General features: G+C 35.5%; 14 protein-coding genes, 3 non-coding genes and 2 pseudogenes across 30 annotated transcripts in view; 8 read left to right on the top strand and 11 right to left on the bottom strand.

Annotated features, from left to right (window-relative positions):
* Positions 1 to 1,337, bottom strand: part of LOC122723532 (E3 ubiquitin-protein ligase RZFP34) — a 3,431-nt gene extending 2,094 nt beyond the window's left edge. The window contains exons 1-3 of the mRNA XM_043955974.1: positions 951 to 1,337; positions 737 to 824; positions 570 to 629 (exon numbers count right to left, since the gene is read on the bottom strand). Coding sequence (XP_043811909.1) covers positions 570 to 629; positions 737 to 824; positions 951 to 1,003 — 201 coding nt within the window. The 5' untranslated portion in view covers positions 1,004 to 1,337. The remainder of the gene's footprint in view (positions 1 to 569; positions 630 to 736; positions 825 to 950) is intronic.
* A 1,172-nt stretch (positions 1,338 to 2,509) lies between these two features.
* On the bottom strand, positions 2,510 to 7,633 carry LOC110613556. Of its 2 annotated transcripts, XM_021754751.2 has the most exons (15): positions 7,368 to 7,633; positions 7,016 to 7,245; positions 6,570 to 6,660; positions 6,243 to 6,499; positions 5,924 to 6,011; positions 5,301 to 5,770; positions 4,696 to 5,093; positions 4,367 to 4,555; positions 4,125 to 4,212; positions 3,929 to 3,988; positions 3,792 to 3,824; positions 3,229 to 3,306; positions 3,108 to 3,151; positions 2,909 to 2,949; positions 2,510 to 2,804 (listed from the first exon to the last, which is right to left on the bottom strand). In XM_021754751.2, exons 1-15 carry the CDS (start codon positions 7,468 to 7,470, stop codon positions 2,761 to 2,763), a joined length of 2,214 nt encoding a protein of 737 aa, XP_021610443.1. In that variant the 5' UTR covers positions 7,471 to 7,633; the 3' UTR covers positions 2,510 to 2,760. The 2 variants fall into 2 exon arrangements, 1 of the variants encoding a protein (XP_021610443.1); XR_006350462.1 differs by lacking the exon at positions 2,510 to 2,804 and having other exon boundaries at positions 3,229 to 3,324; positions 3,640 to 3,824.
* Positions 7,634 to 20,601: 12,968 nt separating this feature from the next.
* Positions 20,602 to 22,309, top strand: LOC110612787 (cation/H(+) antiporter 11-like). The gene is given in 2 exon segments (XM_021753588.1): positions 20,602 to 21,197; positions 21,199 to 22,309. Coding segments are annotated over 2 exon segments (1,707 nt in total).
* Positions 22,310 to 22,536: 227 nt separating this feature from the next.
* On the bottom strand, positions 22,537 to 22,754 carry LOC122723604. The gene has a single exon (XR_006350590.1). It is a non-coding gene; the product is annotated as a small nucleolar RNA U3 (small nucleolar RNA).
* Positions 22,755 to 22,785: 31 nt separating this feature from the next.
* Positions 22,786 to 39,403, top strand: LOC110613629 (annotated as a pseudogene).
* A 435-nt stretch (positions 39,404 to 39,838) lies between these two features.
* On the bottom strand, positions 39,839 to 40,056 carry LOC122723605. The gene has a single exon (XR_006350591.1). It is a non-coding gene; the product is annotated as a small nucleolar RNA U3 (small nucleolar RNA).
* A 2,923-nt stretch (positions 40,057 to 42,979) lies between these two features.
* LOC110612858 (heavy metal-associated isoprenylated plant protein 7) lies at positions 42,980 to 52,569 on the bottom strand. Of its 3 annotated transcripts, XM_043956164.1 has the most exons (9): positions 52,296 to 52,568; positions 51,943 to 52,172; positions 46,823 to 46,913; positions 46,492 to 46,748; positions 46,175 to 46,262; positions 45,651 to 46,021; positions 45,269 to 45,443; positions 43,381 to 43,434; positions 42,980 to 43,119 (listed from the first exon to the last, which is right to left on the bottom strand). In XM_043956164.1, exons 1-8 carry the CDS (start codon positions 52,396 to 52,398, stop codon positions 43,382 to 43,384), a joined length of 1,368 nt encoding a protein of 455 aa, XP_043812099.1. In that variant the 5' UTR covers positions 52,399 to 52,568; the 3' UTR covers positions 42,980 to 43,119; position 43,381. The 3 variants fall into 3 exon arrangements, 2 of the variants coding, with proteins under 2 accessions (XP_043812099.1, XP_043812098.1); XM_043956163.1 differs by lacking the exons at positions 42,980 to 43,119; positions 43,381 to 43,434 and having other exon boundaries at positions 44,385 to 45,443; positions 52,296 to 52,569; XR_002487524.2 differs by lacking the exons at positions 42,980 to 43,119; positions 43,381 to 43,434 and having other exon boundaries at positions 45,302 to 45,443; positions 45,523 to 46,021; positions 52,296 to 52,567.
* A 9,118-nt stretch (positions 52,570 to 61,687) lies between these two features.
* Positions 61,688 to 62,954, top strand: LOC122723544 (annotated as a pseudogene).
* A 227-nt stretch (positions 62,955 to 63,181) lies between these two features.
* LOC122723603 lies at positions 63,182 to 63,399 on the bottom strand. The gene has a single exon (XR_006350589.1). It is a non-coding gene; the product is annotated as a small nucleolar RNA U3 (small nucleolar RNA).
* Positions 63,400 to 65,203: 1,804 nt separating this feature from the next.
* Positions 65,204 to 72,440, bottom strand: LOC110612856. Of its 7 annotated transcripts, none has more exons than XM_043956161.1 (8): positions 71,808 to 72,438; positions 68,447 to 71,335; positions 66,710 to 66,763; positions 66,096 to 66,452; positions 65,794 to 65,848; positions 65,602 to 65,703; positions 65,447 to 65,512; positions 65,204 to 65,359 (listed from the first exon to the last, which is right to left on the bottom strand). In XM_043956161.1, exons 1-4 carry the CDS (start codon positions 72,249 to 72,251, stop codon positions 66,195 to 66,197), a joined length of 3,645 nt encoding a protein of 1,214 aa, XP_043812096.1. In that variant the 5' UTR covers positions 72,252 to 72,438; the 3' UTR covers positions 65,204 to 65,359; positions 65,447 to 65,512; positions 65,602 to 65,703; positions 65,794 to 65,848; positions 66,096 to 66,194. The 7 variants fall into 7 exon arrangements, with proteins under 7 accessions (XP_043812096.1, XP_021609377.1, XP_021609379.1 ...); XM_021753685.2 differs by having other exon boundaries at positions 65,447 to 65,484; XM_021753687.2 differs by having other exon boundaries at positions 65,204 to 65,484; positions 65,794 to 65,944; positions 71,808 to 72,439.
* A 6,341-nt stretch (positions 72,441 to 78,781) lies between these two features.
* Positions 78,782 to 82,720, top strand: LOC110612716 (superoxide dismutase [Cu-Zn], chloroplastic). The gene is made up of 8 exons (XM_021753485.2): positions 78,782 to 79,159; positions 79,716 to 79,777; positions 79,878 to 79,917; positions 80,013 to 80,108; positions 80,192 to 80,223; positions 80,413 to 80,488; positions 80,848 to 80,901; positions 82,533 to 82,720. The coding sequence occupies exons 1-8, from the start codon at positions 78,865 to 78,867 to the stop codon at positions 82,556 to 82,558; spliced, it is 681 nt and encodes a 226-aa protein (XP_021609177.1). The 5' UTR covers positions 78,782 to 78,864; the 3' UTR covers positions 82,559 to 82,720.
* A 4,451-nt stretch (positions 82,721 to 87,171) lies between these two features.
* On the top strand, positions 87,172 to 88,309 carry LOC110613222 (zinc finger protein ZAT5). Its single transcript, XM_021754246.2, has one exon. It carries the CDS (start codon positions 87,337 to 87,339, stop codon positions 88,204 to 88,206), a length of 870 nt encoding a protein of 289 aa, XP_021609938.1. The 5' UTR covers positions 87,172 to 87,336; the 3' UTR covers positions 88,207 to 88,309.
* A 13,734-nt stretch (positions 88,310 to 102,043) lies between these two features.
* LOC110614010 (protein SENSITIVE TO PROTON RHIZOTOXICITY 2) lies at positions 102,044 to 104,008 on the top strand. Its single transcript, XM_021755454.2, has 2 exons — positions 102,044 to 103,275; positions 103,722 to 104,008. The coding sequence occupies exon 1, from the start codon at positions 102,075 to 102,077 to the stop codon at positions 103,266 to 103,268; it is 1,194 nt and encodes a 397-aa protein (XP_021611146.1). The 5' UTR covers positions 102,044 to 102,074; the 3' UTR covers positions 103,269 to 103,275; positions 103,722 to 104,008.
* A 609-nt stretch (positions 104,009 to 104,617) lies between these two features.
* LOC110613442 (histone H2B) lies at positions 104,618 to 105,286 on the top strand. Its single transcript, XM_021754570.2, has one exon. It carries the CDS (start codon positions 104,703 to 104,705, stop codon positions 105,132 to 105,134), a length of 432 nt encoding a protein of 143 aa, XP_021610262.1. The 5' UTR covers positions 104,618 to 104,702; the 3' UTR covers positions 105,135 to 105,286.
* A 32-nt stretch (positions 105,287 to 105,318) lies between these two features.
* Positions 105,319 to 109,349, bottom strand: LOC110613441 (pheophorbide a oxygenase, chloroplastic). Its single transcript, XM_021754569.2, has 7 exons — positions 108,697 to 109,349; positions 107,918 to 108,153; positions 107,687 to 107,813; positions 106,837 to 106,973; positions 106,092 to 106,251; positions 105,687 to 105,965; positions 105,319 to 105,596 (listed from the first exon to the last, which is right to left on the bottom strand). Exons 1-7 carry the CDS (start codon positions 109,114 to 109,116, stop codon positions 105,342 to 105,344), a joined length of 1,614 nt encoding a protein of 537 aa, XP_021610261.1. The 5' UTR covers positions 109,117 to 109,349; the 3' UTR covers positions 105,319 to 105,341.
* A 1,091-nt stretch (positions 109,350 to 110,440) lies between these two features.
* On the bottom strand, positions 110,441 to 112,403 carry LOC110613086. Of its 2 annotated transcripts, XM_021754024.2 has the most exons (4): positions 112,158 to 112,403; positions 111,527 to 111,641; positions 111,277 to 111,436; positions 110,441 to 110,847 (listed from the first exon to the last, which is right to left on the bottom strand). In XM_021754024.2, exons 2-3 carry the CDS (start codon positions 111,607 to 111,609, stop codon positions 111,307 to 111,309), a joined length of 213 nt encoding a protein of 70 aa, XP_021609716.1. In that variant the 5' UTR covers positions 111,610 to 111,641; positions 112,158 to 112,403; the 3' UTR covers positions 110,441 to 110,847; positions 111,277 to 111,306. The 2 variants fall into 2 exon arrangements, with proteins under 2 accessions (XP_021609716.1, XP_021609715.1); XM_021754023.2 differs by lacking the exon at positions 110,441 to 110,847 and having other exon boundaries at positions 110,905 to 111,436.
* A 2,342-nt stretch (positions 112,404 to 114,745) lies between these two features.
* On the bottom strand, positions 114,746 to 116,314 carry LOC110613210 (cyclin-dependent kinases regulatory subunit 1). 4 transcript variants are annotated; one of them, XM_021754234.2, is made up of 4 exons: positions 116,192 to 116,314; positions 115,943 to 116,080; positions 115,803 to 115,863; positions 114,746 to 115,187 (listed from the first exon to the last, which is right to left on the bottom strand). In XM_021754234.2, the coding sequence occupies exons 2-4, from the start codon at positions 115,993 to 115,995 to the stop codon at positions 115,011 to 115,013; spliced, it is 291 nt and encodes a 96-aa protein (XP_021609926.1). In that variant the 5' UTR covers positions 115,996 to 116,080; positions 116,192 to 116,314; the 3' UTR covers positions 114,746 to 115,010. The 4 variants fall into 4 exon arrangements, with proteins under 4 accessions (XP_021609926.1, XP_021609929.1, XP_021609925.1 ...); XM_021754237.2 differs by having other exon boundaries at positions 114,746 to 115,163; positions 116,192 to 116,307; XM_021754233.2 differs by lacking the exon at positions 116,192 to 116,314 and having other exon boundaries at positions 115,943 to 116,185.
* A 4,533-nt stretch (positions 116,315 to 120,847) lies between these two features.
* On the top strand, positions 120,848 to 121,662 carry LOC110614031 (uncharacterized protein At1g08160). The gene has a single exon (XM_021755480.2). The coding sequence runs from the start codon at positions 120,915 to 120,917 to the stop codon at positions 121,497 to 121,499; it is 585 nt and encodes a 194-aa protein (XP_021611172.1). The 5' UTR covers positions 120,848 to 120,914; the 3' UTR covers positions 121,500 to 121,662.
* Positions 121,663 to 136,169: 14,507 nt separating this feature from the next.
* On the bottom strand, positions 136,170 to 137,124 carry LOC110613207 (RING-H2 finger protein ATL57; the record flags this gene model as incomplete). Its single annotated transcript, XM_021754230.2, has 1 exon — positions 136,170 to 137,124. A coding segment is annotated over one exon (726 nt), but the record flags the coding sequence as incomplete, so codon positions are not given.
* Between the last annotated feature and the right edge of the window lie 5,809 nt (positions 137,125 to 142,933).

Here is a 142,933-nt window from a genome sequence, read left to right as displayed (position 1 = left end):
GATGCCTTTTGTCTCAAAACATTGCACTTCATTCAAGGATAAAATATATCTCAAGAGGCCTAACAGGACATTTTCTGAGTGATTCCAAATTCGATCCGAATGTTATCCTGCTCGCTTTCTCCATAGAATTGTCTACTTAACTAAAGAAATAAACTAGATTCTTGAGACCACAACCAGTTGCAAAAGCTCACCTACTTTTTTGAGATAAAATGGATATCCAAAGAGAAAATATCTCAAAAAGTGGAAGATTCAATTCAACAAAGCAAAAGCCCACATATAGTTTTTTTTTTTTCTTTTGGTCATATCTGGAATTTAGAAATGCCTAAAAACATGGGTACTATGCTAAGCAATGCTCCCTTTTTTATGACAAACCAAGTTCTTAGAACCTTCTGTTCAAAATTTTCAATCATCAAGACCATTGGCTACAGTTTCATCCATCTCTTGCACATAAAAATTTTTTTAAAGAATCCTAAAATTTTCTACATTACAGTAGACTTGAGAGTCAGACCCTCATCAAATTTAAAATTCAGAAAATTCATTGAAGTAGAAATGAATAAGAAAAAGCAAACCTTAGTAACATCATGACGTGGAATATCATGTCGATCCAGAGGATTAGTTTCCAAGGAGTTCTATTAAATACAAAATATTAAATAAATAAATTAGTAAATATATCAGATTAGAAAAATCTTCCAGAGAATAATCTTGAAAAAGGGAAAGGTCAAATAATTCATTGTACCTTAGCTTCATTATGACAATGTCTGCAATCAAATACCTCATTGCAACAAGGTGCTCTGATCTTGCATTTTCTCCTGTAATGGGAACACCTAAATCCACCACCAACAAAAAAAAAAACCCAAAACCCAAAAATTTTTCAACCCCAGATTGAAAAATCTATCAAAAATCAATAAAAACAGATGAAATTTAAGAAATCTAAACAAAATAAAACATACCCATAATTCCCAGATTCAGTAAAGTTGGATTGTGCCTCAAACTCAGTACTCATTTTCAAATTCCGACAATTTCTACTTCAGACAAAACCCAATCAATAGAAATCCCAGAATGAAGCACAAACCCAGGAATTAATGAGCCAAAAGATGGTGATACAGGGATGGAGGAGACACAGAAATGGAAAATATATACATGAGAAAGAAGGGAGAGTCAGCAACACGGAGGAGAAGGTTGTCTTATCCGAGAATTAATGAGGAACGTGGGTTTTAATGGATATAGAGAATTGAAAGCTTTATTCTAGTGATAAAAAAGGTTATATATCTTTTTAGAATCTGTGAGCCAAGAGTGAGTTGTAAGAATCTCAAATCTTCTTCCCATAATTTTATATAAAATTTCTTTTTTTTTAGTGTTAATTCACTAATTCTACCGTAAGTGAGATGCTGCTGCTAGAATTTCGCCAAACCGCTGGCGACCATAGGTTTGTCCGTCATTTTAGAAGATCTTTTTTTCTAAATTTTGTTATTATTAATATATTGGATTAGGATCTGAGTAGTTGCTGAGTAGGCTTGGGGTCCACTACTTTCACCAGTAGCAAGCGTTTTTTCTTGCTTGTCCGAGTGTGGCCCAACAGTAGTGGTGGGTCTCTCTATAGCCCAGTGAACACATGGCAGTTGTTTAGTGGTTAGAATTGAAATGAGAGTATATTAATGAGTATCTTTGTCTTTTTTTTTGTTTATCCACAGTTTAGTGTTGGTCTAAGAATTAATTTGAAAGAGATGTAATGCTTATCAATTGCACAGCAAAATATCTGAGAATGCTGTCATTTTCTGATAGAGATAAAGCACAAAAAGAAACCCCACTTGCTTCCATTGCTTCTCTTCACCAACACATTTGCTCTCTTGCAAAATCACCTTATAGCCCATTTGCTCTCTTCAGTAATTTCTCCTCTCAAACAGACATTACGATAATATTATATAGACAATTTTGTTTGAAATAATAAATTAATGAAAATTGAATACAGGTACTGTCATTTACTACTATTACTAAAATAATTTTGATCGATTTCAATATTTAATAAATTTTTTATTTTTTACATATTATTTTTAGTATTTTAAAATTTAATTAAAATATTTTAATATGATCTAAATAACCAAAAATTTTAAAATTAAAAATTAAACCGAAGCGAAATGAATAAAAAACTTAATCGAATTTTTAAATTAGTTTGATTCAATCGGTTTTTTCGATTTGAACCAAATACTGCCCACCTCTATCACCATCGTTGAAATGAGTGGTTCGACACGCTTGTAAAATTTTATGGTAAGAATAAACTAGTAAAATTTTCAAATATTATAACTCAGCAAGTAAAATTTGATTTTTTTTTTTATCTTATTTATCCCTTTAATTCAAACCCTAAAATAACTTAATTCTTATATTTTATCTGATGCCTCATGCTCACACTGCTATATTACAGGGATTGAGTTATTCCATGTAATGATATACACTCGCCTTTGTATTACTGGGACTAAATTATTCAGAATTTGACAATTGAGAGGGAGTAAAATGACTTTTTGTAAAAAGATTTGGGGCAAATTGTAAATTTGCTATTTAAATAGTTTTGAGTGCTTGGTTTTACAACCCAACCATGTAGACAAATTGTAATTAACAGTAATTTTTTTGCAGAAAGGAAACCAAATATTCCTTCATTTGCTCCTATTATTGACACCTCTGGCTATGGATCAATCCATAGCCAATTGCAGCAAGCAATCTCTTTGCTAATAACAGTCACCACAAACCTTGAACAGATAGTAAAGCTCAATCTTGGTGGACATCTTCCATTAATTTTGGATAGCAAGATCCTGCAGGAGAAACATGATTTACATTTTTCATAAGAAAGAAAATTTTTGGGTTTTTTTTTTCACTTTTCAATTAGGCTGTGAATGCAATTTTTTTCCCCACTCACCACATTTCTTACAATGGGAGTAATTTTCCCTTCCTCTGTCTCTGTAAAAACAATCATGAAACAAATGAATGAGTTCTGGGTAATTCCGACAGCAAAAAGATTCTGAAGAAGCCATCAGACATCACAACTTACCAACAATATTTTATGGAACTACACTGGAAATGAACTGAGAAAAAGAGAAATGTTTTTAGCATCTTACCTGCAAATTCTGCATTCGTTACAATGGTATGGATTCTTTGAAACCTGAAAGCAGCATTCTCTGTTAAACTAAACAGACAAGTCAGGAAGATAATCACCGAGAAGCAAAGAACAAACATTACATTATCGTCGAAGAATATGCACTTGGCACAGAAGTACTTCCCCATGCAAACTCCACAACTCACACAATTCTGCTGAACCTGATTGAATACATCACAACAATTTTAACTAATTTTTCAAACGAACTTTCTGAGGTTATTAGCAACATGGAAGTGATCATAAAATAAAACCATGGAGCTAATCAGTCCATGGTAACCTCTTCGGTTTCTGTAACAAAACAGAAGTTGATATTTCCATGGCAACAAAGAGGGATTTTGTTGTAACATAATAAAGATGAATGAGCTGGAAGTAGGAAAGAAAAAACTGCAGTAACTAAAAACAAAAGATGGAAAAACTCTCATCATTTATTATGAAAAAACATTGGGGATGGTGTTCCTGATGATAGAGCTGGGAATAAAAACTTATTGTTTCCATATAAAGAGCAATGCAGCACAGAAAAGAAATCAACTTGCACTTAGCAATATTTTGTTAACCTATTTTAAACCCGGCTTTATAATACTTAGATATTGATTTGTCAAATATCTTTGACTTGCATCCTATTGTAGTTTAGGTTGAATATACTTACATCTTGTTCTGTGTGACAACGGGTACAAATGACCTGAAAGACACATAAACTCATCATAATTGCTCCATTATATATCTCCCTTTCAAATTTAGATTTTAAAAATGGTTAGCCGATACAGAAAATGCACACAGTCGAACCTTTATCACTTCATGGCTTGGAATGTTGTGTTGATCATGAGAACTGGTTTCCACCGAGTTCTGTCAATAGAATTATCAGCTTAAAAATATTAGTAACATTATACCAAGAATATAGAGAACTATTTACAAGAGAAAACAAACTCCCAAGAAGGAGAAAGGAAGGGGAAGGAGGAGAAAAGAATTTTAATTGTTGTACCTTAGCTTCATTATGGCAATGCACACAGTCAAAGATCTCATTACAACAAGGTGCTCTAATTTTGCATCTCCTTCTATAATGCGAGCAACTAAATCCAACAAGAAAAATTCATAACAGAAACACCAGAAATCCATCAGTAAACAAATAAAAGCCAAATAACTAGCTTGTATGATATCAGGAGATATCAACAAAATAAATCAATTTGAGTAAACTCCAAGCTCCCAAAATAAAATGATGCGTACCCAATATGGCCAGATCCCAATTCCCTGGCATCCGCAAATGCATCTTCACTAGCATGTGTTGGGGCCTCACTTGTAGTCTCCATTGTCTTGGAAGTTTGATCATCCTTCTCCATCTTCCTGCTTGACCCGCTACGTTGGGGCTCAAGTTTACCCATTTCTAAATCTTGACAATTTAGCTCCTCCATTTTCCTTCATATTCAGAACACATGAACATGAATCAAATAATGATAATCACGATTCACCAAATATTTCCAACTGTGAGATTAAAAGCAACTAATTTTAAACTGAAAAAAACTGCTATTTCATTTAATTGGCTCATTGAAATGTACCTGATTAACTTTGAAATGAGCACACACAATAGGAAGATGCAGGGTAGAAGGGTCATTTTGATGGGATTATCTGAATGTCGAAGAGCACATATATACTGCACTGTTGAGAAAATGCACTGCCAGACTGCACTTGTAAATCCAAAACATTGAACAACCATGAAAAGTTCACTAGTTGGGGAACCATTTGTTGAGTGACTACAAAAGCATGGGGAACAACCCCTCCTTTCCATTTTGATAAGTCCTTCTCTTCGAGCTGAGTCGAACAGATCAAACATACAAAGAAGTAAAGCTACAAACGATAGTACCATGCTTGCCTTAAGATGACCCATTTGGTCTAGAACAGCCGAGACACCCTCTAGAAATAAGCTAGCGAGTATAAAAAGCCACCCTGCTTTTTCCTGTACAAAGGATGTTACAACAAAGATATTTTAAACAATTATGACAAGGAATTTCATAATTGATAAAGAACAACTGTACATTTTACTAGGCTTTGTCCTGTCCTCTTGCAGTATTGTTCATTTTAGGCCATTGGGTGGAGCCATGTCATTTGATCTTTGGAATTGTGAATGGTATCCTTTTATTTTGTTTATTGATCAAGTTCTTACAGTTGTGGGTGTGCTCTTTCCAATTTCCGAATCAAGTTTGGTGTGAGCATCTGGTGAGCTAACCAAACTTTGGTTCTGGTCCCTGCCATCATTGGAGTCCTGAACACAAATTGTTTGGATAATTTCTTGTTGCTGCTCAGCAAGTTGAAGAGGTGTAGAGCTAACCAAACTTTGGTTCTGGTCCCTGCCATCATTGGAGTCCTGAACACAAATTATTTGGATAATTTCTTGTTGCTGCTCAGCAAGTTGAAGAGCTGTAGATGGCACAATTTCTTGCTTGTGATCTTGCTTTCGAAATGAATATTGGCTTGTACTTTTCACCACTTCTGCCTCCTTTTGTATCACTATTTTCCTCTCCTCTACAAGTTTCTTCAATCTCTTTTTCATGGTTTCAGTTAAGGTATTCACATCAATGGTTGCTTTGACAGTTACAGTTTCCTTCTCCTTGTTAATTCTCACCTCCTGTACCCCTGTAATGGTCAATGACATTTTGCCCATTACGAATTTTGGTTATCCTTAAGCACTCATTCAAAGGCTAATTTAACGAGTAAACAAATTTGAAACTCTGACCAACAAGTAGAATGCATGACTAGAGTAAACGTGTAGAAAGATGATTTTGTTACCTCTAATTTTACGGATAATTTTCCGAATTCTCCCTATGCATCCATCACAGTGGAGTGGCACCTTGAAAACTGCCATTATTGCTGGAGCCTAAAGGTATAGAATTTATAGACGAACACGCATGTATCAGAACACAACACAGATGCTTTGATGGTATTATCATTTGGAAGCTTACTAAAGATAGAAAGTAAATGACAAGCAAAACACATTCAGTTAAGGAAAACTGTAAGAAATATCACTAGTAGAAAAAAGAACAAAGAAACTCATATTAACTATGCAAAATTCAGAATTCTCGAGGGAGAAAGGTTACTGTAAGAGTACTTCTATTGGTTTCAACTCCAATAAGCTCCCTTTCATTTCAGTATCACGATTCCCATTCTCTTGTGCACTTCCTTTCTTCTTCTTTCTGTCATCATTGCCAGTCCCGCTATCTTTATCGCCGCCATTGCTGTATTTCTCTTTCTTAGGCGACAAGATCTGAACAGGTCTATTCAGTTTCTCCAACAACACCTTCACATCCATGGTCCCTTTGACCGTTATCGTTTCATTCTCTTCATCTAGTGCCATCTCTTGCACACCTGCAATGAATGCTGTTAAGGACCAAACTTCCATAGATAAAATGAAAGTGGTGAGTTATGAGAACATTACCCTTTGTCTCCTGGACTATCTTGCGAATCTTTGGGCGACATCCCTGACAGTAATGTCCTAACTTGAGAACTACTACTGTTGTCTCCAAAGCCTGCCCCAGTAACAATTATAAATAAATCATTAACTATCTATAATTAACAAATAAACAACTTGAGCTCTGAAAACACCCAAATAGAATCTATATGAATCAATCCTAGCAATCATGTATTTGCAAACAAGAGAATTGGCTAATGGAACTCAATTGATTTCAATTCTTGCATTTTTAGAGTTTCCAAACAACCTGAAAGAGTTAATGTTTATCTCCAAGCCATTGAACGTAATTAAAAATTTAAAACCACACCATACAAATTGGGCAGATGCAGATTTTGGTACCCATGTCTTCAGAGCAATGCTCCATGTTTGACACTATCACCACACATGAAATTAAGCTATTAAAAAATGGGTACCTGTTTCGGTTGTTTCTTATCAACGTCTGAGTTTTCCTCACGAATAGTTTTCTTGTCTTCCTTGTTCTTGTCAGCAATGGCGCCATTATCATCTATCTTGTGATGAGAAGAGACAACATCGACCTTCTTATTGGTCTTGCGGCTTAGCTCTTCTTGAATCTGCGAAGGATCCACCTCACCTTCCACTGTCAACTTGTTCGAATCTATGTCTACCGTCACATTTTCTACACCTGATACATGTAATTAAAACCCAAAAAACAAAACATATAATTTAGTTCAATTTGCAAAGTTACTGATCTAGCTCTGCCCATCTACGTACATATAATTATGTGCATGAAAATAACTAAATTACCTTTGAGGCGTCGAGCACATTCCACAACTTTAGAAGCGCAGCTCTCGCAATGCATCCCGACTTCCAAAACGACAACGGAAGAGGGATTGTTGGCCACCTCCATTAGTATTCAACAACGGTGAGAAAAAGGGTATGTCTGAATTTCACGAGAGAAAGGAAAGAAGAAATTGATGAGTTGGGTTTTGATCAGTGTAAGATTTTAAATAGTAAATTGATTCCTCCATTAAAGCAAGTAGAAGAAGACCAGAACACTCACAAGTCAACAAAAAGTAAAATCTTAGACAAAAATATATATATATTATCTTTCTTACGAGTGGCTTCGTGTATGGTTCGAGGCCACGAGTCCAAATATGAAGACACCGTGTTGGCAAAAAGCAGAAATTCAATGGATGGTTTTTACTTTTCTACTTCATTTCCGTCGGCTTCATGCAATCATTTCACAGTGGAAAAGGATCTAGTGCAGTCACGCTCAGATATGTACACAAATTTGCACCATTAGAATTCAAGGGATTGTTCATTTGGCTGTTGAAATGTATATGTGCAGGTGAAATATGCATATGGAAGCACTGCCTTGTGGATGTCTACTGGCTATGGCCGACTCTGTCCAAAGCCAATTAAGACACGGTAGCCAAGTACAAAAGACCACTTTACTGGGAGATGGTAGTGCTGCTTTATGATTGGCTCTCTAAAGGAAAAGTAACATTGTTATAATATTCCATTCAAAAAGCACACTTATTTCATCCTCTAATTATAATAAAAGTTTTTTACTATTTATTAAAGCTATATTAAACTTATTAAACTTAATTAGTTTGCTTAGCCTATTTAATTCAATAATTAAAGCTATATTATTATCGTTGTTAAAGTCAAATATAATGGCTAATAAATAAATATAATTCCTTCATTTGGAATAAAATTTATTTTAATAATTTAATTCAATTAATTTTTTATAATAATAAATAATTTTTATTTAAAAAATTGAAATTGTATGATTTTTATAAAATTTTATTTGTATTTTTTTTATAAAATAAATTATTTCAAATTAAGAGATATATTAATTTTTTGGTTAATATATTAATCAAATGATGGTGCACTATGTTGGGAATACAATAATAAATATTTGATGGGATTTTAATGTTTGTAAAGTATTATCCTGATTTTAATAAGTCCAAATTAACTACAAGTAGAAAAATATAATTTAATTTCCCTTCACTTGTATATATTTTAAATGTTAAAATAATTTGTATATAAATCCTGACTCCATTTTCATGGACCACACAATTCAGCGTGCATAAACTCAAAAAATTCGGTTACTCTTATAGACTTCTCATAGGAAATAATGTTTTATACTGTTTTCGATAAATACATTCTTCAAATAAATTTACGAACTCTATTTTAAGTAATCTAAAAAATTTATTTATTTTTTACTCAACATCGAAAAATACTTTATATACAGATACTCGTACTGTAAATGACATGGATTCACTACTCTCTTTGACAACAAAATAATTATCAACATTAGAGATTTCAAGAGGAAACAATTTATTTTTAGACATGAAAACAATGAATATAATATTATATGAGTTTTTATCTCTAATTTTACATAATTTATCATCAAATAAAATATAATATCCACAATCCATGAGTTATCCAATACTCAACAAATCTTGTATTAAACTTGTAACGAAATAGATATTGTGCATAAGCTTTACATTACCGTTGTTATTTTTAATTGCTACGGTGCATTTGCCTTCAACTTGCATTTATTTATCATCATCAAACATTACTGTCAACTTGTATGACTCATCAAACTCTTTGAACAATGACTATATACCGGTTATATAATTAGAGTATCCACTATCTAAAAACTAAATATTACCTAATGTTATTCTGCTGTCTTCATAAGCCATGAAGAGTTTGGTCTCCTCTTCCTCTTTTGCATAATTAGCTTATTAATTTTATTTCTAACAATTTGCTTTTATATGCCCATATTTTTTGCAGTAATAGTATTGAATAATGCTTTTTCTAGTTCCCTAATTCTCTATTCTTTGGTTATACTGCTCATTTCTTTGCCCATCGCCTCTACCACGATCGTTTTTGTCATGACTTCCTCTATCTCTATATCCTCCTTTTCCACATCTTTTGCTAGCTGCTTTACCTTTTACATAAAAGACTTTCTCTTCATTCTTTTCATCTGATTTGCATAATCTTGCTTCGTAAGATTGCAAGGATCCCATCAATTCATCAAATGAGTATGTGGCCAAATCTTTAGACTCTTCAATGGCTGCCACAACATGATCAAACTTTAGGGTTAAACTCCTTAACACCTTTGCAATAATAGTTTGATTCGAGATTTCTTCTCTATAAGACCTCATTTGATTAACAATTGCAGCTACTTTTGAGAGAAAATCTTACACTGTCTCTCTACTCTTCATTTGTAATGTTTTAAAATCATGACGAGAGGATTGAAGTTTAATCGTGATTAACTTAGAAGCGCCTTGGTACGCCATCTGCAAGATCGTCCAAACATTTTTAGTAGTAGTTGTTGTTGCAATTTTTGAAAAAACTGACTCGTGCATAGCTTACTGAATAAAGAATAATGCTTTAGAATCTTTCTTTTTATTTTCCTTCAATCTGGTCTCTTCATCTGGGTTAGGATACCCTTTCTCAACCAAATCCCACAAATCTTTAGACTTAAACAGAGTTTTAAGTCTTGATACTCCAAAATTCAAAGTTTTCACCTTTGAAAATAGGAATTATCGGTTGAGAAATATCCACAACATTGCCTTTTAATGCCATGAGTTAACGTCCAATGTTCTGAACAAATCTGGCTCTAATACCACTTTTATTGGGGAAAGGAGATTGACAATCGCAGAAAACAGAGGATAAATGTAACGACCCGAAAATCGGACCGCTACCGGCGCTAGGATCCAGATCGGCTTAAGGCCGCCGGGACCCGTAACAAGCCTGACATATAACCTGTTAAATCCCATACATGATCATACATACTCATAAACCTGTAAACTTTTCCTTTCCATAAACCAAGCTCAACCTGTGCATACTCATAACATAACATAAACCACACACTGGAGCCCTCATCAAATGCTCCAATGGGGTATCATAACATACATGAATTAAGCTTGGTTGAACATAAACATCATAAAATATTCTATAGATCATGTATCAAAAGGGATTACTATACAAACTCGGTCAAGCACAATTTCTAAACCTCAATACATCATCATTACATATCATAACTGTATAAGACATTACATCACAATTTAATCATGTCCACTGCTAGCTATTACATAACCAAAACTTTACTCTATCCGACTTTCTGCTCTATCCTGTACCTGCAAGCCTGGGGGTAAAAGGGAGAGGAGTGAGCTAAAAGCCCAGTGAGCTAAAAGCCCAGTGAGTAGAACCATAAAAACATAATAACAAACATGCTCCAATGAAATGCATCATAATACAGACAATTCACATACGGGTTGGGTGAACTTGTCTCCAAATAGTCCCAGCATCATTTGTGCCAGGCCGTAGCATGGGGTCCTGGTCTTCCTGTCATATCATACATTACTTACCATTGCCCCAGGGCCTCCTCTGGGCTCCTGGTCTTCGAGTCCCATATCCGTGCCAGGCCGTAGAATGGGGTCCTGGTCTTTCATTTCCGTGCCAGGCCGTAGAATGGGGTCTTGGTATTCCCTCAGGGACTAATTGGGTCATCCAACATTCACCCACATCAACAATAAAGAATGCAATGCAACATGTTCGTGAAATCTAATGCAATCATCCTATTGCATACTCATGATGCATGAAACATGATAAACATTTAATTTCTCAATTTAAAAGATTTAGTTTAGTTCCACTCACCTCTGGCTGACTCTGACAACACCGAAGTAGCTGAACTCACTGCTGGGGTCATCGGTTCCTCGGGTCCGAACCTACACAGGTGGACTCAAATGAGGGACCAAACATACTAGAACATGACTCTAAAATATTCCCCAAAAACCCCCTTAAAACACCTCAAAACATCATGGAAAAACATGCAAAGGAGGGCTGCACAGGGCACTTTCGGCGGCACCTTCGGCGGCCGAAAGTCCCTCCAGAGCCGAAAGTCAGGCAGGTTCGGCGGCACCTTCGGCGTCCGAAAGTGCCCTCCAGAGACGAAAGTCTCTTTTCGGGGGCAGGCTTCGGCAGCCGAAAGGCTTGCCTCCCAGCCATGTTCGGCGGCCGAAAGTCCTTCGACTGCCGAACCTGGTTTCTGCCAAAGGGCAGAAACTTAAGCTCCTCATGCACCAATGCCTCCCATACCTTCCAAACATGCATTTTTCCTATTCTACAACATGCATACTCAAGCATACAAGTTCCTAAGGGCTTCAACTAACTTAAACCCCATCTACAACACATCAAACATCCACATTGCTCAAAAACATAACATAAACCCATAAACCTAACCATAAGCTAAACATGCATTCTACCCCATAGATCTACTTAAAACTTACTTAAAACATGCCATAAGCTCAAGATCGGCCCTTACCTCTTGAAGATCGAGAGGTGAACGACCCTAGCTCGGAAAATGGGAGAGAGAGAGTTCCTTGAACCTCCAAGCTCCAAAACTTGCTCAAATGCTCAAAACAAGGGTAAAACTAATGAAAATCGAGAAAGATTTGAAGGAAGGAACTCAAAACGGGCGAGGGATGGCGGAGAGCTCACCTTGGCCGAAAATGGGGAGAAAAGCTCGTCCATTTCGGCTAAGGGACCCCTTTATAGGTGGCTGGCCAGGCCACGTTCGAGAGCCGAAAGTGCCTTCGCATGCATGCCATGTTCGGTGGCCAAACCTGGTTTCCCTCACTTATGCTTTCGGGGGCCTAAGGCACACCCAAAACGCATGCATGTTCGGCGGCCGAACTTGAGGTTCAGCGGCCGAACCTGAGTTTTCCTCCAAGGTTGTTTTCATGCAAAAACTCATTTCCTTTTTACTTAAAACCATGAAATACATTAAAACATTTTATGAAAACATGTTCCTACCCTACTAGAGGCTTCCGACATTCGAGATTCCACCGGACGGTAGGAGTTCCGATACCGGAGTCTAGCCGGGTATTACATTCTCCCCCCCTTAAGAACATTCGTCCCCGAATGTTCCTTAACTAACACATGCAAGGCATACAACATAACATACACATAAAACACATAAGAGACTAACCTTAGAAAAGATAAGGGTATTGCTGAAGCATGGACTCCCGTGTCTCCCAGGTGCATTCTTCCATATTGTGGTGGTTCTAAAGGACTTTCACCATCGGAATTTCCTTGTTCCTTAGCTTTCTGATCTGGGTGTCCAAGATCCGTACCGGCTGCTCAACATAGGTGAGATCCTCTTGGATCTCCACATCAGGCTCACTAAAAACCTTGCCCGGATCTGACACAAACTTCCTCAACATTGAAACATGGAAAACCGGATGGATTCTTTCCATTGAAGCAGGTAAATCCAGCTTGTATGACACATTCCCAATCTTTTGCAAGATTTCAAAGGGTCCGATGTACCGTGGAGCCAGCTTACCTTTCTTCCCGAAGCGAACCACTCCTTTCATAGGAGACACCTTGAGCAATACCAGATCCCCCTCCTGAAACTCTACTTGTCTTCTGCGGATATCTGCATAACTCTTATGTCTGCTTGCAGCAGTCTTGATTCTTTCTCTGATTATGGGTACCACCCTGCTGGTGATTTCTACTAGTTCAGGCCCTGCCAAGGCCTTTTCTCCAACTTCTTCCCAGCAAACAAGTGATCTGCACTTCCTCCAATACAAAGCTTCATATGGAGCCATCCCGATGCTAGCATGATGGCTATTATTGTAGGCAAACTCCACCAAAGGTAGATGTTGCCTCCAAGAACCGCCAAAGTCCAGCACACACATTCTGAGCATATCCTCTATTGTCTGGATGGTCCTTTCTGATTGTCCGTCCGTCTGTGGATGGAAAGCAGTGCTAAAATCCAACCTGGTACCCATAGCGTTCTGCAGACTCCGCCAAAATCTGGAGGTGAACTGGGGTCCTCTATCGGACACTATTGAAACAGGAACCCCATGCAGCCTGACGATCTCATCAACATACACCTGCGCCAACTTTTCCATAGAATAGCCACTCCTGACAGGGATGAAGTGAGCAGATTTTGTGAGTCTGTCCACAATCACCCATATGGAGTCCAATCTGTTGGACGTCACCGGTAACCCCACTACGAAGTCCATAGCTATATTCTCCCATTTCCACTCTGGAATAGGTAGCGGGTTAAACATTCCAGCCGGCTTCTGATGTTCTAGCTTCACCCTCTGATACACTTCGCAGGCTGACACAAACTGTGCCACTTCTCTCTTCATAGCTGGCCACCAATAAACCTTCTTCAGATCTTGATACATCTTGGTGGCTCCGGGGTGAATGTTGTATCTTGCATTATGAGCCTCTCTCATAATGTCTCCTTTTAGCCCTACGTCATCTGGTACACACAATCGACTCCCATAGCGGAGGATCCCCTTGTTGTCGAATCTGAACTCACTGTCTTTGCCTGACTGAACAGTCCTGGCAATCTTCACTAACTCTGGGTCCTCATGCTGTTTCTAAGCCACCTGCTCCAGAAACACGGGTGCCACTCTCATCTGAGCAACTAAAGCACATGTACCAGACAACTCCAACTGTAGACCTTCATCAATAAGCTTGTAAAACTCCTTCACCACTGGTCTCCTCTCCGCCGTGATGTGGGATAAACTGCCTAGTGACTTCCGGCTTAGGGCGTCTGCCACAACATTCGCCTTACCCGGATGGTATTGAATCTTGCAATCATAATCACTCAGCAGTTCTACCCACCTTCTCTGTCTCAAGTTCAAATCTCTTTGACTCAGGATGTACTGTAGGCTTTTATGATCTGTGAAGATCTCACATCTAACACCGTAAAGGTAATGCCTCCACATCTTGAGTGCAAAGATAACGGCTGCCATTTCTAGGTCATGTGTGGGGTAATTCAACTCATGCTTCTTTAGCTGCCTAGAAGCATAAGCAATCACCCTTTCATTCTGCATTAGCACACAACCCAGACCCACTCGGGATGCATCACAGAACACTGTGAAGTCCTCATTGCTAGCTGGCAGAGCTAACACTGGTGCTGACGTTAACCTCTTCTTAAGCTCTTCAAAACTCTCTTCGCACTGGTTGGTCCACACAAACTTCTGATTCTTCCTGGTTAACCTGGTCAGAGGAGCTGCAATTTTTGAGAAGTCCTGAACGAACCTCCTGTAGTAACCTGCCAAACCCAAGAAACTTCTGATCTCTGACACTGAAGTGGGTCTAGGCCAGTTAGCCACAGCTTCTACCTTCTTGGGGTCTACTTCTATTCCATTTTCTAACACCACATGCCCCAAGAATGAAATGCTCCTCAGCCAGAACTCACACTTGGAGAACTTGGCATACAAGCTATGCTCCCTCAAGGTCTGTAGAACCAACCTCAGATGATGGGCATGCTCCTCTGCATTCCTGGAATACACCAAGATATCATCTATGAAGACAATAACGAAGTGATCCAGGTACTGGCTAAACACTCTGTTCATGAGATCCATGAATGTTGCAGGGGCGTTGGTTAACCTGAACGGCATCACAAGGAACTCAAAATGCCCATATCTGGTCCTGAAAGCTGTCTTTGGCACATCTTCCTCTCTGATCCTCAGCTGATGATACCCGGACCTCAGATCTATTTTAGAGAAACAACCTGCTCCTGCTAGCTGGTGGAATAGATCATCGATCCTTGGCAAAGGGTATCTGTTCTTGGTAGTGACTTTGTTCAACTGCCTGTAGTCGATACAAAGTCTGAGGGATCCATCCTTCTTTCTCACAAACAAAACTGGAGCACCCCAGGGTGAGGTACTCGGTCGGATGAAGCCCCTGTCTACCAGCTCATGTAACTGCTCCTTCAACTCTTTCAATTCTGCTGGCGCCATCCTATAAGGAGGGATAGAGATCGATCGGGTTCCAGGCATCAGTTCTATCTCGAACTCTATCTCCCTAGCAGGTGGTAAACCTGGCAGCTCATCTGGAAACACATCCAAAAACTCTCTGACCACAGGCACCGAGGCGGGCTCTCTAACCTGACTGCTAAGCTCTCTCACATGAGCCAAATACCCCTGACATCCCCTCCTAAGCAACCTACGAGCCTGAAGAGTTGATATCAGACCTCTAGGTGTACCCCTCCTATCTCCCCTGAAGACGACCTCTGACCCATCATGACTTCTGAACCTGACTACCTTGTCCCTGCAGTCCAAGGTAGCACCATGGGTAGATAACCAGTCCATCCCTAGAATGACGTCAAAATCTGTCAAATCTAGAACCACAAGGTCGGCGGACAAGCATCTTCCTTCAACAAACACAGGACTACACTGGCAGACTGACTCTGCCACTGATGGATCACACTTGGGTCCATTGACCCAGAGAGGACACTCTAACCCAGAGATCATTAGACCCAACCTCTCCACGGCTCTCGGAGCAATAAAAGAATGAGATGCACCAGGGTCCATCAAGGCATACACATCTGAACAACCAATGACTAAGTTACCTGCCACCACGGTGTTAGATGCATCTGCCTCCTGCTGTGTCATTGTGAAGATCCGTGCTGGAGCTGATGGACCTTCACCTCTGAAACCCGCTGAAGAAGAGGCTGCCCCTCTCCCTCTGCCTCTGCCACTGGCCTGAGTCGTGGCTGGAGCTGCTGGCTGCGCTACGCTACCTAAAGCTGTCTGCTGGGACTGTGCCATCGGGACTGCTCTTGGACATTCTCGAGCCATATGCCCCTCCTGACCACATCTAAAACAGGCTGTCGTCCCAAACCGACATACTCCCTTGTGTGGCTTACCACACCTTGCACAAACTGCATTATCCGCACCAGAGCTTGAGCCACTCCCAAATCCCAGACTGGACTTGACTTTGCTCCAGAACTTGTTCTTCTTAGTCTTGGCTTTGCCCCATCTCTTGCTGTCTGAAGCTGCTGCACTCAGGGTAGAGGGATCTAACCTTCCCCTACCCAGGATTTTAGGACCAAAAGACTGTGCCACCGACTGCTTAACTGTCCCCTGAATGATGGCACTGGCCTCTATTTTCCTGGCCATATCTACTATGGCATAGAAGCTCTCCCTGTCCACTGACTGAATCAAGGAGGAATACCTGGAATGAAGTTTCATGACATACCTCCTTGACTTCTTCGAATCTGTATCCAGACTCTGCCCAGCAAAAGGCAACAGCTCCAAGAATCTGTCGGTGTACTCCTCTACACTCATTTCATCTGTCTGCCTCAACTGCTCAAACTCTATCATCTTCAATTCTCTTGAACTGTCAGGGAAAGCCCATCCTGCAAACTCGTTTGCAAACTCCTCCCATGATAAGCTTTCCACCCTCGGGCTCACATAATTCTTAAACCACTCTCGGGCTTTTTTTGCATTTTAATGTGAACCCAGCCATCTGGATGGCTCTACTGTCATCCGCCCCTAACTCCTCTGTAATCACCTTGACCCTTTCAAGATACACAAACGGGTCATCCCCTTTTTCATACTGAGGAGCACCCAACTTCATGTAGTCGGTCATCTTGACCTTGCTCCCTCCAGATGAGCTAGGCTTAGGTACTGGGTTTTCTGGAACTGTGGGTTCTGTTGGTGGAGGAGGAGGTGCGGCATCCCCTGGGGTAGGGTTTGCTGGATTTGGATAGTAGGGTGGAGGCGGGTACATCGGGTACTGTGAGTATGGTGGGTAGTGAGGTGGGTAGGACATGTGTGTGGGATAAGGGGTAAAGCTAGGGTAATCCGACGTACCTCCCATCGAATACCCGGGATGTTGTGAGAAGTGTGGGTAGTGGGGTGGCTGAACAAATCCCGAGGCCTGAGTGCCTCCTTGGGACTCTCCCATACCTTCTTCTGACATGCTAACTCCCAGATTGCCATCCCTCCTCTGCTCTACATCCATATCATCCCCCATGTCCTCTGACATTCCTCCCTGAACTGTTCCCCTCACTGATCTGCTTCTACCCAGATCCAGAGACCTTCTAGGGTCTCTTACTGCTCTTTCTCTGTTAGACCTACTAGACATTGCCCTAGGCAATGCAGGAGGACGGGCGCTCATGCCCTCATCCTCAAGTGGCACTCCAGTCAATCGTGCAGATCGACGAGTTCCTCTCATCCTGTTTTCTGAAAAACAGCACATAACAAACAAACATTAACACCATATGGTTCATGTGGAAACACATGAACCCGCATCACATACATCACATATCATAGCATATTATTAATGCACATGCATATTATCATGGCATTTCACATCATCATACAAGACAGGACTCCACATCCTATCCTAGTGGACATGATCTTTCCTATTGTGCTTGACCTTTTATAACATCTATGAGCCCGACACTCTAGGTCCGACCATATGAACCTAGGGCTCTGATACCACTCTGTAACGACCCGAAAATCGAACCGCTACCTGCGCTAGGATCCAGATCGGCTTAAGGCCGTCGGGACCCGTAGCAAGCCTGACATATAACCTGTGAACCTGTTAAATCTCATACATGATCATACATACTCATAAACCTGTAAACTTTTCCTTTCCATAAACCAAGCTCAACCTGTGCATACTCATAATAGAACATAAAGCACACACTGGAGCCCTCATCAAATGCTCCAATGGGGTATCATAACATACATGAATTAAGCTTGGTTGAACATAAACATCATAAAACATTCTATAGATCATGTATCAAAAGGGATTACTATACAAACTCGGTCAAGCACAATTTCTAAACCTCAATACATTATCATTACATATCATAACTGTATAAGACATTACATCACAATTTAATCATGTCCACTGCTAGCTATTACATAACCAAAACTTTACTCTATCCGACTTCCTGCTCTATCCTGTACCTGCAAGCCTGGGGGTAAAAGAGAGAGGGGTAAGCTAAAAGCCCAGTGAGTAGAACCATAAAAACATAATAACAAACATGCTCCAATGAAATGCATCATAACACAGACAATTCACATACGGGTTGGGTGAACTTGTCTCCAAATAGTCCCAGCATCATTTGTGCCAGGCCGTAGCATGGGGTCCTGGTCTTCCTGTCATATCATACATTACTTACCATTGCCCCAGGGCCTCCTCTGGGCTCCTAGTCTTCGAGTCCCATATCCGTGCCAGGCCATAGAATGGGGTCCTGGTCTTTCATTTCCGAGCCAGGCCGTAGAATGGAGTCATGGTCTTCCCTCAGGGACTAATTGGGTCATCCAACATTCACCCACATCAACAATAAAGAATGCAATGCAACATATTCGTGAAATCTAATGCAATCATCCTATTGCATACTCATGATGCATGAAACATGATAAACATTTAATTTCTCAATTTAAAAGATTTAGTTTAGTTCCACTCACCTCTGGCTGACTCTAACAACACCGAAGCAGCTGAACTCACTGCTGGGGTCCTCGGTTCCTCAGGTTCGAACCTACACAGGTGGACTCAAATGAGGGACCAAACATACTAGAACATGACTCTAAAATATTCTCCAAAAACCCCCTTAAAACACCTCAAAACATCATGAAAAAACATGCAAAGGAGGGCTGCACAGGGCACTTTCAGCGGCACCTTCGACGGCCGAAAGTCCCTCCAGAGCCGAAAGTCAGGCAGGTTCGGCGGCACCTTCGGCGGCCGAAAGTGCCCTCCAGAGACGAAAGTCTCTTTTCGGGGGCAGGCTTCGGCAGCCGAAAGGCTTGCCTCCCAGCCATGTTCGGCGGCCGAAAGTCCTTCGGCTGCCGAACCTGGTTTCTGCCAAAGGGTAGAAACTTCAGCTCCTCATGCACCAATGCCTCCCATACCTTCCAAACATGCATTTTTCCTATTCTACAACATGCATACTCAAGCATACAAGTTCCTAAGGGCTTCAACTAACTTAAACCCCATCTACAACACATCAAACATCCACATTGCTAAAAAACATAACATAAACCCATAAACCTAACCATAAGCTAAACATGCATTCTACCCCATAGATCTACTTAAAACTTACTTAAAACATGCCATAAGCTCAAGATCGGCCCTTACCTCTTGAAGATCGAGAGGTGAACGACCCTAGCTCGGAAAATGGGAGAGAGAGAGTTCCTTGAACCTCCAAGCTCCAAAACTTGCTCAAATGCTCAAAACAAGGGTAAAACTAATGAAAATCGAGAAAGATTTGAAGGAAGGAACTCAAAACCGGCGAGGGATGGCGGAGAGCTCACCTTGGCCGAAAATGGGGAGAAAAGCTCGTCCATTTCGGCTAAGGGACCCCTTTATAGGTGGCTGGCCAGGCCACGTTCGGGAGCCGAAAGTGCCTCCGCATGCATGCCATGTTCGGCGGCCGAACCTGGTTTCCCTCACTTATGCTTTCGGGGGCCTAAGGCACACCCGAAACGCATGCATGTTCGGCGGCCGAACTTGAGGTTCGACGGCCGAACCTGAGTTTTCCTCCAAGGTTGTTTTCATGCAAAATCTCATTTCCTTTTTACTTAAAACCATGAAATACATTAAAACATTTTATGAAAACATGTTCCTACTCTACTAGAGGCTTCCGACATCCGAGATTCCACCGGACGATGGGAATTCCGATACCGGAGTCTAGCCGGGTATTACAATAAAATTAGTTATATAAATTTGGACGATACTGAAATTAGATAACATACCAGATAGATAAAAAAATATAATTAACTGAAACTAATAAACTATATTTGAAAACTGACAACTTTATTAAGAGATTGCAATATAACTAACAGTGTAATTTGTTCTGTATTATGATTACACTGTCATACTAATTTAATGACTCAATACCTTTTAAATAAATATTACAAATAAACTAATAAAATATCAATAACAAAAATGAGAAGATAATGTCACTATAGTAAATGTGATTTGACTCAATATGATTTGACTCAATATCAAACAAAGAAATGAAATATAAAAATTCTAAATAGAAAACAACTAATGACTTCAAAAGAAAAAATAGAAAACAACTAATAAATACTATATTAGACTAACAGTTAACCGTGTGCTAATTTTAAATCAATCTTCAAACGGATGGTAAATCAATCTTCAAACAGATGGTAATTTGGTATTCATTATGCTTTACTAAAGCTTATATAGATATGATTTTCAAGAAGAAAGTGAACATATTTCAAATGTACGTGCTATGGTAATACAATCCTTCACCAGCTTCCCAGTTATTGCTTACCTCGTTGATAATCAGCTCAAGATCACAAACTCAGAACTTGGTCGACTAGGGCTTTCTTCAGCATTAGTTGCTGACGTTTTGGGAAATTTTTGCACGATATTGGTATCCTTGGTTAAGAGCTCTAACTTGTATTCCTCCATTGAAAATACAGTGCCATTGCTTGTCTATCTTTTAGTTCTAGTGTTTATTCTCCGGCCTGCAATGTTCTGGGTAATCAGAAGGACTCCTGAGAGGAAACCCATCAATACTTCGTTCATTAACACCATTGCTGCACTAGCTTTTGCTTCTGAAGTTTATTTCTATTTTGTGGATCAGATCCAATTCTTGGGTCCTTTTATATTTGGTTTAGCTGTACCTGCTGGAGCTCCTCTAGGATCTGCATTGGTGGAAAAGTTCACACCTTTTTGTATAGATGTGCTTTTGAATCTTCAGGTTACTACATCCATGATGAGAGCAGATCTATGGCTTATAATCTCTCAAATCACCAAGTTAAAAAGATTCGTTGCTGCCATTTTAATGATTAATGCAGTCAAATTGCTTACATGCTTGACACCTTTTTGCCCTTACAGCTTTCTCCATTTTATGCAATGCAACGATTGTGCCAATTCTTGTGAAATGGCTCTATGATCCTTCAAGGAAATACGCAGGCTATCAATCCAGGAACATAATGAGTTGAAAGCCAAACTCTGAGCTACGAGTTCTCTCTTGCATTCATAGACCTGACAATGTAGATTCTGTCGTAAAACTAATTGATGTCTGCAATCCGACAAAGGAGAGCCCCATCAGTGTTTCTGTTCTTCATCTCATCAAGTTAGTTGGAAGATCAACCCCAGTTCTAATCTCTCACCCAAAACAGAAGCCAATTTTTATCTCATCATCTCAACAAGTCATATATATATATGCTTTTAATCTCTATGAACAGACAAAATGGAACACTGCCTCAGTGCAGACATTTAAAGCAATATCTTCATCCAAGTTAATGCATGAAGACATATGCACTCTTGCTCTTGATAGACTCACTCCTCTTATACTAGTCCCTCTCCATCGAACATGGTCTATTCATGGAACCATTGAATCTGAAGATCAATCCTTAAGGGCTCTAAACTGTAAGGTTCCTGCAAAAGTTCCTTGCTCTGTCGGAATCTTTTTCGACCGTGGCAGGTACGGGCGGAGAAGCATCACAACATCAATTGTATCAGTTGTTTCTGTGTGTATGATCTTCTCTGGAGGCAGCGATGATCGTGAAGCATTGAGTTTAGCTAAACGCATGGCGAAAAGCTCAAACACAGGCCTCACTGTGATCCATTTCGTTGCTAAAAACAACAAAAATGAAACATCATCGTCAGAGGATAAATTTATGGACAATGGCATGTTGGAGAGCTTGAAAGAAATGGATGAATCAATAGTTTACAAGAAGTACGAGGTTCATGTTGGACCTGAAACTGTGTTCATCTTTCATTCGTTTGCAAATCTTTATGATCTTTTCGTGTTAGGAAGAAGATTTGGGATTGAATCCACTCACAGAATTGGTTTATCTGAATGGATTGAACCTTCCAGCCTTCCAGAGCGGGGTGTCTTTGGAGACCTTTTTGCTTCAAAAGATCTCAAGATTAGAGATTCTGTTTTAGTGGTTCAACAACAAAAACAAATTAAAAGGCTTCAATAAATTATTATTACCATTAGTTGATAAATAAATTTTTAATTTCTATAACAAAAAAATTAATTTATATATTAATCTTATTAATATATAATTATTTAATTCATTAATATTTAAATCAAAATTAATAAATATATAATATTTATGAAATATTATATATATGCACACTTTATAACATTTAATGAGTATATATTAAATAAACTTCATTAATCTTATGAAAAAAAAAAAGTAATTGAAGTCTGTCAGACAACCGTGGGACCGCCCCAGCTAGGGAATCCCCAACCGAGAACGATCCTCTACAGCCGTAAACAATTCTGAAGAACTGATCCAGCCATTAATTACGCTCTGATCCCACGGTCATTGTTCATCCACCAGACGTGAGTTCCTGTCTCCTTCGTGCTAAAGGACACAGAGGTACGATCCTATAGAACAGATCCTGTTCAAGTAAGGTCGTGATCAAGCGGAGTGCTTATTGTCTTGATAAAATGTGTAACTATCTTGTTATATTTCGATGTGGGATTCAGTTTCTTCCCAAGCACAGCCGCGTCCGCTTGTCTAGCCTTCTAATATGTTCAATTAGAAAAGAAAGGCCCACTAAGATGTAAGAATATTTAGGATATTGTAAATTACTATTTTAATTATTTCATAAAGCTTTGTATATATATAGCAATTTTCTTAAATTAAAAAATATATATATTCTGCAATAAGCATGAATATTTAAAATTTGAGAAATTCTACAATAGTTTTATTATAATTATATATAAATTCCATATAATTAATAATTAATATCTTATGTTGTATATAAAATGATTATATAAAAAGAATTAGATTCCTTTTTAATAAATAAAAAAATAAATTAAGTTTTTCTAAACTTTTTTATTATAAATAATATATTAAAATATATCAATTTTAGTTTTACTTCAAACACATAAATCTTCACAATAAAAAAAAGAATATTAAGAAGAACTCAAAAAATCTGAAAATATAATTTTAAATCAATATTATATTTATTTCAAAGATAAAATTCTTTATCATAGAAAATTAAGAATACTTTATGGAGCTCACAGGCTAAGCCATGTGATGTGTACGACGAGTTCCGTCTGTATAATAGAGCTACCCAGTTTCGTCAGAATTAAACTTTCCGTATCTTGACTTTACTATATTTAAATTTTAATTTTTTAATTTTAACTCAATTATTGTGATTGTACATAAAATTAAAATATTTTTATATTTATTTTAAAATAATAAATAATTAATATCAAAATAATAATATTAATATTAATATATATTAGTAAAAATATCATATTATTTTATATATAGCTATTAATTATATAATTTTAATTAAAAGATATATGTAATTATATATGATTAGATTTTATATTAGTAATATAATATATTTTTATATATCAATTAAACAGTGTAATTAATATATAAAAATATATTTTATGATATTAGATTGGTTAGCATTTTAAATCAAATAAGTAATGAGTTGCAAATTTAATTAATTGATTGATTTTTTTATTACTACATTTGATTTTTTACTATTTATTAAACTTAATTAGTTTGCTTAGCCTATTTAATTCAATAATTAAAGCTATATTATTGTCGTTGTTAAAGTCAAATATAATGGCTAATAAATAAAATTAATAGTTAAAATATTAATTTTAACCATATAATTATTTTAAGAAATTAGTTATGTGGTAGATTTTTTTTGGATAATCTATTTTCTCGAACACGGTTAAAACATTAAATATTATTTTAAATATTATTATTATTATGGAATTTTCCTTTTAAGTTGTTTCGATTATCGAATTTAATCTAAATATATAATTCCTCTATTTGGAATAAAATTTGTTTCAATAATTTAATTTAATTAATTTTTTAATTATTTTTTTATAATAATAAATAATTTTTTATTTAAAAAATATTTACTTTAAAAAATTAAAATTATGTATGATTTTATAAAGTTTTATTTGTATTTTTTTCTTATAAAATAAATTATATCATATTAAGATATATATTAATTTTTTAGTTAATATATTAATCAAATGATGGTGCACTATGTTGAGAATACAATAATAAATAATTGATATAAGTCCAAATTAACCACAAGTAGAAAAATATAATTTAATTTCCCTTCACTTGTATATATTTTAAATGTTAAAATAATTTGTATATAGATCCTGACTCCATTTTCATGGACCACACAATTCAGCATTCATAAACTCAAAAGATTCGGTTGCTCTTATCGACTTCTAATAGAAAATAATGTTTTATACCGTTTTCGATAAATATATTCTTCAAATAAATTTAGTAACTCTATTTTAAGTAATTTAAAAATTAATTATTTTTTAGTTAACGACCAGAGACCTTTTACATATATATATTCGTATAATTCTCAACACTAAAGATTTCAAGAAAAAATAACTTATTTTTACATATGAAAATAATAACTATAATTTTATCTGATTTTTTTTATTTTTAATTTCATATAATTCAACATCAAATAAAATAGAATATCCACGATCCATGAATTACCCAATACTCAACAAATTTTATATTAAACTTGAAATAAAATAGACATTATACATGAACTTTACATTATCGTTGCTATTTTTAATTATTACGGTGCCTTTGCCTTCAACTTGCATTTGTTTATCATTATTAAACTTTATTGTCAACTTGTATGACTCATCAAACTCTTTAAACAATGACTGTATATCGGTTATATAATTAGAGTATCCACTATCTAAGAATTAAATATCACCTGAAGTTATTCTATTGTTTTCATAAGCCATGAACAGCTTGGTCTCCTCTTACTCTTCTGCATAATTAGCTTGTTGATTTTATTTCTAGCAATCTGCTTTTACATGCCCATATTTTTTTTTGCAGTAATAGCATAGAATACTGCTTCTCCTAGTTCCTTGATCATCTATTCTTTGTTCATGCTGCTTATTTCTTTGCCCATCGTCTCTACCACGATCGTTTCTGCCACGACTTTCTCTGCCTCTGTATCCTCATTTTTCACGTCTTCTACCAGCTGCTTCACCTTTTACATGAAAGACTTTCTCTTCGTTCTTTTCATCTGACTGCATAATCTCGCTTCATAAGATTGCAAGTCTAACGATCCAGAAACCAGACCGCTACCGGCGCTAGGATCCAGATCGACTTAAGGTCGCCGGGACCCGTAGCAAGCCTAACATATCTCATGGCATTCATGATGCATGAATCATGCTAAAACTTCCATTAATTTAAAAAAACATAGTACAGTTCTACTCACCTCAGGCTGACTCTGAAAAGACTCTGAAGCAACTATCTCACTGCTGAGGTCCTCGGTTCCTCAGGTCCGAACCTACACAGGTGGACTCAAATGAGGGACCAAACATAGACTAACATGACTGTAACGACTCGAAAATCGGACCGCTACCGGCGCTAGGATCCAGGTCGACTTAAGGTCGCCGGGACCCGTAGCAAGCCTGCTATACTCTCTGTGTACCTGTAAAATCTCATACATGATCATACATTTTCTGTAAAAACATAAAACTGATTCTCTGAACCAAGGCTCAACCTGTGCATGCACTATCTCTGTACTATAAAACCCCTTACTAGAGCTTGCTCTAGATGGGTTCAACTCATACTCTGTTAAGCCTGGTTTTTCACATACTGATAAAAACATTCACAGCACATAAATAGACCATGTATACAAAAAGGATTTTACAACATGGGTCAAGCACAATACTCTACACTATACAATACAAAACCATTTCTTTACAATATTACATGTCCACACTATGCTATTACAAAATTCTTTACTCGTCCTGTACCCTGCTGACTTCCCTCTGACTCTGATCCTGCAAGACTGGGGTTAAAGGAGAAGGATGATGTAATACCCGGCTAGTTCAGGCATCGGAATTCCTACCGTCCGGTGGATTCTTGATGTCGGAGTTGTCTAGAAGGGTAAGAGTGCAGGTTTTCTAAAATGGTTTTAAGTGTTTTATGGTTTTGAAAGGAAAGGGAATGTGTTTTTAAGTGAACAGACCAAGGGATCCTAATGCAGGTTCGGCCCCCGAAGCTAATGTTCGGCCGCCGAAAGTGCTTGAAGTTCGGCTTCCGAAGTTCATGTTCGGCCCCCGAACGTTGCATGGTTTCGCATGCAGTTTCGGCTGCCGAAGCTGAGGCGGTCAGTCGCCTATATCTGCACCCCCAGTCGGTGAAAGGGATAAGTTTGACTTCCTTTTCACGACCAGAGGTGAGTTTTGGTCCCCTTGGATGATCTTCATGGTTTTCTTCAAAATCCTTTAAAGTTAAACAAGTTTTAAGTGAGTTTATGTTGGTTTGAAGAGTTTTGGAGATTGGAGTCTTTTGGAGCTTGAATCTCCATATCTTTGAGTTTGGATCTCACCAGCCTTTGTTCTTCAAGAGGTAAGTGTTGATCCTTGGCTTTTATCATGTTTTCTGAAGGTTTTATGGTGGTTTATGGGTAGAGTTTGCATGATTAGGGTTAAGCATGTTTTTGAGGGTTTTTGCATGGAAGCTTGCATATGTGTTATGTGTGTTGTTTTGTTGGGGTGATAGGTAGTTTTGGACCCCTTTGTGCATATCTTTGAGTATATGCTTGTTATGTGTGTTGGGATGCATGGTGAGTGAGGTTTGGGGGAAGTTGTGCATGAGGTGAGCTAGGTTCTGCCTAACTGGAGAACCCAGTTTCGGCCGCCGAAGAAGGGTTCGGCCGCCGAAGGTGTTGAGGAAGTGGTTTCGGCTGCCTCAACCTGCCCCCGAAGGATTGGACTTTCGTCTCTGGAGGGGAGGTTCGGCCGCCGAAGGTGCTGCCGAAGGTTAGAGACTTTCGTCTCTGGAGTATGGTTTGGCCCCCGAACCTTGCCTCCGAAGGCTTCGGCCGCCGAAAGAGGAGATTCGGCCGCCGAAAGTAGGCGAGTTTCGTCTCTGGCGAGGACATTCGGCCGCCGAACCTGCCGCCGAAAGTGTCCTGTCCAGCCTTCTTTTGCATAAGTTAGGTGATTCGTTTCAGAGGTTTAGAGGGGTTTTGGGGAGTTGTTTTTCAGTTGTATAGAGTATGTTTGGTGCCTCATTTGCGTCCTCCATTGTAGGATTGGACCCGAGGAACCGAGGTGTTTAGCAGTCGTCGTAGCTGTTTCAGAGGTAGAGGTAGCTCAGAGTTAGCCAAGCAGTGGCTACAGGTGAGTGGAACTAAACTAACTATTTTATTGTGAGAAATGACACGATTCTAGCATGCTCCATGCATCATACATTGCCATGTTATATCTTAGGTTGTGTTGCATTAGAATTCACGAATATGATGCATTGCATATGTTGTTGTTCCTGTGGATGAATGTTGGATGATCCTTAGCCCTTGACAGAGAGCAGATACAGAGTTATGGCATGAGATAGCCATACCAGGTCGCCCCTGGATAGTCCAGGTCGCTCCTGGTACTATGAGTGAGACAGCTGGGCTGTCAAATCAGAGATAAGAGTAGACCAGGTGATGACATCGTCTCCCTGGCACAGTTGGTCACGTTATGATATCAGAGCAGAGATAAGAGTAGACCAGGTGATGACATCGTCTCCCTGGCACAGTTGGTCAGATTATCACATGTAGTTGAGGGCTATTGGTGACAAGTTCATCCTTGAGATGATATGTTTGTGATATGATGCATTTCATGAAAGCATGTAATGAATGAACTGTTTTTATTGTTCCTCCTCACTGGGCTCTAGAGCTCATCCCACTCCCTTAACCCCAGTTTTGCAGGTCCTGAGATAGCTATGGGAAATCAAAGTCAGCAAGAGTACAGAGGAAGTTGTGCGTGAATGTATGCTGTAATAGTGTAGTGGACATGATGTAATTTGTAATTAAAAGATTACTGGTCATGTAATGTATAGATCTGTCATATACGGTTAGACTTGTGCTTTCCCTAGTGTTTTTACTGTTGCGTGATGTATGCTTAATCCCCTGTACATGAATCCTGTTTTACGTTTCTTGATGAGAAATGTGTGAGTTAGGCTTAATGTATGGCTTCGATGAGATACCAGTGGAATGTGTTACAGATTAAAAGGGTTTCATTTCCATGACCCACAACAGATAGTAGTCCCTGGTATAGGCCCTGAGGGCCATTTCAGATTAACATATCTGAGTAGCAGCAGTTAAGCCTACAGAGTTTTACAGGATTGTTGAGTCTATTTGTATCATGTCTGGGATTTATCAGGTACACAGAGAGTATAGTCGGCTTACTACGGGTCCCGGCGGCCTTAAGCCGATCTGGATCCTAGTGCCAGTGATGGTTCGGACCGTTACTGAGGGGTTCCGGTTTCCGGGTCGTTACAGATTGGTATCAGAGCATAGGGCCTCTAGAGTACGATGTGCTGAGTCAGTACTCAGGGATCAGAGATATCTCACATCGGAAAGAGGTTAAGATGTCAGAGTTTTAGATCGTTCGAGTACGGTGTGTTGAGCGAAGATGCTCAAGGATTAGATTCCCACATCGGAAAGAGGTGTAGTCTTGTATAGGAGGGAAAGCACAATAAGTTAAAATCATGTCCACTAGGATAGGATGTGGAGTCCTGTCTTGCATGCTGATGTGAAATGCCATGATGAGTTGCATGTTTAATGATATGTTTTATATGTGTTGCGGATTCATGTGTTTTCACATGGATCATTTGATGATATTGTGTGTGATGTTGTGCTTTTCAGAGGCAGGATGAGAGGAACTCGTCGATCTGTTAGATTGACAGGAGCTCCGCCGGAGGATGAGGACATGGATGCTCATCTCCCCGTTCTGCAAAGGGCAACATCAGATAGTATAAGCAGAGAAGGTACATCAAGGGACCCTAGCAGGTCTGTTGATGAGAGTAGAAGGGGAGTTGTTCAGAGTAGTATGTCAGGGTATCGGAGAGAAGGAGAGGAGGATGAGCAGAGTAGAGATGATAGCGGTAGTAGAAGTAGGTTGGGAGGAGATATGGGTGAGTCCCAAAGAGGCACTCAGGCCTCGAGGTTTGTTTCACCTCAGTATCCACCCTACCAGTGGGGGGCAGAGTACCCGATGAGAGGTACATCAGAGTTTCCTCACCTTTATGCCCTATCCTTCCTTTTACCCGCCATAGCCACTGTTATATCCACAGTATACCATGTTTCCCCCCGTCTTTGGTTACCCAGGGTCAGTAAACCCTAACCTAGAGCATGTTGCACCTCCTCCAACGTCAGTAGCCCCAGTTATCCAAACACCCAAGCCTAGTTCACCTGGGGAAAGTATGGTGCAGATGACAGACTATGTGAGGTTGGAATGGTCCAGTATCATTGTGAGAACCGAAAGATGAACCTTGAGATTTTGTCACAACTGTGAACAGGTGCACAAGGTCACTACCAAGGATAGGTGTTCCCACGCAGATTGGTGGAGACCGCTAGTTGGAATTGATTAGCCTCCACGATAGATCTAAGAGGTGGGTGGGAACTAGATGTTGCGAATAAGAGAGAAAGGTCAGTGTACTCGATGAGTAAACCAGAGGTAAGGGGTAACACTGCTCAACGATTTACTGGGACAGGCAGATGAGATGTTAGCTGCCCTCAGGGAAAAGTCGCGTAGCAGTTTATCCTAGAGAGACGAGCTAAAGAGCTAAAGCGCTAGTCCAGTGTCAATCAAAGGATTAAAAGAGAACAGGTCAGGATAGAAAAGAAGAAGAAAGGCGGGCAAGGATCAGAGTGCGCAGCAAAAGCGTAGAAAAGTTCAGAAACATAGAGAAGCATGCCCAGTATCTACGAAGTATTGTAGATAAGAGAACACGGCATAGAGGCCACGTTCTGTAATCTGAGTTCGGTTTTGGGGCATGTCTGTGTGACTCGTGATGTGTCACCATAGAGAAAGCTATAATCACGTCATCTAGCCTTTCTTGAGAGCTGTTGCTCCTCTGATCGGGTAAATACAGAGAAGCAAAGGTAAGTGTAACCAGAGTAGTGTGCATAGAACTGAGACAAGGTAAAGAGAAAGGGAAGTCAGTAGGTAGCAAAGAGAGTCAAGTGGACTATGTACAGACAGGAGTGATCAGTAATCCAGGTAGAGTGTGGACACAGATTAAGCAGTTAAGGGTCGGCAAAGTCAGACAGTATAGCCAACCCGGGAGTTTTACTCCAGGGGTATCTGTGTCTTTTCGTAGAGAACGATGTTAGGCTTTCTTCTTGTTTCCCTGTATGTTTCGTGTTGTTGGTTTAACATTCGAGGACGAATGTTTTTAAGGAGGGAAGAATGTAATACCCGGCTAGTTCAGGCATCGGAATTCCTACCGTCCGGTGGATTCTTGATGTCGGAGTTGTCTAGAAGGGTAAGAGTGCAGGTTTTCTAAAATGGTTTTAAGTGTTTTATGGTTTTGAAAGGAAAGGGAATGTGTTTTTAAGTGAACAGACCAAGGGATCCTAATGCAGGTTCGGCCCCCGAAGCTAATGTTCGGCCGCCGAAAGTGCTTGAAGTTCGGCTTCCGAAGTTCATGTTCGGCCCCCGAACGTTGCATGGTTTCGCATGCAGTTTCGGCTGCCGAAGCTGAGGCGGTCAGTCGCCTATATCTGCACCCCCAGTCGGTGAAAGGGATAAGTTTGACTTCCTTTTCACGACCAGAGGTGAGTTTTGGTCCCCTTGGATGATCTTCATGGTTTTCTTCAAAATCCTTTAAAGTTAAACAAGTTTTAAGTGAGTTTATGTTGGTTTGAAGAGTTTTGGAGATTGGAGTCTTTTGGAGCTTGAATCTCCATATCTTTGAGTTTGGATCTCACCAGCCTTTGTTCTTCAAGAGGTAAGTGTTGATCCTTGGCTTTTATCATGTTTTCTGAAGGTTTTATGGTGGTTTATGGGTAGAGTTTGCATGATTAGGGTTAAGCATGTTTTTGAGGGTTTTTGCATGGAAGCTTGCATATGTGTTATGTGTGTTGTTTTGTTGGGGTGATAGGTAGTTTTGGACCCCTTTGTGCATATCTTTGAGTATATGCTTGTTATGTGTGTTGGGATGCATGGTGAGTGAGGTTTGGGGGAAGTTGTGCATGAGGTGAGCTAGGTTCTGCCTAACTGGAGAACCCAGTTTCGGCCGCCGAAGAAGGGTTCGGCCGCCGAAGGTGTTGAGGAAGTGGTTTCGGCTGCCTCAACCTGCCCCCGAAGGATTGGACTTTCGTCTCTGGAGGGGAGGTTCGGCCGCCGAAGGTGCTGCCGAAGGTTAGAGACTTTCGTCTCTGGAGTATGGTTTGGCCCCCGAACCTTGCCTCCGAAGGCTTCGGCCGCCGAAAGAGGAGATTCGGCCGCCGAAAGTAGGCGAGTTTCGTCTCTGGCGAGGACATTCGGCCGCCGAACCTGCCGCCGAAAGTGTCCTGTCCAGCCTTCTTTTGCATAAGTTAGGTGATTCGTTTCAGAGGTTTAGAGGGGTTTTGGGGAGTTGTTTTTCAGTTGTATAGAGTATGTTTGGTGCCTCATTTGCGTCCTCCATTGTAGGATTGGACCCGAGGAACCGAGGTGTTTAGCAGTCGTCGTAGCTGTTTCAGAGGTAGAGGTAGCTCAGAGTTAGCCAAGCAGTGGCTACAGGTGAGTGGAACTAAACTAACTATTTTATTGTGAGAAATGACACGATTCTAGCATGCTCCATGCATCATACATTGCCATGTTATATCTTAGGTTGTGTTGCATTAGAATTCACGAATATGATGCATTGCATATGTTGTTGTTCCTGTGGATGAATGTTGGATGATCCTTAGCCCTTGACAGAGAGCAGATACAGAGTTATGGCATGAGATAGCCATACCAGGTCGCCCCTGGATAGTCCAGGTCGCTCCTGGTACTATGAGTGAGACAGCTGGGCTGTCAAATCAGAGATAAGAGTAGACCAGGTGATGACATCGTCTCCCTGGCACAGTTGGTCACGTTATGATATCAGAGCAGAGATAAGAGTAGACCAGGTGATGACATCGTCTCCCTGGCACAGTTGGTCAGATTATCACATGTAGTTGAGGGCTATTGGTGACAAGTTCATCCTTGAGATGATATGTTTGTGATATGATGCATTTCATGAAAGCATGTAATGAATGAACTGTTTTTATTGTTCCTCCTCACTGGGCTCTAGAGCTCATCCCACTCCCTTAACCCCAGTTTTGCAGGTCCTGAGATAGCTATGGGAAATCAAAGTCAGCAAGAGTACAGAGGAAGTTGTGCGTGAATGTATGCTGTAATAGTGTAGTGGACATGATGTAATTTGTAATTAAAAGATTACTGGTCATGTAATGTATAGATCTGTCATATACGGTTAGACTTGTGCTTTCCCTAGTGTTTTTACTGTTGCGTGATGTATGCTTAATCCCCTGTACATGAATCCTGTTTTACGTTTCTTGATGAGAAATGTGTGAGTTAGGCTTAATGTATGGCTTCGATGAGATACCAGTGGAATGTGTTACAGATTAAAAGGGTTTCATTTCCATGACCCACAACAGATAGTAGTCCCTGGTATAGGCCCTGAGGGCCATTTCAGATTAACATATCTGAGTAGCAGCAGTTAAGCCTACAGAGTTTTACAGGATTGTTGAGTCTATTTGTATCATGTCTGGGATTTATCAGGTACACAGAGAGTATAGTCGGCTTACTACGGGTCCCGGCGGCCTTAAGCCGATCTGGATCCTAGTGCCAGTGATGGTTCGGACCGTTACTGAGGGGTTCCGGTTTCCGGGTCGTTACAGATGAGCTATACTAGCCCAGTGAGTAGAACAATAAAAACATGTTAATAAAACATGCTCACATGGAATGCATCACATCACAAGTAAATCACCCATCTCAGATGGACAGATTCAAAATTCCCTCTATTCTATGCCCGACCTGCGAAGGAGCTACTCAGGACTTCTCTACGCACCCTATGGTGCTCTGTGCCCGGCTCTCTCAGGGCTCCTCAGGACTTTACTCGGAGGGCTAGTGAATCCACAATTATGTCTGATCCGTACAAGCATAGAATAATGCAATGCGTCACATTAGTGTATTCTAGTGCACTCAACCTATTACATATCATGATGCATGGAACATGCTCAAAGCATTTAATTTCTCAATTTAAAACCTTAAGTTTAGTTCCACTCACCTCTGGCTAACTCTGAGCTGACTCTGAAGCAGTGCTCACTGCTGACCTCTTTGGTTCCTCTGGTCTGTTCCTACACAGATGGACTCAAATGAGGGCCCAAACTAACTCAAGAACAACTCTAGAAAACTCCCCAAAACCCCCCTAAAAATCCTCAAAGAATCAAGAAAAACATGCAAAAGAAGGCTGGACAGGGCACTTTCGGCGGTAGGTTCGGCGGTCGAAAGTCCCTTCCAGAGCCGAACCTCAAGCACTTTCGGCGGCACTTCGGCTGCCGAAAGTCCTCTCCAGAGACGAAAGTTCCTAACCTTCGGCGGCACCTTCGGCGGTCGAAACCCTCCTCCAGAGCCGAAAGTCCAAACTTTCGGGGGCAAGCTTGGGCAAACTTAGGCAGCCGAAACCACCTCCTTAGCATGTTCGGCGGCCAAACCTTCTTTCGGCGGCTGAAACTGGATTCTCCAGTAAGGCAGAAACTTGTTCTGCTTCATGCAAACGTACCCAATCACTTACCGTTTACAAACAAGAAGAGAAACGATCCCAACGTGGAGATATGGAGAAACTCTCCCTCAAAGTCTCCAACTTCAAAACTTTTGGTTGATTTGCTCAAAAGCTTCAAAACAACCTAAAACCCATCAAAACTTTGCAAGATTTGAAGAAAACATGAAAATCACCCAAGAAAGATCATGGTCTCACCTCTGTCTGTGAATGGAAAGAAAATCTTATCCATTCACCGACCTAGGGCCTTCTATAGGTGGCTGGCCAGACCACCTTCGGCGGCCTAACGTGAAACCAAAACTCATGCATGTTTGGCAGCCGAAACTCCCCTTCGGTGGCCGAACCTTGAATTTCTTCCTTGGCTCTTTTCTTTCACAAACTCATTTCCTTTTATACTTAAAACATTAAAACATACTAAAATCCTTTACAAAACCATAAATTTTACCCTTCTAGCGGATTCTGACATCCTGGGTTCCACCGGAAAGTAGAATTTCGATGCCGGACTCTAGCCGGGTATTACAATGACTCTAAACATCCCCCCAAAAACCCCCTAAAACACCTTAAAATAATCATAGAAAACATGCAAGGGAAGGCTGAACAGGGCACTTTCGGCGGCCGAAAGTCCCATCCAGAGCCGAAAGTCCAACTTTCAGGGGCAGGGTTCGGCAGCCAAAACATGCCACCACAGGCAGGTTCGGTGGCCGAAAGTCCTTCGGCTGTCGAACCTGAGTTCTTCCAGAAGTGGCAGAACTCAGCCCTTATGCACATTTTGCCTCCCAAACCTTTCAAACATGCATTTAGCTATTCCACAACATGCATATACAAGCAAACAAGCATATAGGGGTCTCAAACTATCCTAAACCCCAACAACAACACAAAGCATATACACATACAACATACATTACCCATAAACTCAACATTAACCCTAACAACAATCAACTAACCTAAACATGCATTTCTACCCCATAGCCCCTCATAAAACTTGTTTAAAACATGGAATAAGCTAAAGATCTACTCTTACCTCTTGAAGATCGAGAGAGGAGGCGACCTAAACTTGGAGAAATGGAGGAAGAGAGCTTCAAGGTCTCCAAGCTTCAAATCTTGATCTTAGCTCCAAAAACTTTAAAAACCAAGTTAAAACTCGTTAAAACTTGAAAGATTTGAGGAAAATCATCAAAACCAACCATGAGAGGGCATGGACTCACCGTTGACCGAAAATAGGGGAGAAAACTCGCCCATTTTCGGCCATGGGGCCTTTTATAGGTGGCTGGCCAGGCCACCTTCGGAAGCCAAAGGTGACTCCAAAACTCCACCATGTTCGGCGGCTGAACATGAGGTTCGGCGGTCGAACCTGGATTTCCCTCTATGGTCTTTTTCATTCAAAACTCAATTTCTTTCTTACTTAAAATCATAAAATACATAAAAACATTTTATAAAAACATGATTATACCCTTCTTGAGGTTTCCGATATCCGAGATTCCACCGGACGATAGGAATTCTGATACCGGAATCTAGCCGGGTATTACAGCAAGAATCCCATCAATTCATCAAATGAATATGTGGCTAAGTCTTTAGACTCTTCAATGGCTGCCACAACATAATCAAACTTTAGAGTTAAACTCCTTAACACCTTTGCAATAACAGTTTAATATGAGATTTCTTCTCTATAGGACCTCATTTGATTAACAATTGCAGCTACTCTTGAGAGAAAATCTTGCACTGTCTCTCTACTATTCATTTGCAAGATTTTAAAATCACGATAAGGGGATTGAAGTTTAATTGTGATTACCTTAGAAGTGCCTTGGTACGCCATCTGTAAGGTTGTCCAAGCATTTTTAGCAGTAATTGTTGTTGTAATTTTTGAAAAAACTGATTCGTGCATAGCTTGTTGAATAAAGAAAAATGCTTTAGAATCCTTCTTTTTATTTTCCTTTAACCTGATCTCTTCATCTAGGTTAGGATATCATTTCTCAACTAAGTCCCACAAATCTTGAGACTTAAACAGAGTTCTCATCTTGATACTCCAGAATTTAAAGTTTTCACCTTTGAAAATAGGAATTGCCGATTGAGAAATACTCATAACATTGCCGTTTGATGTCATGAGTTAATGCCCAATGTTCTGAACGAATTTGGCTCTGATACCACTTTTGTTGGGGAAAGAGGATTGACAATCGAAGAAAACAGAGGATAAAATTAGTTATCTAAATTTAGACACATTGAAATTAGATAATATACTAGATAGTTAAAAAATATAACTAACTGAAACTAGCAAACTAAATTTAGAAACTGATAACTTTATTCAGAGATTACAATATAACTGACAGTTTAATTTACTCTGTATTATGATTACACTGCCATACTAACTTAATGACTCAGTACCTTTTAAATAGATATTATAAATAAACTAATAAAATATCAATAATAGTAATAAAAAGATAATGCCACCACAATAAACATAGTTTAACTCAATAACAAACAAAGAAATGGAAACTAAAAAATCTAAATAGAAAACAATTAACAAAGATTAGATTAGACTAATCGTTAATCATGTGCAAATTTTAAATCAATATTGAACGCATAGTACTTTGGTATTCATTATGCTTTACAAAAGCTTATATAGATATGATTTTCAAGAAGAAAGTGAACATATTTCAAATGTACGTGCCATGGTAATACAATCCTTCACCAGCTTCCCAGTTATTGCTTACCTCGTTGATAATCAGCCCAACATCACAAACTCAGAATTTGGTCGACTAGGGCTTTCTTCAGCATTAGTTGCCGACGTTTTGGGAAATTTGTGCACGATATTGTTATCCTTGGTTAAGAGCTCTAACTTGTATTCCTCCATTGAAAATACAGTGCCATTGCTTGTCTATCTTTTAGTTCTAGTGTTTATTCTCCGGCCTGCAATGTTCTGGGTAATCAGAAGGACTCCTGAGAGGAAACCCATCAATACTTCGTTCATTAACACCATTGTTGCACTAGCTTTTGCTTCTGAAGTTTATTTCTATTTTGTGGATCAGATCCAATTCTTGGGTCCTTTTATATTTGGTTTAGCCGTACCTGCTGGAGCTCCTCTAGGATCTGCATTGGTGGAAAAGTTTACACCTTTTTGTATAGGTGTGCTTTTGAATCTTCAGGTTACTACATCCATGATGAGAGCATATCTATGGCTTAGTATCTCTCAAATCACCAAGTTAAAAAGATTCATTGCTGCCATTTTAATGATTAATGCAGTCAAATTGCTTACATGCTTGACACCTTTTTGCCCTTACAGCTTTCTCCATTTTATGCAATGCAACGATTGTGCCAATTCTTGTGAAATGGCTCTATGATCCTTCAAGGAAATACGCAGGCTATCAATCCAGGAACATAATGAGTTGAAAGCCAAACTCTGAGCTACGAGTTCTCTCTGGCATTCATAGACCTGACAATGTAGATTCTGTCGTAAAACTAATTGATGTCTGCAATCCGACAAAGGAGAGCCCCATCAGTGTTTCTGTTCTTCATCTCATCAAGTTAGTTGGAAGATCAACCCCAGTTCTAATCTCTCACCCAAAACAGAAGCCAATTTCTATCTCTTCATCTCAACAAGTCATATATGCTTTTAATCTCTATGAACAGACAAAATGGAACACTGTCTCAGTGCAGACATTTACAGCAATATCTTCATCCAAGTTAATGCATGAAGACATATGCACTCTTGCTCTTGATAGACTCACTCCTCTTATACTAGTCCCTCTCCATCGAACATGGTCTATTCATGGAACCATTGAATCTGAAGATCAAACCTTAAGGGCTCTAAACTGTAAGGTTCCTGCAAAAGCTCCTTGCTCTGTCGGAATCTTTTTCGACCGTGGCAGGTACGGGCAGAGAAGCATTAGAACATCAGTTGTATCAGTTGTTTCTATGTGTATGATCTTCTCTGGAGGCAGCGATGATCTTGAAGCATTGAGTTTAGCTAAACGCATGGCGAAAAGCTCAAACACAGCCTCACTGTGATCCATTTCGTTGCTAAAAACAACAAAAATGAAACATCATCGTCAGAGGATAAATTTATGGACAATGGGTAATTACCACCGAAAGTAAATTTCTCCACACGAATAAAATTTGTGATAACGGTAGACTTTTAAATAGATTAATTTTATCGAATGAATTAAAATAAAATAAAATAGGAGAATATTGAATGTAGATAAATAAATAAAATTAATCTAAAAGAAGAATCAATTTAAATTTAAGAGAGAGAATTAAGATGAGAATTTGTATTGGTTGATCATATATATAAAATAATCTCAATTTAATTAATAAACCAGTTATAGATATCGAAAACGTTTCAGGTATCCAATCCTTTCTTAATTTTAAACTAGTTAAGAGACGCTGGTTAACTAGTTTTAACTTTTGGATAAGCACATAAGACGCTTCTAAAATTTAATCCAATTATTGCATTAAAAAGTTAATGGACCTTATTCTAACTAACAAATGCGAGACACCCGATTCATGTAAGTTAAATTATATTATTCCTTATAAAGAGCTTACCCAACCTAATTCACTACTTATTTCAATTTAATTAAACAATTACGAATTTAATTAACTGAATAGCAATCTACAATTCTATCAATCGAGCAATGGTGCCTTAATGCAACAAATGCACAAAATGATATTAAGCAATAAACATATGAATAATATAAATACCAATAATTGAGAAAACTATAAAATCACATAAATTTCATAACCGATTTAACTGAAACTTTTAATTATCATTTAACTGAAAAGAAGAATTTAACCACACAAGTTCATAATTAAAAATAGGAGATGAAAGATAAGATGAGATCTCAAATACATCAAAATGCATCCTTTTTATAGTACTAATAGTCTTAACCTAAATATAAATAGTTAAAATCAAAATTGAGTATCGCTTGGTAAATGGCAGATAAGAGTTATTTGTTTGATTCCCGAATTTAAAACTGGCTCTGTTCATCAAGTATGTTTGTGCCCATAACGCAGTTCATAACACAGTTTATCAAGAATATCCTTTTATGAATTTGGCTGTGACCACTTTTTATATCAGAATGTGGATTCCAAATTGAATTTTTTCTTTATTATTCTTCGATCCTATCAAAATAATAAAATTTAAACAAATTAATCTATTTTAAATGAAATCAAATTCAATATCTAAATATTTTATAATATTAAAGTTGTATAATTGTACATATTATCAATGGGATGTTGGAGAGCTCGAAAGAAATGGATGAATCAATAGTTTACAAGAAGTACGAGGTTCATGATGGACCTGAAACTGTGTTAATCATTCATTCGTTTGCAAATCTTTATGATCTTTTAGTATTAGGAAGAAGATTTGAGATTAAATCCACTCACACAATTGGTTTATCTGAATGGATTGAACTTCCAGAGCTGGGTGTCTTTGGAGACCTTTTTGCTTCAAAAGATCTCAAGATTAGAGATTCTGTTTTAGTGGTTCAACAACAAAAACAAATTAAAAGGCTTCAATAAATTATTATTACCATTAGTTGATAAATAAATTTTTAATTTCTATAACAAAAAAAATAATTTATATATTAATCTTATTAATATATAATTATTTAATTCATTAATATTTAAATCAAAATTAATAAATATCTATATTTATGAAATATTATATATATGCACACTTTATAACATTTAATGAGTATATATTAAATAAACTTCATTAATCTTATGAATACTACTTATGACTTTTTAGTTTATTAATATGTAATATAAAATTTAAATAAAATTAATTAAAATATCTAAGAATTATAATTATAAAAAATCTAATTAGAGAAAGGGATTTCCGATTTTAACATATAAAAATCTAGGAATTAAATAGTTTAGTTTTTTAAAATAGATGAAATAAATTGTTATAATAATAAAGCTCAGAAAAAAAAAAAAAAAAGAAAAAGGAATTGAAATCTGTCAGACAACCGTGGGACCGCCCCAGCTAGGGAATCCCCAACCGAGAACGATCCTCTACAGCCATGAGCAATTCTGAAGAACTGATCCAGCCATTAATCACGCTCTGATCCCACGGTCATTGTTCATCCACCAGACGTGAGTTCCTGTCTCCTTCGTGCTAAAGGACACAGAGGTACGATCCTATAGAACAGATCCTGTTCAAGTAAGGTCGTGATCAAGCGGAGTGCTTATTGTCTTGATAAAATGTGTAACTATCTTGTTATATTTCGATGTGGGATTCAGTTTCTTCCCAAGCACAGCCGCGTCCACTTGTCTAACCTTCTAACATGTTCAATTAGAAAAGAAAGGCCCACTAAGATGTAAGAATATTTAGGATATTGTAAATTACTATTTTAATTATTTCATAAAGCTTTGTATATATATAGCAATTTTCTTAAATTAAAATATATATATATTCTGCAATAAGCATGAATATTTAAAATTTGAGAAATTCTACAATAGTTTTATTATAATTATATATAAATTCCATTTAATTAATAATTAATATCTTATGTTGTATATAAAATGATTATATAAAAGAATTAGATTCCTTTTTTATAAATAAAAAAATTAATTAATTAAATTAAGTTTTTCTAAACTTTTTTATTATAAATAATATATTAAAATATATCAATTTTAGTTTTACTTCAAACACATAAATCTTCACAATAAAAAAAAGAATATTAAGAAGAACTCAAAAAATCTGAAAATATAATTTTAAATCAATATTATATTTATTTCAAAGATAAAATTCTTTATCATAGAAAATTAAGAATACTTTATGGAGCTCAAAGGATTTTTTTTTTTTTTCATAATTTTTCATCACTGTAACTATTTAAAATAATTTTATCGGCCAAAAAAAGTCATTGAAAATTATTTTTTTGTGATTGAAAAATTATAAAACTATCTTTAATTTATATACAATATTTTGAATTTTTATAATAAATTTTAATTTTAATGTAAAAATTATTTTAGTTTTAAATTATTAATATATTATATTTTATGTTAAACTTCATTGATCTTATTAGTAAACATCTAAAAGACTTTTGATTTTAGCATATGAAAATTTAAGGATTAAAATAATTCAATTTTCAAAATGAATGAACAAACCCTAATAATCAAAGTTCATAGATGAAATTATAATTTTTTTTTATTAGTTAGTTGTATACATAAATTCAAATTAAAATTAATTTAATTTTTTATTAAAATCAATTCGATTTGATTTTTATAAATATTAAAATTTTAATTTTTAATTTATTTAATTTAATTTAATTTTAAATTAAATCGATTGAATACTCCCATAAACAATAAAAGGATTAAAATCGATTATTTTGAAAGGGCGATTGTTTTTCAAGATCAGAATTTGATGGTTCTTGAGGTAGACTCGCAAGTGTGTCTCTGTTTGTCTCTTTTACTCCTACGGGTTGGCTCTTTGAAGGTCTCGTTTTTTTATGGGTTTTTCGGTGACGATTTTCCTCGCCGTTGTCGGTTGTTGTGTTGTTTCTTCAGATATGGTGCTTGCATGTTGAGGGTTTTGAAGATTTTATTAATTTTATTTAAAATTGAAGTTTTTATTTTTTTAATTTATAATTTTTTTTAAAAAAATAAAATTATATATAATTTTATAAAAATTTATTTAAATTTTATTTTTATAAAATTAATTACCAAACAGATTTTTTTTTAAAAAATATTTTTCGGTTCATTTAGCTTCACTGGTCCACGAGCCTGACATCGGACATTGACAATGCTATAGAACTGTCATGCAAATGGAAAAGAAAATCCCGGACACACAAGTAAGAAAATTACAATTATTATATAACTCATTAACTTACATCACCACATTTTTTTTTTCTTAAATTAAAAAGTACTTGTAAATTAATAAATATTCTGAGTTAGTATATCAAAGAAACTCCATTCTTTTGTTAAGCAAAGGAAACAATAATTCAAGTAAAGATATTAATCTTCCTTAAATATTTCGCGATTCAATAAAGTTTTGAACATGAGAAACAGAGATGTATTATATCGCACATCAATTTATAATATATGTTGGATATATATTTCATGTCGTATCCCATGAAGTATCGTAGGACGGCATGGCAAAATAAAGAATCAGAGTATCAAAGGCCACAAGTAAAGACATAAACTGTCCCAAAACAAAAAAACCTTTATCAGAGAAGTCGTCCACGAGCACAAAACATCAGAGCCCAAGCACAGACAAAGAGTGGCATACCATGGCAACAGGAATGTCCACTAGAAAGCACCAGCCACCTGAAGGTTCAAATTCTACATAATTAAACTGTAGCCACATAAATAGTATTAAAATAAATAAATATCTGAGAAGAATCCTTATTCAGAATGAAACAAAAGAAGGAAAAAAAAAAATACTTGCAACAGCAGAACATTATCAACTTCTCAGCTTTCTGCTTGCTGCCGATTGATCACCAAATACTGTTTCATCACAAGGCATAATCCATTTCAGTCCTTCAACTGCAAAAATATCCATCCAATGATAAGTTTCCAGTTTTATTTGACAATTTGACATAGAGAAGTTTAACTCAAGAAAGTGAGAATGCCAACCATTTTGTGATCAGCCAAAGAACCATGCATCTCAAAAAAGGCCCACATCCTTCACCTAGCAAGACCATTCTTGTATCAATATCTTTCCAAGTCATCAAATCTTAACTCAAAACAAAATGTTACTCAGATTGTTCAGGCAAAATCCTGCTCACTAGGAGAGAAGCTCAAAATCAGGAAATGGAATGAAATTCAAACAAAGTATATATGCATATTCAAAACAAAGTCCTGAATATCTTACAAGCAAATTGAAAGAAAGAAGAAAAATCACTTTTCTGAGAATTTCTTTTATTTGCTAACCTCACCTTGGTCCAGGAAAAACTGGTCATCAATATCTGCTCATATGAACCCAGAAAAGGAACGGATTGCTGAGATGGCCAAATTCTAAGGTTCAGAAATTTTTACTACGTCTGGGCTTCCTTATTGAGACTGCTTTGCTTGGAAATCACCTGCAATGTTGTGCCCTTCATTATCCAAGCAGTCTTTTCTGGTTGATGTTCAAAAGCATTAATAGGAAGTGGAGTTCCATCCTCTAGTTGCACACCATAAACAAATGGGAGTCTTAATGTCAGAAAACTTTCTGGTGGTAGGACCACTCGACATCCAAGGCTGAACTGCAACTTTCGTTCACGGTCTGCAACCGATGGGGGCAAGCATGACACCTTAAGGGAAAAGGTTGATAAACCATTAGGAAAAGTATACAACGAGACTAGCTATACATTTCGGGGAAAAATGTACCAATTATGACAGGAACTCATCTAGCAAGATGACAGTTACCAGGATGCAAGAATAAAAACTAAAATACTAGTCATAGACCTCTAGATAACATAAAATGCAACGTTCAGATGTACCTCTATATCACTTGTAGTCAAACATAAAGTTCATGCTTACACTCTTGTGAGAAAGTAAGACATAAGACATACCTCAAATTGTACAACTGGGCATGTTGCTAATACAACTGGAAATGGAGGTGTGACCTACAATCAGATTCAAGATATTAGGCATTTGTTAATTCAAGGTAATTTAAAACTCGACATGAAAATAAAAATAAGGTCTTTCATTTCTTCTTGCTCAAACCACCACAAGAAGTGGTAGAAAAAAAAAATATCCTAGCAAATTTTAAGTTGAAGTTAAATGCACTGCACATAACATATCAAATTTAACATAATTCTTCACCATTCTTTTCAGGCAACCAAATTTGTCTGATCTGCAGATCTCAAAAGGTGAATACTATTGATGATCTTATTTTTATTTAAAGAAAAAAGTATAACTATCTCTTGAATTTATGTGTAGTGTTAAGGTCTCATTCCCTTATTACATTTTACTCAAATGTAAATTATTTGTAAGGTGCCTAGGTATCCACTAAGTGATAATACAATAGTTATTACTCTAGGAATCTTTGGACTTAGTTTAAAAGTTATATAAAATCAGTGTGCTTCAAGTGTGAATCTAAGGTTTCAATTGATTAGTGAGACCTCAAAAAACTCCAAGCAATAATAAAGAAAACAACAAAAAGTCTGCATAACATACAAATAAAAATAATAAATCAAGGAAAACAGCAACTGATAAATGGAAGATTCACAGGGCCTGTAACAATCAACAGCCAGAGTTGAATGAACCAACTTGATATTTTGGCCATATAACCATAAAAAAGGTTCAATTCTAATCTTCCAAAATAAATTATTACATTTATTCAACATTATGCACCTTATTTCACATAGGCATGCTTCTATGCTTGCCTAGGCTCCAACAGCCCTTAGTTCTTGTAGAAAGATAATATTTTATTGTATTTCACAATAGAGGTTACAACCTATTTATACATGATAGACGGTATCTAAACAGGAAGGAAAATCAAGCCTATAATTATATAATCCTTAAGATTAAGCAACTGACCCATCTATCAATATTTACTTTCTATATTACCATATTTACCTCCTATAACCTATAACACTCCCCTCAAGTTGGAGTATAAATGTTAATCATGCCCAACTTGTTACATATATAATCAACTCAAGCCCCATTTAGAGCTCTAGTGAAAATATCTCCTAATTGTGTTCTCGTTCAAATATGTCCTGTTGCTATTATCCTTTGTTGAATCTTTTTACGAACAAAATGATAATCAATCTCGATGTGTTTAGTCCTCTCGTGAAATATTGGACTGAAGGCAATGTGGATAGCTGCTTAATTATCACACCACAACTTAGCAGGCACCGTATTTGTGAATCCAACTTCTTCTAATAGTTGATGTATCCACAAGACTTCACAAACGGCTTGTGTCATGGCTCGACATTCAAGTTTAACACTAGAACGGGAGATCACATTTTCTCAGCTCAATAAAACGCCTCACACACATCATAAATATGGAAAATATTCCATTTGCCAGAATATAGAAATTCCAAATACTCCATTAATTCTTTAATAAATTCACAGTGATTAATAAGACTAATCACCTCACTATAAATAGAATTTCGAATCTGCAGAAATAAACAAGCATCATCCCTCATCCAATCTCTACGAGTTTCATCAGTTGGAAGATCCTTGGTAAGATGATCAACCATTTCAATATTTTGTAAATAAATACGGATAGTCTTACTCCAATCCAAAAAATTAGATCTATTTAATTTGTGTTCCGTGATTTTAGTCATCACAAAAATCACATCAGTTACGGTGGTTTTAACTTCAGCTATAAGGCCAACCAACCCAAAATAAACAAAGGATCAGAAGAACAGTACCCGTGAACAATACTTATGAACAGTACTCGTAAACGGTACTCGATGAACAATACTCGTGAACAGTACCCGTGAACAGTACCTGATAAACAGAGGCCTAAATCTCTTCGAGCTGAGAGGACCAGATCAATCGTACAAAGAAGTAAAGCTACAAATGATAGTACCATGCTTGCCTTAAGATAACCCAGTTGGTCTAGAACAGCCGAGACAACCTCTAGAAATAAGCTAGCGAGTATAAAAGCCCACTCTGCAGTTTCCTGTACAAAGGATGTTACAACAAAGATATTTTAAACAATTATGACAAGGAATTTCATAATTGATAAAGAACAACTGTACATTTTACTAGGCTTTGTCCTGTCCTCTTGCAGTATTGTGCATTTTAGGCCATTGGGTGGCGCCATGTCATTTGATCTTTGGAATGGTGAATGGTATCCTTATAATTTGTTTATTGATCAAGTTCTTACAGTATTAGGTGTGCTCTTTCCAATTTCCGAATCAAGTTTAGTGTGAGCATCTGGTGAGCTAACCAAACTTTGGTTCTGGTCCCTGCCATCATTGGAGTCCTGAACATAAATTATTTCGATAATTTCTTCTTGCTGCTCAGCAAGTTGAAGAGCTGTAGATGGCACAATTTCTTGCTTGTGATCTTGCTTTCGAAATGAATATTGGCTTGTACTTTTCACCACTAGTTCTGCCTCCTTTTTTATCTCTATTTTCCTCTCCTCTACAAGTTTCTTCAATCTCTTCTTCATGGTTTCAGTTAAGATATTCACATCAATGGTTGCTTTGACAGTTACAGTTTCCTCCTCCTTGTTAATTCTCACCTCCTGTACCCCTGTAATAGTCAATGACATTTTGCCCATTACGAATTTTGGTTATCCTTAAGCACTCATTCAAAGGCTAATTTAACGAGTAAACAAATTTGAAACTCTGACCAACAAGTAGAATGCATGACTAGAGTAAACGTGTAGAAAGATGATTTTGTTACCTCTAATTTTACGGATAATTTTCCGAATTCTCCCTATGCATCCATCACAGTGGAGTGGCACCTTGAAAACTGCCATTATTGCTGGAGCCTAAAGGTATAGAATTTATAGACGAACACGCATGTATAAGAACACAACACAGATGCTTTGATGGTATTATGATTTGGAAGCACTAAAGATAGAAAGTAAATGACAAGCAAAACACATTCAGTTAAGGAAAACAGTAAGAAATATCACTAGTAGAAAAAAGAACAAAGAACAATCATATTAACTATGCAAAATTCAGAATTCTCGAGGGAGAAAGGTACTGTAAGTGTACTTCTATTGGTTTCAACTCCAATAGGCTCCCTTTCATTTCAGTATCATGATTCCCATTCTCTTGTGCACTTCCTTTCTTCTTCTTTCTGTCATCATTGCCAGTCTTGCTGTCTTTATCGCCGCCATTGCTGTATTTCTCTTTCTTAAGCGACAAGATGTGAACAGGTCTATTCAGTTTCTCCAACAACACCTTCACATCCATGGTCCCTTTGACCGTTATCGTTTCATTCTCTTCATCTAGTGCCATCTCTTGCACACCTGCAATGAATGCTGTTAAGGACCAAACTTCCATCAACAAAATGAAAGTGGTGAGCTATGAGAACGAACATTACCCTTTGTCTCCTGGACTATCTTGTGAATCTTTGGGCAACATCCCTGACAGTAATGTCCTAACTTGAGAACTACTACTGTTGTCTCCAAAGCCTGCCCCAGTAACAATTATAAATAAATCATTAACCATCTATAATTAACAAATAAACAACTTGAGCTCTGAAAACACCCAAATATAATCTATATGAATCAATCCTAGCAATCATGTATTTGCAAACAAGAGAATTTGCTAATGGAACTGAATTGATTTCAATTCTTGCATTTTTAGAGTTTCCAAACAACCTGAAAGAGTTAATGTTTATCTCTGTTAGAAATTGTCTTAGATACTACTGATTTTCTAAAGTTGTTAAACGTGCTGTGTAGTTCCTATTTTTTCTGTTTAGTGGGTTGTTAAATGACTTGGTCTACAACCTGTAACCAAGTTTTAGGAAATTTATTATTTATTTATTTTTTCTTTTTCTTTTTCTGTTAAACATGTTTCTATGTTTTGATCATGGGTAGAATCATGGACCATGATCTTTAGTATTAGTTATTTTTATTTTGTATTTAAGCAATATTTTATTTCAATGAAAGGTGTGGGGTTCAGTTCTGTTCTTCTCCTTCTCTGTTTTGCTAACATTTGGTATCAGAGCCTTTATCTTAAAGGACCTGTGATCGTTTGAATGTGAGTTTTTTTCCCGTTGAGTGTTATACAGAAATACTAACCCTCTCCAAGTTTCAAATCTTGATTCAAATGGCTTCAAAAGAGTATTGTCCTGTTCCACCTCCAGTGTTCACTGGAGAAAATTATCAATCATGGGCAGTTAAAATGACTGCTTATCTACAAGCATGGGATCTTTGGGAAGCAGTGGCTGAAGACCTTGAAATTGATCAACTGCCTGAGAATCCAACTATGCAGCAGATCAAAACACACAAGGAGAAAACTACAAAGAAGTTTAAGGCCAAAACATGTTTGTATTCAGCTGTGTCTGAATCACTTTTTACCAGGATTATGAACTTGGAGACTGCCTTTCACATTTGGCAGTACCTCAAGACAGAGTTTCAAGGTAATGCGCGTACCAAAAGCATGAGTATCTTGAATCTCAGAAGGGAACTTGAACTACAAAAGATGAAAGACTCTGAAACTGTAAAAGAGTATGTTGATAGGCTGCTGGATATTATCAACAAGCTTAGGCTTCTTGGTGAAAAAATTCCAGATAGCAGAGTTGTTGAGAAGATTCTGGTAACATTACCAGAAAGATTTGAAGCCAAAATTTGTGCACTAGAGGAGGTTCGTGACCTTACAGAAATTTCCTTGGCTGAGTTGCTAAATGCTCTTCATGCACAAGAGCAAAGAAGGCAGATTAGAGAAGATGGTTCAATTGAAGGTGCATTGCAAGCCAAGTTGCAACTTAAGGACTCTTGGAAAAATAAGAAAAAAAAGGGAAAGAAGAGCAAAGACAATTCAGGTGCAGGTGTTGGAAGCAATTTTTTTCCTGGAACAAGCAACAATGGTGCAGCAGGCAACAAAGGAAGAAATTATCACCCTTGTCAACATTGTGGCAGAACCAATCATCCTCATTTTAGATGTTGGAGCAGACCTGATGCAAAATGCAACACATGCAATCAGATGGGGCATATTGACAAAATTTGCAAAAACAAAGGCAATCAGGTAGTGAATGAGGCTCAAGCTGTGAATCAGGAGGAGGAAGAACAATTATTTGTGGCATCTTGCTACGTTAGTTCGGCTGATACTTGGCTTGTTGATAGCGGTTGTACCAATCATATGTCCAACAATATCGAACTCTTCAAGGTTCTTGATAAGACATCAACCTCAAAAGTTCGTGTTGGAAATGGAGAATATATTTCTGCAAAAGGTAAAGGTTCAGTTGCAATTGAAAGTATTTCTGGAACTAAAGTCATTACTAATGTGTTGTACGTTCCAGATATTGATCAAAATCTTTTAAGTGTTGGCCAATTACTTGAAAAAGGTTTTAAGGTGTGTTTTGAGAACAGAAGCTGTATTATTAAAGATGCAAAAGGATTGGAGGTATTTACAATCAAAATGAAAGGGAAAAGCTTCCCTCTTGATCTGATGGAGGAGGAGTATTCAGCTCATCAAGTCTCTGTCAAAACCACTAACCTTTGGCACAAGAGGTTGGGTCACTATCATCATTCTGCTTTGTTATTCATGCAAAAACATGGGTTGGTACAGGGCATGGCTTCACTTGAAAAGGAAATATCTGGTTGCAATGCTTGTCAATTTGGCAAACAAATCATATTGCCTTTTGCCAAAATAGCTTGGAGAGCCTCACAAAAGCTTCAGCTTGTTCATACTGATCTTGGAGGGCCATATCAAACACCATCACTCAAAGGCAGTAAGTATTATATTGCCTTTATTGATGATTTAACTCGAATGTGCTGGATATATTTTCTCAGATTCAAATCAGAAGTGGCTGGAGTGTTTTGGAGATTCAAGTCATGGGCTGAAAATCAAAGTAAATGTAAGATGATGGTTTTAAGATCTGATAATGGAAAAGAGTACACCTCATATCAGTTCAATAAATTTTGTGAAGAGGCAGGGATCGAGCATCAATTGACTACTCCATATACTCCCCAGCAAAATGGAGTAAGTGAGCGAAAAAATAGAACTATAATGGAGATGACTCGTTGCTTGTTGCATGAGAAAAATCTTCCTAAAAAGTTTTGGGCAGAAGCAGCCAATACTGCAGTTTTTTTATTGAATAGATTGCCTACTAAAGCTCTCCAGAAGCAGACTCCTTACGAAGCATGGTATGGTCACAAACCCTCTCTCACAAATCTGAAAGTGTTTGGATGTTTTTGTTTCTCTTATATTCCTCAGGTTAAAAGAGATAAATTGGACAAGAAATCTGAGCCTGGAATTTTCATAGGCTATAGCAGTGTCTCAAAGGCCTATAGAATATTTCAGCCACAAAATGAGAAGATCATAATAAGTAGAGATGTTGTTTTTATGGAGGAGGACCAATGGAATTGGAGTGCATGTGACGATGTTCAACGTTCGAGTACACAGCAGCCCACCGTTGAGGATGTTGATGAACAACCAGTTCGTGGTACTCAGTTACTATCTGAAATCTATGCAAGATGCAATGTGGCATTATTAGAACCGGCAAGTGTTGCTGAAGCAATGATGGAGCAAAAATGGAAGCTTGCCATGGAAGAAGAGATGCAAATGATTGAAAAAAATCAAACCTGGAAGCTTGTTGAGAGACCTCAAGATAGGAAAATTATTGGGGTGAAATGGGTTTTCCGAACAAAGCTTAATGCTGATGGATCAATAAATAAGCATAAGGCAAGGCTCGTTGTGAAGGGTTACGCACAAATCTTCGGTGTGGACTTCTCGGAGACTTTTGCTCCTGTTGCAAGGCTTGATACTATTAGATTATTGTTGGCTATGGCAGCTCAAAAAGGCTGGAAGGTGTTTCAGTTAGATGTAAAGTCTGCGTTTTTGAATGGTCTTTTGGAGGAAGAAATTTATGTCGAGCAACCAGAAGGTTTTATTGTGCAAGGGCATGAAGACAAAGTGTATTTGCTTAAAAAGGCATTGTATGGCCTTAAGCAAGCACCAAGGGCTTGGTACAGTCGTATGAATGATCACTTGCTAAGCTTAGGCTTTGTGAAAAGTCTTAGTGAATCAACTTTATATATAAAGAAAAATGGTGCTGATTTAACCATTGTTTCTATTTATGTTGATGATCTTCTTGTTACAGGAAGCAAACAGGAACTTATTGACTGTTTTAAGGCTAAAATGTTCAAAGAATTTGAAATGACAGACCTTGGGTTGATGTCTTATTTTCTTGGTTTGGAAGTGAGACAAAGGAAAAATGAGATTTTCATCAATCAAAGCAAATATGCAAAAGAGATCCTAAAGAAGTTTCATATGGAAGGGTGTAAGCCAGTTGACACTCCTATGCAGCCTAGAGTAAAATTCTATAAAGATGATGGTGCTGTCAAAGTGAATGAAAATCATTATAGAAGTTTACTTGGCTGTCTCATGTACCTCAGTGCCTCCAGACCTGACATAATGCATGCTGTTAGTCTCCTCTCTAGATTTATGCATTGTGCTAGTGAGGAACATTTACAAGCTGCAAAACGTGTTGTGAGATACATAAAGGGAACAATTGATTTTGGAGTAAAGTATGCTTGCTGTCAAAATTTCAAGTTAGTTGGTTTTTCTGACAGTGATTGGGCAGGTTCGGTAGATGATATGAAAAGTACTACAGGTTTCTGCTTTAATTTTGGATCAGGTGTGATCAATTGGTGCTCCAAGAAGCAAGAAATCATTGCTCAAAGTACTGCAGAGGCTGAATTTGTTGCTGCAACTGCCGCAGCAAACCATGTTTTGTGGCTTAGGAAAATTCTCAAAGATTTGAATGAAGAACAGCTTGAGCCAACGCCAATCTTTGTTGATAGTCAGACAGCCATATCAATCTCATCTAATCCAGTATTTCATGGGAAGACAAAGCATTTCAAGATTAAGTTCTACTTTCTGAGGGAAATTCAAAAAGAAGGAGAAGTGTTGTTAGTTTATTGTAGAACTGAGGACCAGTTTGCTGATGGTTTTACTAAAGCTTTGCCTAAAGCTAAATTTGAAGATTTAAGAAATAAAATGGGAGTTTGCAGCATCAAAGACAAGGAGGAGTGTTAGAAATTGTCTTAGATACTACTGATTTTCTAAAGTTGTTAAACGTGCTGTGTAGTTCCTATTTTTTCTGTTTAGTGGGTTGTTAAATGACTTGGTCTACAACCTGTAACCAAGTTTTAGGAAATTTATTATTTATTTATTTTTTCTTTTTCTTTTTTCTGTTAAACATGTTTCTATGTTTTGATCATGGGTAGAATCATGGACCATGATCTTTAGTATTAGTTATTTTTATTTTGTATTTAAGCAATATTTTGTTTCAATGAAAGGTGTGGGGTTCAGTTCTGTTCTTCTCCTTCTCTGTTTTGCTAACAATCTCCAAGCCATTGAACGTAATTAAAAATTTAAAACCACACCATACAAATTGGGAAGATGCAGATTTTGGTACCCATGTCTTCAGAGCAATGCTCCATGTTTGACACTATCACCACACATGAAATTAAGCTATTAAAAAATGGGAACCTGTTTCGGTTGTTTCTTATCAACGTCTGAGTTTTCCTCACGAATAGATTTCTTGTCTTCCTTGTTCTTGTCAGCAATGGCGCCATTATCATCTATCCTGTGATGAGAAGAGACAACATCGACCTTCTTATTGGTCTTGCGGCTTAGCTCTTCTTGAATCTGCGAAGGATCCACCTCACCTACCACTGTCAACTTGTTCGAATCTATGTCTACCATCACATTCTCTACACCTGACACATGTAATTAAAACCCAAAAAACAAAACATATAAATTAAGTTCAATTTGCAGAGTTACTGATCTAGCTCTGCCCATCTACGTACATATAATTATGTGCATGAAAATAACTAAATTACCTTTGAGGCGTCGAGCACATTCCACAACTTTAGAAGCGCAGCTCTCACAATGCATCCCGACTTCCAAAACGACAACGGAAAAGGGATTGTTGGCCACCTCCATTAGTATTCAACAACGGTGAGAAAAAGGGTATGTCAGAATTTCACGAGAGAAAGGAAAGAAGAAATTGATGAGTTGGGTTTTGATCAGTGTAAGATTTTAAATAGTAAATTGATTCCTCCATTAAAGCAAGTAGAAGAAGACCAGAACACTCACAAGTCAACAAAAAGTAAATCTTCGACAATATATATATATATATAAATTTTATCTTTCTTACGAGTGGCTTTCGTGTATGGTTCGAGGCCACGAGTCCAAATATGAAGAAACCGTGTTTGCAAAAGCAGAAATTCAATGGATGGTTTTTACTTTTCTACTTCTTTTCCATCGGCTCCATGCAATCATTTCACAGTGGAAAAGGATCTAGTGCAGTCACGCTTAGATATGTACACAAATTTGCACCATTAGAATTCAAGGGATTGTTCATTTTGGCTGTTGAAATGTATATGTGCAGGTGAATATATGCATATGGAATCACTGCCTTGTGGATGTCTAATTAAGCCAAATAAGACATGGTAGCCAAGTTCAAAAGTCCACGTTTTTTGGGAGATGGTAGTGCTGCTTTATGATTGGCTCACTAAAGGACAAGTGACATTGTTATAATATTCCATTCAAAAAGCACACTTATTTCATCCTCTAATTATAATAAAAAAATTTTACTATTTATTAAAGCTATATTAAACTTATTAAACTTAATTAGTTTGCTTAGCCTAATTAATTCAATAATTAAAGCTATATTATTGTCGTTGTTAAAGTCAAATATAATGGCTAATAAATAAAATTAATAGTTAAAATATTAATTTTAACCATATAATTATTTTAAGAAATTAGTTATGTGGTAGATTTTTTTTAGTTATTATTTTTTTTCTCATGGCATTTAACAAACTTAATTTAAAACATAGTTTTGTTTATGGAGGTTTTTTTTTTAATAAAACAGAAATCGAGAATTGGAAAAGTAGAATATGAGATGTTTAAATATATTTATTATCAGATTAAGTCTGTAAATATATTTATGGAGATTTTTATATTAATAATTTTAAATTATTATTATAATAAAAGTAATTTTGGATAATTTATTTTCTCAAAAACCGTTAAAACATTAAATATTATTTTAAATATTATTATTATTATGCAATTTTCCTTTTAAGTTGTCTGGATTATTAAATTTAATTTAAACATATAATTCCTTCATTTGGAATAAAATTTATTTTAATAATTTAATTCAATTAATTTTTTTAATAAATTTTTTATAATAATAAATAATTTTTATTTAAAAAATTGAAATTATGTATGATTTTTATAAAATTTTATTTGTACTTTTTTTTATAAAATAAATTATGTGAAATTAAGAGATATATTAATGTTTTAGTTAATAAATTAATGAAATGATGGTGCACTATGTTGAGAATACAACAATAAATACTTGATGGGATTTTAATGTTTGTAAAGTATTATCCTGATTTTAATAAGTCCAAATTAACCACAAGTAGAAAAATATAATTTAATTTCCCTTCACTTGTATATATTTTAAATGTTAAAATAATTTGTATATAAATCCTGACTCCATTTTCATTGACCACACAATTCAGCATGCATGAACTCTGATGACCACTGGATTTCTTCACCCCGGCCTAAAGATCAGGCCCATGAAAACAGTCCATGATCCGAAGGTTTCAATATTCCCCTCGAGAGCCAGGTCTAGCCCGCTCAGTCACAGAGACGGACTCTGCCTAGACTCCTCAATCAAGCCGGCCCAAACCTCTCGGCCCAGCAATCAGGCCCTCACCAGGCTCCACTTCAGCCCTACCATTCAACCCAGCCCGGAAAGAGGAAAATGACTAACCTGCCCTGCTGGTGGGTCCTTCCGCATGCGTATCAGAGGAGAATTAATGGCCGTTACGCATGGAGCAGGCGCCTGACACATCCGTACATACGGAGCTGGGCGGCAGAAGACAGCTAGCATTGTGGCAGAGAGACAGATATATATATCACGGTAGAGGCCACGCAGCAGGGGGGAGGCTCTCTTCTTCTTCCTTCTCCTTCCTGGACACCATTTTTATTCTTTCTGCAACCCTTGCCTAAGTATACTTCTCTGAGCCATAAAATCTGACTTGAGCGTCGGAGGGCCACTACCGGGTACCCCCGGTAGGCCCCTGACCATTCTTTCTTATTTTACAGGTCCTTTCACCAGGTAGAATAGGGAGAGACCCATCAGGGAGCCCAGCAAGAAGGGACCCAGAAGAAAACCAGATCTATCATGGATCAGGAAGAGGAAGAGATTTATCAAATGGCGCCGTCTGTGGGAATCGAAAGAGATTTTACTATCTCTAAAGTTTTTAGATCTACCCATTGAGATCCACATAAGGTACAAAATTTTGAGCGGATAACCCAGCTGAAAAGAAAGGTTCATTGTGCTAAAGAATATTTTGATGGTCTTTCAGATAATTTATTTTAATATTTATTAGCTTTTATTATGGCTGATTTTTTTTCTTTGAAGCCTGGTGAATACTTTCTGTAAAAGGAAAAAAGAGTGAGTAATATATGTATTTGTTGAAATTCTGAGTTCGGTTATATATTAAAAAAAAAAAAGAAAGAAAAGGAAAAAGAAAAGAAGAAGGCGAGAGAAAGAGAAGAGGAGCCCGTAAGAAAAATGAAGGTCGGAGCCGTGTTTAGCAAGACAGAAAGGAACTCGGCAAATTCGATGATCACAGCGATAGATTGCTCGTTGAGGTCGGACCCGTGCGCGAGCTTGGATGTGCTCGAGGTCGGAGCCGTGTTTGAGATCGGGCTCACATTTCAAGTCGGATAAAAATGGTCGTCACGTCCAGTTGTCGCTCTCGACTGTGGTCCGTGAGAAAAAAGGAGGTCGGAGCCGTGTTTAGCAAGACAGAAAGGAACTCGGCAAATCCAACGACCACAACGATAGATTGCTCATTGAGGTCGGAGCCATGCTCGAAATTAGATTCATGGTCGAGGTTGAAGCCGTGTTTGAGGTTGGACTCGCATTTCAGGACAGATGGAAAACATCGGGGCGACAGGGAGACAACACAAAATTATCAGATGCCCAAACCGATCGAAGAAGAGATTCGGGTTATGCGTGTTGGCCAGCTTGAAGACGGCAAAATGCATGAGGTCGGCGCGACGCAGAAATGAACCGGATAGACAGACGTGATGGTGGCGTATGGTTGGGTCCAACGAGTGAGGTCGGCGCGACGCTGAAATGGCCAAACAGGCAGACGTAATGGTGCCAAAGATGCGCTGACCTGAGGAGAAGGCGCTGGTCTGGTCGAGCTCCATCGAGTGAGGTCGGCGCAACCACGTAGCAATGTGACCATGTAGGTCGGCGCGGAAACGAACGATGCCGGTGCTTCCGATTTCGTCGCCATCGATCTTGAGATGACTGGCGTCACTAGAGCTCCATGGGGCGAGTCCTTCGAATTCGACCGATTCGATGTTCGGTACCACAAGGCCAAAGATTCCGCCGAGAAGTTCGCCATCGTTCAGTTCGGCATCTGTCTTTTCCGCTATGATGACCACCGCCACTCCTTCACCGGCGTTCCTCTGGAGCGACCAGATTCAACTGTAGCCATCGAATTCTTCTCCTAACAACAAAATCAGATCAATTTCTTTGAACTTATAAATTTTACTCCAACAAAGATCTAATCCCAGGCAGCCCAACTGCGAGTAGCTTCGCCGCCGACCTGCTGATAGTGATGCCGCTAAATGGCGGCTGCGAATTCCTTCGCCGTCCACCTGCAGATGCCTTGATTAAAATGGTGGCTTATATTGGGCGAGAGAGTGGATAGTGAGTAGCACCACCGCAAGAAATAACACCAGCAAGTACTGGGAAGGCATTTTAATGTTTACGGGAACCAAACAAAGAAAGGAAAGGGAGATGAGGAAGGTGAACGCCTAAATCGGTTTCTTATAATGGGATAGGGCCTAACGGAAAGACAAGTGTCCTCTCTGTTTGCCTTTTTTGTTTGCCAATAATACATATACATTTATATATATATATATATAAAAAAAGAAAGAAAGAAAGAAAGAAATAAAGAAATAAATGGAAGAAAACAGCCACCAGCCGGGCCCACCACCCCAACTTTTACTCAGGGAGAGAGAGCACGCAAGAGCAAACAGCAGTATATTATTACCTGACTACCATATATATTGGGGACGAAAAAAGGGAATCACAGTAAGAGAAACGGAGAGGAAACGAGCATACGTCGTAACACTTTGCTACTGATTTGTGCTTCTGAGGGGTTGAATCCGGAGGCGCAATACCTCCCAAATCTTAAGAATGCCCTCCATGATGAACTTGGTCTTTTGAATAACTGGGAATCCACTGATCAGGCATCATGTGAGTGGATCGGTGCGAACCGCACTTCCAATTATGAACCCGCACTCACTCGGTCCTCGAGAGCCTGCACTCATCTGAAATGCTGCTCGCCACATTTTTTACAATCATGCTGATCGATGATTGAAATAAGGTACACATTACTTGACACGCGTCATTAGCTTAATTACTGTTGGAGAAATTTATAAGCCCTTAATTGCTTATTTTAGATATTCACGATATATACATATGTTCCAGTTATTCAAAACGCGCTTTGCTGAGTATATATATTATTTTGCTTCAGAATTTCAAGAATGCTTTTAATTATTGACAATTATTTTCAATTAAACATCATCAAAAACAAATGATTTCATAGATTATTAAAAGGTATGCTTCGCATGTAAATAGTAAGACTAAATTTAATTAAAATATATCTCTATGAGTTTAGATATCCTAATAATTGCTCACATTATATAGATTGAAAAATTCTGGAGAAATTTACACATGCAAAAATATCGTTCATTGCATCTCTAAAATTGCATGAGTTAATGCTTGCATGCATATGAAAAATGAAACTAAGTGGCATGAGCGCCATATCATTTATTGATGAATATTATTGAATTAACAACGAGCATCCTCGTTATATATGCTCTGTGCAAGCTCTTATTTTGCAGAAAAATTCAGAAAAATGAACAAGGCCTCAGTTAGGCACAAAACCAGCTGAGATGACGAAGCGACAGTAAGGCCAATGAGCCTGAACCTTGCGCAAGACCTCCTAAGGGAGCAAAGAAGGCCGGCGGGATCACAAAGATCCCCCCGGAACAAAAACGGCCGGTGAGGATCTTAAAGACCTCCCGGAGCATGAAGACCGAGATCCCTAAGAACTCCCGGGTAACCAAACAAGACCGGGATCCCCTAAGAACTCCCGGGTAACCAAACAAGACCGGGATCCCCTAAGAACTCCCGGGTAACCAAACAAGGCCGGGATCCCCTAAGAACTCCCGGAAAAACAAACAAGGCCGGGATCCCCTAAGAACTCCCGGAAAAACAAAGAAGACCGGGATCCCCTAAGAACTCCCGGAAAAATAAAAGAAGACCTCACTGAGAAAACCTCAATGAGGTCCTGGCAAAGAAGACCTCAATGAGGTCCTAGCAGAGAAGACCTCAATGAGGTCCTGGCAAAAGAAGACCTCAATGAGGTCCTGGCAAAAGAAGACCTCAATGAGGTCCTGGCAAAAGAAAACCTCAATGAGGTCCTAGCAAAGAAGACCTCAATGAGGTCCTGGCAAAAGAAGACCTCAATAAGGTCCTGGCAAAAGAAGACCTCAATGAGAAGACCTCAATGAGGTCCTAGCAAAGAAGACCTCAATGAGGTCCTGGCAAGAGAAGACCTCAATGAGGTCCTGGCAAAGAAGACCTCAATGAGGTCCTGGCAAAGAAGACCTCAATGAGGTCCTGACAAAGAAGACCTCAATGAGGTCCTAGCAGGGAAGACCTCAATGAGGTCCTGGCAAAAGAAGACCTCACTGAGGCAGAAGACCTCACTGAGGCAGAAGACCTCATTGAGGCAGAAGACCTCACTGAGGTAGAAGGCCGGCGAAGATCTCAAAGATCTCCCAGAGCAAAAATGGCCGGAATCCCCAAGATCATCCGATGCTACAAGCAAAAACAACTCATAAGAACATAGTTCCGATCTCACATAAAAGATTGGGGCACAGGACCATAAATGAAAAGCTAAACTCCGACCTCCCAAAGGAGCTCGAGTCATCAGGTAGAGAGACTTTGATCTCACACAACAGCCAAAAGTGTCAAAACACCATGACAATCTCAAGAAAATGAGCTCGGTACTGGTAAACACAATAGGCAGCCCGAATAAGGCTCAATAAGAGAGCAAGAAATTAAGTCCGACTTCACAAAAGAGCTCGGGGCACCAAAGTGAAGAAAGTGAAATTCCGAACTTCGGAGCTCGTGATATAGACACCGTCACAGGCTATAGGCACAAAAGCCTAAGCGAAAAGCAAAGAACCGAGCTCCCAGCTCGGATGAACTCGTAACAGGGAAACAACAAAAGAATGAGTACTCTATCCCAGTGGAGCTTACAGCTCAAACCACACCGATTACCGGAAGGTTATCTTAAGAGGAACAAGGTATTATATTCCTGAGCTCGCGACAATGACGAGATCGCGAGCCAAAAACAGAAATGCCCTCATGAGAATAAGAAAAACTCGCAAGTTAGAAGGTTAACCAGACTCCGAGCTCTTAGCCCGGATCTGTTCAACCAGCAAAGACCCAGTAGAGCCGGCCTGATCCATCAAATAAGTAAAGTTGACAAAACCAGAAGACAGTGTGAGTAGAAAATAATGATGAGGTACATGCCGAGGTGAAATATCATTCGTCATCGAACACACATCTCCATAACGCCATACATTCAAACATCAAAGTAAAGAGACAAAAATAATAAAAAGGCAAAGAAATGGTACTTTTGACAAGAGCAGTTCTCAGACCACACGGTCATGAATAGAAATTAAAGATTTATCCCCTCACCAGTCATGGAATAACTGCTGAGGAGATAAAGGGGCAATTGATGACCGCTGGATTTCTTCACCCCGGCCTAAAGACCAGGCCCATGAAAACAGTCCATGATCCGAAGGCTTCAATATTCCCCTCGAGAGCCAGGTCTAGCCCGCTCAGTCACAGGGCCGGACTCTGCCTAGACTCCTCAATCAAGCCGGCCCAAACCTCTCGACCCAGCAACCAGGCCCTCACCAGGCTCCACTTCAGCCCTACCATTCAACCCAGCCCGAAAAGAGGAAAATGACTAACCTGCCCTGCTGGTGGGTCCTTCCGCATGCGTATCAAAGGAGAATTAATGGCCGTTACGCATGGAGCAGGCGCCTGACACATCCGTACATACGGAGCTGGGCGGCAGAAGACAGCTAGCATTGTGGCAGAGAGACAGATATATATATCACGGTAAAGGCCACGCAGCAGGGGGGAGGCTCTCTTCTTCTTCCTTCTCCTTCCTGGACACCATTTTTATTCTTTCTGCAACCCTTGCCTAAGTATACTTCTCTGAGCCATAAAATCTGACTTGAGCGTCAGAGGGCCACTACCGGGGTACCCCCGGTTGGCCCCTGACCATTCTTTCTTATTTTACAGGTCCTTTCACCAGGTAGAATAGGGAGAGACCCATCAGGGAGCCCAGCAAGAAGGGACCCATAAGAAAACCAGATCTATCATGGACCAGGAAGAGGAAGAGATTTATCAAACTCAAAAAATTCAGTTACTCTTATGGACTTCTCATAGGAAATAATGTTTTATACTATTTTCGATAAATACATTCTTCAAATAAATTTACGAACTCTATTTTAAGTAATCTAAAAAATTTATTTATTTTTTACTCAAGAACGAAAGATACTTTATATACAGATACTCGTACTGTAAATGCCATGGATTCACTATTCTCTTTGACAACAAAATAATTATCAACATTAGAGATTTCAAGAGGAAACAACTTATTTTTAGACATGGAAACAATGACTATAATATTATATGAGTTTTTATCTCTAATTTTACATTATTTATCATCAAATAAAATATAATATCCACAATCCATGAGTTATCCAATACTCAACAAATCTTGTATTAAACTTGTAACGAAATAGATATTGTGCATAAGCTTTATATTACCGTTGTTATTTTTAATTGCTACGGTGCATTTGCCTTCAACTTGCATTTATTTATCATCATCAAACATTACTGTCAACTTGTATGACTCATCAAGCTCTTTGAACAATGACTATATACTGGTTATATAATTAGAGTATCCACTATCTAAAAACTAAATATTACCTAATGTTATTCTGCTGTCTTCATAAGCCATGAAGAGCTTGATTTCCTCTTCCTCTTTTACATAATTAGCTTATTAATTTCATTTCTAACAATTTGCTTTTATATGCCCATATTTTTTACATTAATAGTATTGAATAATGCTTTTCCTAGTTCCCTAACTCTTTGTTCTTTGGTCATACTGCTCATTTCTTTGCCCATCGCCTCTACCACGATCGTTTTTGTCATGACTTCCTCTGTCTCTGTATCCTCCTTTTCCACGTCTTCTGCTAGCTGCTTCACCTTTTACATGAAAGACTTTCTCTTCATTCTTTTCATCTGATTTGCATAATCTTGCTTCATAAGATTGCAAGGATCCCATCAATTCATCAAACGAATATGTGGCCAAGTCTTTAGACTCTTCAATGGCTGCCACAACATGATCAAACTTTAGGGTTAAACTCCTTAACACCTTTGCAATAATAGTTTGATTCGAGATTTCTTCTCTATAAGACCTCATTTGATTAACAATTGCAGCTACTTTTGAGAGAAAATATTACACTGTCTCTCTGCTCTTCATTTGCAATGTTTTAAAATCATGATGAGAGGATTGAAGTTTAATCGTGATTACCTTAGAAGCGCCTTGGTACGCCATCTGCAAGATCGTCCAAACATTTTTAGCAGTAGTTGTTATTGCAATTTTTGAAAAAACTGACTCGTGCATAGCTTGCTGAATAAAGAATAATACTTTAGAATCTTTCTTTTTATTTTCCTTCAATCCGGTCTCTTTACCTGGGTTAGGATACCCTTTCTCAACCAAATTCCACAAATCTTTAGATTTAAACAGAGTTTTCATCTTAATACTCCAAAATTCAAAGTTTTCACCTTTGAAAATAGGAATTATCGGTTGAGAAATACCCACAACATTGCCTTTTAATGCCATGAGTTAACGTCCAATGTTCTGAACGAATCTGGCTCTAATACACTTTTGTTGGAGAAAGGAGATTGACAATCGCAAAAAACAGAGGATAAAATTAGTTATATAAATTTGGACGATACTGAAATTAAATAACATACCAGATAGATAAAAAAATATATCAGTACTATGATTACACTGTCATATTAACTTAATGGCTCAATACCTTTTCACCTTTTTGTATAGGTGTGCTTTTGAATCTTCAGGTTACTACATCCATGATGAGAGCAGATCTATGGCTTATTATCTCTCAAATCACCAAGTTAAAAAGATTCATTGCTGCCATTTTAATGATTAATGCAGTCAAATTGCTTACATGCTTGACACCTTTTTGCCCTTACAGCTTTCTCCATTTTATGCAATGCAACGATTGTGCCAATTCTTGTGAAATGGCTCTATGATCCTTCAAGGAAATACGCAGGCTATCAATCCAGGAACATAATGAGCTGAAAGCCAAACTCTGAGCTACGAGTTCTCTCTTGCATTCATAGACCTGACAATGTAGATTCTGTCGTAAAACTAATTGATGTCTGCAATCCGACAAAGGAGAGCCCCATCAGTGTTTCTGTTCTTCATCTCATCAAGTTAGTTGGAAGATCAACCCCAGTTCTAATCTCTCACCCAAAACAGAAGCCAATTTCTATCTCATCATCTCAACAAGTCATATATGCTTTTAATCTCTATGAACAGAAAAAATGGAACACTGTCTCAGTGCAGACATTTACAGCAATATCTTCATCCAAGTTCATACATGAAGACATATGCACTCTTGCTCTTGATAGACTCACTCCTCTTATACTAGTCCCTCTCCATCGAACATGGTCTATTCATGGAACCATTGAATCTGAAGATCAAACCTTAAGGGCTCTAAACTGTAAGGTTCCTGCAAAAGTTCCCTGCTCCGTCGGAATCTTTTTCGACCGTGGCAGGTACGGGCGGAGAAGCATCAGAACATCAGTTGTATCAGTTGTTTCTGTGTGTATGATTTTCTCTGGAGGCAGCGATGATCGTGGAGCATTGAGTTTAGCTAAACGCATGGCGAAAAGCTCAAACACAAGCCTCACTGTGATCCATTTCGTTACTAAAAACAACAAAAATGAAACATCATCGTCAGAGGATAAATTTATGGACAATGGGATGTTGGAGAGCTTGAAAGAAATGGATGAATCAATAGTTTACAAGAAGTACGAGGTTCATGATGGACCTGAAACTGTGTTAATCATTCATTCGTTTGCAAATCTTTATGATCTTTTAGTATTAGGAAGAAGATTTGAGATTAAATCCACTCACACAATTGGTTTATCTGAATGGATCAAACTTCCAGAGCTGGGTGTCTTTGGAGACCTTTTTGCTTCAAAAGATCTCAGGGTTAGAGCTTCTGTTTTAGTGGTTCAACAACAAAAACAAATTAAAAGGCTTCAATAAATTATTATTACCATTAGTTGATAAATAAATTTTTAATTTCTATAACAAAAAAGTTAATTTATATATTATTCCCATTAATAAATAATTATTTAATTCATTAATATTTAAATCAAAATTAATAAATATATAATATTTATGAAATATTATATATATGCACACTTTATAACATTTAATGAGTATATATTAAATAAACTTCATTAATCTTATGAAAAAAAAAAAGGAATTGAAGTCTGTCAGACAACCGTGGGACCGCCCCAGCTAGGGAATCCCCAACCGAGAACGATCCTCTACAGCCGTAAACAATTCTGAAGAACTGATCCAGCCATTAATCACGCTCTGATCCCACGGTCATTGTTCATCCACCAGACGTGAGTTCCTGTCTCCTTCGTGCTAAAGGACACAGAGGTACGATCCTATAGAACAGATCCTGTTCAAGTAAGGTCGTGATCAAGCGGAGTGCTTATTGTCTTGATAAAATGTGTAACTATCTTGTTATATTTCGATGTGGGATTCAGTTTCTTCCCAAGCACAGCCGCGTCCGCTTGTCTAGCCTTCTAATATGTTCAATTAGAAAAGAAAGGCCCACTAAGATGTAAGAATATTTAGGATATTGTAAATTACTATTTTAATTATTTCATAAAGCTTTGTATATATATAGCAATTTTCTTAAATTAAAAAATATATATATTCTGCAATAAGCATGAATATTTAAAATTTGAGAAATTCTACAATAGTTTTATTATAATTATATATAAATTCCATTTAATTAATAATTAATATCTTATGGTGTATATAAAATGATTATATAAAAGAATTAGATTCCTTTTTTATAAATAAAAAAATAAATAAATTAAATTAAGTTTTTCTAAACTTTTTTATTATAAATAATATATTAAAATATATCAATTTTAGTTTTACTTCAAACACATAAATCTTCACAATAAAAAAAAGAATATTAAGAAGAACTCAAAAAATCTGAAAATATAATTTTAAATCAATATTATATTTATTTCAAAGATAAAATTCTTTATCATAGAAAATTAAGAATACTTTATGGAGCTCAAAGGATTTTTTTTTTTTTCATAACTTTTTCATCACTGTAACTATTTAAAATAATTTTATCGACAAAAAGAACTTATTGAACATTATTTTTTAGTGATTGAAAAATTATAAAACTATCTTTAATTTATATACAATATTTTGAATTTAAATCGTAAAAATTTTAATTTTAATGTAAAAATTATTTTAGTTTTAAATTATTAATATATTATTTTTTTTTTTTAAACTTCATTGATCTTATTAGTAAACATCTAAAAGACTTTTGATTTTAGCATATGAAAATTTAAGGATTAAAATACTTCAATTTTCAAAATGAATGAACAAACCCTAATAATCAAAGTTCATAGATGAAATTATAATTTTTTTTATTAGTTAGTTATATATGTAAATTCAAATTAAAATTGATTTAATTTTTTATTAAAATTAATTTGATTTAATTTTTATAAATATTAAAATTTTAATTTTTAATTTATTTAATTCAATTTAATTTTAAATTAAACCGATCAAATTTTTATGTTTAAACGCGATTATTTTGAAAGGCGATTGTTTTTCAAGATCGGAATTTGATGGTTCTTGAGGTAGGCTCGCAAGTGTCTCTGTTTGTCTCTTTTACTCCTTCTACGGGTTGGCTCTTTGAAGATCTCGTTTTTTTATGGGTTTTTTCGGTGACGATTTTCCTCGCCGTTGTCGGTTGTTGTGCTGTTTCTTCAGATATGGTGCTTGCATGTTGAGGGTTTTGAAGATTTTATTAATTTTATTTAAAATTGAAGTTTTCATTTTTTTAATTTATAATTTTTTTAAAAAAATTACAATTATTTATAATTTTATGAAAATTTATTTAAATTTTATTTTTATAAAATTAATTACCAAACAGATTTTTAAAAAAAAATATTTTTCGGTTCATTTAGCTTCACTGGTCCACGAGCCTGACATCGGACATTGACAATGCTATAGAAGTGTCGTGCAAATGGAAAAGAAAATCCTGGACACACAGAAGTAAGAAAATTACAATTATTATATAACTCATTAACTTACATCACCACATTTTTTTTTCTTAAATTAAAAAATACTTGTAAATTAATAAATATTCTGAGCTAGTATATCAAAGAAACTCCATTCTTTTGTTAAGCAAAGGAAACAATAATTCAAGTAAAGATATTAATCTTCCTTAAATATTTCGCGATTCAATAAAGTTTTGAACATGAGAACAGAGAGATGTATTATATCGCACATCAATTTATAATATATGTTGGATATATATTTCATGTCGTATCCCATGAAGTATCGTAGGACGGCATGGCAAAATAAAGAATCAGAGTATCAAAGGCCACAAGTAAAGACATAAACTGTCCCAAAACAAAAAAACCTTTATCAGAGAAGTCGTCCACGAGCACAAAACATCAGAGCCCAAGCACAGACAAAGAGTGGCATACCATGGCAACAGGAATGTCCACTAGAAAGCACCAGCCACCTGAAGGTTCAAATTCTACATAATTAAACTGTAGCCACATAAATAGTATTAAAATAAATAAATATCTGAGAAGAATCCTTATTCAGAATGAAACAAAAGAAGGAAAAAAAAAAATACTTGCAACAGCAGAACATTATCAACTTCTCAGCTTTCTGCTTGCTGCCGATTGATCACCAAATACTGTTTCATCACAAGGCATAATCCATTTCAGTCCTTCAACTGCAAAAATATCCATCCAATGATAAGTTTCCAGTTTTATTTGACAATTTGACATAGAGAAGTTTAACTCAAGAAAGTGAGAATGCCAACCATTTTGTGATCAGCCAAAGAACCATGCATCTCAAAAAAGGCCCACATCCTTCACCTAGCAAGACCATTCTTGTATCAATATCTTTCCAAGTCATCAAATCTTAACTCAAAACAAAATGTTACTCAGATTGTTCAGGCAAAATCCTGCTCACTAGGAGAGAAGCTCAAAATCAGGAAATGGAATGAAATTCAAACAAAGTATATATGCATATTCAAAACAAAGTCCTGAATATCTTACAAGCAAATTGAAAGAAAGAAGAAAAATCACTTTTCTGAGAATTTCTTTTATTTGCTAACCTCACCTTGGTCCAGGAAAAACTGGTCATCAATATCTGCTCATATGAACCCAGAAAAGGAACGGATTGCTGAGATGGCCAAATTCTAAGGTTCAGAAATTTTTACTACGTCTGGGCTTCCTTATTGAGACTGCTTTGCTTGGAAATCACCTGCAATGCTGTGCCCTTCATTATCCAAGCAGTCTTTTCTGGTTGATGTTCAAAAGCATTAATAGGAAGTGGAGTTCCATCCTCTAGTTGCACACCATAAACAAATGGGAGTCTTAGTGTCAGAAAACTTTCTGGCGGTAGGACCACTCGACATCCAAGGCTGAACTGCAACTTTCGTTCACGGTCTGCAACTGATGGGGGCAAGCATGACACCTTAGGGGAAAAGGTTGATAAACCATTAGGAAAAGTATACAATGAGACTAGCTATACATATCGGGAAAAAATGTACCAATACAAAATGTAGCAATTATGACAGGAACTCATCTAGCAAGATGACAGTTACCAGGATGCAAGAATGAAAACTAAAATACTAGAAATAGACCTCTAGATAACATAAAATGCAACGTTCAGATATACCTCTATATCACTTGTAGTTAAACATAAAGTTCATGCTTACACATAAGACATACCTCAAATTGTACAACTGGGCATGTTGCTAATACAACTGGAAATGCAGGTGTTACCTACAATCAGATTCAAGATATTAGGCATTTGTTAATTCGAGGTAATTTAAAACTCAATCATGAAAATAAAAATAAGGTCTTTCATTTCTACTTGCTCAAACCACCACAAGAAGTGGTAGAAAAAAAATATCCTAGCAAATTTTAAGTTGAAGTTAAATTCATTGCACCTAACATATCTGTTAAATTTGGGCCAGGCCTAACTCACCCCAAAAGCTAGTTCAAGAGGGAGAATTGCCTATGACCATATAAGGGGCACATTACCCCTTTCCACAACCGATGTGGGATTCAACACACCCCTTCACGCCCAGAATTTTACTGGTGCATGACATATTCATGGAAGGCCCAACATCGGATGGGGAGGCTCTGATACCATGTTAAATTTGGGTCAGGCCTAACTCACCCCAAAAGCTAGCTCTTACTGGTGCGTGGCACATTTATGGGGCGCCCAATATCGAATTATGTTAAACAATATCAAATTTAACATAATTCTTCACCATTCTTTTCAGGCAACCAAATTTGTCTGATCTGCAGATCTCAAAAGGTGAATACTAGTGATGATCTTATTTTTATTTAAAGAAAAAAGTATAAATATCTCCTGAATGTATGTGTAGTGTTAAGGTCTCATTCCCTTATTACATTTTACTCAAATGTAAATTATTTGTAAGGTGCCTAGGTATCCACTAAGTGATAATACAATAGTTATTACTCTAGGAATCTTTGGACTTGGTTTAACAGATATAAAATCAGTGTGCTTCAAGTTTGAATCTAAGGTTTCAATTGATTAGTGAGACCTTAAAAAACTCCAAGCAATAATAAAGAAAACAACAAAAAGTCTGCATAATATACAAATAAAAATAATAAATCAAGGAAAACAGCACTTGATAAATGGCAGATTCACAGGGCCTGCAACAATCAACAGCCAGAGTTGAATGCACCAACTTGATATTTTGGCCATACAACCATAAAAAAGGTTTTTGAATTCTAATCTTCCAAAATAAATTATTACATTATTCAACATTATGCACCTTATTTCACTTAGGCATGCTTCTATGCTTGCCAACAGCCCTTAGTTCTGAAGTGCAACTACCACATTGCAAAACAGTGTGGATGATAGAGAGAGAGAGTAGAAAGCAGAAACATATTTTGTCAAGAATTTGATTATTTATTTGCAACCTTAGCCACCCAAAAAAATAAAAATCCCACTGGTGTAGCTGAAGTATTATAATTCCAAGAATTTCAACAGATATTCAATTTGTTGCTTTTTTTTTAACTATTCTGCAACTGAAGATAGAGAATTAGTAGGATCCTCATCCTATAGCTAAGAGAATAATAAGTCACTGCCAACTGTCTTTTTTGTATGAAGGTAATTTCAGTTCATATCAAAGTATCAATTCTAGGAACTGCAGGATGCAGTCAATGTGATGGTTCATTTTTCTAAGCATCAAACCCTTCTACATTAGAAACAATATCAAACACCTTAGGTTGGTATAACTTTATGCAACAACTATACTTTCCCAAAATCCAAAATTTTTTTCAGCAGGGCCACCCATAGAAAGCATGAAGTATGCTTTCCAGATCATCAAAAAGGACCACATCAGCATCAATACACATGCAGAAACAGATTTTAATATAGAGATACAAAATAACTAAAGTGGCAGCAAAATTATAAGCAGCATTACATACCAAAAAGATCCTCTGTAACTGTGATATTGTGCCAGCAAACTTAATCTTTTGAGGATCTTTCTTATTTCTAGAACGCCTGCAGTATGGACAGTTCATGTATATAGGTAAATTTCTATTCAACATGGAGAAAGCACCTCCGCCATCATCAAGGCTAATCGAATGAAAGTCCACTTCAAGATTTTTCACAAAATCTTGATATGTTGGTTCAGGGGTAGATGCTTGATTCTGTTCCTTCTCTGCCCCAGTGAGCTGTATCAACCCATCAATATATAAACCAACATTCACACCATTTAACTTATCCACATTCCGAAACTTATTTGCACCAACAAAATTTGTTCCCTTTGAGCTTCGATGAATTCTACCATGTCCACTGTTCCAACCCAATTTTGAAGGACTTGCCACATTATGGTCAGAAGTTTCCACATAAGGGACTTGATATTCTTTGGGAAAAGAATATGGAGATCCTAGTTCATCAAGCAGATCCAGACTTAATAAGAAACGGTGGCCATGGGGGCACTCATGCTCAAAACCAATATAAACAATTGCATGTTTTAAAGTAGGGTTCAGGTTAACCATTTCACCACCATTAATGTTCACAGGAACTACATTACTTCCTATCTGTACATAAGGGTCCCCATGTTTCCCACCACTGCTAGATATTTCATTCAAGGCTTCTTTACCAGAAATAACATCTTCAGATGTTTGAGATCCTTGATCAACAATTGTATGAACCTGTTCTGCATTCCTATCCCTTGCCCTGTTTTGTTTGGAACTTCTTTCTGAACCTGATGCAGGTTGTCTCCTCTGCTGGAGGGGAGGAAACCCTGAATCAGTAGCTGACGATCCAGCAACAACTTCAGAAAAGGGTTTTCTCATTGTAAAATTTGCCATCCCTCTACCAAAACTAATTTTTTTGTCATCAATCTTGCTGTTTTCTGAAAGTTTCCGCTGATTTTCAACCCCGACATGCATGTCTCCTGAGTATAACCTTGCAGCTGCAGTTTTCTTTCTGTCTGTCTCGGCATTAACTTCAACCTGTGGGTCTGTACCTTGCCTAGTCATTGAACCTTGTTGCACAGTTTTGGCTGGTAAAACATTTGGACTCTCTGGTTTCTCCAAAATTATTGTCCACTTCGAGAGAAACTTACGTGAGGCAGAGAACCCACTCTGAAGTAAACCCCTAGAAGGTTCATAATACCTTGCTCCCCCAACACGAATCAACCTCCACGAGGATGAATGAACAGGTCCCACATTATCTAGCTTTGGTAACTGGACTGCAGGAAGCAGTTTGTCACAGTTTTGAAAGCAATTGGAACTAACATTTGCTGATTCAAACTCAAAAGGGTCTGACCGCAGTTGACGTGAGCGGCCACAGGCACAAGCATGAAGGAAAAAGTATCCACTTGAATGTGCCTTCACTGGAGCTCCTAAAGGTGACTCCGTCTCCCCACTGCCAATATCATGTCTCTGGTGCATACATGGTTTTCCTGTCAAACTAACAGCATCACATAATTGCCTACCAGATTTCCAGATGGCTGTGCATTCATCCTCCAGCCTTTTTGCAAACAGAGGCACTGCAGGTCCCCTGACCATTGAGTGGAAAGCATTTAAAGCCTTTTCTAAATGGGCTTCATGCTCTGAAGTGGGATAACAAGCTGGCAAATCCTTCAGATAAATATCCTTGGCAGTTGGAAGGGTCCTTTCACACCAAGAAGTTGAAAATTTTGCATTCAGTCCTCTACCACTTTCCAACAGAGAAACTGCAGCATCTAAAGGATCCATGCCTTTAGGAGCAAACCCATCGACTTGGGTTGAACCAGAGTTTCGCTGGCGAGGTTTTCTTTTAACAGCTTCTGTTTCATCTAGACACCCACGTTTTGCAGATAAAATTCCATGTAGAATAAGTTGGCTTGATGATAACCATATTTCCAAACTTGGAAGTTCAGGAGTACTAAATGTCTTTCCAGATGCAGCTGAGGCTGCAGCAGCAGCTGCAGCTACAGCAACCATGCCAACACCAGCAGCTGGACCACTGTTGGTCCCAGTGACCAATCCCCCTCTACCTCTCAGAATATCAGATTGTCTGTAAATGAACTCCTTTATGGATAAAATCTCCTCCTTGTTTCCACTCTGACCATGACTTTCAAGTAAAAGAGAATCTGATGTTGCTTTTCCATTCAAAACATCTTCCACAAGGTCTGTAACAAACTCCAGAGATTCACCTCTCTGATTTATTGACCTGTCGAGCAGCACAACAGCCCGTGAAGCATCAAGAGAAAACAAAGGTGCAGAACTTGAAACAGTTCCACTTCTGGATCCAGCATGACCACTTTCAGCACCTGAGAGTGTTCGGCATTTCTTAATCAGAAAACGAATTTGTGCTTCAAGAGATGACTGCAGTTTCTTCCTGAAACCACCTTCAGATTTACTGACAGGGCGTGCTAGCACAACAACTGAACCAGAACCCTTAGTAGGTAAGTTTGGCCTAGATACACTACTAGAAGATTTATTAAGTGAGGACAAATCTTTCAATTCCTCTGTGTTAGAATTAGGATTTGGTATCTCAAAGAAATCATCAACAAAGACAAATAGTATGACTGGAGTACAATGTCCAGGAAACAATGATGTGTAGAAACCTAAACCCGACATGAGAGAGATAGCTGAAGCACCGCGATTCGTGACACTACTTCTTCCTGGAGAGGAACCAGTTGAAGGGGTTGGCCTAGAGGACGATGATGAAGCATGAGACCTAGATGGCAATGGCGGGGTAGTTCTGGACCTTACATATGGAGCCAATGCATGCTTGGCTGCTTGTAAAACCCTAAACTTTTTCAAAATACAAGGATCAAAGCACGAACCCTCCTGAATATATATAATTACATGGCACACCTGCATTGTTAATTGAGTCATTTTATCTGATTTGTCAACCACATGATCAGAGTTGCATTAAAACTTTAAACAAAACTTTCAAATACCAAACATTTGATTCCCAAATTCCCATATTTTGCAATGTTCTAGTGAATTTACCTCAAAGCATAAAATGCTAGTTAACTGAAAGAAAAATTTTCTCACAAATTTTAAAGATATTTTAGATTAACCAAAACATGCCCATCCCTTCATCAGGAAACTCCTATAACGATAATGCATATCAATCTAAACTAGACATTATATATCCACATTCCAGAAAGCCTGGATCAACAATAACTAGCTATTCCCACTCCCATTGAAAAATTAAATAATTCAACATTTTCTTTTATAACCCATGTTATCAGAAGTAATCACACTTCAGTTCTCTGGGTTCACAATAACTGTATATGCAAAACTCTTAATGTTCAGTAATAACCAAATGATAGGAACTCACAGAAAACATGAAAAGCAACCCCTGAAGATCTTCAAACTCCCGCTCTTCCAAACATGAGCTTAACCCAGAATCCGGACCTGAACACCCATGAACAGCGGGGCACCGGGTTGAACCAAACTGCAAGAACAAAATCCCCTTCTCCTCCTCATGGTAATAACTGATTCTCCTCCTACTGAACCAATCTCTCACCTCCTCTTTATCGATTAACAGTAGCTTATCGAGATTACCTGACCCGAATGTGTTAGAGTCCAGGACACGGTTTATGAGCTGGGAAGAGTGGTCAGGGCTACGTGAAACAAACCCAACAACAACAACGCCTTCTAGAGAACGAGGGTGGGATTGGGAAGATGATTGAGCATCTGGAGAAGAAGCGGGGATGGGTGCTGAGGGAGGTGGACGGGTCAGGACCCGCATGGAGGGTGGATTTGGATTCGTAGAGTCCATGAAGAATGGGTATATAAAAGGGAAGATTTTTAGGTAGGAGGGTTCATCAGGTGTCTGTCCAGGTTTGATGCAGAGTGAAGAGGGATCTAGAGACTGGGGTACGCTTGGGCGAGACAGAGAAGCTATGCTTTGAAACTGAGGGTGTTCACCAGCGACTCTGTCAGTACCTGTTTATACAAGTAATTAAAGTCGACCGATTAGAGTTTTCTTTTTCTTAAAGCAAATTAACATTAAGGAGTTAGGATAGAGTAAGATTTCATAAAGCATGTTTTTATAAAATATGGTTTTTAAATTTTATTATTTGAAAAGAAATAAAAAAAAATTTAAGGTATTGAGAGATTTTTAAAAATAGATTTTATTAATCCATAAATTTAATGAATTGAAATTTGAGTCTTTAGAGCCCTCCAAAACCTTTAAAAAATATTTTCTTCTCCAAAAAACTGATTCAAGGTTTTTAGAGCTTTAAAAACTTTTCATTAGTTTAAAAAATTCCTTCCCAGATCGAAGGGTAAACTGCACTACAGCAGCCCATACGGACAAGGTTGTTAACGTTCCAAGAATGGACAACGTAGTATAAGTCTAGCCTAAAAATTAGGGATTTGCTTGATTCTTGGGTATTTTTGATATGATTTTCACCATGGTTAGACTTGTAGATCTCAATTGCTGAACTAAGGATGAGAACACCAATAATTAAAAAAAAATTTTCATTTTCATAAATGGTACCAATTGATACTCTGAGATCTCGTAAAAAGTAAGCTCAATGTGTATTTTGATAAGTTTAGTATGTTTTGTCTCTTTCTTACTTCATTTATTCCTTTTTTTTTCTTTTATTCTCTACTATAATCGCCCTCCTGTTACGCTAGTCGTACGTACGAATATATTATGTGTTTTTCTATCGTCTGATGGTCATTTAATTCCATTCGGTACTATGTAGGTATAATTCTGAGTATCACGAGATTTGTTGTCTCACGAAATCAGAAGAATAAACATGGTAAGGCCTCCCATGTGTAGACTCGAGGCCGGTCCGACTCATTAAAGTGAAGTTTGGTCTTGCAATGTATGTATTGAGCCTCAGTAACTAAGGCTTGACTTTTCCAGCACAGGCTCAGACAGAGTTAGAGTGTATAGGGCATGCATGATTAAAGAGGGGGTAAATCACAAAGCTTCGATTATTATTGTACGGCTCTAGGAGAGTCCTTATCAAAACATTTCGTCTTCGCCTTTACCCATTTCAAACTTACGTTTTTTATTGCATTTGCTTATTTGCTTCTTGTGCTACTACTGCTATCTTGCTCTTTCTCTTTCCTGTAATTCCTGCCTTTCTTTCTGATCTAAGATATATCATACTCTTCTCATAGATTCTGCTAGAATTCCTGATGTAATGGGTCTGGTGTCCTCTATCGCCCATTCTTCTCTTTCTCATTACTTTTTCAACCACTTTTTTAACACCATCATCTATAGGATTAGGGCACCCATTTCTAATGAGAGGATTTTTTTCCCTACCAACCGCTGATGGGTCTGATAGACGCCCAGTAAGAGCGCAACCTAGTCTTTTTTGTCAAACAACACGATTTCGAGCTGACATTTCTTTTTACCCCTTTCTTCATTGAGGTCTTTCATCATTTTAGGGTGACTTATCGGATGTTGTCCCCTAATTTCATTTTGTTCATGTGCTGCTTCGAGGCAGTTTGCTTGTCTAGGATTTTGCCTTTCTAGTAAGTTGTTCTGCACCTTTTTCGCCTCGTTAAGTCTACCTATGGGTTCTATTACTTTTGTTTTTAGGCTGAATTATCCACATTTGACGGATATAAGGACCCAATAAAAGATTGGGCCGAGGGCTTTCGTCATTATCGAGCTAAAAGAGAGCTCAGGATCAATTTGGATGTCAACCTCTCCTAGGAGAGATCCCCTAGAAATGTAATAGACCAAATTTACCTTATCCAACTGATCTATAAAGTAGAAGTATAATGTCGAGAAGTGAATATTTACATTCAATCTGCAAGATTGCAGATTGACAAAAAAATCATCCAAAAATAACAAAAGAAAAAAAACATCACTACGTTAAAGATTTGAATATTAAAAGATGGGCAAAACACTATATTCAAAGAGAAGCCCTCGTCTAAGAAGCAAAGATCTAAATTCAAAAATCAACTTCTTATCTACAGCCTCTTATTCGGAGAGAGTAGAGCAAATCTACATCCAAATACAGGAGGAAGACCACACGTTGATAGTAAACAAGAAGAGATTAAGCTCTCAAGAAGAAAAATTAGAAAATAAGAGAAAAATAAATGGGAGAGAAAGTCAATGGGAATGAGATTGAAGAAGTTAGAAAAATGGAGAGCGAGAGGGAGCCTCTGTAAGTGGGGAGCAAAACTCCTTTCAGAGGGAGAGAGAGGCTCCCTCGTCAAAGTCTGCCCACTTTAAAAAAATGAATTCTCTTTTATTTTGTACTTATTATTTATTGTTATTTATGAAAAAGCATTCTTTTAAATAAAATAATATTATGATTTTTACATGTTATTGCTGCATACTGTGAAAATTGAAAGCAATATTTATTAGAGGTTCCACCCTTCGCTTATATTTCTACTCGTGGGGTGGTCCCATCATTTATAGTCTTGCCAAATTCACTCTTTCTTCAAGGTCAAGCAGCTATACCCTATTGTTTGCGTTATGCCTAGCATGTACAAAAAAAATTTTATTTAATATTAAACTAGTTATAATTAGGTATATTTTTAGAAAAATAATTATTTAATTTCTTAAATTTAATGAAATTAATTAATTAATTTATTTATTTAAAAAATTCATTTAAACATTTCTGAAATATTAAAAATATATTAATAAATTATTTATTAATTTTAAATATTAAGTATTATATTATTTCGTTCTTATCGTATGAATAAAATTTATTAGTTGGTCTCTTAATTTTATAAAAATTATATTAATTAATCTTCTATTTTAAATATTTTTTAACATTTAATGATTAAAATTATTTGGGAGATTAATTAATAAATTTTTTAATATTTTAAATATGTTTTAATATATTTTTTAAAATTAAAAAATTAACTAATGAGATTTTTTATTATATATAGATTAAATAATAATTCTTCTTATATTTTTTACTATTTAATTTCATTTAAATTAATTTTATGTTAATGTTTACAAATTATAACTTTTTAATATTACACTAATTTATAATATTATATAATAGATATAACTAAATTATCTTAATTATTTTTTTTATTTATTTTCTCTCGTGTACTACATACACTATACAGTAAATTTATGTCTTTTTAATAATTTTACACTTGCGAGTTTAATTCGATTGTAAATGAGTTGAAAATTTAGAAGATTCTTTATTATTTAGTTTATATATTATAAATAAAATTTATTAATTTTAAAAAATATATTAAAATATTTTTAAAATTTTAGTTAGATTTAATTATTAAATATTTTATTATTTAATTTTTATAATATAAAAAAATTTATTAATTAATCCTTTAATTTTTTTTAAATATATACTATTTTATCTCAGCGTATTAAGGTATTTAAAATTTTTATACAATAATTAATAAATAAAATTAACGAAATAGCTAATTAATAAATTTTTTAAAATTTTAAAAAAATTAATATAATTTTTAAAATTAAAAAATTAATTAATAAATTTTCTTATAATACAACACTACATAATAATTTTTCCTTTTGAGTTTAACTTTCTCTATCCTTATTTTCTTTAACACACACAAAAAAAAATCATCTATCTTAATATTCACATCTATATATCTATATTAAAGTTGAAACAAAGAAAAACTCTTTCTGAATAGTTTTCATATTTTTTTAATATAATTTATAAAAAAAGCATAATTTTTGTAAATCCAACGTGTTAGTAAATTATGTTAAGAATGTGATTAAAAAAATAAATTCCCACTACAATTATTCTCAATTAAAAATTTAATTGAGTAATTAAAAATAGATAATAATAAAAAAAATAATACTGAAATTGTATAAAATAATTTAAACCCTTTATTTCTTTTCATTTATTTCAATAAATTTTTAAATTTATATCAATTGCTACAATGGAACATAATATTCACTCAAAATATGTTATGTGTTATCATCATAATTCTGAGTCACTCAAGTCTCGCATAAGAAAAAAAGAAAAAGACTCGAACTCAGAATGACAACAAACTCACATTTTTATCTCTGACCTTTATAACATATAAGTTATCGTTAAAAATATTATACAATAGATATTCATTATGCCTACAAACGCATAATTTCTTATTCATTAATCGGTATTAATCCGATTTTTAAGAAAATTACTAATTTTATTTTCGTATAGCATAAAAATAAATGACAGACAAAATAGACATTTTTATATACTATTTTCAAATTCGAGCAATCTATTTGCATTCAGCCTTTCTGATAAATTATTAACTTAAACGTCAGAATAGCTATTTGTCGATGCTAATCACCTCATTTTTTTTTATTGTAGAGTAACAAATCATTTCTAACTCATTTTCGATCATATCGCTAAAGTATATCGATTTATAATAAGTTTATTAGTCAACTAGTCACCAAAATTTATTAAGACAAGGATATAATTATAAATAATAAATATAAACTTATGAATGCATTTTAAAAATTTTATAAAAGATAAGGGTATAATTTATATTTATATGAAAATGCACCATTAACACAAATAATAAAATAAAAAAATAAATATAGAACTTTAAATATAGATAAAGAGAAAAAAATTATCACATAATTGTTTTAGACATTTCATAAAAGAGAAAATAGTGAAATACTTAATAAGATAATTATATTTTAATTTAATAAATATATTTATAATTTTTATATCTATTTTCACTCTATTGATTTTTAGTAATACAGGTTTATTATAATATATAAATTATTTTCTTATTAATATATTATTAAATAAATCACTAATAAGTGCAGAATTTCGACTAGTTTATATATATATTTATTATTTATACATTATTTTAATGTAATTAATTAATTTTTTTAAATATGTTTTATACTATATGAAAATACAGGCTTTTTCAGGGGGCAAAAACAAACAAAACCTTATCTTCATATACATCTTCACAACCACATGCCTTTGAAAGTGTTTGGTTTGATTTAATTATTTACTTTTAACTTCAAATAGAGTTCTTACTTTTACAGGTAAATTCAAACATAAACAATTAATTGTTAATGTCTGCCGAATTTTTTATACTCTGAGTGAGACCGGACCCTCAAAAAAGACATAGATCCAAAACTCATTAGAATCTCTAAAGCAGACCTGCTCAATATCATATATTTCAGTTTGTAACTAAGACAGACCGGACTGATCTACCTACGAGACCACCAAAGGACGGTCTAGTCCAGTGATGTAATGGAAGGTAGGAGAGCAGACTCAGTCACCTTACAGCCCTATTAGCATATGTGCTAAATTAAATAACCGCCTGACAGAGAACGTATGTATGGACTAAGTGACAACGACAACAATAGGTGATGGTACTGTAATAGGGTGGCGGTTATACGTTATTGAAGTAAAAAAAAATAAAAGAGGAAAGAGACTAAAATGCTGTAAATTCTATTTTCTAAATATTAAAATAATAATACATACAAAAGAATAATGTTGGTATTCTTAAAATTATTAGAATAATATAAATGCTATTTAAATATTACATATTTATTTGATAAGTAATTTTAAATAAATAAATTAATTATAAATCATTTTTTAACTTTTTAATAATTTTTTAATTTATAAGTCAAATAAAATGATATTTTTAATTATAGCCTCTTTTTGACCACTTCATAATTCAAACCTTTGACGGCGGCTACAAGCAGGGGAAATTATTAGTTTATATAGTAAATATAATGAGAAAAAATTATTAAAATATTAAAATTATATAGTAATTTAAGGTAAATTTAAATTTATTAAATTTTATATTTAATAAATTATTATATGTTTTACTATTATTAGTTAATTATATTATAAAAATTTATAATTTAATCCTTAAATTTTATGATTAACAATAATTTTATATTTATATTTTAAAAATTAAATTATTTAATCACTTTATTTACTTTTATTATAATATAATATAATCAAATTTTCTATTTAAATCTCAATAGAAATTTTAATTTGCATTATGTCAAAGATAACATTAAATTATTCTGTCCATTTATAATTATTTATAATTTATCCATTAATTTTATAATTAATTATAATTTAATTTATTAATTTTCTCCTTTTTGTCCTCCTCTTTTCCATAGAGAGATTAAAAAAGAAGAGATATACATAGAGTATGGATGAAATTGTAATTAATTATAAAATTGAGTGATGAAATTATAAACAATTATAACATTTAAGTATTAAATAGTTATTTAATTTTAAAAAATTAATGCAAAGAAGGACGGAAGGATCTAGCCATGTGAACAGAAGTAAAAATTTAAAGATGAAATAGTTTAATTTTCAAAATATAGGGATCAAATTAATATTAATGATAAAATTTAGGGACTAATCTATTAACTCGAGTATCGTGGCATTTCAGGTTATGTATTTGTCATCCTCATTCCTGCTCCTCTGGTCTATCTTCAAAGAAAAATGCAAGCATCTGCTGTAGCCGCCATGGCAGCTCACGCAGTTCTGGCAGCTTCCCTTTCTTCACATCCTCTCCTTTCCCCTCTCCCAAATCTTAATCCTAGTAATAACCCATCTCTCCATTCTTCATTCCATGGTGTCTCCGTCAAGTTCCCTCGCCAATCGCTAGCTCTATCTATCGCCGCGGCGTCCCCCAAGAAACCTCTTGCCGTCGTCGCTGCCACCAAAAAGGCTGTCGCTGTCCTCAAAGGCACTTCCAATGTTGAAGGCATTGTCACTTTGACCCAAGAAGATGATGGTCTGTTGCATCTGTTCTCTGTCACTTCTCTGTCGCTCTTTTTGTTACTCTCTTTGATGTTGATTTTTGCATGGGTTCTCTCTCGTTGCTTGTCTGATGAGAACTAAAAAAGAGTAATCTGGTTATAGATAAGTTTTGTTTCTTGGAAGTGGAAAATTAGAAGTTAGATCAGAAGCTGTTGACTCGCTGAGAATGCTATTCAGTATTGATTTACTTTCAAAATGCTGTATTCTTTTGGCAATTTGGAATTATATCTGAAGGATTTTGTTTAGCTAATGGTCTAGTTTAATGGCCAAGGAAGAGATAATGTTGTCTCTGGAGTTTGTTCTTCTAGTTTGTGATGTTTGGTTTAATAAGTAGGATCAAAATTTTTTGTATAATTTCTGCAAAGATTTCCCTTGCAAATTTGTTAGAAGCTCAAATATTGTTTGTGTCTTGAGCCAGACTACTGGAGAGTTGAGGAAGGAAAAGGAATATTCCTGTAATCAAATTTGTTAGCAAGCAAATTGAGTCATTATCAGTGATTTATTGATGATTTGCTGTTTGTTTTCAACAGGTCCCACAACAGTGGATGTTCGTGTCACGGGACTTACTCCAGGGCCTCATGGGTTTCACCTAGTGAGCATTTTTTTGATTTAGCTTTCTTTGTCTATGTATTTGAAAATTTAGTTCTCTTTTCCATATTATAATTTATCGTTTTAATCATTATGTGGTGTAGCATGAGTATGGTGACACAACGAATGGATGCATTTCAACAGGTGAGAATTTGACTGTAATCTTTCAGTTATTGATGGATGATTCTAATTGTGGTCTGTTAATAATTTAGAGTTTTTGTTTTTTATTCAAATAATAGGAGCACATTTCAATCCCAATAACATGACACATGGGGCTCCTGAGGATGAAGTCCGTCACGCGGGCGACCTGGGAAACATAGTTGCTAATGCTGATGGTAATACCTTTCTATTTTTCATTTGGTTTTTGTATACTTACTTGACCAATTAATATATCATTGCATAAATTTTGGTCATTCAGGGGTGGCAGAAGTAAAAATTGTGGACAACCAGGTAAACTTTGTTGATTGAAAACTTGAGTTTTTCTTGGTTGAGTGACTGTAAGGCCCTGCCTCCTATCTCACAGCAAAATGAAAACCTTTCTGCATTATATTTTATGTTTCTGTGCAAATTCAGCACAGGGTTTATGTTCTTTGTTCAGACTTCATCTCAATCGTGGAGTTTTGACTGAAAATTTTGCAGATACTATTGAGTGGTCCTAACACAGTAGTTGGAAGAGCATTTGTTGTGCACGAGCTTGAGGATGACCTTGGAAAAGGTAAACTTTACATCTATATTTACGCCTTCATTGCACCATGGAGTTTCCTGCACAGTGGCAATGTTGTACATGTTGAAAAACATTTTGAGTATATTGAACTTAGGTTGCAATTTTGACTTGCACATGTTTAGAAATTAATTCATTTAGTGCTTTAAACTTAGCTTTATGTCAGTCAATACATCTTAAACACTATCAGGAATTATGTGGTGTTGTGGGGAGGGAGGGATTCTGGCATGGGTGTGAAAGTAACTTTTAAATGTTCACAAACTTCCTATTTTGCTAATTTTTCTTGAGGAATAGAAGCTCGAAATGGTCTTCATAACTTTAATGTCTTTTTCCCTCCTATTGGTTATCTGTAGGTGGACATGAACTTAGTCTAACTACTGGCAATGCAGGTGGAAGGTTGGCTTGTGGTATGTTAAAGAGTAAAGTTTTCTTTTTTTCTTTACACATTTTTAAGTATTTGCACTTATTTCGTTGCTACATGGCCATTTTTATGATTCATTTGTTCCTTGATAAATTCTCATAACCAAGAAGCATATGTAGTTTGCTAATTAAATCTTAAAAGATCACCCAATTAACAGAGTTGCAGACATGAAACACTGTTTCTAGTGTTTTTAGCTATAGGTGTTGGGTGCTTGTGCCAATGAGTAATTTCTTTTTGTTGTGTGATTGTGTGTACACATGGCACATGCATGCTTGCTGTACACATGTGCAGCTGCAAGAATGGGTGCATGCTGCATAACCTCTTTATTTTGGAATGGCAGTTGCTGCAGTTCCCAAAAAGTGTACTTCTATATCAAAAAATATTTGGAAAAGAAAAGGATATTGGGCAGGCTTGAAAGCCTTTTCACTAGCAAAATCTCTTTATACTGGTAAATCAAAGAGTTTTTTTGTGGGACAATTTGAAAAAGGAGTAGATTCACCAACCTGCTATTTAGTTCAAGTTGATGAAATTTTCAATGTTCTTTGGAAGGTATTTCAAGGTGGTGTTAAGGACAATATGAAAATTTAGAAATCTGATATTTTTGATAGAGAGAGATCTGGAATGAGATGAACGTATATATAGGAACTCTGTTCTGGTTTGTTTTTGTAGGATAATGAACAGCTTGTCATTTTTCATATAGCTTCAATGGTTGCTTTTTTGAAGGAGCATCTTGAACCAAGTGGATGTTATTATTTTTATGTTTTTGCTTATTTGGTAAGGCAATACTCAATTTTGCCTGCTAACTACACCAATTATAAATATCTTTGTTCATTTGTGCCTGTGTCAATAAAGTTTGATCATCTAATGAAGTCAGCGTGATTGTTGCACTCCCTTGTGAGGTTTTCCAAACTTGCAGTAAGTTGATTTTGGCTAATGTTTGAAACTGAAAAAATGTTTCATAAACTTTACTTTTCTAGCAACCGAGAATTATCTCAATGGTCATTATCCATCCTTTTTCATTTGTAGATTCAATAAAAATGCAAAATATCAAACATTGAAATAAGAAGTGTGGAGCAAATACAAGAATACTAATGTTGGAATTGGCACGCACACTAGAATAATCAACTATTCTTTCTGTTGACATCAAGAAAAGAAGTATTTTTGAGCAGGAAGGAGGAGGAATTTTTGGTAACTAGTTTTGCAATAATACATTCAATTTTAGAAGGTACATCACTTAATTCTTAATATGGCAAGAGAGGAATGTCCTGGTCTCGTGCATCATTCTTGATCTGTGGACAAATGTTATCACATATAAATCATGTCCATTTAAACTAATTACTTTAGAAAGAAGATAATTGTCCATAGGTGGAGAGATGTTCTAATATGCTTCCTGGCATAATAAGCAATTGTAGACTGCAGTCTTTTGCATGCCCACGAGCTTCCTTATGCATATCATGTAGTGTCAGTTCCAAGCTGTATGATTCATTTGGTATCTGAATTTTCAAAACTAATTGCAATTCACATTTTTGTGGGCATATGGTTAATCACTCCTTCACATCTTCGTTAACTGCTTGATTGAACTCATTTTCTTGTCCCTTTTGTGCTATGTGAATGCAGGTGTTGTTGGTCTGACTCCAATATAATGGCAGCCGATGTGCATTGTTTATTTTGTACTACTCTGTTTTGTGCTATTTGCTGCTTGCATTTACAGGTTTCCCATATAGGGTTCAATGTTAATTTCCATAGCCAATGGTGTAAACTGTATAATTGTCAAGACAGCAAGTAATAAAGCGATTGTTTGCTGATGTTTATCATGTTTCTTGGTTTCCCTGCTAAATAAAGTTGATTCTCACCTGTGAGTGTGAGAGCTTGTTATTGCAACTGCCAAATTGATCAATTTATCAATCTTCTAAATTTCTTTAGAATATTCAACTTGTATCTATTGCTATAGAGCTGAAGGTGACAGTTATCTCTTTACTGCTATACATGTAGCTAAATTTGTGGATATTGCTACCAGTTGAGGGAGGGGTAGCATTGGTGGATGCAGTTTATATATATTGAGGGAAAATCCTCAAAGATATTAATAAAGAAAAAAGTGAAAATTAATAATGGAAATTAATCTTGAAGCTGAATCTGAATCTAATGATAAGTACCAAATGGGAGATTCCCATTAATAATAATAATAACAATAATTGCTAGAAACTTCTTTTTTTCCCTTTGAAATCAATGTGTTTTTCTTATCAAGCAAATTCTTTTTAAACCAATCGAGATAAGCTAAATTTTTATCAAGTCAATTTTAAATATAGCACGAACAATCTAATTTATTTATAATTTTAAAATAAATTATTTTGTAATTTTAGTCTTTTTATATTAAAATTTATTAATTTTTTAAATTATTTTTTAATTTTAAAAAATATTTTTCTCCACCATAATTCCAATCGTGATGTTAAACATAACATTAGGGTAGTTGATTCTCTCCTCAAAAGAGTAGTTAATTGAAGAGGCAAAGTGGGATGGAGAGTAAATAAGCTGAAGTGAGGTTGGAGTTGGGAAGAAGTCATTGTCATTGAAAGAAGATGGACAGCTTTTGCCTTAAACTATTTTTAGAAAAAATTACTATTCAGTCCCTATAATCTGAAAAAACTCACTAAATAATTTTTAAATTTTAAAAAATATATTAAAATATTTTTAACATTTTAAAAAATTTATTAATTAATATTTCTATTAATTGTGTTATTAAATATTTTACTATTTTTAATGAGAGAGATTTTCATTATTCTAATTTATCAATTTCATTTTCTTAATTTAGAAGAGATGAAGATAATATACAAAAATCACTTTCAAAGACAGTTAGCAAACTGAAACCAAAGAAAATGAATACCAACAATATATAAAAACTTGGAAAGTGGAGTGAGAACCAAGAAAATTAAAGAAAAAGAAAAGGAGAGGTTTGTTTGATACTTACATCTCCAAAGAAGAGGTGAGACCTCAACTAACAAAAGCTTTTTATAGTTAAGAGAATTTATATCAATTGGAAAAATTACTACCAGATCCTTAAACTTTTAAAAAATTCACTAATTCATCCTTATTTTAAAATTACTCAATTAAAACGGTCCTGTATTTCAAATCAAACTCCTTAATAGTTAATTTTATAAAAATTTAGAGATCAAATTCTGAAAGTAGGGAGTGACGTGCATGTGTGAAGAGTGGAGTGAGTATTAAGTTGATGAGTAGTAGTTCAGTGTAGTGGCAAAGGCAAAAGCCAAAAGTGAGTGATGAGTAATGAGAGAGAGAGAGAGAGAGAGAGAGAGCCCACATAGCATCTTCTTTCCTTTTCTTCAATGCACCAATTAGCTATGGCGTGTGGATTAAATCAACTCTATAGAAAGAGAGAGAGAGAGAGAGACTTTGGGAGGTGGTTAAGTGGTTTTGGTAAGCAAAAGCTAAAAGCTGCCAGTTTTTTTAGCTCAACCCACTTGGATTTTTTTTTTTTTTAATGAGTTTGGTGCATCTTAAACGCAAGTACAATCATTTACCATAAACTTTGACTAACTTAATATTTTTTTTTTCAAAATTATTTAATATCAAAATTTACTTATTCAATTTCATGATTGCCGGCCACTTCTATTCTGGACAAGTCCGAACCCAAGAAAACAGCGCTGATCTAAAGCACATAGAGTCTTTTTTGGTTGATCGGTCCAGCATCTCAAACTTTAATTCAGACACGCGGACAGATCGAGTCTATCGTAAGCCCAAATTCGTTGAAAAAAATTCAGTTCGGTGATGTGATGTGGAGAGAATAGCATGTCCAATTATTTCGCAACCCTATCCGCATACACGCCGGGGGAATTAAATAGCCGTCTGGTGTGGAGAGTGACTTTGACACATTTATACGTACAGACTTGAATGACAGAGATATATAATATTATAACAGAAAGACTGTTAAACGTTATTAGCAGACAAAAAAAAAAGGATAAAAAGGAAGGAACGCCTTTCTTTTCATCTAAATTTAGACTCATGTTATAAACCCTGCTTTCTGAATAGTAGAACATCAAAATTAATTTAAATTTATGTAAAATAAATTTCACTAAAAAAATAAAATATTTAAAAAAAAAACTAAAAGTACGGTATATTCAGAATTCAACATAACAATTACTACTACTAATTAAAATAGTTTGAAAAATATCTCTTTCCTTTTCTTATTTTTTCTTTTTATTGAATTGAAATTGAAACTTTCTAATGGACGTTAGCTAGAAAAGCAAATTGAAAAAAGGCCACTTGTATTAGTCAACTGGAAATTCAGCTTAGGACTTGGCCTTGCATTAGAAATTAGGCAAAAAGTTAGGATAAAAATTAAATTCTTATAATTCATAGATATTAGCATACCCTAACTTACACAGTAATTAAATTTATACTTGTATTTTATCTAAAAATTCAGATTTGAATCCCCACTTCAATAATATTAAATATTAATTGTTATTGACCTCATCCTCTTTTAATTATTATTTAAAATTTCTTTATAATAAGTAATAAAATATTATTTAATTTAATTTAATTCAGTTATTCCCTATCTCACTTTTTATTTCATCTTCAATAATTTAATTAGGTTGATCTACCCATCAATTGTTCTTAAGAATGTGTGAGAAATTTAGATTTTTTTAGGCCAACGTGAGAAAGTGTAATAAGTTCAATCACTTGCATGGCTTGAGTGCATCAACTTTCTTCATTAGATTCACTTTCATGTTTATTTATTTATTTATTTTCTCTATTTAAAAAAAACCATTTTATTTATTTATTTAATCAAATCCTAATCATTCGAAAATATTCAGAACGAAAAAATCTATTAAAAAATAAAATACTCTCTAAAATTTTAAAGATATTCAGTATGCAGAATTCAAACTCGATACTTAGAAAAAAAAATTCTCATTACCATTTAAATGGTAGCATAAAAACATTTGGTAGTTTAAAGAAGACAAGAATAATGGCAAAACATTAACCTAATTACATGAACTCCTCAATGAGTATATATAGATAAAAATAATATTATTACAAGTATTTGAATCCAATGCATCTAACCTTAAATTTTGCATTTTACTATTGAAAAGAGACATAGCCAGCTTTGCTCAGTGGGCAGAAAAGTATCAAATTAATCTTTTTTATCATAAATCAAATGATCCAAAGAGGTCAATGGTACATGAACCATATTTGAAGTAAGTTTTAGGACCACATTAATTAGGAACAATGGCTTTAGACCTTTGTGTTTCAAGGGAAAAATTCATTTGGGAATGGTGTATTGAATACATGTTAAGGACAGAATATTAGACAATTGGAAATTATTTAATAAAATTTAATTTTTTTTCTTATATTTAAATACCCATTTAAATCTTATAAAAAAGATTAACATTTAATTAATCTTTAATGATGGATTTAGTATTATTCACTTGATCCATGCATCTAGACTATACATGAAATAATCTAGTATATTCTTTTTTTTTTTTAAGTTATAGTTTAGTCAAATGATAAAACAGTTCGGTCTAAATTGATTCAAATAATTTTTGAATTCATTTTTTACTTCATCAAAAATGATTAATTAAAGTTATTTAATAGTTTCGTGCTAACTATTATAAATAATTTTAATTTTTCGTATTTGCTTGACGCGAAAATAGTTGAATATCACTATCTTCTGTTAAATTTACGATGTCTTTACAAATAATATAATGATTGTTTAAATTCAAACCCAAATTAGATTAAAAGAATAAAAAGCGAAGGATGACTTTAAAAAGTCTCAAAAATAATATACCAAATAGATACTTGGAAGGTAAACATACCCTTCTTAACAGAAAGCAAAACAAGAGAGAGTTGAGTGATAAAAGTCTCTTTCTTTTCTTGTTGGCCTAATTGGGCACTTGGTGCTCCTTGCTCTATACCCTATTCCCACAAGCTTTACATGAGAAAGACAGAAATAGTATAAGGAAAATTTTTCATGGGTTTGCTTAAAAGCTACCCGAATCTCACACTACTACTCTAAAATTGTGGGGTGGATTTTTGATACTTTACCAATACATGAGGGCTACCATGGCTTTAACGTGCAATTCTAGCCTTTGCTTTTAATGAGTTTTGTGTTTGTTCGTGATGACTTGGTTGGCAATTCACATTGACATATTTATATACTATAAGGATCAAATAATAATTTTTTAAAAAATAATATTTAATAAGTATATGCCAACAGCATCGACAGCCATGGTTACCATTTGCTATATATAACAAACCCCACAATCCCCACCCTTTGCTTCCTTCATTACTCTCTCATATTACCTTATTTTTTTAAGCTCTCTCTTCCAAATTCTCACTCCCTAGCTAATTTGTTAGGTCACTTGTACACATCCCAATTTCTCTCATTTTCTTTCTCTCTTTAGATCACATGGCCATGGAATTAGCTCAAGAAGAATTCATGGGTTCTAATGATCCTTCTCAGATCGTTAAAGGCAAGCGTAGCAAGCGCCTTAGGTCATCATCTGCCGGCATAACCTCTAGCTCCTCCAGTGGTACTTGCGGTGGATCCGGAGGAGGAGAACCAGAACATGTATCAATTTCCTCTCCTACAAGTTGCAGTGATGAGATTTATGAGAGCACAGAAGAAGAAGAAGACATGGCCAATTGCTTGATTCTATTAGCTCAAGGTGACGGTCCGAGGAGACAACAAGTGATGAGAGATGAAAATAATAGAAAATTCTCAGAAGTTTCAGCCAATCCAACAACGAACAAAGCTAGTTTCTTTGTTTATGAGTGCAAAACTTGCAACCGTAGCTTCCCTTCGTTTCAAGCTTTAGGTGGTCACAGAGCCAGTCATAAAAAGCCAAAGTCCATAATTTCGCCATTGTTGGATGAGCTTCAAGATTGCCAATTGAATAAAAGTAGCCCTGATCATCATCTTCTTCATCCTCTTTCTCTACAGATATCTAACAAAAGTTGCAGTTTTGTTGGTAATAATAAATCCAAGATTCATGAATGCGCCATTTGTGGCTCTGAGTTCACATCTGGTCAAGCTCTTGGTGGTCACATGAGGAGACACAGAGCTAACAGTTCAGCCAATAATAATCAAGTGGTTATCTCTGCTACTGATTCGAGCAGTGAAGACCAGATCAAGCAAAGAAATATTTTGGCTTTGGATCTTAACCTTCCAGCACCGGAAGAAGACCATCACCACCATCGTGAATCCAAGTTCCAGTTTCCATCCACACAACAAGCTCTAGCTTTCTCCGCCCCAACCTTGGTGGACTGCCATTACTGAGGAGAGAAGAATTTTTTTTTTTTTTCCTTTTCTTTTTAATAATTAAGCATTCATAGGAGATATCAATGTGAATTATTATTTTTATAAAATTGGAATTATGCTACATATATTTCAATATTCTTAATAATTCTTTCAATTTTTTTTAACATTTTATTTAATTTGATTCAAGCTAATTGATGATCTAGTTGTTGAAGTTGAATACTTTGAGTAAGTAAGTGGTTAGTATTCATGGTTGCCTTTCATTCACGAAAAGTAAGTGATATGGGCATCTCTTTTTTTATTTATTTATTTTATATTTACTCATAATTTTTTTTTTTTGAATTTTTGTAAAAAAATGGGTTCTTTGTAAGTGGAAAAGGGACGTGTGACACTGAAGGAAGAAAGCAAAGAAGTGGAAATTAATGGCATAGCTAGGGTTTGGCATCATCACCACCACAACTTAAAGTCGTGGATTAGGTTTTTTCTCCCCTCTTAGTTGGTTTTTTTAAGTTTCAATGAAAATTAATACATATTTAATAATTATACCCATTAAATTTTTTCAAAAGAAAATTAAAAAAAAAAAAAAAAGGAAAGAGAGGTGTGTATCAGCTAGCAGCTTGTTTTCACATAAAGGGACAAAGGAATAATGGGTAGCAAAGCTGAGTTGGCAACTGTACCCATGCCACGTGTATCCATCTGTATCTTTCTTTTTATTTAAATTAATAAATTTTGTTTATTATATATGCATTTAGTTCATGTAGCTTGTTTTGTTTTGTTACACCTAATTTACCAACTGGATAATCTCTTACTTTACAAGTCTATGTTTGAGATGTAATCACATGTGGGGGTCCATGCCATTGCCTACGGTGGGGCTCCCAACTCCCAAGAAAGATATATCCAACTCTTTGTAACACAAACACATGCCTTGGGCAATGTCCATTCATATTTTTCCACCTAACATTACCTTTATTTTTGTCAACATACCAAAACTACACCAAATGGAATCACCCAATATTATTTTATAAAATATATTTTTTAAAACAAATGAACTTTAATTTATTTTTAAATTTACAAAATAAAAATTAAACATAATTATATAAAAATTCATTTTTTTAAAAATAAATTTTAATTAATTAATAGTAAAAGAGCTCAATAGTGTGAGTGAGTAATTATCACACCCCATGGACGTTACTTCTCGATTTGACCGGCCTTATCCCTGGTGCGGTGGTTGCTGCATGGGCTTGGAGTTGAAATGAAGGGCTCGGCTTTCATTCAAATGAATATCGCACCCTTGTACTTGAGATAAGGCGGCGATCGACCTAAGGGCAGTTTGGCTATCGCGCTCTTAAAAGTTTGATTTTTAAATAAAAATAGATTAAACTAAGTTTATTTTTAATATATTATTATATTTAGTACTCTCATCCTTAAAAAACTGTAGAAAATTAATTTAGTTATTGAACTACGTTCGAAACTACCTGTGTTGATTATTGATAGACGTAAACTATTCGATTTAAATTGAAATAAATGATCTAACTAAATTAATTTTAAAATTTGATTCAGTTTTTTATTCAATTCGATTTGATTCGATTCGATTTTTAATTTTAAAAATTTTAATTATTTCGATTCGATTCGATTTAAATTAAAAAAAAATCGAAAAAATCAAATCAAACTTATTAGTGATAATAATATATTATTTTTAATAATATAGAGAAATTAAATTATATTTTAATTAAATTTTAAAAAATTAAAAATAAAGTGTAAAATATAAAAAATTTATTAAAAATTGAAACCGATTAAACCGAACTAATAGAATCGAACTGAATCAGATCGATTCAGTTCAATTTAATTTCTGATTAAAATCGATTTGATTTGATTTTCATAAATACTAAAATTTCGATTTTTAATTTATTCAGTTCAATTTAATTTTAAATCGAACCGAACAAATTATCATTATTGAAACAGTCGATCAAATATTATGAGAATTCATGATATTTTATTTTATTTTATTTTTAAAAAAATTGAAATATCATTTAATATTTAATAAAATTTAATATTTTTAAAATAATATAATTAAAAAGTTAAAGAAAAATTATTTTTTTAATATATATAAAAAATAAAATAAATAAAATTTATAACACGAATTGAATAATATTTTTATCTTATAAAAATATATTTATTTCCCAATATAGCAAATCAAACGCCTTTTCCTAGAAAAGTAGTTTGTTCTTTAACTTTTTATTATACTCCTATTTAATAAAAATTGAAAATGTATAGTTTATTATTTTTTAAAAAATAATTAATAATAGATTGAAAATATATGAGAAAATACAATACAAAATTTATTATTTTAACTATATTTTCTTAAATTATATGAAAATAATTATACCTATATTTTTTATGTTATAAAATAAAGAAGAAATATTTATGAAAATTCTAAATTTTACATTTTTTTAATGATATCTTTAACTTTTTTTTTATAAAAATATTCTATATTAACAATGATTTAAAATTATATCTTTCATTTGTATTCTCGTTAAAAATTAATTTGGAAAGCCAATTCAATATAATTAATAAATAAAAACTCTAAATAGAATTATTCCATCTATTTGTAATTTTATTATTTACGATGGATGGACTGGACGCTAAAAGTTTAATTACAAGACAAAAAGATATTACTCTTATTATGATTTTTTTTTAACTGAAAATTAATTTCTCCATTAATTTTTAATAAGAATATTGTAAGAAGGTGTATAATTTAAATTTTTTTAAAATATTATCCCTAAAATAAATCATAATTATTTTTTACATGAATTAAAAATATAATTTTAACAGCCACTTTCTTATATATTTCCACTCATATTATTTCATTATTAAATTATTATCCAAACTAATAACTTAACTTTTTCTATACATCTACATATTAGATCAAGTCGTATAAGAAGCTAATAATTAAACTACTATTTTTAAAAAATAAAATTTAATATAATTTGAGATATATAAAAAAGTAAAACTTATTTTTTGAATGAAAGGAATGATGTTACTGAAATTAAATTGATGATGTGACTGGAATGGAACTGTACTATAATTGGTTAATTCTATAAAAAAGAGAACGTGAGGTGGTGGGTGCCCACAGCAATCACTCCCACGCCCAAGTCAGTCAGGTTAAGAAAAGTGAGTATAATATTTAGAACTCAAGAGCAGTTGTGTGAGAGAATAACGTATATTTGCCTATGTGATTATTCTCCTTTTATATTGTAAGAAAATTGAGATAAATATAATATTTTCTGATAATCCGACGATGATGTGGTCGACTCGTTGGTAAAAGATCTTTACTGGCTAATTGATCGAGAATCCCGTGATCGCAGGCGTAAAGAGAATCTGCTGGATTATAGCTGTTAACGGTAACTTTATGGAGCCTCGCCCTAAAGTTGAAAGGGTGAGTCTGTCCGACCTAAGACAAACCTGAAGCGCCTGGATTTTCTTTTCTACTAGTGGGATCGCGTATAAATTTATCAGATCTTTACCACGTGACTCTATCTTATGGTGACAACTCACTGCTTACTTTGGGTCATTGTTGTGTAATATGAGAGGTCCTCTGACTTGCCTTCAATTCTTTAGATTCGAAGGTGATATTTATCTTCATGATCTAGGGGCACCTGATTTGTTTAGCTTGGCCTTTCATACTCATATCACTTTGCCTTCCCTAGTGGTCTGGTCGCGAAATGTATTATGGTTCTAGAAAGTAAAACATACTGATCGTGCGACCTTAGTTTAGTCCGTCGAAAGCGCCCAATGTTCTTGCTTTCTTCTTATTTGTCCTGTCGATCAATCAGGTCCAAGATCTTTTCTGGCAAAAATTGAGTGAAATAATAATGTCTTGACTAGTTTCCGGGCTCTCTCTAGCACCAACCAGCCCTGGGGATCATCCGGGCATTTTCAGCCCTGTCGAGCTTCTAGCTCCAACCAGCCCTATCGGGTTTCCGTACATTTTCCAGCCCTGACGAGCTTCCGAGCATCCTAGAGCCTTTGCAATCTTCCAAGCATTTACAATCCTGATAGGATTCCGTGCATTTTTTCCAGCCCTAACGAGCTTTCGAGCATCCTTTAGCCCTTGCAAGCTCCTTGACTTTTTCCAGCCCTGACGGGCTTCTGTGCATATTTTCAGCTCTGACGAACTTCTGAGCATCCTCTAGCCCTTGTGAACTCCTTGGCCTTTTTTAGCCCTGATGAGTTTCCGTGCATTTTTTTAGCTCTGACGAGCTTCCTAGCATCCTCTAGCCCTTACAAGCTCCCTGGCCTTTTTTGCCCTGACGGGTTTCCGTGCATTTTTTCAGCCCTCACAAACTTTTGAGCCTTTTCTCAGCCCTGATGAGCTCTTTGGCCTGGGCATGAAATGCCTCAGAAACATTTTGCAAAACGGGACTAATACCGGGTCGGTCAGCCTGGTATATTTTCGCCTTGTGGTCTGGCATCAAATATCTTATAAACATCTTGTGAAGCGGGCTTAATACCTGGTCGGTTAGCCTGGCATGTTCTCGCCTTGAGGCCAGGCATGAAATGCCTTATAAACATCTTTTGAAGTGAGGCTATCACCCGATCGGTCAGCCTGACATATTTCCATCTTGTAGCTTGCCATGAAATGCCTTATAAACATCTTGTGAAGCGGAGCTAAGATCCATTCGGTCAGCCTGGCATATTCCCGCCTTGTGGCCTGGCATGAAATATCTTATAAATATCTTGTGAAGCAGGGCTAACACCCGGTTGATTAGCTTAGCATGTTCCCGCCTTGAGGCGGGCATGAAATGCATTATAGGCATCTTGTGAAGAGGAGCTAGCACCCGGTCGGACGGCCTGGCGTATTTTCGCCTGTGGCCTAACATCAAATGCCTTATAAACATCTTGTGAAGTGAGACTAACACCCGGTCTGTCAGTTTGGCGTATTCTCACCTTGAGTCTAGGCACGATATGTCTTATAAATATCTTGTCAATTGGGGCTAACACCCGGTCGGTCAGCCTAGCATATTCCTGCCTTATAGCCTAGCATCAAATTCCTTATAAACATCTTATGAAATAGAGCTAACACTCGATCGGTCAGCCTGACAGATTCCTGACTTATGGCCTTGTTTTAGTGGGAGTAATGTCTGAATGGCCTGGCGATTGCCTTGTGACCTTTCTTTGTTTGTTTCTGTTTTCACAGTACAACGCTCAGATTATGGCCTGGTTGAAGTTACCTTGTGGCTTGGCATGAGATGTCTTGTTATGCAAGACCTATTCTCAGATGGCCTTGTAGCCTTTTATGAATTTATTTGTTTTCATGGTCTAACACTCGGATTATGGTCTGGCGACTTTCTTACGATTTGGCATGAGATGCCTCGTTATGCGGGACCCATGCCTGAATGGCCTCTTAGCCTCTTATGAATATTTGTTTCCACGGTCCAATACCCCAATTATGGCCTAGCGACTGTCTTACTACCTGGCATAAGATGCCTTGTTATGCGAGACCCATGTCCGAATGGCCTTGTGCCTTTTTATGAATTTGTTTGTTTTCACGGTCCAATGTCCGGATTATGGCCTGGTGACTGCCTTATGGCCTGGCATGAGGTGCCTTGTTATGTGGGACCCATACCCGGATGACCCTGTGGCTTTTTATGAATTTGCTTGTTTCCACAATCCAATGCTCGGATTATGGCCTTATGACTGCTTTACGACCTGACATGAGATGCCTTGTTATGCGCGACCCATGCTCGAATGGCCTTGTAGCCTTTTATGAATTTATTTATGTTTCCACACTCAAATGCCCGGATTATGGCCTGGCTAAAATTTCCTTAACCTTTGTTCTTGTCTCTCCGCTTTCATCCATCCAACGTTTCTAATTTTCCTATTGTAACGACCCGGAAACCGGACCGCTACCGGCGCTAGGATCCAGATCGACATAAGGTCGCTGGAACCCGTAGCAAGCCTAACTTATATCCTGTATACCTGTTAAATCCCATACATGATCAAACATATACATAAAAATTTTAAACTTTTTCCTTTCAGTTACCAAGCTTAACCTGTGCATGCACAACTCATAATCATAAAACCCCACACTGGAGCCCTCATCAAATGCTCCAATGGGGTAACATATCATATATTAAGCTTGGTTTACATAAACATCATTAAAACCTTTCATTAAAAAGATCATGTATCAAAAAGGGATTAACATTCACTAGGGCCAAGCACAATTCTATCCTTAATATAATTTTTTACATTTCATCACATTATATCATTTTACAATACATGTCCACATCTAACTATTACGTAAAATATGACTTCTTTACTCTTGCTGACTTTCTGGTCTATCCCGTACCTGCAAACCTGGGGATTTAGGGAATGGGGTGAGCTACTAGAGCCCAGTGAGCAGAATAATAAAACATTGTAATTAAAACATATGATCTCATGGAATGCATCACATCACAAACAAATCACAATCAAGGATGGTCTTGTCACCAATAGTCCTCTACATATCCATTAGTGCCAGGGGCGTAGAATGGGCCTCGACCTGGTCTTTCTCTTAACATAGTGCTAGGGGCGTAGAATGGGCCTCGACCTGGACTTCCATACCATACCATATCATATCATACGAGGACTAAAGGATCATCCAATACTCATCCAATACTCATCCACATCATCATCATATTATGCAATGCAACATATTCATGAATTCTAATGCAAACAACCTAATATATCTCATGGCATTCGTGATGCATGAACATGCTCGAAAATTGATTTATTTACTTTGAAACATGAAGAGTTATTCTACTCACCTCAGGCTAGCTCTGAAAAGACACTGAAGCAGCTATCTCACTACTGGGGTCCTCGGTTCTTCGAGTCCGAACCTACACAGGTAGACTCAAATGAGGGACCAAACATAGACTAACATAACTCTAAACTATTCCCCAAAAACCCCCTAAAACAACATAAAACAATCATATAAATCATGCAAAGGAAGGCTGAACAAGGCACTTTCGGCGGCAGGTTCGGCGGCCGAAAGTCCCTCCAGAGCCGAAACTCAGTCACCTTCGGCAGCCGAAAGTTCCTTCCAGAGACGAAACTCATGCATGTTCGGCGGCACCTTCGGCGGCCGAAAGTCCACTTTCGGGGGCAGGGTTCGGCAGCCAAAGGCTTGCCACCACAGGCAGGTTCGGCGGCCGAAAGTCCTTCGGCTGCCGAACCTGAGTTCTTTCAAAGGGCATAACTTAGCCTCCTCATGCACATTTAGCCTCCCAAACCATTCAAACATGCATTTAGCTATTCTACAACATGCAAATCCAAGCAAACAAGCATATATGGGTTTCAAACTAACCTAAACCCCAACACAAACACATATAGCAACTCATACAACACACATTATTCATAAACTCAACATTAACCTAAACATGCATTTCTACCCCATAACCCCTCAAAACTTGCTTAAAACATACAAGAAAGGTAGGATCGAAGCTTACCTCTTGAAGATCGAGAGGAAAGACGATCTTAACTTGGAGATGGGAGAAATCTAGCTCCTTGGGTCTCCAAGCTCCAAAACTTGATCTTAGCTTCAAAAACTTCAAAAACCAAGCAACCACTTGTTAAAACTTGAAAGATTTGAGGAAGAACATCAAAACCAACCATGGGAGGGTACGGACTCACCTCTGGCCGGAAATAGGAAAGAAAACTCGCCCATTTTCGGCCATGGCGCCTTTTTATAGGTGGCTGGCCAGACCACCTTTGGAAGCCGAAGATGCTTCCAAAACTCATGCAAGTTCGGCGGCCGAACATGAGGTTCGGCGGCCGAACATGGATTTCCCTCCATGGTCTTTTTCATTCAAAACTCAATTTCTTTCTTACTTAAAACCTTAAAATACATTAAAACATTTTATAAAAACATGGTTTTACCCTTCTAGAGGTTTCCGACATCCGAGATTCCACCGGACGGTAGAAATTTCGATACCGGAGTCTAGCCGGGTATTACACCTATCAAAAGAGAAGATTGAAGAATGCATTCTAACTTTATAACATTTCCATAAATCACAAACATTGTTATAAGGTTAAAATAAAAGATTTGGTTGTTTGACTTGACCAATTTTAAAACTCGGAGTTTGACCCAGGAGTTGAAAATCTATGACATTCTCCTTATTACCACCCCTATTAACATTCGGTCCTCTTGCAATCACATGAATAACCCCCGTAGGTTCACTATCAGGGGTGGTTTAGGGAATTGTTATCTCGAGCTCGGGCATCCTATCTTTTCTACTCTTTCTGATGAACTTCCAAAGTGTACCATTCCCTATTAACCTCTCAATCTCATCTTGCAATTGCCGGCACTCCTCCATTACATGTTCGTGGTCTTAATGAAAATGGCAGTACTTGGTCTTGTCTCATTTTTCGGCTTTCTTAGGGTTGAGTTTGAGAGGCCACCTGATCTTCTTGTCGTTTTTCCTAATCTACATTAGAATATGCGTTCGTGAATCGTTCAATGGGGTGTATTTCTTATACTTGCCTCGACCATTCCTTACTCGGGAGATCGGGTAACTTTTGTGGTCTCCCTTATATCCTTGCTTCTTCGGCTTTTGGCCTTGCTTTTGGCCCGTCCTTTTGTCCTCTTTCTGTTCTTCCCGGTACCTTTGTGCGGCCCGTACCAACTTCTAGTTAACGCCCTTTGAAGCATCATTTGATGACTCTCCTTCCTCGAACTTGTCTTTGAACCTCGTCTGGATTGCCCCTGTCCAAGCTCTTAATGTATCAACGGAGGCGTCCTTCCTTCCCCTGGAAGGAAGGGAGCTTTACATTGATACATTGCTTGAAAGTATCCTACTACCTTCTAATGTACTGTATTATTTGCTCAATGCTCAATCCAAATGAGTGACGCCTCCTCCTCTTGAGCTTTATATTGATACATTGCTCGAAAGTAACATGTAACCTTCTGACGTACTGTATTATTTTCTCAATACTCATATTTTGTTGAAATTTGCTTCGTTGACCATAGAGGGTGTGTTTTGTCTACTGCCAAGAGTAGAAGAAATGATGGCATTCTCATTGACAGTAACCTTAGCAGCAACTTGTGAACTACTGGCCATTTCGAGAGAGAGATTTCTTTCTAAGAGAAAAGGAATAAGAGATCAGTCTTAACCCAAATGAACAAAGAAAATTCAATGGATCTCCCGACAGTGGAACCAAATGATATTGCTGAAATCAAATTGATAACGTGGCCGGAATGAAACTGTATTATAATTGATCAATCCTATAAGAAAGAGAACGTAAGGTGGTGGGTGCATACGGTAGCCACTTCGACGCCCAAGTTAGTAAGGTGAAAAAAAGGCGAGTATAATGTTTAGAACTCAAGAGTAGTTGTGTGAGAGAATAACGTACTTTTGCCTTTGTGATCATTCTCCTTTTATACTATAAGAAGATGAAGATAAATATAACATTTCTCGATAATTCGATAATGATGTGGCTAGCTCATTGCTAAGGAATCTTCACCGGCTAATTGGTTGGGAATCCTATAATCACAAGCGTAAAGGGGATCTGCTGAATAGTAATTGTTAACGGTAACTTTCTTATGGAGTCTTATCCTGAAGTTGATAGGGCGAGTTTGTCCGATCTGTTTTAAGGTCGATCTGAAACACCCGGACCTTGTTTTCTACAGATGAAACCGAATATAGATTTATCAGTTTCTTATTACGTGATCCTGTAATAGGTGACAACTTACTATCTACTCTGAGTGATTGTTGTATAATATAAGGAATAAGTAATAAGTTAATATTTATTAATTAAAATTTCATATTAAAATATATTTATAATTTTAATTATATTTTAGTTTACTTTGTATAAATTTTAACTTAGATATTTTTATTATTTAATAAATAACTAATAACAACTAATAAAGCGAACTTTTGGAATCGTCCAAAAAAAAATTTTAAGCCAAATAATGATTTAAGTTTCATAATTTATTTACTTTTTTAAAAGTTAAAGATCTCATTAAAAAATAGAACCATAAAGTCCAAAGAGGTATAGATAAAGGTAGACACACACCAATACAATAAAATATAAAAATAGTGTCTTAAGACAAAATACATACACCATAAATTCTAAAATTTGAAATCTAAATATTGATATGTTTCTTAATTTGATTATCTATTTTAGTTGTGCTACTTATTTTTTTTTTGTTGTCAGTGTCGACAATAAAATAATATGAAAAATGGTTCTATTAATAACAATAATTGAAACTATAGGGAGTAAATTGAAGACAGAAGAGGAAATCACATGAAAGTCGCTAATCAAAGAAAAATGGAGTTAACAACCACGTAAAACACACAATCATCACATCATAGAGAGTGGTCAATAAAAAATTAAACACATAAAGAAAAGAAAAGGAGCTTCTATAAAAATTTGTAATACCTACAGAGTTTTAATTAAAAATGGCTTAAAATTTTGTGTGAAATTTATAAAATAAAAAAAATATCTTATTATATAATCAAATTTTAATTATAGTTTAAATTTTACATCTAATATAGTTAAATTATATAAATCTTAATTTGTTCTAATTTTTGAATTGTAATACTACCGTTATTAATAGGGATGGTAACAGATCGGGTATTTTCGGGTATCCGATCCGACCGAACTCTAATAGAACGGATTTGGATAGTTATAATCGGGTTTGGGATGGGTTCGGGTTTTAAAAATAATACCCGTTGCGGGTTCGGATCGGATTCGGGTTTTATGTACAGGGTACCCACTACTCGAACCCGTTTATATAAATAATTAATTTAATATAAAAAATATATTTTATAATAATATTTATAAATTTTTTTTATATATTTATATTTAAAAATTTAAATTTAAATATTCTTTAAAAATATTAAATTTTTTAAATAAAAATTATTAATGAAAAATATTTTTTATATAAATTATTAATTAAAATATATAAAATTAAACGGATTCGGATTTTATTCAGATAATAATAATCGGATTTGGGACGGATTCGGATAGTTTAAATTAATTTTTAATCGGATTCGGAACGAATTCGAATATTACTAATATAAATCGAATTCGGATTCGGATAGTTTAATTTTCGCGGATACCCTACCCGTTTACATCCCTAGTTATTAATTACAAGATACACCAAGTCTTAGATCCGCCTAAGAAGAGGTTTTGAGCTTTGACCTCTGCAATTAAAAATTGATTTTATCATTTCAAAAAACAAATCCAAACCCTTTAATTAATCAAAATGACTAATTGGTTAGTTATATATTCCATGGGTTGACTAATTATTTTTCTATATACTTATTGCGTGGTTTCTTTTTTAACATCTTTTTTAGTAAAATAAAAACTCCAACACCATGATTTTTTTTCTTTTTGACAATAAAAAAGAATTACCCAACCTCAACCAATCATAGTTTAATTATTTTTTAATTATTTTTTAAAATTATATATAATGAATTAAAATATCAAATTTTACCCTTCCATCTATTTAAATAAATAAATAAATCAGTAAAGATAAATAACATCTTCAAATCTATTGCTAATATTCTTTGTTTAATTGCTATTGGTGGAGTGAGTATTAGGTCGGTTCAGTTTAAAATTGAATTGAACCGAATAAATTGAAAATTAAAATTTTGATATTTATGAAAATTGAACCGAATAAATTGAAAATTAAAATTTTGATATTTATGAAAATTGAATCGAATCGATTTTGATGAGAAATTAAATCGAACCAATTTTATTCGATTTGATTTCATCGATTTGAATTTTTAATAAATTTTTTATTTTTTACACTCTATTTTTAATATTTTAAAATTTAATTGAAATATTTTAATTTTAATATAATTTAATATTTCTATATTATTAAAAATAATATACTATTATCTTTAATCAATTCACTTTAATTTTTTAAATTTTTTTATTAAAATTAAATCAAATTGATATAATTAAAATTTTTAAAATTAAACATTGAATTAAATTAAAATAAATAAAAAAATTAAAATTCTAAATTAATTTAATTTGATCATTTTTTTCATTTAAATAAAATATTACTCGTTCGCTCCCTGCTATCAGAATCTCATGTCATGGCTAAAACTTACTTGAGAGATCTGTGAATTCTAAAAAAATCCCGTAAAAATCTTTATTTTTAGTTAAAAAAAGAGGTGGTAGTATGTTCAGCTTTGTCTCTGGGCCTTGAGCTTTTTTCTTCTTTCACTTTTAAGCAGTTGCGACTTGTGAGGTTGTTGGTGGCAGTTGTGACTTAGGACCTTCACATTTCCTATTAAAAGAACAGAAATCTAAGAGCCGCCAGACAAAGAACTACAAACTCTAAATTAAAGTATGATTTTTTAACCATAATCAGAATTTTTTAGTGTTCATTTTTGGAGATTAATAAACCCTTTTAATAATATTTTTTTTAAAGATCAAAATTAATGTTTTCGTAACATAATGAATTTTATCATTTAATTTTTTTTTTTTATGTTAGAAAGGTCAAGTAAGCTAATGATACTATAATCCAATGCCGCACTCTTTCATGAGTTTCTTGAGTTTAATCTAGAAATTTCAAATTTTCAAAAGTTAACATCTTCAATTTATTTGATAAATATTTTATGGCAACATCTTAAAAATTCAGTAAAGTAAATAAGTGAGTGGTGATAGGGGATCTAAAAAAAAGTAGAGTTTAAATGTGTATGAGCAAGTTTAGTCTGAATGGATCTCGCCTCTTTTTTTTTTTTTTTTTTTTTTTTATTCTCTAGTAATGCATAACTGTCACTCTACTATAGTGCCATATGTCGCTGTTATATAGAGCCGTACGTACGGGCTATCTATCTACCCATAATCGTCAGACGGTCATTTAATTTTTTGTCGGCGCTCGTGCTGATCGAATCGGGGCATAATTGTGTCTGTTCTCCTACTCCCCATCATATCAGATGAGCTGGGTTTTTTTCTAATGAGTCTGGATCCTGATCAGTCCGGTCTGTTTCAACCATGGATTGAGACGTGTATTGATGGGCCAATCTTGTATAATGGGCTCTGATAGATCTTGAACTCGACTCTCCTATAAGAATTTAACTGTGATCTGGGTGCCAACAATCCAGTAGTTATCATGGAGTATCAGCCAAACAATGCCTTGTACAAATTAAACATGTTAACTCTAATTGCAAATTAGTAGTGAGAAAAAGAAAATGTGAATATGATATTATCTTATTGTCATGTGTAACTTATCATCATACACTTTGAAATTTTCAACTCCTGCGTGAAGATTGACGTTTCTTTTTATTATTTTAATCACTAAAAGAAAATATAATGCCATATTGTAATAATTTAATGTACAACATATTAATTATTAGGGTAGAAGTATGCATAATTTAGTTCAAATTAAAAATATTAATAAAATCAGTTTATTTTTTTTATAAAAATTAATTATTATTAAATTTAACATTAAACTTAAAAATAATAAAAATAAATATACATCATATTGAAAACAACAATGGATAATCCATTGATGTAAATGTCATGCTAAATTTTTTTGGGTTTATTAATAAAAATATGATTATGAAAAAAAAAAAAATCATAGATGTAAAAGATAAATTATTCTATTACATGCCAACGTAACTTTTTCTCAAACTGTTTCCAGTCCCAAGGCTAAGGTTGTAGTCTCCATTGCCAGTTGGCAAACATTTGAGGAAGGTCTTAACTGGGGATGAAATATTCATGCTATGCCTCCAAGTTGACTTCTATTTTTCTATACCATCTCTTCTCTCTCTCTCCATCAACTACTTCTCTTTGTTTTTGTCTCTCTCGCTCTGTGTGTGTGTATATATATATATGTATATATATAAGAACCAGGCTTTTACGAAAGAGATTCAGAACCCATCCATGAGAAAATGATCTCTGAGGGAGGTTCTTGTTTTCTTAATGCATCACAAGCTGGATTGCAGATGTATCCTGGAAGTGAAGATGTGGTTTCCACATCCATTGAAGCAAGTTCAAGCTCAGAACATCACTCAAATTCTCTGTTGTATAGTCTCTCAATTCTCAAAGACAAGGTCCATCAGGTGCAGTCTTTGGTTAGCATCTTCATATCACCAAACGATCATCATCATCATAATCTAACCCAGCAGCCTGAGTCAACTTCTCTAGCCATAGCCAGAGTAGGCACCATAATTCAAGAAATCATTGTTACTGCTTCTTCAATGGTTTTCACTTGCCAGCAGATGGCTATTGGTTCAGCACCCACCAATAATGGCACCACCGATGAATTGCACCAGGAGGCTCAAGTTCACAAGGTTGAAGAAAATGGGTTATTACAAACAAATTTCGATGGAAATAACGTAGCCCAAGAGAGAGGACAAAGCAGCTTCTTATCTAGCGAAACCTTGGAGTTCTGGTGCAGTGACAACTACAACAGCCGAGGTATGCTTGCTCTTGAAAGTAACCAAAAGGTGGAAAGAAAAGTATTTTCTCAAGAGAAAAGTGAGAAATCTGCACAAGGGAAATCATTATTAGTAAAAAATTATGATATAATCCAATTGGATGCAGCTGATTTACTTGCTAAGTACACTCATTATTGCGAAGTTTGTGGGAAAGGGTTCAAGCGTGATGCGAATTTAAGGATGCATATGAGAGCTCATGGAGATGAATACAAGACCATTGCTGCTTTGAGCAATCCAATGAAGAACACTAGCTCAAGTGCAATAATGGGAGATAATAATGAGTCATGGTCGACGAAATTGCCTAGGAAATATTCATGTCCACAAGAAGGATGTAGATGGAATCAGAAACATGCAAAGTTCCAGCCTTTGAAATCAATGATTTGCGTGAAGAATCATTACAAGAGAAGCCATTGTCCTAAGATGTATGTTTGCAAGAGGTGTAATAGGAAGCAATTCTCGGTGTTGTCTGATCTAAGGACTCATGAGAAGCACTGTGGAGAGCTGAAGTGGCAATGTTCTTGTGGCACCACATTTTCTAGGAAAGATAAGCTCATGGGTCATGTTGCTTTGTTCGTTGGACACACCCCAGCAATAGCTTCCTCTCCAAAGCCATCACCAGGAGTGGAGAACAGGCAAGCCAACTAGACGATAGGTAAAAATATGCATGTTAATTCTTACTAGCTATTTGATGATTACTACGTAAGTATTTAGGAGAATGTCTGGTTCAGCCATTTCGTTGCATGCAACATTTTATCCAAACTCATTTAGTGAGAGAAATTTAGAATCAGCTGCTCATAGCTAACTAAGGCACAATATTCTAGTCACATATGCAATCTTTCAATCAGAAAAAAAGATCGAAAAAAATAAATACATGAAATTTAAAGTTCACGGTAAAATATAAATAAAATTATACCATCTTTTGAAATTTTAAAAATTCTAATTTCAAATTACATAATTGAGAGTCTCAATAGATAAAAGTCCCGAACAATTTTCGTTTCTAGCTACTAAATCCAATTTTAGCGTAAATATACCTTTTATAACTTAATTTTTGATCCTTTTCAACTTGGGGATTATACTAATTAAGGTTATATGTTGCAGGGGTTGAAGCTCCTAATGTGCCATGGAGTCTGCCCATCAGATCTCATTGATCAAAATGGCTCCTCAAGAAATGGAGATATGCTGTTAAATTAGGTGTTTAATTTCAGAATAGTTATTTACATAGTGATCGTTTGAAGAAAGGTCTTTGTTGATATCACATAAGCAATGTAGTTAATAGCATACTTTTTTAGAAAATTCACTTTCTTTGTGTTATATGTATATATAGAATTCTTTTTATTCATACTCATAAGCAGCTCTAACGGTACGATTTTAATTATTTAAATCGCATTTATAGGTTATATAAGCTCAGTTTAGGCGATAATAATTTGATTATCAGAGTTTTACCTTATAATAATTTTAAAAATTTTAAAAATTAAATGAATTACATTCTCATATTAAAATTAAAATAAATAATTTTTTAAATTTTAGATATAATAATTTGATTTAATAATTCAATTCGATTGTTTAGTTATTGAATTTTTAGACTATAAGAATTAATTATTTAGTTATTGAAGTTTTTTATTATTCTAAATCTTAAATTTTGTTTATATTTTGCATGACAACTCTTAAAATTTTTATCTTAGCCCGCGAAACTCAAAGTTCCTTGGCTAACTCAAAAAGGAAAGCAATATCCTAAAATCAATCCTCTCCGTCCATTTCACTCTTATGATAAATCTGACGTCCACGTCATCAATCCATACATCATCACTGATCAACCCGCGAAATACCAAAGAAATCCGCACCAGATTCCCGCTTACCACAAAAGATCCTGGACGTCCACTCTAAACACTCCTAAAACTAAAAGGTCCATTGCCTCCACGTCATCAATCCGTGCCTGTCCAATCCAACCAATGGAATATCATTCCCCTCCCCTATATAAGAGAATCCAACCTGCAAATTCCTTCATCAATTCACTTGCAATCGAAATTCCTCTTCCCTCTATAGCAAGTCAGAGCTTCTTCCGATCTCTTTCGAATTCAGATGGCACCCAAGGCGGAGAAAAAGCCAGCGGAGAAGAAGCCGGCGGAGGAGAAGAAGGCTGAGAAGGCACCGGCGGAGAAGAAGCCAAGGGCAGAGAAGAAATTGCCAAGGGAAGGCGGTGCCAGCGACAAGAAGAAGAAGCGTACAAAGAAGAGTGTAGAGACCTACAAGATCTACATCTTCAAGGTTCTGAAACAGGTTCATCCAGATATTGGTATCTCGAGCAAAGCCATGGGGATAATGAACAGCTTTATCAACGACATCTTCGAGAAGCTAGCTCAGGAGTCATCTCGTCTTGCAAGGTATAACAAGAAGCCCACCATTACTTCTAGGGAGATTCAGACTGCTGTGAGACTCGTTTTGCCTGGTGAACTCGCTAAGCACGCCGTTTCAGAAGGTACCAAGGCGGTTACCAAGTTTACTAGCTCTTAGATTGTTAGGGTTTCTGTTTTTGGGATAAAAATTTGGTCTTTCTGGTTGTAAAGGCTGATTCTATGTTAGGGTTTGTCAGGTAGTTTTCTGCTGTAACTAATGTAATTTCTATTATGTTTAGTAATTTCAATCTGAACTCTTTTGGGTACAAATCTTTCTATCAAATGTTTCAAAATTGAGTAAATTGGGTAATGGTCTGTCTCTTACCTATTCAATTTCAGCGTGTACGTAATCAACAAATACAAAATTTCTCTCCAGTTGGTTCAAAATGTAAGCCAAGCCAGCACTTAAAATTGCAAATCCGGCCAACAAAACCCTAAACCAGAGGTCTGAGGGAATCCCAGCTGTTGCAGAGAAAGCAACGGTTGCACCAATTAGAATCTTCTGTAATGTCTGAAATGCTGTATGGGCTCTTCTACATGATGAGCATTTCTGGGTATGCTGTTCAAATCTATCCAGCATCTGTAAGAAGAACAAAAAAGGAATGAGACCAGAATTTACCAATTTGATACCTAAATTCTGAAATTCTTGTGTTGGGTATTGTTGTTTTACCTGTCGCTTTGATAGAACTGTTGATGGCAGAGGTTGTTGATCAGTAGAAACAAACCACTGAGGTTGGCTGTTGCCATGTCGCCTCAGCCAATTTCGAAAAGCTAAGACAAAGCGATCAGCTTGAGTGGGAGTAAATGTGAGTTTTGTGTAATCTTGATTCACATCAGTAGAGCCTTCCTTTGATTTGGAAAGAAAGATCTTCTCTTGACCCTGAAGAACAATCATATCTCCATCATAAACCTTGTTTGAAGTCCAGTGCTCGTGCCATCTGGGAACCAACTAGAGACACCAAAACTCTGATTTTTAGCTTTATTGACATTCATTAGAATAACTTGCAGTCATTTACAAAACTATGCCACGGTAAATGAAGAATCAATGGAGGACAAGTGATTTGAAAGTACACACCTGCCACCAAGCAGGACCAGGCATTGTGAATTGGAAGAAGTTTCGAGCACTACAAACAATTGAACGTGTCTTACCAGGTGCCATTGGTACATTGAAGGAACAAATCCATATTTTCCATTTTTGATCACCAACTATAGGAAGTTTTGTGTCTATCTCTACTCTGAAAAAAAAGAAAAACACACAAACACACCCCACAAGTATGCAATTTTAGAATCAAGAATGGCTCAAAAAGTGAAAACAGATTAGAAGAGTTTAAGCGAACTCAAAAACAAGAAATTCTACTTCATTACTGACCTTGAACTACAATAGATGTCTAGACAACCTAGTCATCTTTACTGATTTGCAACAGACTAATGCAAATCATTTTGTACCACTATCAACCTCCAACTTTGGTTATGTTTGGGAATATTGTTTTAGTAACGTTTGGAAATATTAGGTGTTTTAGTAAATGTTAACTGTTTTAGTAAGGTATAACTGTTTTGGTAGTAGTTAGCTGAGCCTTATAAAGATTATAATAGTGTCTTGATTCATGTCAAAACACTAAACAATGTGGCTCTCACAATATCAACCTCGAGCATTCGAAGTTTCCAACGATGAGACTCATGAAGCATCAAAAGGACTAGCAAAAGCTCCCAACTTTATGAACCATAGAAGCGATATTTGTCAAACCCAATACTAGAAGTGAGTGCAATAAGAGTGATAAAAGTTTGCAATTCTTAATCCTAGGCATGAGGGTAGTACTTACTTATTGATGTAGTAACAAGGTGCAACAAACTTAGCACTGATCCGTGGATTTCCATCATTAGCCCCAGCAAAGCCCCAAGGGCCACTAGCTTCCAACTTAAATGGCAAAGGTTTGGCTCTATCTCTCCTTCCTGTAACCTGGAGATTAAATTCTCACAGTAAGTGACAGAATAAGTCAACAGTTTTCCAGGTTCTAATTCGGTCAATCAATCACAAGGAAACTTTCCACCATAACAGCATTTGTAAGAGTGCAAAACTAGACATGTAGTAAATACTTATGATTTTTAGAATTTAAGTCACCAAATGAAAAGAAATGCATATGCTCAAGTAGCAAAAGACACTTCACTAATAAATATGCATAAATTTCACCTGTAGATTTGCATCAAAATGTGATGAGATCAGTCAAATCATGGATTGCATATGCAAACTTTCTCCTTGAGAAGAGAAAATACCTGCTGCTAGATTAATAGGAAAAAAAAAAATAAAGAAAAACATGATTTGAGCAGGAAACAAAGAGAGATTGTGGAATCCGTCCCACATAGAAGATATCAAAATTTGAGATTATATATAATAGCTAGCATGAAACTATTAAATAGCTTGGGTTAACCATTTTGGAGTCTAAAAGGTAATTCTAATGAATGTTCCAAAAGAAGTGTTTTTTTGAAACCTTAGTAACTTAGGTTATCGGGATTGCATATGCAACAAGGAAGCCTTCATTCAACTTTAGCAATATTGAAGCAAAGCACTGCTTAAGCTATGTTTTAAATTCCTCGAATCACATGCAAGCTATAAACTTCTGAATACTAAAAGAACAATCTTTAGTTACAATTAAATTAGATTCATATTTGTACCTTGTGATGGGCAAAATCAATGTGGGAAGGATCAGAGACATTCTCCATGAGTGTATCATAACCGTAGAACAAATCACGCTGAATCGTAACCGTTGAGAATTCAGGTTTATCAAAGTCATCAGGTAACCTGAAAAATCAAAAGAACATACATGCCTATATAAGCATACCATTCAATAATCCAATCATCACGTAAACTGCAAACAAAATAAGAAATATGAAAGGATCAATCACATTGGAGGCTTGGTTGCCTGAGCTCTCTCCCAACCATTCTCATCAGGCCAAACAAAGAGAAGACCTTGGGAAACCATTGTAGGAAATCTGGTAGCACAAGCTCTGGGAGACTTAACTGCACGAGCTTCAGGACCTTCAGGCGAGGCCTGAGGTATCCTCGTGCAAGATCCGCACCCAGCAAATGACCATCCATGATATGAACATTGCAAATGCCCATTTTCATCAATCCTCCCTTCCTACAAACCAAAAGGAACCTATCAAGATCATGAAATCCAACAGCCTAGTTTCTAACTTTGGATGCCATAGACAGAAAACATTAAAACTCTGTTTTTGAGGAGGTTTTTCAAAGTAGTGGAAGGTTTTGCATGGTTTAAGAACTTTAAACTTGTATTTTGGAGGGAGCGATGGTTTTTAAAGTAAACTTCAAAAAATCTTCAATTTCAACCCAACAAATCAGTCGATTGGGTCTTAAAACCTTCAGATACCTTAAAAAATAAAATCTTATCTTTCATCATAAACAATGAAATTATTAAAGTTTGAAAACCATGAAAAGCACTAACTTATAAAACCATGCATTACAAAACCTTACCTCCTCCTAAACAGAGTGTAAGGTAAAATTCGGTCTCATTTAGCAACCAATTAAACAATCACACCACCAGATACTAGCTTTTTACAGAGAACTTAAATCAAACAATAGGTGTCCTAGCTAGTTCCATCAATCAACCACACACAAAAACCAGTTCAATTATGCAAAGCAGAACATAAATTTACAAACTTACAGATAAAGGAGCGAGTCTGTGGGGACATTTATCATCAAAAGCAACCCATTGTTGACTGGCCTTATCAAACCAAAGAACTAAGTCTCGACCCAGAAGCTGAAATGGGGTTGGCAAGCTAGGATCCAAATCCTCAACCAAAGAAACCGGATACCAATGATCCCTCCAAGAGAATTTGGAATCAGAACTCTCCTCTCCACTCTCATCATCAACTCTAAAGTCTCCTTTATCTTCTCCCTCCTCTTCTTTCTGAATTGATGGTGATGGGGGTGCTGCCACATGAAGAGGAGAAAACTTCTGGGTTCTCTTAGGCAGCCTTTCACTTGCAAACAAAAAGGCAGGGGCTTTGAGGGAGATTTGTTTCATAGATGATGGATATAATAAAGATTTGGGCATGCAAGAAGCGGAGACAAGTAAAGCCATGTTCTAGTAGATTAATGATCTGATTTTCCTCCTTTCCTGGATTATTTTATGATAAAATTTTGTGCTTCCTCTATTGGGGGATTGTTTTAGAGAGATAAGATGTGGGCTTTAGAGAGAGAAACTGAGAGAAGCGTTTGCGTGCAAGATTCTAATGTAGGCGTAGAAGTATCTTGGTTTACCATACCAGTTTCCAGACGCGAAAGCGAGAGCCTGCATCGTGTGAATGGTGAAGTTCTTAACGGTAGGAAGGAAGATCCTATTTTTCTTGTGTATTCGACTACATTACTTTTGATGGATCTAAACCTACCAAATTTTAACACGTCATTAACTAATCCCCTAAGTGTCCTCATGATTGGGACGAAATGTCGGTTATGCCATTTGACTGATGACTTGTCAATTATAATTTTGCAGATGATACTACCACAAAGTGGGTCCACTGCACAAGTGGATAGTCTTAGAACCACAATTTGGATCAATATAATAATAATAATTTTGAGTGCGAAAAATTCCTACAGAAAAAGTAATAAAAAAAATATTGTATTTATTTGTATTTATATAAAATTAAATTACATTTTTATATATAGTTTTATTAAAATAAAATAAATGTGGTGTTGTTTTTATTAAATCTTTTGAGTTTCTTTGTTTTTTTTTTTAATTTTTTATGTCGAAGTTAAAGTTCAAGTTTAGTATCCCCATCAGTTTAATATAGAAACTAAAATGTTTAGGCATGAAAAATCAAGAATTAAAGTTTTTTTCCTTTACTTTTTCTTAAAGAAAAAAAAAGTAAATAGACTTATTAAAAGTTAAATATATAAAATAGAAAATAAGAGAATTGAATATTTGCTTTTCTCACCCAAAAAAAAAGTGTGAATAGGAGGCTAGATTTTTGGGAGGCTGAACCCTAAAATTGTTTGTTCAAATCTTGTTGGTGGATTGGTTTTTTTTTTCTTTAATTTATTGATATTTATTTAATAAAAAAAAAGAGACATGAAAGAGTTGGGCTTTCATCAGTAAAGCAGTCAAAAATAGGTTGGTAAATTCTGATCTGAGCCAAGTGATAAAAGAAAATACTTTGATCATGTAAAATTTCAACCCGAAATACATTACTCCATTTATTTTATAATATTATGTTTATTTTAATATATTAATTTTATTTAATTTTAAAAGATATTGTAATAATCAATGAGAGATTATTTTAAAAATAAAATAAAATTAAAAAATTATAATTATCAATTTGTATATTAATTAGAGCTGATAGACAAATGTTTTCTTAAATATTTTAAATATTAAATATTAATTAAAACTGCTTTCCAAACTAGTTTCTGAAGAAGAAAAAGGTAGCTCTTAACCTCAATGTCAATCGACTCTAAAATTTAATACATTACATAAGTTTGAAACTTGGAATACCATTAACCCACAGGGCATGCTTAGACCCTGTTTATGACAGATCCAAAACAAAAAAACATGAGTCCACCATAGCTATTGTCTCTCTGGTCTAGCCAAGTATTTTTCCATGAGACACGCCTAAAATCCAAAGCTTAATAACTGCACCTTCCTAGTGGTTGCAAGAGAAAAATAGAGAAAAACTTGCTTAAACCGAGTCTATATGAATCCGTAGTGTAAGAAACCCCTACGAGTTACACTACGAGTCCATGTAGATCAAGTGTAGTCAAGAATTGCCTGGTCGCAAACCACCTGAAGACTCTTCAAGAACCAAAGTCATCCTTGCAACTGATTACAAACACGTATATTCAAACATTTGCAACAAAAAATAATTGATATGATGTATTGACGAGAAAACAAAAAATATGTTGCTTGGTATATGGTTCAGAATAACATAGTTGAAGTTCATTGCAGCGCTTTTAATACTTTTAATTTAAGTGATTGCTACAAGAACAATAGAAATCAGCCTTGTTGAACATTCTAATAATGCATAAAACAATGGCATTATGTCTCAATATCCTTCAACCTTGAGTTTTACATGTAGACATTCATATCATACCCAACAAAATTTCACTTGCCAGATTTATTCACTTCAGATGAGTAAATCTCTAGCTATTGCACATCCATTTGAGGTGATCCACAAAGAAATTCGCCATAAAAATTGTACCTTAAGAAAATGCTCACAGGATATTAATGAAAGTCGCATAGCTCGCTTACCATCCAACAACAATCATATTGCAATAAAAATTATTTCTTTGGGTAAGTCTGAGAGTCAGGTCCAACGTCTCGTGAACCAGTGTTTATGTAAGGTCCTCGGAAAGTTGCTTGTGGAGGGAGTGGTTTTGATGAATCTATTACCGGCCTACTCCTAGATGACCTGCATAAGACAGTGCATATAATTGTAACATCTACAAGCATGAAGAAAATTAATTTCTGAGCATTATAAATGAAAGTGCAATTCTCTTACGCCATGTAAAATGGAAATGACAACCCAGCAGCAGCGAAAGCTAGTAAACCAGTTGCAACAATTGCATTGCGTTTACGAGTCATTGAGATCAGTTCAGATCAATTTAAGGGGTGATCTATACAACCACGAACAACAAAATAAGGTCAATGCCATCTTACTTGAAAAAGCCATCTGGAAATGAATTCATTACATAGGTACTGGTTAATGGCTCTGGACTCTAAACCCCAGCACCGCACACGTTATGACTTGCAAGCTTAAAGTGATGTCATTTACAGTCAACTGACACAACCATGAACCATCCAAAAAGTCCGAAGACACTTGCTAAAAGAAAATTACTATTCCAATATAATTGGTGGTTCATGATAAAGCATTTAGTAGTGCAATTTGCATAACATTGAGATCTCATTCGTATGAGAAAAAAGTTGTAAATTTTCAATCAATGAACAAATAGATAATCAAAATCATGAATAATAGCTATATAGGAGATGAATCTCGGCTGTTTAAGAGAGGAATAGCTTACAATTACATGTATGAAAGTTATATATGACCTGAACTTTTCAATTAGAGGAAAAACACAACTGCACAAAACCCTAACACGAACAAAATATCCCAATCCAATGAATTCCAATACCTGAAAATTAAACTCGATTCCGATTCACCGAGTTAGGGAAAGGAGCTGAGTCGTTTATAGGAGGAGAAGAATCGTTAATACCGCAGTATAAACAAATGACTGGCGAGGAAGAACAGTGAGCTCCTGCATTACTACGGCGACTGGCGGACGGGCGAATGAAGAAGAGAGGAGAAGGTGATATCTGCTTGGGCTTTAGGTGCAGCGCTCTGAAGAAGAGTAAAGACTCGGGCCCAATACGAAGGGAGAGATTTTGGACGACGCTGTTGTTAAAGAAATATAATTTCTTATTTTTTTAATTTTTTTTACATATATTAGAAAATATAATTTTTTAATTATATTTATTTTAAATATATTAAATTTTATTAGATATTAAAAAATATTTATTTTTTTTTAAAAAATAAAATTAAATAGCATTATAATAGTTAATTTATATATTTTTATAATTTAAAAAAAATGATAATAACTTAAAATAAAAAATAAAAAAATTATAAAAGAGATGGAATAATTTATTTTAAATTATTTTTTATAAGATTTAAATAAATTATATATATATCACATACCTTTAGGAGAAAATTTTTAATTCAAAAATACAATACATAAATGCAAACCAAAATCCATACTAGCAGCATAGCCAACCAAAAGATTTGAACCGTCTTTTCAATATCACCTACGTAATTACCGGTTCCGACTAAAACAAGAAATGGATTCAAACTATAAAACTTAAAAAACTAAAGAAATAACCTAAAATCCATACAAGGAGTCTGGCCAACCAAAACACTTAGACAATCTCTCCAGTATCACCGATGCAACCATTAGTTTCCCATAAAATCCTTCAAAAACTGTCATATCCAAACAAAGGCCACCAAAACAGAAACTTCTCTGTCACCAGCAATCGTAGCAAAAAGACTGAGGAGAAGAGATGTTTCAACAAGGCATGGGATTAAACTTTTGGACTTTGAACATGTACGGCTTAAGGAGAGCATTCATAATACATTCGCTAGCCTCATAATCACTAACAATATGAGGAAAGTAATAAGAGGCGTAAATAAATCAAAATTATTTGTGATCCGCTCGAAATTCCGTTTAATAAACGTTAATCAATCTCTCATTTTAAACTTAAAATTAATTTTTAAATTTATTTAATAAATAAATTAAATTTAAAACTATATTATTTGACTGTTAAAATGACTCGTTTTTAAATTTACAAATGGACTTGAGAATACACTCGTAATAATCACGTTAAGCAGGTCAAGATCAATATCATAAGATAAATATGTTTAAATTTTATATATATTTTTATGAATTAAATTTAAATTTTTTAAAATTTAATTTTATGTAGTTTAATTATACTTTAAAATCGACATATATTTATATCATTAAAATTTAAAAATTTATATTTTATAAATTTATAAACTGATATCTATATATATTTATTTAACTAAAATTATTTAATTTTAAATTTATTAAATTTATACTAAAATTTATTATATATATCAAATAATTAAATATTTGAGAGCAAATTTAATAAAAACTCAATTTATTTAAACTCAATTAATAAATCGAGCCAATATAAAATTTATTAAAACTCTACTCGAATTTAAAATAATAAAATTTGAGTTAAAAAAATTTTAATAAATCAAGTTTGATTTTTTAAATTCCGCTCGACGAGATTTATTTACATCTAAGAAGAAACACAGCAATTCCCCGGAGGTTTCAGTTCCACCACTTGCGCACTAACACAACAAGCAAGACTTCCACTTAGCAAAGGAAATTGAACCGACGTCAAGAAACTCCCCCCATAGAGCAAAACTGCAACCCCTCGATGTGAAAGCACCAATAACTGTTGACAAGAGCAACGAGACCAAAGACCCAAGACTACCAACCGATGAGGAGAGAGGATCTATCACCGATAGCATCGAACCCAACAAGACCACAACAGAAAAGAAAAATAGCTACCCTTGTGCAACAGACAGGGAAAGTCAACCAAACAAAACTTTAGAAAACATATGCAACTGACAAGACCAAGATGAACAAAACTTCCAAGATTGAAAGCTAGAACCTTTAATCTAACATTTGCTACTAATTTGACTGTTTCTGAAATAACAGTTATTTATTTTCTAGTAAAATAATAATCTACTAATAAAGTATTTATCATAATACTGTCAAATCCAAAATTTTAACTCGAGTTTTAAGCAATGAAATCAAGTGGAGCTTTAGATGGCATTGGCATGAGAATATGATAAACAACTTTGTATAGGAACAATTACTATCAAATTTCTAAATGTTTAGAGAATTCATTAGTTTATGTTCACTTTAAATTCACTCAATTAAAATATTAATGTATTTTATAAAATCAAAAGAGTTTATTATTGAAAGGGTTCTCAACTTTGTGTAAAATCAAAAGAGTTTAATATTGAGGGGGGAGTAGTATCTTGAGGATCAATAGTTTCAACGGCTATATTGAATCAGTTCCCAAAGTTCAATATTTCATAATTTATTCCACAGTATGGAAAAACCATAAACTAGTGAGAAAGACAGAAGTGACTAACCAGAATCACATGCTACAAGATAATAACAAACACCATCTATGAAAATCTACCATTAGTTTAGGATCAATGACATCCAACACACAAGTATCATTCATCTAATCAACAAGCCAACAAGTCAGTAAAACCAAGACATCTTCAAGGTTAGGTTAAAAAAGGAAGAAGCAAGAGAGCAGAATAAAATTCTCCCAAGGAGAGAATTACAACAGAACACTAGAAAATTCCAAATTAGCCATATTTCATAACGTTTACAGAGCATAAACCAAAGTATTTTGTATTATATTTTCCACCAAGGAGGCAAAGCTGATCACTTAGCAAGCAAATTTTGCTGAGCTTGATTCTCCTGCTGCTGCTGATAGTTCAAGGGCCTCCTGAAGAGCATGATATGTGGTTCAGGGCGATGAATTGCATAGTGGACCCAACCACGGCTCTGCTGAACACCTATAGCACGCCATTCATTCTGCATGAACAAATACCACAACCACTAAAAACAAAATTTCTAAGTATTTCAACACTTAAATGCTTATGAACACCATACACACAGTGCAAAGAAACACCTTGAAATTATCAAGGAACACTGCCTATAAAACACCTTGAATTCACTCAATGTGAACATGTGATTCAAAACCAAATGTAGAGTAACAGAATGACAGGGAGGATGATAAAATGAAAACCCATACTCCTAAAATTCCACATTCAATAACTTTTCCATGTTCTCCTGAATCACATTATTTATTGTTCTCCATTCATATCTTAGTTCCAGTTCATACGCAATATGAATTGATTTTTCCCCCAAATATTAATTTTTAACCCTACATTCATTCTTCTGAAAGATGGAATTAAGTACCAAAAACCAAAACCCAGATTTTTTCCCCTTCTCTCTTCACTTTGATCTAATTAGATTGCAATTAAGAACAATCAACACCCCACCTCCACCCCAACCTCCCCAAAAAAATGAAGAAAGAAAACTCAAATAACACAAAAACTCATGTAAAAGATCAGCATTCCCTAATCAACCGCAAAATTCAAATAAATAATGAAAACCATAACCTATTAAGGAAGAGTCAAAAGCACCATAGAAAACCCTAATTAAACTTACTTCAGTGAGAAGACGATTCTTTGGGAGTAGCTTTGCCACTTCAGGAGGGAGCACCACATGCCTATACAGAAACAATTGACAACAGAATTATCACCCAAAACAATGAATACTCGTAAGTATCATTGAAATGATCAATATACCTGTACTCGTAAGTATCATCGAAATACTTCTCGGAATACTGGATCTGACCCATTTTCTATCCTACTAGGACTTTTAGTTTCTATCAAATTCCACTTTCAAATCAGTTGTTTGAGTTTCTTCTGATTTTTATGATTGATCTGTGAAAATGAACGAATATCAGAGAAGAAACAGAGATGGAGATCAAAAGATTCGAAGAAATCACTACTGGATTGATCAGTATAGGAAAAATGGCAAAGGGAATTTCATACCTTATAGAGAGAGATGGAGAGCTAGTGAGAAATGGTGGAGAATATATCGGTTTTGATAAAGAGGGGACAAAAACGTAAATATAAGAGAGTCAGTGGGGCAAATGGTGAATATCGTTAACAAAAAATGTGATTAATTTAATTGGAAAAATGCAAAGGAAAATAATTTTTTTTGAATTTCAAATTTGAATTTCCTCCCGCTTTCATGCTAATGCCTTTCTATGTCTAACGTCTCAATTTTTTCCCTTTTTAGGCAATTTCCTCTTTCGAAAAAAGAGCAAAAATCCTGAATTGTAGAAACGGCCACCGGTTCGAATTAGATCTGATTCACGGGAAATTAAAATGCGTTATAGAATTTTTTTCTTTTTAATTTTTATTTTGAGTTCTACAGTTTGTATAATCTAACAATTTAATTTTTATTATTTTTAAAAATAAAAAATCACAAAATTCTGTGTGGTTGGTTTCGGGTTTTGGTGTAGTTTAATAGTTACTTTAAAAAATAAAAGTAAACTAGAAAAATGTATTTAAATAAAAATATTAAACTAATCTGTTAAATTAAAAAAAATTCTGATATCAATTATATTTTGATTTTAAACTAAATTTATCTAATTTTAAATCTAATATTTAATGCTGAGTTTGGATTTGTAAAATAATAAAAATATCATATTATTTTGGTGGATAAAATTTTTAATATTTAAATCAATAAATAATTTTAAAAAATGTATTTTAGTGAAACGATAGGTAATAAGATCTTATCTATTTAAAGGTTGTCTATATATATTATATTGAATTTTGATAAAATAAAAATTTTTATTTGATATTTATTTAAGATTTTGTTTGAAGTGGAGGTTCAAAATAGTCTATTTAGGCAATTCAGCCTTTAAACAATTAAAGGCTTTGTGAATAAATGAAAAATCCATTTAATAGTCGAAATAAAAAGAGAAGTAAATTTTAATATAATTGTTAAAATATAAAAATTAATTAGTTAATTAAAGTAACTATAAAAATTTTGGGTATTTCTCCTTTTAATAAGACTTATTTTTCTCCTTAGAATTTTTGAAAAATTTATTTAATAGACGAAATGAAATGAGAAGAGAAGCAAATTTTAATATAATTGTTAAAATATAAAAATTAAGTAACTCTAAAGATTTTAGATTAATTTTCTTTAAAAAAATATAACAAAATTTATTTTTCTTTCGAGAATTCTTAAAAAATCTATTTAATAGATGAAATAAAAAGATAAGCAAATTTTAATATAATTGTTAAAATATAAAAATTAAGTAACTCTAAAGATTTTAGAGTAGTTTTCTTTGAAAAAAATAACAAAATTTAGTTTTCTTTCTAGAGTTCTCAAAAAATCTATTTAATAGGCGAAATAAAAAGAGAATTAAATTTTAATATAATTGTTCAAATATAAAACTTAACTAGTTAATTAGAGTAACTTTAAAGATTTTAGAGTAGTCTTTTATTTAAAAAAAAAAAAATAACCTTTCTCTCGGGAGTTTTTGAAAAATTTATTTAATAGACGAAATGAAAAGAGAAGTAAATTTTAATGTAATTATTAAAATATAAAAATTAACTAGTTAATTAGAGTAACTCTAAAGATTTTAGAGTAGTTCCACTTTAAACAAAAAGAATTAACAAAGCTTATTTTTCTCCCAGAGTTTTTCCTCTTAATTTTTTTTTTCTAGCATTTTTACCCTCATTCAACAACTTCCCTTAAAATTAACTTGTAAGTAGATTCTTTATTCCCACTCACAATAAATATGGTCTTTTTTTATTATTTTTATTATAGATCTTAAACAAGAACAGTTTAGAGTTTCTATTTAATTGAGTTCTAAATTTTTTTTTTTCAAATAACTTGAAAATAGCAATTCGCTTTACCACTTTAAAAATCTCCATGTTCATTTATATTATTATATTTTGAAAGATTTCTAATTAATTGTGTTGTAATATGGAAAATCGCTCGTAGAAGTTTTCTTAAGATCTATAAAAAGTTATTTTTTCTAATAAAGCAAGAAATCTCAAATATTTTTTCATTGACTAACTAGATATAGCCAATTCCTAACATGAAGTAGTAAATTCTACATTCATCTTTTTGAATGTTCGTCTTTATATTACTTAATTGGGTTAGTATTTCTTTCATGGATTATAATAAAATATATAAGCATGAGTTTAAATTATTTATCATTTATGTATTGATCAAATATATTTATATTCAAATGGATATAAAATTTCACCAATTGATTCTTTCTTTTTAAGGAGGCATATTCTTCTAGATACTTTTTTTTTAAAAAAAAAAGAAAAAGGAAAAAGAAACAAAGAGAAAACTATTGGCTCTAAACACCAAAAGCAAGAAAATACACCGGATCATATTATCAACTCGCCATCATGATACGATGGATCAAATACCTTCATATCTTGAACCTCCAGATCATTTCAAGAAAGCAAAAAAGAAGAGAGATCATCATTCACCAAACATGATGATAATGCCAAAGGATTAAGCTTGCCCTGCTATGGGAGAGAATTTCAACTCTCCCAAATTTTATCTTTTGTTCTAACAAAATCTATATATATAGCCCTGCATATTCAGCCACCTGCCACCTACCCACTAAAGCATTAGAGCCATCGTCCGCCATGTAGGCTTGCATGGTGGTGGCGGCGGCACTAATGCTAAGAGAAATTACTGGCCATCGGCTTCATCATAGAGGTAGATGAAGGTGGTGAACAATGGGGAGATAGTTTCGTATATAAATACTTGTAAAGAAGAAGCAAAGTGATTTTTAGATGTGGGTTCCTTCTCCTATGGGCTAGCAATGGCAGCATCTTTAAAGGGATATACCCACCTCCATTGCTCTTTTCGCTGTGCTCTTCTTTTGCCATTCTCACTAATATTTTATGTTGCTTTAATCTTAGTCCTCAAGCAGTGGAGACAACACGTCGGAGATTCTCATGAATATGCTAAGGTCTTTGTAGTGCGTTATGACACTGAGATGTGCCTAAGCCTCTGCCTCAGCTTTGCTACTTATTATAATGTTCCTGCGATTGCTTTTCCGTTTGTCTCCATTAATTTTGTCACAAAAGCATTTTTTTTTTCACTAATCCTATAAAATAAATTTTGAAAAAAAAAAAACTTGAAGATGTTTGGATTTTGATTTAGTCAAATTTAGTGAAAAATATTTTTTTTATTTTTTTAATATTAAAAAATGTGATTTTCTATATTTTAAGTATTTTATTAATATTTTTATATATAAATTTATTAATATATTTTATTTTTTAAATTAAAATTAAATAATAAATAATAAATAATTTTATTAAAACATATTTTGTATGATGAACGGAGATCTAATAGAGGTTAGGATTAGGGTATGTGTGAGTGAGTTTAGTCTGAATAATTCATGTCTTCTTCTTCTATTTATTTTTTTATTTATCCTCCAGTGACGTATAACTCTTATCCTTATTATAGTGTCATATGTTGATATCATATAGAATTATACGTACGGACGTACTTCATTTTTTTTTATCCTCGGACGGTTATTTAATTTTTTTTTATCCGTATTGACACGTTTTTAAATGCAGATGAATCCATTCTCCACTGAACCATCAAATTAGGTGAGCTGGATTCCTTTTTGTTGGGTCCGAGCTTTAATACCAACTATAATAATTAATACTGACAAAATAGAAGTAAGTGGATCAATCAAATGTCCGAACTCTAAAAAAAAGTTATTATTGATAGTCCACGACCATATATATTGATAAATAAAACTATTATTTATTTGCCGAATGGACAAATCGATTGAAAAAATTATAATTATACTTAATAAGAAAACGTTTGAGAAAGCCCACATGGTCTGTATGGCCTGGCCTACTTAAACGTAGTTTGGAACGCGTGATAATGAATAGACTAGTAAACTTTGATGGTTTATGGCTTACTCTCCTAGGAGGATTTAAGTGCACTAGAAACCCAGCCATCGTTGTTGTAATTTAAATTATTTAATTTTTAAATTTAATCGGGAGTTAAGGCGGAGCTATATCTATATATTGATAGAAACCTTCCCAATGCTCAACTTAGACATGATAGCTTAAGTGAAAAAATCAAGAGATGGGACCAAAACATACAAATATCACGAGAGTTTAACTACAATCCAAACACTGAAGTCCAAGAAAAATGCAGGATAAACAAGAATCTGCTAATACAAACAAAAATAAAAACCTCGAACCAGAGAAATGTACAAGCCAAAACAAAACAGATCCTCAAAATGGGCTAATTGATGAAAATGATTGCTAGGTAGCTGCAGGAATTTGGAATTACTTTGAGTGAAAGCAAGAATCTCTGAGAAAAATAAAATACTACAAAAGTTCCATATTTAAAAATATATAAAAAGAGAGAGAGAGCATATTCTTGCAGAGATCACAAAATAAAGCTTCAAAGTGTCCTAATTAACTCCCTAATTGATCATTTAAGTATGTATAATGCAGCAATGAATCTAGAAACATTCAATCTCAAGAAAAGAACAATTGATGGAACCTGAATCCCTCAGATTTCTTGAGTTTCTTACAAGAAATGTTAAAGAGAAAAAGTGTTCTACAATGATAATGAAAAAAACAGATGCATCCTTCTCCAATTGATTAGTTCAATAAATCCACCATACCCTTTTATCATCTATAAAACTATAACCAGAATTTGATCGCAACTATCACCAGAACCCCATCAAATCCTTCACCAATGGCTCATGGTTCCGCCACCCAAACCCACTCGAAGCTGCTTCGAGTCATGGCTATGATCATACTAACCCTGATATTCCTTCTGGGTCTAGCTGTGCTAATCACTTGGATAGTAATCAAGCCAAAACAACTTGTTTACACCATTGAAAATGGTTCTGTTAGTAACTTCAGCCTAAAGTACAACCACCTTAGTGCTTCATTTGATTTTGTGATTAGGGCACGTAACCCTAATCGCAGGATCTCTATATACTATGATTCTATCGATGTTTCTTTATCTTATGATGATCAAACCATTGCATTCAACACATTGGATCCATTTCATCAACCCCGAAGGAATGAGACTCAACTAGAGGCAAAGCTTGAAGCTAGAGATGCTGCATTGTCTAGTGGGTTGGCTAAGGACTTGAAGATTGAAAAATCAGCAGGAAAGGTGCAGTTAGATGTGAGAATCAAGGCAAGAATAAGGTATAAGGTTGGGATATGGAAATCTAAGCATCGAACTCTTAGGATTTTATGTCCATCAGTGATGTTGCATTTCTCTTCTTCAGAGGTTGCCCAGAGGACTTTCTGTGTCATTGAAAATTAGCTCAGTGTTCATCAATGTCATGATTTGTTGTGTAGAAATTAATTCTTTCTTTTATCTTTTCCTTTTTTTTTTTAATTTCGTTTCTATTAATTGTTATTCTATGGATTTGGTATGATTTCTTTTTGTATGTGAATTTTTTATATATATTCCAAATGTATTTTAATTAAAATCTATCCTTGACAATTTCTAACTACTGATTGAATAGTCACAAAGATAGATTGATTTATTTATAGACATGTATAAATATAAAAATTGAATTTGCATAAACGTGAAAATGGAATATGAATAATGATGAATTAATTTTTGTCTATTAATATTATTATTTGTAAACTTATAATATTTTAATGGAATTTAAATAAATAAAGGTGAGGTCCAAATGGGTAACTGCTATTAGTAAGGTATCACATTAGAGTAAAGCTCATTAGGAATACTTTTTTATAGAGAGAGAAGCTAAATAAAGTTTGAGAGATATAAGATTCGAATTTCATCGTTAATTACAGGGAAAAAAAGCTTATTAAATCTCAATGCCATATCATATATGACCCCTTAGACGTGGAAGATTAAGCAAAAATTTTTTTTCTTTCACGTGGAAGATTAACATGATATATAAAAAGCTGATAGATTTGAAATTCAAAAGAGGGTAGAGTTCTGATATGTGTGAGTGAGTTTAGTCTGAAGAGTTTACGTCTTTTTTTTATTTCTTTTTTCATTTGTCTTTTAATGACGTATAACTACCACTCTACTATAGTGCCATTTGTTGCTATACATATGTATGGACATACTCTCTTCTCTTCATTGTCATGCAGTTATTTAATTCTTTTCGACGCTTGTGTGGTTGTCAAGCGGCTATTTAAATTCTTTTCGGCACTCGTGCGGACTGAGTTATGGGTGTAGACGGATACGTCCCCCTTAATCCATTATATCAGGTGAGTTGAATCCCTTTTTGTTGGGTTCGACACTCGGTCTGCCCGGCCTACTCAAATATGGTCTGAATCGTGTGCTAGTGGACAGACTCACGTGGTGGACTATGATAGACTTGAGCCTGATTCTACTATGAAAACTCATCTGCGGCTCGGGCGACATAAACCCAGCGGGCACCAGAAGCCAAACCATGTTATGGGGCCCAAAATTGAATGGGTCCAAGTACGCATTATGTTCCGTCATACTCACAAATATGGGATTTTGAAATCCCACATAGAAAGCACAGTGAAATTGGAAGTTATATAAAATAGTTGGTTAAAAAATTATTAAATAATTAAAATTAATTATTTTGAAGCAAATAAAAAGTGATATAAAAGTTAAATCGCTCGGTGAAACTGAGCATGAGAGGGTAAGAATTATATTTATACACGTTGCTCTCTTTTTCTCTGTGTCTTTTACGCAGTTATTAAATACCTGCCTCATGCTCAAAGTCTAGACTCTAACTCTAATGCCTCTACAGGAGAAAAGGCAGATGACATTCACCAGGCACTTGCCTGTTCTTTATTATCCCCTGTGGCGAGTACTTCTACCAGGCAAAAAAACACTACTACTAGACCCACAATTTGCTGATCTACCAGAATTCAATACTAATTGCATTAGGAAGTTCTCGAAATTATTACTGTTTTATAGGTTGTTTTGATATATGTTATTTTTATTTTTTAACGAAGAACTCATGGAAGCTTGTATGGAGATGCAACTTGAGTTGTTGTTGCTGAGGTCAATTAGACAAGAAGTTTATGCTGGTTCAACAGGTGCAATTTCTAATCTCTGTTCCTTCTTATTTTAGGCCTTTTTAGGCCTAAATATAACATGTTTGAGGCAAATTATTTTGGGCAATTAATTTCTCCACGATATTTTCTTCATCTCAATAGATATTTCCTCTCATTTGATATTTTTTTCAATGAATATTGGGCCACATAAATCATGATGATTTTGGAGTTAGTTTTAGGGGGAAAGAGTGTTTTGTTATTTTTTCATGGGAAACTATTATGAGGAGACGTTTTGCTTCCAAATTTTGATTTTAAACTTTTTAAGGGGGTGAAGTTTCATTTTGTATTCGTTAAGCAACGTTAGAAATTCCATTTAACTTAGATGAATGTAAAAAGAGATAATCACATAATTTGAGAATAAAAATTCTTATTCTTTCATTGACAGGAATGTGACAATATATACGTTAGGTTCACACTTGTTTAAGAAAATTTGAATACAAAATTTTTTTATATAATACAAGCCAAACTTCCTATGCTATACAAACTACACTTTTTATATATTGCACAAGACAAAAAAGGAAAGAAAATATATTCACACAAATTAAACCTTAAACCATGACAGATCGGTAGGTCGTCAAGATGTTTGATAGGTCGATACAGGTTGGCAGGTAGTCAAGACGTCAGACAGGTCAGTATAGATCGTCAAGACGTCAGACAGATCGGCAGGTCATCAAGACATCAGACAGGTCGGCAGGTCGTCAAGACGTCAGACAGGTCGGTAGGTCATTAAGAGGTTGGATTCTCAGGACATCTGGTCGACAAGTCGAATTATCAGGACGTCTGGTCGGCAGGTCGCTTTTAATACCCCCTCAAGATGGAGCATGAAGGTTCCAAATGCCTAACTTGCCAAGAAGAAAATGAAATTAATCTTTGTTTAAATCCTTAGTGAAGATATTAGTCGGCTGTATGGAACTGCAAACATAGGCCATGCAAATATTACCACAGATGATTTCATTACGAATAAAGTGGCAGTCCACTTTAATATGTTTGGTGTGTTTGTGATAAACAAGATTGGCCATAATGTGCAGAGCAGCTTGGCTATCACAATACAATTACATAGGCATAGAATGAGATATACTAAGAGAGATTAGGAGGCCTTTCAACTATTTAAGTTCACAGACAGTAATGGTCATGGACCTATATTTAGCTTCAGCGAAAGAGCGAGACACAATCGGTTGTTTTTTAATCTTCTAAGATATGGGAGAGCCACCCAAAAGAACAAAATAGCCAGTGAGGGACCTTTGTGTTAAAGGGCAACTAGTCCAATCAGAATCACAGTAAGCGATCAAGACAAGGTTACAATTAACACGCATCAAGATACTCTGGTCAGGTTAGCCTTTGAGATAACAGACTACTCGAAGAGCTACCTCCTAATGAATCTACCGTGGTCGTTGCATGAATTGTGCAAAAATATGCACACAGTAGGATAATTTTGGCTGAGTAATGATGAGATAAATAAGACGACCTATCAAGTGCCTATAGAAAGTAGGAGCAATGAATACAACACCCTTTACAAGAGCTAGCTTATGATTTTATTCTAGAGGAGTGGTATCCGGTTTGGAACCCAACAATCAGGCGTCAGAAATCACATCTAAGGCATACTTACATAGACATAGAAGAAGACCTTTGGCGGTGCAGTCTACCTCAAGCCCCAAGAAGAGTTTCAGTTTTTTCAAGTCTTTCATATGGAAACAGCGGCTCAAGTACTCCTTAAATTTCTAGACAGCGAAAATATCATTTCTTGCGATTACTAGATTATCAACATAGACAAGAACAACCAAATGAAATGATCCGATGTGAAGAATGAATAAGGAGTAATCTGAATATGATTGTTGAAATCTATATGCTCATAAAGACGCAGCCAGCTTTGCAAACCAACATCGAGGCGCTTGGCGCAAACCGTAGAGAGCCTTGTAGAGGTGAAAGACTTTGCCAGAAGAAGAAGTGCCAAACCCGGGTGGCATCTTTATGTAGACTTCTGCCTGCAAGTCACCGTGTAAGAATACATTATGGACGTCTATTTGATGTAATTTTCAATTCTTGGAAGCTACGATTGCAAGAAGAGTACGTACAGTACCCATTTTTACTGTGGGTACAAAGGTGTCCTGATAATCGAGCCCTTCAACTTGTTTATTGCTAAGACAACAAGCCATGCCTTGTATAATTTAATGCTCCCAATAAAATTATACTTGATTTTGTACACCCACTTGTTATCCTTTACTTACTTCCCAGCAAGTAAAGTTTCGACTGTCCATATATCATTTTCCTCCAAAGCCTGAATTTTTGTACACTTGGCCTCTCTCCACCTGGCATCTTGAAAAGCTTTATTATAAGAAGTGGGTTCATGTCCTGCAGTAATCACTCCTAAGAAACACCTATGTTGTGTAGAGAATTTATCATAACTCACATAATGTGCTATAGAATAAGGAGTACCTGAAGAAGAATATGATTGAGATGATGAGCACATCGAGAGGCTTACGCTAATCGCGTGAGTCACAGTCTTTTAAAGAAACTGAAACTTGTTTGGTTCATTGTCCCCTTCCTAACTGCTTGGGAGCTACACCATTCTTTTCGACCTCTTTATTGCATATGGGAAGGTCGTCTTCCTCATGATAGTCAGTATATGAACTGTCTAGGTTGCCGAGCGACTCCTCTCCTACGTCACTATATGAGTTATCAACTGCATGCCCCAAGTCTACACCTCTTGCATCAACGGCCACATTATCAATAGTCTTGGCAAATGAAAATTCTGTTTCAACAAACATAACATTTCTTGATACAAAGTGCTCTTAAGTATCCAAATTATACAACTTCGAACCTTTCCGTCCAAAAGGATATCCAATAACGATACACTAATGACTTCTACCGGTAAATTTGTCTTTATTCTTTGCAGGTTATGGACATAAGATAAGCAATCGAAAACTCGAAAATAATTGTAAGAAGGAGCTTGCCTGAATAGAATCTCATATGGAGTTTTTCCATGCAACAACTCAATGGAGTTCTGTAAATTAAATATCCAGCTGTTAGTACATATCCACCCAAAATTTTATGGGCAAGTTTGCTTGAAAATGCAAGGTCCTTGCCACATTTATAATATGTCGATGCTTTCTGTCCACTCGGCCATTTTGTTGGGGCATTCCTACACAAGAGGTCTGATGCAATATCCTGACGTCTTCAAAGTATTGCTTTAAACATACAAATTTACTTACATTATCACTCCTAACAACTTTCATATTTTTCTCAAATTGATACTTGATCATGGCTACAAACTTCTTAAGAACACAAGTCACGTCACTTTTGCAATTGAGCAAATAAATTCATATAGCATGTAAACAATCATAAACTATGATCAAGAAATAAAGAGCTCCACAAGAAGGGGGACTTGTATAAGGTCCCCACAAGTCACAGTGTATCAAATCAAAATATTTTGTTACTTTATTATTACTAGAAAAGAAAACCTCTCTCATTTATTTTACTCTAAAATAAACTTCACAAGTTTTATTAGTTTGTCTATCCAATCTATTAGTTCTTGAAATTAAGTCTGTCACCTTAAAGGACAGATGACTCATCCTTTTATGCCAAAACTCAAAGATTCCTCTACTACTCAGTTTGCAAGCATAAATTGAAGTGACTCCCTTGAGAAAGTAAAGCCCCTCTAGTTGCTCATCCACCCCAATCAGAATCCTTGAATTTAGTTCCTGTACAACATATATTTTATTAGTGAGTTGAATAACCAAATTTAAATCATTAAGAAGCTGAGAGACAGAAATTATATTCCTACCAAGCAACACGATTCCTTCTTTGACTACCATAGTTTTCTCCCTATTGGGCAATCCAATGGAGCATGGTGCAATGTCATGTAAGTCACTTAAAAAAACTTTAGTTTCTGCCATATTATGGAAAGCTCATGTGTCAATAATCTAAGAAAAATTTCTTTGATTATCTATTAACCTCTCATTAGTATTCTGGTGAGAGTTTAACATGCCTAGCAGAGTAGTCCATTGCTCGTCATTGAGTTTGTCTTGCCCATTTGATTTGCATTTGTCATTGCTTCTCATCCACTATCAACCGCAGCTGCTTGCGCTGTATGAGCACGGACGACACCTCCTTTGTCACGTCCTTCACCATTCCACGCTTTTGAATACTGCCATGCATACCTGAGTTGCTACAAGGCTAAGTATCCCACCATTCTGGGTAGCCTATTAATTGAAAACAACTTTTAGTGTCATGACCCTTTCTATTACAATGAGAGAAAATAGAAGTTTACCCTCCTGAATTTCGACCACCGGCCCCAATTGCAAAGCTCATGGGATTCCCCCGTTCATCTTTGCTTCTTGATCAAGCACAATTTAGCCACATTTTTATTATCCCTTTTATTGCTTATTTACACATTTTCTAGCTTAATTTATGGTTTTTATCTTGTTTTTACAGAAAAGGAAGAATCTGGAAAATGGGAGAAAAAGTACAGAAAATTTGCAAAAGGATGATTTGCCCAGTGATTTGCCCAAAAATCTGCTCCAATCACTGCCCAGATCAAGCTAAAACAGATACCCAGAGGCAACAGACAGCAGTGACATGGGCAAGCGATTTGACCAAGACAATCGAGGATCACTGGCCAAATTACTCGTAGAGGCATAGAGGACTGACTCACAGAGAAGCGATTTGCCCAAGAAACTGGTCAAATCGCCGGGCAAATCACTTTGACAGCAGAAAATTACAGCAGAGCGGGAAAATGGACAGCAAACAGAAATCCGAATTTTCAGAAGTCCAAATCCAATCCAATCACTTCCAGCACTTATCCAAGAGCCACGAAAGAGCTTCTCATCCAAGGAAATCCAATTGCAATTAAATTCAACATCAAAAGAGGAGTCCAACACCAAATCAAAGAGGGATTTCAAAACCCTAGATGGATAAAATTCTGCAACTATAAAAGGAGAGCCTCCAAGCCAGCAATCTTATCTCCTGATCATCTTCTGATCAGCAACTCAACTCGCCAGAAACTCTCCAGCATCTTCCTTTTTCTTTTCTTTTCATCTTTTTGTGTATTTAGTCCACCATGAGTGGCTAAACTCCTTCTTTTCTAGTTGAAGTGGGTGAATTTCAGATTTTGTGATGAATTGGGAGATTTAAATCTCCATTGTTAAACTTCTATTTAATTTCAATATTTATGCAATTTGAGCTTTCCATAAATATTACTTTGCTTTTAGAATCAATAAGGGCCCATTGCTTTTAAATTGCTTAAGTAATATTGTTTGAATGATTTAGGTCCGTAATTGCTTAGGTTGTTCAAATACACATTTAATCAAATTGCATAATCTAAACTTGACCACGCGGTTGGCAATGATAGAATTGGGTTTCTCTAAGTCTTAATGCAGTCAACAGTTGTTCGATGCTACAATGCCCCAAGGACGTTCCTTGGCAACTTGTTGATTAGTGTTTGATTAGCGAACGTTTCCTAATCAAACTAGAACTAAGGAGGAATTTGGATTGTGAGAAGCGTCTTCCACATCCAAAACTAATTTATTGGAATAAATAGGAGAGTTAAAGAATCAATGATCAATTCTAAACAATCTGAAATAGATCCATACTTCAACTAGAAGCTTCTCTCTTATTGATTTACTCATCTTTACATTATTGCTTTCTTTTGCTATTTAGTTTTAACTCATCAAATCAAACTCCCCTCTTTTAATTACTTGTTATTTACTTGACCTAGTCATTATTAGGAAAATCATTGGTGTCAATTCCCTGTGGTTCGACCCTATTGCCACTATCTACAAGTTTGTTGTTGATTGTTTAATAGGTTTATTTTTGACGGCTTCGACAATCGCCTATCAAAAATTGGCGCCGTTGCCGGGGAGTTGATTTAAACTAACGTATTTTCCTTTTATGACCAGGACTGATCGTAAAGAAGCTCTTCTTTACGATCCATAAATTGAACGCACTGCCAAGACCTTACAAGCATGGCTACGGTAAGTATGTCTTTTCTCTCTTCTCAAATTTCTGAACTAACCTCTATGGTGAGAAATTATGGTATAGGTCAAGCCCAACAATTTCAACAAGCACATACAGGATTCTATGGACAGCCAAGACATAATCCCTACCTTGACACATACAATACAAGTTGGGGAGACAATATGAGCTATGGCTATTCAAGGACAGACCACTACCATGACTACCAAAGAGATCTGCAATACAATCCATGTTGGGGGGACAATCCGAACTATGGCTATGCCAGGGCTGACTACTACCAAAACTATCAAGCCCAAGCAACACCTCAAAACTCCCATATGGAACTTGAAGAGATGGTGAGAAAATTGGAAATTTCTGGGAAAATTCTCCAACAGCAAGTGGATCAAGCGGTCAACTCAGTGGACGCATACATATTAAGAAGAGAGGAAGAGCTTCAAGATCTATGGGACAATGACGAAGAAACAGACCAAGCTGCTGAATCTGCGGCACAAATCACCACTGCAGAACCTGCTGCTGTCCAAAAATCAGCACCAACCGAAGCTCCTGCTGCAAAAACAGCACCTGCTGTCCAAAAATCAGCAACCTCAGAAATTGCCCCAACTGAACCAGAAGTTGCTACACTTGCTGAAACTGCCAAAATTACACCAGAAATTACAGAATTTGCTGCTGTCCAAGTTGCTGAAAATAGAGACAGCAACTGCTGTCAAACTGCCACAACCACTGCTGCCCGCAAATCAGCACCAGCCGAAGTTCCTGGTACATCCCCTGCTGCTGTCCATAAACCAGCAACTGCTGGAAGTGCCCCAACTGAACCAAAATCTGCTGAAATTTCTGAAACAAACCAGCCCCCTGGAGAATCCAGCACAACCAGATTGCTAGCACAGGTAAGTTGTTGTTTGCCCTCCCAAACTGAGATAAATCCAAGACAAAATGCTAGTGCCATCACATTGAGGAGTGGAAAGGAGTTACAAGACAATAGGGCTGAAAAATTGCAAAAACAGGGCATGGAAGAAATTCTGCCAAAAAGTGATCAGGGCAGTGATTTGCCCAGTTCACTAGTAGAAACTGACCCGATCGCTGGTCAAACTAAGCTGTCCAACAGTGATTTGCCCAATTCTCCAGAGAAGGCAGAAAGTGATTTGCCCAAATCAATAGACCAGGCAGAATCCAGTCAAAGGCAGAAACAGCAACCTATGGAGAAATTCAAGGTACCTCCTCCCTTCCCAAAGAGATTTGCAAGGTCCCAAAAGGAGAAAGAGGAAAAAGAGATATTGGAGACATTTCGCAAAGTGGAAATCAACATACCCCTACTTGATGCTATCAAACAAATACCAAGGTATGCTAAATTTCTCAAAGAGCTATGCACCAATAGGAGGAAACTTGCTGAACATAAAAAGGTAAGTGTGGGGGAGTGTGTCTCAGCTGTCATTCAAAGGAAACTTCCCACCAAATGCAAGGATAGAGGAATGTTTGCCATTTCATGCAAAATAGGCAACATAGGAATAAAGAAGGCCATGTGTGACCTTGGAGCTTCAATAAATGTCATGCCTCTTTCTATTTTTAACTTGTTGAATGCAGGTACACTCAAGGGCACCAGCATTATGATCCAATTGGCTGATCGATCTGTTGTCTACCCCAAGGGAGTGCTAGAAGATGTGTTGGTGCAAGTGGACCAATTAGTCTTTCCAGCAGATTTTTATGTGATTGACATGGAGGAGGATAAGGGCAACATCACCTCTGATATCTTACTTGGGAGACCATTCTTGAGCACAGCAAGAACAAAAACTGATGTGCATGATGGCACATTGACCATGGAGTTTGAAGGGGAAATTATAAAATTTAATGTTTATGATGCCATGAAATTCCCCAATGATGTTTCTCCTGTTTATGGCCTTGATGTTATTGATGATTTAAGTCAAGAAATTTTTGATTTTGATCAAGAAAATTTACTTTATGATGGTCTTTGCAGGAGAGGAGAAGTGGACAGCAACATCATTGAAACAGAAAAAACAGCAGACTGCTGTAACTTGCTGGATGTGGGCGATTTGCCCAGTGATTTGCCCAGAACACTAGAAAATCTGCTCAAATCACAGCCCAAATCAGACAGCAAACAGCAGAAATCAGCACAGACATCAACTGCACCAGAACTGAAACCATTGCCTAGCCACCTCAAATATGACTACTTGGGAGCTGGAAATACACTTCCAGTAATTATTTCCAACCAGCTCAACCAAGAAGAAGAAGAAAAGCTCCTTGATGTGTTAAGGAAGCACAAAAAAGTAATTGGGTGGACCTTGGAGGACATAAAAGGCACCTCAAGACCATTCGGTGGAGGCTCAAGACAGGATGCAACACATGGAAAGCATGTTGCAGCTGCTGGTTCAACACTTTCTGCCCCAGCACCGTGACAGATAGCGATTTGCCCAGTGATTTGCCCAGTACTTGCCCAAGTCACTGGTCAAATCACCCCCAGGCCAGGAAATATCTTTCCCTTTTCTCCTTCATTTTTCTATATGTTTATTCACACATTGAGGACAATATGTGGGATAGGTGTGGGGGTACTGGAGAGTATTTATTCACTGATCACACCATTTTTTTTTTTATTTCTTTTTTGTTTCTTTTTGTTTCTTTTTGCATTTTTAACCCCTTTTTGCACACACCAGAATTTTTTCACACTTTTTGCACACACACACAGAATTTTTCTTAGCTTTTGCTCTACTCAACATAGATAACAAGGTTGAAAGAGTGCCCTTATCTCATGACCCCATTGATTTGCCACCCCTTTAAGCCTAAATTGAATCATTCACAGTATGTACTTAGAAAGTTCTTTACTTGAATTAAATCCTTAAATTTGTTGTGGTCAAGGGAAATAAAAATAAAAATACATGCAAACTCAAAGTTAGTGTAACTCCCTATGAGCTGATTTGCCCAAACTATCATAAAAAACCAGCATAAAGCACAAATCATAAACTTGTTCCAATGGTTTAAGACTATGAACTGAGCATAATAGCCACTTGGAGAAGTAACTGACTGAGTAACCGGGGGTGTATCACCCATGTACACAATCGCGTAAAAAGGTCAGTAACTTTTTCAAGCAAATAAGTTTCGATGGTCTAGACTATGAACAGAGCTAGTAGCCACTTGAACAAGTGACTAACTGAGTAACCGGGGGTGTATCACCCATGTACACAATCGCGTAAAAAGGTTAGTGACTTTTTCAGGCAAGGATAAGAATAAGTGCTGCTGAAAATAAAAACAAAAATAAAAAGAAATAGAGAAGAAAAGGGGCAAGTCATTCCTAGGGGTTGCATTAAAACTAACATAAAGGAATAAGCATGATTGAATCAAAAACCTTTCTCTTGACCATGGTAGGTGAAAGGAAACAAGGAAAGAAGAGGATGACCTTAGTGCATGTACTCTATACTGCGATAATTCAGATTAGGAGTCTAGGGGGAGCTGATTAAGTGGTATTTAGGCTCTAAGGAAAAAGGGGGCTTGATTGGCTAAGTTATTTGTTGCTTGAGGACAAGCAAAAAGCTAGGTGTGGGGGTATTTGATCAAGCACAATTTAGCCACATTTTTATTATCCCTTTTATTGCTTATTTACACATTTTCTAGCTTAATTTATGGTTTTTATCTTGTTTTTACAGAAAAGGAAGAATCTGGAAAATGGGAGAAAAAGTACAGAAAATTTGCAAAAGGATGATTTGCCCAGTGATTTGCCCAAAAATCTGCTCCAATCACTGCCCAGATCAAGCTAAAACAGATACCCAGAGGCAACAGACAGCAGTGACATGGGCAAGCGATTTGACCAAGACAATCGAGGATCACTGGCCAAATTACTCGTAGAGGCATAGAGGACTGACTCACAGAGAAGCGATTTGCCCAAGAAACTGGTCAAATCGCCGGGCAAATCACTTTGACAGCAGAAAATTACAGCAGAGCGGGAAAATGGACAGCAAACAGAAATCCGAATTTTCAGAAGTCCAAATCCAATCCAATCACTTCCAGCACTTATCCAAGAGCCACGAAAGAGCTTCTCATCCAAGGAAATCCAATTGCAATTAAATTCAACATCAAAAGAGGAGTCCAACACCAAATCAAAGAGGGATTTCAAAACCCTAGATGGATAAAATTCTGCAACTATAAAAGGAGAGCCTCCAAGCCAGCAATCTTATCTCCTGATCATCTTCTGATCAGCAACTCAACTCGCCAGAAACTCTCCAGCATCTTCCTTTTTCTTTTCTTTTCATCTTTTTGTGTATTTAGTCCACCATGAGTGGCTAAACTCCTTCTTTTCTAGTTGAAGTGGGTGAATTTCAGATTTTGTGATGAATTGGGAGATTTAAATCTCCATTGTTAAACTTCTATTTAATTTCAATATTTATGCAATTTGAGCTTTCCATAAATATTACTTTGCTTTTAGAATCAATAAGGGCCCATTGCTTTTAAATTGCTTAAGTAATATTGTTTGAATGATTTAGGTCCGTAATTGCTTAGGTTGTTCAAATACACATTTAATCAAATTGCATAATCTAAACTTGACCACGCGGTTGGCAATGATAGAATTGGGTTTCTCTAAGTCTTAATGCAGTCAACAGTTGTTCGATACTACAATGCCCCAAGGACGTTCCTTGGCAACTTGTTGATTAGTGTTTGATTAGCGAACGTTTCCTAATCAAACTAGAACTAAGGAGGAATTTGGATTGTGAGAAGCGTCTTCCACATCCAAAACTAATTTATTGGAATAAATAGGAGAGTTAAAGAATCAATGATCAATTCTAAACAATCTGAAATAGATCCATACTTCAACTAGAAGCTTCTCTCTTATTGATTTACTCATCTTTACATTATTGCTTTCTTTTGCTATTTAGTTTTAACTCATCAAATCAAACTCCCCTCTTTTAATTACTTGTTATTTACTTGACCTAGTCATTATTAGGAAAATCATTGGTGTCAATTCCCTGTGGTTCGACCCTATTGCCACTATCTACAAGTTTGTTGTTGATTGTTTAATAGGTTTATTTTTGACGGCTTCGACAATCGCCTATCACTTCTCGTCACAGTTCTCATTTGCTCTTGCTGAACTACCATAATATAAGCACAATTCAAATTAGGCAAAGGGTCTGTACTCAAGACATGGGACCGCACGGTACCATAAACTTCTTCATCTAAGTCCATCAAAAACTGATGAACTCTTTCTTCTTCACGTTTTCGCTCCATTTTAATGGTAAGATTGCATTTGCAGTCTGCACATGCACATACTGGTATTTGATCATAATTATTAATCTCATCCCATAAGGTTTTGAGTTTACCGAAATAGGACATAATGGATTGACCATCATGCCTACAGTTTGTTAGGTCAGATCTCAACTGCTGCATTCGTGATCCATTTCCTATCGAGAATTTCTGCTTAATATCTTTCTATAGATTCTTCACCCTTTCAACGTGAAAGATAGTTCAATCAAAGTGTTAGTTCAATGGTATTAAATACCCAGTAAACCAACATAGAGTTAACTGTCCACCAATCTTCGAGTTCCGATGCATTATCCATTGGTTGTTTAACGAATCCATCGATAAACCCATATTTCTTTTTGGCTCTCAATGCAGTCCACATGGCCCTTGTCCATTTTTCATAGTTCTCTCCTTTTAACTACACTTGGGTAATTAAATTACCTGGATTATCATTTGAATTCAGTGTATAAGGATTGGAAGAATTTTTCATTATTTATGAATTCTCCCTATATTTCCTTTTAACCTCCATGGTTCTGATACCATGTAAAAAATGATAATTCACATAATTTGTGAATGAAAATCTTTGTCCTTTCATTTATAGGAATATGACAATATATACACGAGGTTCATCTCTGTTTAGGAAAATCTAAAAATGCAAAATTTCTTATACAGTACAAACCAAACTTCTTATGCTCTACAAACTAAACTTTCTATACAGGACAAGAAAAAAAAAAAAGAAAGAAAAGATATTCACACAAATCGAGCCTTAAACCACGACAGGTCGGCTGATCATCAAGACGTTAGACAGGTCTGTACAGATCAGTAGGTCATCCAGACGTCAGACAGATCGGCAGGTCATTAAAAGGTCGAATTCTCAGAATGTTTAGTCGACACTAGTCGACAGATTAGATAATCAAGACGTCTAGTCGACAGGTCGCTTCCAATAATAAATCTAAGCCAAAAGCATATCAAAATCAAAATAACCTCTTTTGAAACACTTTAGATTTGAGTGAAATTTTTTCTATTTGATTTGGAAATTATCATTGTGACTACAAATATTTATTTGTTGATACTCCTGTCTCAATGTATTCTGATGAATAATTCTATTCATCCCTTTATGAATTTACCTTATAAGATGCTGGTGTTCTATGGCAGAGGATAGATCTAAATGGGATCATATGAGAAAAGAAATTTACTTTGTATGTTGTTGTGATAGCAGTATAGATTCTTATAATTTAATTTTGGAAAAGAGAAGCGGAGGATTCAAAAATAGAAGAAAATAATTTTGAATAACAATATAGAGCAATTTGTCAATTCCTTAATGCAATTATTTTGATGTGTTTATTATATAATTGACTAGAAACTAGGGTTCTTTGGTTGGTGGCTTTAATGTGAATAAAGATTTTGGGTGGAAGAATCATATTAGCATTGCCCCCAAGATAATTGTTGAAGGCAGCTTTTTCCTGAGATGTTGTACAATGGTTATACGACGTCTCTATGGTCATTACTGTAATTATTTTTTCTACCTGAAAAAATTCTGAAAAAAAAGAAATACCATCATTGTTTCTTCTGCAGACAAAAAGAAAAAAAAAAGGTTCAGGACCCATAAAGCATTACGCTGAAACTGGACTAACGATTTGAATTAGATGATATAACGGTTTGCATTAGGCGTAACAAGGACTTTAAATGCTATAGAAAGACGCGGTAAGAAATTGTCTAAATATATAATAGTTGCTGATGGAGAAGGTCAAAGGCAGTCTTAATTATTTTCTAAAATTCTGAAAAAAAAAAATTCAATATATAATAAATAGTTGCGTATTTACACGTGCCAAATCACACGTACCACAAACCTAAATTGTACAGCTAATTGTTCAGCTATCAGTTATCCTCCCACACTGTCCCGCCTATATCTATACACGTATACAACATTCTCACTGTTGATCTCAAACCGGCACATCAAAAAACCGATCACCTCTGCAAACTGGACAAGTCACGTGCATTTTAAGCCACATGTCAATACAATCCTGGTGGAACACGTGCTTACAGTGTGGTATTACTTTGACGGTCTCTTTCTCTTCAAACTCGCCCAGGCAAATTGCGCAATCGAGTTGGTACCTTGCTTCCCCATGGTAATAAGCATACACCGGCAACGACCTGATAACTTGTGGGTCCAGTCCTTTAGCTGAACGGGACACAGCCCTTGATGGTATACGTGGGTGATTGCCCCGGTGAGAGGATAAGTCCGGCGTTGGGTCGGTGGAGAACTTCCGGAGGTAGATGGAGAAGAAGCCCATGAAAAAGAGAGCTGTTAAAAGGACAAGAATTGTTAAGGCCATAGAAGAATCAAAGGGAGGATGAGAATATTGTGGTTCCAACGATGATGACTGCGGCGGAGGCGATGGTGGAGGTGGTGGTGAGGCAGAGTTGGAGGAGTTATGCGTGCTGTTCAGGGGGTGGAAAGACATGTCCAATGACACTCGTAGTTTGCCGCCGTGAGATTTTATTGAAGGCTGAGAAGTAGCAACAAAAGCCACGCGTCTCTGATGGGTTAAGACACAGAGAGAGCTTGAGTAATGGTGATGGCGGTGGTGGTGATGGAGGAGGATAAGAAGGGCGGTGAGGGGATGGAGAGAGTGATGCTCCAGGAGAGATGGGTCCAGAAGGCTAGTTTAGAATCTGTATGCAAACTTAGATATATCTATAATAGAGACGAAATGATTTAGATATTTTATATTTATTATTTTAATATGAATTTATCTCTTTTTTATTTTTACACTAAATTTTATTATTTTAATTATAAAGTAAAAAAAAAACATACTTTTCTGAAACTAAGGAAATATTATTAAAAAATTTGTGGTTATAAAAATTATTTGTATACTTGTTGTGAGAAAATTATAAGATGGTCCATGAGGTTTTTGGAGTAGGACGGATTGAATATTCGTCAAAATTAGAGTATTTAAATTTAAATTTAATTTATATTAATAATATTTCCATTTGTTTTGAATTCGTTTAAAAGTAATTTAATTTATTCGAATTCATTATAAATTTAATTATTATCTAAATAAAATTTAAATTTATTTAGCTTTATATATTTTAATTAATAATTTATATAAAAATATTTTTTATTAATAATTTTTATTTAAAAAATTTAATATTTTTTAAAAATATTTAAATTTTAATTTTTAAATAAAAATATATAAAAAAATTATAAATATTATTATAAAATATATTTTTTATATTAAATTAATTATTTATATAAATAAATTAAAATAGTAAATATTTTATATATAACATTCGAATCTGATCCTATAATGGGTATTTTTTAAAAAATTTAAATAAGTAATAAATATTATTTTTTAAATTTAAATTTATTTTAAATTTGATTATAATTATTTAAATTTATTTTATTAAAATTTGATTGGATTCGAGAATATTCACTCTGTTGCCATTTTTATTTTAAAATTTTAAATAAAATTTTTTTTTATTAATTATAATTAAACTATTATATTTATAGATAGGTAGATTTTATTATATTGTAAATAAAATTTATTATAATTTTAATATATTAATTTTAAATTGAATGGATATATAACTGAGTTTGATAAAAGCCAGTGCTTTGGTGTATTAAATTCCAAATTTTGCCTAGGAATTTGAGATTTTTTTAGCTCGAAAGATATGAGTTGATAAGACCCTTCACCTCTTTCTATGCTTTTAGCCTTTTTAATTTATATATTTCTTTATTTTTTTTCAAAAGAAATTAATTTTTCCTTATTATTGGTATGGATTTTGATTGTTTTAAAAAAAAAAGAAATATTAACGATAATTACTAGAAGAATTGATGATACGAATTGAAGAAAGTGAAAAATAATAATTAATATAATTACATTTTAATTAATAAAATAAAAAACATTACAGTCACTTTTAATGTAATTTTTTTTTTAAAAAAATAATTTTCTTATTGTTAAAAATTAAGTGTGGTTGCTTATTGTTATTATTTTTAAAAGTTGTAGCTGACATGTCATTTTCCCCATCTCTAAATAAACTCATCAGGGAAATTATTACATGATTTATAAATATAATTATATTAAATTGAAGTGAAGCACTCTCTAGTGATAACACAATTAATCACTAATTTTAATCAACTTTATCTGTTACATTTAAGAAAATTTTTTATTATTTAAAAATAAAAATTTTAATTAATTTTTTTTAATTTATCTTTTTCTGTTAAAAATAAAAATATTTATTGTTCTAAATAAGATATACAGAAGCTCAGAAGCATACAATGGAGGCTTTAAAGGCTTAAAGATAATATAAATAAGTGGAAAATTTATTATTTAATTTTTATAATTTGAAAAAATTTATTAGTTAATTTTTTAATTTTATAAAATATATTAAAATATTTTTTATATTTTAAAAAGTTTACTAATTCACTTTTATATTAATTTTCGTTGTTAAATAAATGTTCAAAATTAATTAATAAAATTTATAAAAATTTAAAAGGTTTATTAATAAATTATAAAAATTAAATATTAAAATACTTAATGATGAAATTAATAAAAATTAATTAATAAATTTTTGAAACATAATTTTTTTAAAAATAAAACTACAACTTCGAGGCCCAACTACTAGAAAAATGTAGATGAATATAATACTGAAAACTTTTGCTACTAATCAGCAAGACCTAACCCGTTCCTTGGTGATCAAAGGTCTCTTTTGGGGCAATTAGTTGCCTGACCTATTTCCCCACTGCTCTGATGGCTTGATGTTGATAAGTTCTGTTACCATACTGCCATGATATCAGTTGCACGAAGGTGCTCACAATATCTAATTAGTTGTCTAATTTATTTCCTCATCGCTCTAGTGGCTTGACGTTAATAAGATTTAGTATCATACTGCTATGTTGCTATGGTAGTAGTTGCTTACAAAGGTGCTCGCAACGCTTAAGGGATAAATGGTTGTCTGACTTATTTTCCCACTGCTCTAGTGTATTAATGTTAATAAGATCTGGTACCATACTGCCATGATACCATACTACCATGCCGCCATGGTAGTAGTTGCTGATGAGGGCACTGGTCTTGTGGCTTAACATTGATAAGATTTGGTGCCATGCTGCTATGATATCAGTGCAATGGTATCAATTACTTATTAGGGCACTCACAATACCTAAGGGGCAATTGGTTGCCTGACTTATTTCTCCATTGATCCGGTGGCTTACCGTTGATAAGATCTAGTACTATGCTACTCTGGTATCATGCTGTCATGGTATCAATTATTGAAGGCACTCACAACGCCTAAAGGACAATTGGTTGCCTGATTTATTTTCCCATTGCACTAGTGGCTTGACTTTTATAAGATCTGGTACCATGTTACCATGGTGTCATGCTGCCATAGTATCATAATGTTAGTTGTTGATGAGGGCGCTCTTACATCGCTTAAGAGTGTTCTTACGTCGCTTAAGAGCGTTCTTACGTCGCCTAAGTGGGTAAGTGGTTGCTTGATAGGGCGCTCTTATGCTGCTTGGAGGCGCTCTTATATCGCCTAAGTGGGCAAGTGATTGCTTTAAAGGGCGCTTTTACGTCGCCGAAGGGGGACGAGTGGTTGCCTAAGAGGGGACTCTTACATTGTCTATAGGCACTCTTACATTGCCTAAATGACAAATAGTTGCGTGAAACGATGCTCTTACATTACCTAGAGGCGCTCTTACAACGCTTAAGTAGACAAGTAATTTGCCTGAAAATGCACTCTTACATCGTCTGATGCCAAAATAAATGGTAGGACAACATGGTGCCTAAAAAACTGTTGTCCTTGAAAAACTCATTCTTTTATTTAGTAAGGAAATATTCCAATCTTTGCACAAATTTGAATTGAAACAAAACAATAACAATACTCAATAGAATAAACTGACTATTGATAAAATTTCTTGAGATTAGCGATGTTCCATGATCTTGGAATAGCCTTCCCGTTCAAGTCTGACAACTTAATAGCTAGGCACACTCCTTCTATTAAGGAACTTCTTTTTATTTCTTTTCTCTACTTTCTGGGCTTGCTTTTCATCGTCTAGGTGAATGTATTTTTAAGCCCTTTCCATCAACTGGTGATAGTCTCTAGCTGAACTTTTGATTAAAGACTCCATAAACCTTGTGTTATGGCACCCCTTTTTAATTAGTTTGCAGGCCGTTTAATGATTCAAGTTGTCTATCTAAATTGCCTCCATATTGAATCTGTCCACATAGTTTCTAAGGGACTCATTGTAACAGCCCGGAATCCGATACCCCTCTGTAACGGCCCGAATTGCTACCGGCGCTAGGATCCAGATCGGCTTAAGACCGCCGGGACCCGTAGCAAGCCTAACCTGAACTCTATGTACCTGATAAATCCCATACATGATCAAACATTTTCATAAAAACTGAAAAACTTTCCTTTCCCTTACCAGGCTCGACCTGCATGCACTATGTCTGAAAACATAGAACCCACTCTCATAGGGTCAGCATTTCACAAGTCAGCCTTGGTTCAACATTTCTCATCTTTAAACATAAAGCATTCAATAAAGATCATGCATAACAAGGGATTAATCATACACTAGGGCAAAGCACAACTCTATCCATTACATGACATTATATCTCTATACATTACATACTAATCCTTTAATTTACATCATGTCCACTACACTAGTATATACACATATCCATGGCCAACTCGTACTCATAACTCTGCTAACTCTGACTTCCCATAGCTAACTCTGGCCCTGCAAAACTAGGGTTAGGGGAGAGGGATGAGCTAAAAAGCCCAGTGAGTAGAAATAATGAAAACAGTTCATTAATAACATGTTTTCATGAAATGCGTCACAGTATAAACATTTCACATCTCGGATTGGACATGACCTCAAAACTCCCTCTGTCAGCGCCCGGCCCCCCCTAGGGAGCTCACACAGGTCTTTCCTTACTTAACAGATCGTGGGCTATTGAGGTCGCCTTGGTCCATCCACATCATCAATAAATAATGCAATGCATTATATTCGTGACTACTAATGCAATCATCCTATTGCATACTCATGGTGCATGAAACATGCTAAAAGCATTTAATTTCTCAATTTAAAACATTAAGTTTAGTTATACTCACCTCTGGCAGACGCTGGACTGACTCTGCAACAGCTAACACTGATGGCCTCCTCGGTCCCTCGAGTCCGATCCTACACAGGTGGACTCGAATGAGGTGCCAAACACACTCTAAATAACTCATAAACAACTCCTCAAAAACCCCCTAAAATCTCCTTAAGCATGCATGGAAAACAAGCAAAGAAAAGCTGGACAGGGCATCTTCGGCGGTACCTTCAGCGGCCGAACCCTCTCTCTACAGACGAAACTCGGGTACTTTCGGCGGCACCTTCGGCGGCCGAAAGTCCCTTCCAGATCCGAAAGTCTAAACTTTCGGGGGCAAGGTTCGGGGGCTGAAAGACCTTCCAGAGTCGAAAGTCACCAACCTTCGGCGGCATGTTCGGCGGCCGAACCTTCCCTCCAGAGACGAAAGTCCCATCTTTCAGGGGCAAGGTTAGGCGGCCAAAACAGCCTTCCTAAGGAGTTCGGCGGCCGAACCTTGCTTCGGCGGCCGAACTTGAGTTCATCCAGAACTCAGCTTCATGCACAAACAAGCCACCCAAACCTTCCAACACCCAAAACATGCCAACCACACTTCCACAACCTGCATATACTCAAGTATAGGCACCAAGGGGTCCAAAACTAACTTAAAACCCCAATAAACAACACATCTAAACACATATACATGCTTTGACCACAAATCAACCAAAAACTCACTTTACCCTAACATGCATCTCTACCCATAAACCTCTATAAAACTCACTTAAAACTTCATAAAACCTAAGGATCTACACTTACCTCTTGAAGAACAAGAGTTGGTGTGACCCCAAACGTGAAGATATGGAGATCCAAGCTCCACAAGTCTCCAAGCTTCAAAATCTTGCTCAAAGCTCACAACTCTTCAAAACAAGGAGAAAACTCATGAAAGCCTTGAAAGATTTGAAGAAACATCATGAAAACAACCCAAGGAGAGCATGAACCTACCCTTGCACGAAAAGAGAGTGAAACACACTCCATTTCCGGTCAACGGGGCTTTTATAGGTGGCCCAACCGCCTCTCCTTCGGCGGCCTAAGCTGCATGCAAAACCATGCAACGTTCGGCAGCCGAACTTCACCTTCGGCGGCCGAACCTGCAATTTGTCCCCTTGGTCTTTTCCCTTTCAAAACCCAATTCCTTTGCATTCAAAACCATAAAACACTTAGAAACCTTTTGAAAACCTTTCTCTTACCCTTAAAGAACCTCCGACATCCTCGAATTCCAGATTCCAACGGAGATTCTGCCAGAAAGTCAGAATTTCGATGCCGGCGTCTCGCCGGATATTACACTCATACTTCGCTTGCCTTATTTTCTGAAGGTCAGAAGATAATTTCTTAGGGGGATACA

Source organism: Manihot esculenta, chromosome 4 (genome assembly GCF_001659605.2).
Source record: "Manihot esculenta cultivar AM560-2 chromosome 4, M.esculenta_v8, whole genome shotgun sequence".
Taxonomy (NCBI): Eukaryota; Viridiplantae; Streptophyta; class Magnoliopsida; order Malpighiales; family Euphorbiaceae; genus Manihot; species Manihot esculenta.
This window is presented reverse-complemented; position numbering and strand designations above follow the sequence as displayed.

Coding starts and splice junctions, on each gene's coding strand:
- LOC110613556 (XM_021754751.2), bottom strand. CDS start 7,470: ATGGAGGTGGCCAACAATCCCTCTTCCGTTGTCGTTTTGGAAGTCGGG. Junction 6,012..6,242: donor TGGAGTTGAAACCAATAGAA/GTACTCTTACAG, acceptor CTATACCTTTAG/GCTCCAGCAATAATGGCAGT. Junction 5,094..5,300: donor GAAAGAGCACACCCACAACT/GTAAGAACTTGA, acceptor TCCTTTGTACAG/GAAAAAGCAGGGTGGCTTTT.
- LOC110612858 (XM_043956163.1), bottom strand. CDS start 52,398: ATGGAGGTGGCCAACAATCCCTTTTCCGTTGTCGTTTTGGAAGTCGGG. Junction 46,914..51,942: donor ATAAGAAACAACCGAAACAG/GTTCCCATTTTT, acceptor TTACTGGGGCAG/GCTTTGGAGACAACAGTAGT. Junction 46,749..46,822: donor GATAGTCCAGGAGACAAAGG/GTAATGTTCGTT, acceptor CATTCATTGCAG/GTGTGCAAGAGATGGCACTA.
- LOC110612856 (XM_021753687.2), bottom strand. CDS start 72,251: ATGGACTCTACGAATCCAAATCCACCCTCCATGCGGGTCCTGACCCGT. Junction 71,336..71,807: donor GGTTGCTTTTCATGTTTTCT/GTGAGTTCCTAT, acceptor TTAACAATGCAG/GTGTGCCATGTAATTATATA. Junction 66,764..68,446: donor AGTTACAGAGGATCTTTTTG/GTATGTAATGCT, acceptor ATCTGATTGTAG/GTAACACCTGCATTTCCAGT.
- LOC110612716 (XM_021753485.2), top strand. CDS start 78,865: ATGCAAGCATCTGCTGTAGCCGCCATGGCAGCTCACGCAGTTCTGGCA. Junction 79,160..79,715: donor TTTGACCCAAGAAGATGATG/GTCTGTTGCATC, acceptor TGTTTTCAACAG/GTCCCACAACAGTGGATGTT. Junction 80,109..80,191: donor CATAGTTGCTAATGCTGATG/GTAATACCTTTC, acceptor TTGGTCATTCAG/GGGTGGCAGAAGTAAAAATT.
- LOC110613222 (XM_021754246.2), top strand. CDS start 87,337: ATGGCCATGGAATTAGCTCAAGAAGAATTCATGGGTTCTAATGATCCT.
- LOC110614010 (XM_021755454.2), top strand. CDS start 102,075: ATGATCTCTGAGGGAGGTTCTTGTTTTCTTAATGCATCACAAGCTGGA.
- LOC110613442 (XM_021754570.2), top strand. CDS start 104,703: ATGGCACCCAAGGCGGAGAAAAAGCCAGCGGAGAAGAAGCCGGCGGAG.
- LOC110613441 (XM_021754569.2), bottom strand. CDS start 109,116: ATGGCTTTACTTGTCTCCGCTTCTTGCATGCCCAAATCTTTATTATAT. Junction 107,814..107,917: donor CAGGCAACCAAGCCTCCAAT/GTGATTGATCCT, acceptor TTGATTTTTCAG/GTTACCTGATGACTTTGATA. Junction 106,252..106,836: donor CCTTGTTACTACATCAATAA/GTAAGTACTACC, acceptor CTTTTTTTTCAG/AGTAGAGATAGACACAAAAC.
- LOC110613086 (XM_021754024.2), bottom strand. CDS start 111,609: ATGACTCGTAAACGCAATGCAATTGTTGCAACTGGTTTACTAGCTTTC. Junction 111,437..111,526: donor TCATTTCCATTTTACATGGC/GTAAGAGAATTG, acceptor TGTCTTATGCAG/GTCATCTAGGAGTAGGCCGG.
- LOC110613210 (XM_021754234.2), bottom strand. CDS start 115,995: ATGGGTCAGATCCAGTATTCCGAGAAGTATTTCGATGATACTTACGAG. Junction 115,864..115,942: donor GATGATACTTACGAGTACAG/GTATATTGATCA, acceptor GTTTCTGTATAG/GCATGTGGTGCTCCCTCCTG. Junction 115,188..115,802: donor AGAATCGTCTTCTCACTGAA/GTAAGTTTAATT, acceptor TTTTGTTTTTAG/TGGTTGTGGTATTTGTTCAT.
- LOC110614031 (XM_021755480.2), top strand. CDS start 120,915: ATGGCTCATGGTTCCGCCACCCAAACCCACTCGAAGCTGCTTCGAGTC.